Genomic DNA, 144,179 nt, shown 5'->3' with positions numbered 1-144,179 from the left:
TCCTTGGAGTCTTTCTTAAATTCCTTTAAGCCATAAAAATACCTTGCTAACAATGTATAAAGGACAGGATACATTGTGCTATTTTCATTGTATCCTCAGCCCACCATAAAATGCAGCTTACATTATTTCTTCTGTAGTTGAAGTGCTCTTTATCTCTTCTCCAAATAAATATTTTTCTGCAGACATAAACTATGATGCTTTATCAATGATGTTGAGGATGACCCAATCTAGAATCAGTTGCTGCTCCAGGTATGACCCAGTTTATTCACCCATCATTGTCTTCCGTGGCTATTTTGGCTTGGACTCCAGGAGACTCCAGGAGAATCCATGCTCTGGCTTAGGAGCAAATTGAGAACAACCTTGGAGCTACTCCTTTTACAACTCATAGCTTCATTTGTAGTACCCTGATAGCAATAGCAGTTTGACTTATATACCGCTTCATAGGGCTTTCAGCCCTCTCTAAGCGGTTTACAGAGTCAGCATATCGCCCCCATAGTCTGGGTCCTCATTTCACCCACCTCGGAAGGATGGAAGGCTGAGTCAACCTTTGAGCCGGTGAGATTTGAACAGCCGAACTGCAGTTAGCAGTCAGCTGAAGTGGCCTGCAGTACTGCACTCTAACCACTGCGCCACCTCGGCTCATAATGTCACCTGCTCTTTATCAGTTCACTCTGGCATCTTGAATCCAAGTCCCAGGTGTGGTATCTGTTTTGGCTGAGCAAGATCTCATCCATTTATTTCATGGCGTGTTATTCTCCATGTCCCCTTATAACAGGATAATACTCTGTTGTGCTTGGTGAGCAAAAGGGATTTATACCTGATTTGTTGCAAAGAAAAACAAATTCCTGCAGAGGGAAAGCAGAATGAGATGCTTGTGTTGAAAGGAGGCAGCTATGAGAATGAAAAACCTTCTGCAGGCATTAGCAGTGTTAAAAGAGATGTCACCTCTTCTCCACTACCAACTTCTCATTTGAAGGCTGAAATTGACTAGGCTGTAAGTCAATTGTATGTTTCCATGTTAATCTGTCCAGGGATCGGAGGGAAGTAAAGGAAAACCATGATTTTCAATTCTTCCTATTCCACCTGTTTTTGGATTTTTCTGCCATTTTTTCCTTAATTCTGGCCAAAAAAAACCCAGGAAGAATGGAGGAAACGTCACTATCTCCCAATACAACACAGAAATAGTAGTCCAGGGTTGAGGTTGGCACGTTTTGCACTGGTGTATCCAAAAATTGCTTAAACCCTGGTTGAGTACTGTTTCAGAAACTATACAAAACTATATCCCAAAGGAGCCAACTATCAGTTTACACTCAGGTTTTGTCTGAATGTGCTGATATGGCCTAGCTATCTGTCAAAACAGCCTCCGCCCCAACCCCATCTCCCATACATTAAAGAGAACAATTGTGCATTTTGTCCACAGCCTGGTGATGTCTGGTGGGAGGGCAAACAAAGTCAGGAGAATCTATCAGTTGCTTTTCTAAATTTATTTCCCATTAGGAAAATATAAGGACCATGCCTATAGGGTAGACTGGGCTAAGAAATCATTGCCCTACCTATATTGTAACAGGACCTTGCAAGTCTCCATGTGCTTTCTCCCCCATAAAAATATATGGTGAATTAGAGTGGAACCTGTTTGAACCATGTTTCTCAAGTTAGTTTCTTGGAATGGGCTTGAGCTGTGCTTGTCTCATCGTTGCCTTGGTAACAGATCTTCCCACTGCCCTTCAAGGCCATTATCTATGCCTTCCACACTGTTTGACTATATGGGCCTGCTTGTGTTGTGAAAGGTTTTGAGCAAGCATAGTGATCCAGGGACCTTTCTGACAGACTGGAAACGCTTACAAGTGGCTGCCTCAGGGGATTCCATAAGCAGAGCTGCTTCTCTTCCAATGTGAGGCAGGAGATGGGGTTCAGAGGAGAGGAAATTGGGAGTTTATTTGCTCTTGGATGTGGTTCTCTGGGCAAAGAAAGGAAATTAAGAAAGAGATCAGTTATGATGGAGCCCAGGACTATAAGTCCAAACTCTGAGAGAAAGGGTACCAAGGAAGTAAAGCTGGCAGGCAAGGTTGTTGCTTTAGGTAAAGATTCTTGTTTTTTCTTTATTAATCTTCAATATCAGGTCTGTAATTAGCACCATGCAGTCATTTAGAGAGGGATGTGGTGGCTCAGGGGCTAAGACGCTGAGCTTGTCGATCAGAAAGGTCGGCAGTTAGGCGGTTTGAATCCCTAATGCCACATAACAGAGTGAGCTCCCATTACGTGTCCCAGCTTCTGCCAACCTAGCAGTTCGAAAGCATGTAAAAATGCAAGCAGAAAAATAGGGACCACTTTGGTGGGAAGGTAACAGTGTTGTTTGCACCTTCGGCATTTAGTCATGCCGGCCACATGGCCATGGAGGCATCTTTGGACAGTGCTGGTTCTTCAGCCTTGAAATGGAGATGAGTACCACCCCCTAGAGTCGGGAACAACTAGCACATATGTGCAAGGGGGACCTTTTCCTTTACCTATATAATTAACTAAGTTTAATATAATGGAAATATTACATCCCTTGTTTTGGAAGTGATGTTTAAATTGATTTGCCTAAGAACCTTTACCTTACCATAGTTATTTAGATGTGACTGGAAAGGGCTGGAGTACCTTCCTTAGATGGCCTCTTGGTCCTGATAGAAATTGAGCAGTTCCTGACACAGATTTCAAATGCCATTTAGGGACAGGTGTTCAGGTAAGCATCCAGGATAATCACTGAAACTGGGAAGCTGGCCCACAGATTTTTCTCAATCAAAAATGAATGACTAAGCAGTCCCAGATGTTCCTGGACCTGACCAGTACAAGACATTCCATATTGGGAGGAACCTTAAGAGGCTCAGACTGAACAAGAAATTTTAACACGTTGACCACTCTTTGTTCCTGGGGTCAAGCACAGAGATAAACCTGCCCCCACATATACTCCTGCTATTAATTAAGCAACTCTACTCCTATGCAAGCCTAAAAAATTGGTGGTGGTGTCTTACGAATCACATTTATGTTAATTTTTTTTAAATGCAGCAGCAGTGTTTATTTATGAGCCAAGGTGGCGCAGTGGTTAAAAGCAGCACTGCAGGCTACTGCTAGATCAGCAGGTCAGCGGTTCAAATCTCACCGGCTCAGGGTTGACTCAGCCTTCCATCCTTCCGAGGTGGGTAAAATGAGGACCCAGATTGTTGGGGGCAATATGCTGACTCTCTGTAAACCGCTTAGAGAGACCTGAAAGGCCTATGAAGCGGTATATAAGTCTACTGCTATTGCTATTGCTATTGCTATTCTTCCCACAGGCCTCCAAGGAAAACTGTGAAAAGTCAGTGCAGTTTAATGCCAAGCACAGAGGTCTTCTAATTGCAGGAAGGGTTTTTTCCCCCCAAGTTACCTTCAAAGGTGAAAAATAATCACCATAAATTAATAATAGAGAGCCACCAGAGGGCAACCAATTCCTATTAGATCTTCGTGGTGAAAGAAGCTTGTTAGCATATAAGCTGTTCCCTTGCAACAATATAATGTATTCTCTATGGTATTTCTTTAGCTAGATGTTTTCTCTTGGACTTTAACAAGTTAAATCTCATAATCTTGAATCACCGTCCAGAGATTCAAAGATGGGATGATATCTGCTAGCGGTTAGCTAAATATTCTTTTCTCTGCCTGGTGTGAGCATAAAAGCATTTGATGATATTATCCAGCAAAACCAAAACTCTTTCTCTTGTCTGCTGGATGCTTTTTCTACTCCTTTTTCCAATTATCGAAACCCTGGTTTTTATTATACGGCTTGTTTAAACATCTTCTTTATTCTGTTTCCAAAGAACAGTTCAGCTGACATGTGACATCGTATCTTAATTCCAAGATACCTTCTAAATGTTGACTTATACCGGCCACCCAATTTTATAGGTAATCTATTAATAACTATAACAGATATTCTTGCTCAATAAAAACATTCCTGGACCATTAAAAATATCTGTATGAATGCTTGATTTCTATTGAAACCAGATTTTCATTTTGCATTAAGTTTCCATTTCTTTGCATTGCCACAGACATGAATTCAAACATTATTGATAGTCTTTAAAAAAAATCCTACAGAGTTTAGAATAGGCAAGTCCAACTCCACTACCTGCAGACTGCCTGTGGTCCTGAATAGCTAGTAATGCAGCTGTACAAGATCGTAAACTTTTATCATCATTATATGATTTATATCCACTAATTATACTATATATATGTTGTGGCCCAGCAGGAGCCGTTGGAGCTGCCACCAGACTCCAACAGCGAGGGGCCCTATGAGTCGGCTCTGGAGGATGTGGAGGACCCTGGACAGGGTTCCGACTCCAAGCAGGGTGCAGAGAGGCTGGTTGGCCACCAGGAGGCGCCTGAGCTTTGGACCAGTGGGGAGGAGACAAGGGAGAGTGATCCAGATGCCAGCAGTGAGTTCTTCCTGGATGCCCGGCACCGAAGAGCTAATAGGCATCAGGATCAGTTGCACAAGTTCAGGAGGTAATTGCATTCAGCTGGTGGTCATTAGGCTCCTCTCCAGACTATAAAGGACTGCTTGTGCACACAATCCTCTTGTAGAAGTCAACACAGGAACTAATGTTGGAGAACATTATTGTGAGCTTGGCAGACTGGATTGCTGTCACGGCTTATCTGTGCTGGAATGCTGCCCAAGCTTGTCTGTGCCGGTTTGCTGCCAAGGACCTGTCTGTCTGTTAGTTAAATGCCGTAACTTATCTTTGGCTCGGAGTGTGTGTTGGTGTGGAATGAGGGGGGTCAGAACAATATATTATATATAAAGCCCAAAAGAATTCCTCTTCACTCAGTGCGGTCCAGGCAAATCTAAAGGTTGGATACACCTGGTTTACACCAGTGGTTTTCAGAATTCTGCCAAAAGGTTACATACCCTGCTGTTGTTTGTTTTGACTTATATGACTGTAATAAATTATGTTTTCTTTCCTCCTTTTATAACCTGTGTAGATTCATGAGCTTTGAGGTCTCTTTGGTGTTTGCCATTCCAAAAATGGGAAATTAGTTTGCTTCTCCCATTGGAAGCATGACCAAAACATCTCCCTACCTCAAGAGCAAATGGAGAGATAGATACACTGTAGGGATGACCTATCCTCACTGTAGTAAATCATCATTCAATTGCTGAGCAGGGAAATACAATCTGACCCAATCTGATTCATAGGCACCCGCAATGGCTGGAGACAAGTGATGAAACATGCATCATGATTCATGATGCAGACTCCACAGCTCACATATTTGGATCTGGCATTGCAATGGTTATGCAATGATGTCACCATGCATGTTTCATCCTGTCTCCAACATGGTGGCTAGTGTAGGCACTTATGCAGGGGTGGGTGCCTTCCAGTTCTAACCTCTTCTATAAAAGAGGTTCCACAAATCTACAGTGCCATTTAGAACCAGTTCCAGCTCCCGCCCCCTGCCCGTCTGCACATCATCAAGATGAAGAGCAAGAGGAGGAATTCTGGAAGTTGAAGTCCACAAGTCTTAAAGCTGACAAGTTTGAACACCCCTGGGCATTTTTTTTCTAAAGGATTAGGTGTGCAAGGGTCTTGTAACTTGACAGCTTTAAGACTTGCGTGCTTCAAATGCCAGAGTTTCTGAGCCAACATTTTGGTTGCTAAGCAAGTGTGTTGTTAAGTGAGTTTCACCACATTTTACAAGTTGGCCACGCCCACCCAGTCACATGGCTGGCAAGCCACTCCCACAAAGCAGGCCACACCTACAGAAAACGTTCTAAAAAAATTTGAAACCCACCACTGCAATTATGCATGTATTATTCAGTCCCTTTAGCATTTATAGAAGACAGGATTTCGTTGGGAAGCAACATTTTTTTTATTGGAAGTTAAAACCTTGCTGCAAATGCAACTCTTGGCCCCTACAATTCGAGACAGATGGGTCCAAGCCTCTACAATACCCCATTTAAGCACTCTAACTTTCCTTAGCCCCACCCCCATTACCCCATAGCCACATATCCCTACAACAAAACAAATTGTATTAGAATGAAAAGGCAATTCTACCAGTAGCAGATCTATTACATTCTGGAAGCATCCAAGGCCACAAATGGTGCCATTTAGCAAAGTTTAAATGTTCACACTCATCCAAATGTGGGTGTTCACATAATTGGCTGCTTCTCCCAGTAAGCCTGTTCTCCTGCTAGATTGAAGGCTTCAGTTGACACAGATCATCAATTCTAATCCAATCAAAGAGTAGCCAGAGGCTAGAGGTTGGGAAGGAGCAATAATAGGGTTGTGGGCCAAGATGCTGGCCAGTATGGATCTGGTTGACCTTCCAAGTATCGGCATGATGGGTGCAGTTGAAGCTGATGTTTCTTCTGACCTTGCTAGGTCAGGTCAGGAAATAGACACCACAAGAACAAATGTAACTTTACTTATTGTTGTATAATAAGATGATAGAATGCTCAGAAGCTGGGAGAGTTTTCCTTTCCTTCCTCTTTTTATCCAACATGGCAAACTTTTGGGTTTCTTCCTCCCTCCTGTTGAAGACTAAGTTGATATTTTTATAATAACTGCCGGATTGTCTTTGAAACTATCTCTGTACTCCTCTTCAAACCCTTTAGATGAAGAAGTTGGAATGACTAGCATAGTCATCTGCTAAGTAGCCTATGGTGTAAATCCCACAGTAATTGATTTAGTGTTCATTACCAATAATTGTCTTACGTGAAGCTGTTCCATTTTTGTCATTATATAAATCTGGATTCCCAATTTTTTAGAAGTTGTGGACACCACAACTTCACTACTTCACATTTACTACTTCATACAAAAGCCGGCAACTATTTTATTGTTTAAGATCACCGACTGCCCATTTATCTCCTCAAATCAAAATACATGGTTGAACTTCTGAGAGATGCTTCCACAATCAGGTTTCTGAGCTTTTTGTCTTTGACACTATCTTTGAGCCAGCAAACAAATGGGCAATGCCTCAAAAAAGAAATTATATGTGTGGCTTGGTGTTTATTGCCAGAATCACCCCATTTACTGTTATTTATTGAGTAAGGTTACCAGATACGGAACATCAAGATCTAACCATTAGATGGCAGCATAGCATTACAAGTTTGGTATCTCTTTGCTGCTGTCTAATGATTGCCCAACAGGGTGTGCTGTAAAATAGAAAGACTTCTTTTATTTCAGAAAGTAAAATAATGCCTACAGTTATTTTAGAATTCCCTTCAGGGATTCTCTTCCATTGTTGAATTAATCCAGCTGGTTGCAGAAAAAGAATAGAGGTGATTTTTGTTTTTATGACCAAGGACCATGTTAAAAAAATATGGTGGCCTGAACTGCAGTAACTAGGACAGTGCCTTTATGATGCCATCATTTGGATTTGGGGTTTTGTTGTAGCCTAGAATCATCTAAAGATATTGCAAAGTGAATTCAAATAATCTGTTTTATCCCTTGGAGACCGTCTTTCCAGAACTGTGTCCAATTTTCAGTGTGATTTGAAGAAAAATGATAATAGGATTTTAGTGTGTCATCATCTTCAGTGCATAAATATGAAAACATGCATAATTTTTGAAATGCTTAGGATAATCAAAATTATTGTTTTTGCATCTTGGAGCGAAGGAAGAGGACGCGGCAAGATAGGTAGCAAAGCAGTAACCTTTATTCAAAGCATAGTAACTACGATTCAACGTGGCGTGGTTCGCGCCAAACATTTATACCCCCGTGTTTGAACGAGGAGCCTATGGGGCGTCGAGTAACTCGACCTATCAGGGCGAGGATTGAACCGGCTCCGCCCGGGAACCAATCAGAGAGGGAGTCCTTATTCCCGCACTTGTATTTCCCGTGCTAGTATTCAACACCCCTCCCCCCCTAGTCAGAAAAATTCCTTAGGAAAGGCAAACATAGTCCTTCAAGTAGGCGGGACGGTGACGTTCTCGTCCCGACCTTCGTGGTTCCCCGGCGGTTGTCGTCGGGGGGGGGAACCGCCGGCGGAGATGTGTCCGTGGTGGGGCGGTGAATCTGCGACGCGGTCCCAAGAGATGGCGCTGGCCCCGGGCCCGGTGTCCGATGTCCGTTTGCCTGGGGTGGCGTCTCCGCGGCGACAGGAGTGTCCGCCAATGGCCCCGTGCAGTCTGGTTGGGGGGTAGGTTCAGAGTCTCGATAAGGGCTTCGAGGAAAGGAGTAGCCGGATGAGGCACGTCTGTCCGAAAAGTTCGTATCGGCTTGTCCCCCGTTCCCCGAATGAAGACAGTCCGTTGGGGAAAAGGTCAACGAGGGTGGCTCACGCTGGGAGCGAATGTCTGAGAGGCTCGGGCCGTCTACTTCCGCGGGGAGGCGTCGCCTTAACTGGTCCAGGTGGCGCCTCCATTGCGTTCCGTCGGCCAGACCGGCCCTGAAGGAGCAGGGGCCAGTCAAAGCTGTGATGGTTGCGGGAACCCACCATGGATCCCCAGAAAAGGAACGGGCCCATACGGGATCCCCTAACTTAAACGTGTGGGAAGGACGTGCCCCCAGGTTGCTCGGCAGATCCCCTGCGTAAAGTGGATGGAGCCTGTCTAGGGGGGTTCGCAATCTCCTACCCATCAAGAGCTCCGCCGGACTTTTATTAGTCATTGGGCAGGGTATAGAGTGCTGGCTCAAGAGATAAGCCGCCACTCTTTCCTGCCAGTCGCCCTGGTCCATGCGGCCCAAGGCTTCTTTGGCTGAGCGAACTGCGCGCTCCGCCCGGCCGTTACTAGCTGGATGATAAGGGGCTGTGGCTGCGTGTCTAATTCCTTGTTCGGCCAGGAATTCTTGGAACGTGGTGGAAGTAAACTGAGGCCCATTATCTGAGACTATCACATCCGGTAGCCCATGTGTGGCGAACATCTTACGAAGGGCCCTCACTGTACTCTCTGCTGTAGTGGAGGTCATGATTACCAGCTCCACCCACTTGGAGTAAGCATCGACTACTATCATGAAAGTTCGGCCGTGGAAAGGGCCGGCAAAGTCAATGTGTAAACGGGACCATGGGCCTCTAGGAATTTCCCACTCACGAGGGGCGGCTGTGGGGGGATTCGGCCTAGAATTTTGGCATATCCTGCATCGACCTACGTAATCTGCAATTTCCGAATCTAGCAAGGGCCACCACACATAGCTGCGGGCTAAGGCTTTCATTCGCGCTATGCCAGGATGGTTTTTGTGGAGTGCGGGCAGGATTCGTGCCCGCAGGGCTGTGGGGATCACTACCCTATCCCCCCAGACAAGACAACCCCCGTGAAGGGCAAGTTCGGCTTGTCGTGCCTTAAATGGTCGAAATTCTTCCGCTACCTTTTCCGTGGGCCAACCCCTCAAAACCCATGAAGCTACTTGGGATAAGACGGGGTCAGCCTTTGTGCAAGCAGCAACATCCGCGGCAGAGACGGGAAGGTCGGATTCAGCAATGGACAAAATAGAGAGAGAGGGCACGTGGGCTGTGTCCGTCTGTGGCAAAGGGCAACGGCTCAGGGCGTCTGCGTGCCCTAGCTGCTTACCCGGACGGTATAACAGCGTATACGAATACGCCGTTAGAAACTCAGTCCAACGTGTCATGCGGGGAGACAAAATGGGGGGGGTTGGCTTGTCGCCTGCCAGTAGCCCCAGGAGCGGCTTGTGATCCGTGACAAGGGTGAAATTCCTACCATAGATTCCATAGTCATGGAATCGCTTAACGCCGGACACTGCAGCCAGAGCTTCTTTATCAATTTGGCTGTAGTTCCGCTCCGTTGAAGAAAGTGTCCGGGAGTAGAAAGCTATGGGGGCCTCTGAACCGTTCGGGAGAACATGGCTCAGGACCGCCCCTATGCCATAAGGAGAAGCGTCACATGTCAAAACTAGGGGCATCCTATCACTATACTGAATTAGGACTGCCGACGAGGTTAAAATATCTTTTATAGCCGCGAACGCGTGCGCTTCACGGCTACCCCATTTCCAGGCCGCTGACCGGTCAAGCAGTCGGTGTAATGGCTCAGCCAGCGACGCCTTGTGGGGAATAAAAGGGGCATAAAAATTTAAAAGCCCCAGGAACGCTTGCAATTCCGCCCTAGAAGTGGGTGCAGGTGCATTTTTGATGGCAGCAACTTTAGAGGGAGTGGGGTGGATGCCTTGTGCATCGATAAGAAATCCCAAAAATTCTACTTGGGGAACAGCAATTTCGCATTTGCTGCGCTTTAGTTTCAGTCCTGCCTCCCTAAAACGTGTAAGAACCTCCCGCAGTATTTTTAGGAGTTCCGAGTGGCTAGAGGCTGCAACCAGGACGTCGTCAAAGTAAGGAACGACGCCAGGGAGCCCGTGGAGCAACCGCTCCATGAGGCTCTGAAAAATCCCCGGGGCAACCGAAACGCCGAATTGGAGACGGCGGCAACGGAAAGCCCCGCGGTGGGTGACGATGGTCTGGGCTGTAGCCGCGTCGTCGTCTACGGGAAGCTGCTGGTAGGCCTGTGCCATATCTAACTTGGCGAAAATACGGCCTTGCCCTAAAGAGTGGAGTAGGTGTTGCACTACCGGAACGGGATATGGATTTGCCTGCAGGGCCAAATTGATGGTCGACTTATAGTCGGCACATATTCTCACCGATCCGTCGGGTTTAACCGGGAGGACTATGGGGGTTTCCCAACGGGCATGATCTACGGGCTCAATTACCCCCTGCTCTATAAGCTTATCAAGTTCAGCGTCTACCTTTGCTCTCAATGCGAAAGGGACCCTGCGTGCCTTCAGCCTAATGGGCGCGACCTGGGGATCGAGGCAAAGGGAAATGGGGGTGCCCTTATAACAGCCCAGTTTCCCATCGAACACATCTGCAAACTCATCTAAAACACTATCTACGGTGCGGGGAACTATCCTATGCACCCCTTCTATGGTGATGCCCAAGGCGGGGAACCAATCCAACCCAAGGAGAGCGGGCAAGTCATTCCTAACAATTAAAACTGGAAGTTTTCCTTTAAAATCTCCATATTCCACCCAGATGTGGAATATTCCTGCCGTGGGAATCCCGTTTCCCTGGTAATCTAAAAGGGAGACCCCAGCGGGGCGCAATTTACTCTGGGGAACCCTGGGGCAAAGGCGGGAAAACAAGGCCCAAGGTAGTAGGGAACGGGAAGACCCAGAGTCCACCTCCATTCGGCAAAGCTGACCTTCGAGACGGACGGCGGTGCTAATTTTACGATGGCCGGCGGGGACGTGGGAAGCCTGGTAGACCACGCAGTCAGCGCTGGAGCGCGGGTAGATTGAATGGCAGTCCTCAGCTCGCCTCACAGAACGTGGTTGTTGGCGGCGTTGCAGTGCCTGGCGCTGGTCGCTGGGCTGCATGAACGATGGAGCTGGCACGAGAACCCGACAGACCCTGGCGAGATGTCCTTCTCCTCGGCAACGGCGGCAGACGGCGGAACGGAACGGGCAGGATGCGCGGCTATGGCGGCCGCCGCATCCGCGGCAAGGTGCGTTTGAGGCTGGCTGAGCGGACGTCGGTGGTTGCTGGTGTGGCCTCCGCTTTGGTTGCGTCCTCATTTGTCCGACGGTTTCCTCCTCCTGGTCTGCAAAATCGCACTGAGCAGCCACTGTGCGCAAAGCCTCTAGAGACTGGCTGATGGATTCGTTGGGCTTCTGCACTCGGCGGCAGAAAGTGAAACGGCGTGCGATCAGAGAAGGTGAAGGGGCGTAATGGTCCCTCAGCCTGGACATCAGCTCGTCCCACCCAAGTTTGTAGGCTGGCCTCGGGGCGGCCAGAGCTCTCGCAGAGGCAAACATGGAAGGCTCGCAGCAGGACAAGAAGAAACTGCACTTCTCCTCGTCGGTCTGTGCCCGGTTCTTTGACGCGATTAAATAACACTCGAACCGCTCCATAAAAACGTCCCATGATTCTCCGGCAGATCCGAACGGCGCGAAGGGAGGAAGCGATGATGCCATTGGGTATGAAGCCAGAGAGGGAAAGAAGACGGCAGAGAAAATTTTGCGTTCTCTGCCGGAGTTCTCAGCCTGAAGAGCAGTTCGTGCTGATTCAGACGCGATGGCAAGCTGGCTTGTTCTCCTCCGTGGTCGCGGGAATCTAATCCCACCCTCGTCGCCAGTTTTGCATCTTGGAGCGAAGGAAGAGGACGCGGCAAGATAGGTAGCAAAGCAGTAACCTTTATTCAAAGCATAGTAACTACGATTCAACGTGGCGTGGTTCGCGCCAAACATTTATACCCCCGTGTTTGAACGAGGAGCCTATGGGGCGTCGAGTAACTCGACCTATCAGGGCGAGGATTGAACCGGCTCCGCCCGGGAACCAATCAGAGAGGGAGTCCTTATTCCCGCACTTGTATTTCCCGTGCTAGTATTCAACAATTGTACATAAAGCCTCAAATGCTTTTCTCACACGAGCTTTTTGCTAAGCTTGACTAAGATTTCTGGGACGTGCAAACCTAACATATCTGGAAATTGTCAGATTGGTTTTGAAGCCCAAATTATTTATGCAAACTTTTTGTGACTTTTAAGGCAAGACAGGTATTGTCAACTCTGTAAGAGAAGTGGTAGGGAATGGCTTATTTTTCCCCCTTTGACCTTTGGAGAGAAAGCTTGGATTTTCATTTTTAAGGGCAAACATAACAGGGCTTCTGCAGCTCCCCATTAAGCCATTCCTTTGAATTACTGACCACTTCTTGTAACTGCTTCACATTTAGATTTTTTTTTCTAAACAATCTCCTAGTGAAGAAGAGAAAAACGATGAAGTTCTTAGAGCAGAAAAGCAAGAGGTGATCTAGACTCCTATCTCTGGGCCAGTCCCTCCCCCCAAAAAATCCCAGCTGTTTTCCATTTCTGCAAGAAGGTCATTTGACAATTATCTACCTCAGCTTGTAGCCTACAGTTTGTTTCTGGTATCACAAGGGGGATTGAAACCTCCATGGCTTTATTGGCATAAGATGTGCCTCTTAAGAATTCAAAGCAAACACAATGATAAAAACAAACAAACAAAGATCAGCAGTATCTAAGGAAACCTGGTTCAGCTGAGATTGAAAATGAAATTTAGGCTCATGCAACATTCCCTTTTTCTGTAAAATGGTGCCAAATTGCTTCATGATTCATGTATTGCCCAGAATCAAACCCATTTCCAACTGAGGCAACACTTACTTATCTTACTTGTTCTGTAACCAATTATTTTGACTAACCTGAAAGATGTAGAGACATACGTTGAGGGCAAGGAGATTTTTTTATATTTGCTGATAAGAACAGAAGAAGCCAATGAAAATCAAGAAATGAGCAAGAAGTATATTACTTCTTTATCAGTTATATACCACAACGATATTACTATTGAAGAGGTGAATAAGGTCTCTGAAAAATCAGTTGAAAGATTAGGCAAAATTGCTGGGAGGAAGTTTATTTAAAGAGGTTTTAAATTTTTCTGCAATACCTAGCCAGTGCTTTTTTAAAACAAAAATTGTTAAGTCAACCTTTCTTCTCTCTATCCAATTTCATCCCAATACTTTCCCTTGGGTTTCCAGTACAGGTGTCCTTCCTCCCGCTTCCTTGATTTATACTCTTGTTTCTATTTCTACTGGAAGAAAGAAAAACAACATGTCTATGTAATACTTTTGTGCTTCTCTAAGTAACACTAGTTTGTTTGTATACGAAGGGAGATTAGGAACCATAATGCAGATTGAGTATGAAATAATTTTAAATGTTAGGCAACTAAGTGTAATCATTAGTTTAATAATTGAATTTAATACTATTAGACCTAACCCAACTTAATGTTTGAGTTTAGGCAGATATGTAGAGATGCACAAACACACAAGTACATTGCATGGACACCTTTGTTGGTTATGAACAAATCTGCAGTTTGCATCCTAAACGGATATACACAGAGCTTTTGTCTAATTTTGCTTCTGTATACTTGTTTTTAGAGATGATGGTTGAATTTTTGTAAATTCAGGGACATTTTTCTTTCACAACAATATTACATTTTTGTCATTGTGCATGGCTCATTTGAACAACCTGTTAGTCAATCTTGAACAGGGTAGCCATAATTTTAAGGTTTAGTTCTGACTGAACATGAATACAATGGCCCCGTAATAGAATAATCCTAACCATATTTAAATAAGATAGATAGCTTTATTTATTTATTTATTTATTTATTTTTACTGTGAGGACACTGGCCAACATTAAAAATGAAATTCTGTTGCCTATACCCAGGAGAAATTATATATCTACCCAAACTCATATACAACGCATATATACACATGCTATACACATGCACCTACACACATACACCTACACACACACACACACACACACACACACACACACACACAAATAGAATAGAATAGAATAACAGAGTTGGAAGGGACCTTGGAGGTCTTCGGTTCCACCACAAAATCGCGGAGGACAAAATCGCGCTCGACGAAAGCGCGCATTTGACGTCATCACAGCGCGACGAAAACATTGCGCTGTGATCGAAAAATGTAAAAATAAAGCTAAAACCTTACCCTAACCCCCCCAAACCTAACCCTAAACCTAACTCTAAACCTAACCCTTAACCTAACCCTAAATCTAACCCTAAACCTAACCGTTAACGGAACGCTAAACCTAACGCTAACCCTTAACCTAACCCTAACCCTAAACCTAACCCTTACCTTTATGTGAATCGGCTTGGTTTAATTTTAATTTTATTTCAATTTTTAATTTTTTTCATCGCGCTGTGATGACGTCACATGCGCGCTTTCGTCGAGTGCGATTTTGTCCTCCGCGCTTTTGACGGGTCACGGAGGTCTTCTAGTCCAACCCTCTGCCTAGGTAGGAAACCTTATACCATTTTAGGATATTAATGAAGGTTTGATGCTATATGGAACAAAACTGTGACTAAATAAAAAATATTTATTGGGAAGAAGTCCCGTTGAATCTGATGGTTCACAGAGCCAAGTAAATATGCAAGCAAGGTATTGCTGTGAGAGCGTACTGGGCAATTTCATGGAAGCGAGCAGAGAAGGTTTAGTCAGCTTGGGGTGATTTCCATTTCCTTTTATTTAAAGGAACTCTTCAGAGGTGAAAGCTACCTTGTGATTCTAAGGCTTCATATTCGTGCCAGCGTGTCTGCTGTAGCCCACACCAAAGCATAGTGATGATGTCATCTGAATGGAATGGGATGGAACAGTCCAGCTCAATAACCTCACAAAGGCTGTTAAGCAATTCATTCCACCCTTATCTGGATGTCTTTCATCCCTGTTTTGTCAAGATAGGGGGATGTGGTGTGATCTGATCTTAGTGCCAAGTGACCTTGCAATTATTTTCAGCAGACCTTTCCATTTGTGGTGGAGGGTGATGTTTTCTGAGGAGGTTAATTCCACTTATAATCCTGCATGCTGACTTGGAGCTCTTCGAGAAACCTGAATCGTTGTACATTTATATTTTCATGTTTTCATGACTGTGGCAGACTGGACCACAGTCCAGAGGTGCTGAGCTCTGATAGCTCTCTGGCTTATGCTACATCAGCAAACCCAGCCTCACTGGTAGCTGCAAGAAAACATATGCTCAGCTCCGCTGGAACTAACAGTGTCATTGCATACATCAGTGTAGCCCTTCAGAGTAATTTCATACAATCATAGAACTGTAGTTAGAAGGAGTCATTCAAGTAACTCCTTACTACTATCTATAGTCTATGGCTTTCTTGTGGTTTGTAGATCACAAGATCCCAAAGGACATGGACTACCAAATTTGGACTTCCAACAAACTTAAGAGAGCTGGAATTTTCATTGTGTCATCAAAACACATATGACAACAATCTACCTGTGTCTCATAGGTTCTTTTTTTTAAGTTTTAGGAAATTATTAGACACGTTTAAAAATGTATGGCATTAAAACTGGATACAATTCTGAAAAAGGAGTTTGATCATGAAAATAGAAAATAACTGGCTGCTCCCCTTATTGTAGTTTTGTTTTATTATGTCAGTCAATTGTATTTTCTTTTGTCATAGATTTGTAATATGGTTCATTAACATTTGTTGTGTCTGTAACTTGATGCTGTTGGAGATTCTATGCAGGAACCACAGGAAAAAAATGATACAACTCAGAGGCATTCAGACAAGCTCAAAACCTGCAGCCAAAGACTCAGTGTGTGGTCTAATAATCTTTTTAATCGCTCCACTAATTCCAACAAATGTGAAACGTTAAAACTGGAATCAGCACTAGAAAGAACATGAAGTGGACATGTCTATCACCACTTCAAGCTGGAATAGTAAATTGCATTGATTCTGTTTCTTTCCTGGTAAAATTGATTGACTCATGAAAAAACAACCTTCAGAACAATGAGATACGTCAAGAGGGGTTTTAAACAGACTTTGTTACTAATCAGTGTCTCCAGTCAGTTCAAACCACAACTGCTATTTTTTTTTTTGGAATAACTTCTGACTATGAGCGATAAAACGAAGTGACCTTAAACATTCCTTCAAACTGCTTGCCAAGAAGTAGTTGGGCAAGCAGGCCAGCCAGAAACTTCATCACAAAACCATCGAGAGGAAAATAGGTTGGGTGGACTGTCTTGAAGTCATGGACAAGAGGAAACAGCTGTGACTATAGTATTCAGCCACCTAAGAGAGGTTATGGCAATTGTGCACGGCCTACTGAATGATCAGGGATGGGAAGTCTCAAAAACGTATTCACATCGTGTCCCATCTCCGAGACAATTAGCTTCTGGACTTGACTGCTTCCTGAGGTGTGTCTTGTGCAGACATGAATAACTGTTATTGGATCCTGTATAATTGTGTTGTTTTAATTTATGTGGTCTATGAGAGTATATTTTAATAAACCAACTAAACAAATCATTTTGCACTTTATATAATAGTGAGTAGAACAGGAATGTTAAGTTTCACCGAAAGAAACAGTTTAGCTATTAACCCAACTTTTTTACTGTATTTTTCAGAATATAAGTCACACCAGAGTATAAGATGCACCAAGGTTTTGAAGAGGCAAGTGTTTTTTAAAAAGATTTTTTCACTCTACAAACCTCCCAAAAACGGTCCGTTTTTCATGAAAATGACCCGGTTTTTTCCAAAAAAGGTACGAATAGCCTTTAGGGGGCATGTAGAGTGCTCCTGGGGGGGGTGGGGGCTGCCAAAAATGAGCAAAAAACAGCCCATTTTTTGTGAAAACGGGCCCATTTTTGTCAAAAGAATTGCATGCATAGCCTTTAGGAGGCTTATAGAGGAGTGGGGCGGGCAAAATTGAGCAAAAAATTGCTAGCTTTCCACTCATTTCTGCCCTCCCCAGCCCCCAGAAGCTCTCTGAAAGCCTTCTAAAGGCTCTGCACGGCCATTTTGGTGAAGGGGCAGGGCTTTGGGAGGAAAAAGTGCTGTATTCGGTGTCTAAGACACACCCAGATTTTCATCCTCTTTTTGAGGGAAAAAGGTGCGTCTTATACTCTGAAAAATACGGTACTTTCCAGTAACAGGTAGTCCTCAACCTACAACCACAATTGAGCCCAAAATTTCTGTTGCTAAGTGAGACATTTGTTAAGTGAATGTTGTTCCATTTTGCAACCTTTCTTGCCAAAGTTGTTAAGTGAATCACTGTAGTTGTTAAGTTAGTGAAACAGTTGTTAAGTGAATCTGGCTTCCCTGTTGACTGTGCTTGTCAGAAGGTCGCAAAAGGTGATGATCACATGACACTGCATCCCTCACAAGTGGCTGAATTTTGATTACATGACCATGGGGATGCTGCAACAGTCATAAGTGTGAAATATGGCCGTAAGTCACTTTTTTCAGTGCTATTGTAACTTCGAATGGTGACTAAAACTGTTGTAAGTTGAGGACCAGATAGATTTATCATTACTGACTGGCAACCAAGCTGGAATAATGCAAAAATAGGATTACTGTCTGTTTACCAATCTGATATCCAACTCATCTTTCTACTAATGAAAAACTTCCTTTTCTTTTCTTTGTCCAAATTATACCAACTTGTGTTTTTCCAGTGGTTTGGCTGCTGCTCACAGAAGAACTTAATCATAGTGGTTTTGAGATTTCTGACGATAATGCACTTGAATGCCTAATTGCATTTTCTATATCAACAAGCAAACAAAACTTTGCAGATTAGCATGATCAATGTCAGCCATTTACCATTCTTTCTCACAGTCAGAATGAGCAAGGTTAGAGGAGCTGTGGCAGAATTATCAGAGTTCACAAATGAGATTTTTTTCAATGAATTCTGCAATTCCCCCTACAATTTGATATAGGAACAATAGCCTCCAAAAGCCTGGGACAAGATGGGAGATAACCAGGCTGAGCCCGAGAGAGCGGACAAAGCAGGGGTGGTATTCAGCAGGTTCTGACCAGTTCTAGAAAACCGGTAGCAGACATTTTGAATTGTCCAGAGAATCAGTAAATACCATCTCTGACTGCACCCGCCCCCATCTATTCTCTGCCTCCTGAGTCCCAGCTGATTGTGAGGAAAAGGGGATTTTGCAGTATCCCCTGGAGTGGAGAGGGGATGAAGATTTTACAGTATCCTTCCCCTGCCAGGCCCACCAAGCCATGGCCAAAGAACCGGCAGTAAAAAATTTTGAATCCCACCACTGGGTCAGAGGCGTCACAAGTCCTTGCGTGCCCACGAGAGAGCTAAGTCCAGCCCACCTTGAATGCCTCTCTTATCTCCTACTCATTTCCTTTTATGGCCAGTTGCAATAAATCTTTATACTCTTTTCAACTATCTGAATATCCTGAGTTCTCCGGCATTTGACAAATAGAAGCTTCCTGCTCTCATATTTGTGCCAGTAACATTTGAGACCGTCCCATGTGCATCTTCTCTTATGCCTCTTGAAATCCCTGCTGTTGCAAAATCGCAGGTAGTCCTAGACGGTTGCTTAGCATTTTGTCAAAGTTACAACAGGCTTCCTCAGGGTTACTTATGACCTGGATCCAAAGTTCTGTCAGCTGCTCTGTCCCCCATGGTCATGTGATTACATTTTGGACATTCTGTAGCTAGCTATTTGCAGTGTCACAAAGTCACACAACTACAATTTATGATTTTTTGGGGTGGTGGTGGGGTTGGAAACCAGTGTTTACTTCTGGGTCCTGGCAAAAAACACCCATTGCAGACACTGGATTCGCTTAACAACTGCTGCATTCACTTAATGACTGCCACATTCACTTAATGACTGTTGCAAGAAAGATTGTGAAATTCAATGCAGGCACATAGTGACCTACTTAACAACCTTTAATGACTTGCAGCTGTAATGCTGGTCTCAATTATGGTCATAAATCAAGGACTATCTGTAATCCATCTTTTACTGTATATCAACCAGAAAGTCTACGCCAGGAAGAAGGGGAGCAATTTAAACTTCAGTTTAGATTGCACAAAGAATTATCTATTTTATTTTTCTGTTTAAAGAGCTTATGTGGCCATCTATCTTACAAAAGAACCCGGCAAGATAAAAACAAATAAAAGGTTTTAAGAGAATCTTTAAAGCAACTTAATAATATGAAAAAAAGTTGTTGATTCTGTCACGGTATTTAGCCAGTTTGACACAGAAAGCTAGAGAAAACAATGTTTTTGGCTGCTTGTGCTTTTTTTTGGCTTTTTTTTACTTATTCACTAACCTGGAACTGGCATAAGTGATTTTAATTTCTGTGTTGAATATTACCAGTTTCCAAGAAATTGTAAAGAATCTGAAGTATATTAACAAGCTTCATAAAAATTAAGCCAGAATAGGGGGGAGAACAGTCTGGATTGGAATTGTTAAAATATATTATTGGCTGGGAAATCCAGTCCATTGGCAGAATTTTTCCCATAGGGCTAGATCGCTATATATACCCAGGGATTCTGTCTTCGTCCCAATCTGAAAAGTAAGAAAGCAGACTCCGCTAACAGTCATTCTATTAGTTTGCTAAATGTTCTACTGTAAATAATCTTTATGTCAGGCACTTCCTATGGAGACTGCAGAATGCCTGGAGCTAGAGAAATTATGACTAACATGGCTCACTAACTGATTTTCAAACACTGAGCAAAGAAATATGTCTTTGGTCCAACATGTCCAAGGGAGACTTTATGTTATCTTCATAGATTTAAAATTGGCCTTTGATGCTGTTCGTAGGGATAAGATTTGGAAGAACTCGAAGTCTCCTCAACAGATCCTTGGCTGCTTGCGCTGATTAAACAGCTCCACAAGGACACCTATATTTAAAAGATATATAACAATCTAGGACAGCTGTCTTCTCCTGTTGCTGTGTAAAACAGGCTGCAGCAGGATGCATTTTCGCTCTGTTGTTTAATTTTTCAATCAGCGGGACAGAACAGACTCACAAAAGAAAAGCACCTCCCCTAGATATAGTGGGTTAACTAATGGCAGTGTTAGTCTCTACAGATGCTCCTGTGGTTTTTTTACTCAGGATAATGAGAACATTGCGAGCCTTTAGCATCCTAATTGGAAGCAGAAGATCCATTGATGAATTATAAGATGAAAATACCTGCTTTTGTTTTTGCTAAGTGATAAAGTAGGTATACCCAGTCCTGGATGTTAAAAAATGAAGGAGGTTCCAATGCTTTAATGCTGGGCTTACTTTGATGAAATTTGAAACAGATAGGTTGTCATCTCTGTAATCCTTCATGGGCTTTTGCTGATCAATGAGGCTGTAAGGATTTGTTTATATAGTAGATGAGAGATGGGATATTGGAAGAAGAGATTATTTGCTATATTTTAAGAGAAGTGATAAGTTACTAAAATTGTTTATATGTGTGATCAGGGTGGAAAGTCAGTTGATTTTTCTTTATTATATACTTTTTTTTTCTATTATTTTTCTTTCCTACAGTTTTAATATATATTTTAAATTAGTGTTTAAATTAAATTCACTGTTTAAAATTACCATTCTACTAATTTTTTTTTAAAGTCATTCTCTGGCTGGAATCTGGTATGCCCTAAACTGAAATAAGAGGTTTTATGTTTTGATTAGTGGCTAAAACCTTCCTCAGCCTTCCCAGCATCCTTGAACTTGAATAACGCTTGTCTGTTAAGTGAGAAGATCTTAACAGTTGCTGCCTTTTGCACACCGTGTAATATCACTGGGGATAGGCAGAATTGAAGAAGTCTTAGTCCTCCTTTTCAAGCATATAGATTTACCTATGTCTTCCAGGTCCACAATCTGTCATCCATCCATCCATCCATCCATCCATCCATCCATCCATCCATCCATTCATCTATCTATCATCTATCTAGCTCTACCCACCCACCCACCCACCCACCTACCTACCTACCTACCTACCTACCTACCTACCTACCTACCTACCTACTTACCTATCGGATGTCGGTCTGTCTGTATGTATGTTCCAGCATAACTCTGGAGCACCTTTCAACCAAACTTGCTACACAGATGACTTACCCTCTGGAAACAAATACTGGGAGGGTAATACTTCCCTGGTGTGTGTGTGTGTGTGTGTGTGTCTGTCTGTCTGCCTGTCTGCCTGCGTGCGTGTGTGTGTGTTCCAGCATAACTCTGGAATGCCTGGCCCATTAAGGAGAGTGTGTGCGGTGTCCTAGAGCAGCAATTGTTTATGATGTCAGTTCCTTCGCAGCTTCCTCCGGAAAGCCAGCCGTGACATTTGCCCTCCAGTGGACCAACACCATTTGTGAGTGTCCCGTTTTAATCGTTGACACAACCATTTGTGCCCTACAGTGCCCTATCCGTCATCATTATTGACAGACAGGCTTCAGAATATTTGGGTTTTAAAGCACTTATGTCCCTGCAAGTTGAATGACACTGAGTTTCTGCTATAGTGTTTGTGATTTACAATGGTTAAATTTCTAATATGATTCTACAGCACCCAGTTAAGAAAAAGGCCAGCAATGATGCAGGAACACATTTTTTCTCTTCTTAGATCGGGAGGACTGGGTTACCAATGTTGCTACATTTTGCATAATTAATTAAGATATGGTAGGGGATAATAATTGAAAATTTTCTATTCATGTGCAAACTCAGAAAATTCCAGAGAGTGTTTTATTCCCCTTGTGATGATACTGAACCTCCATTCCAGTATGCTGCTCAGAGGCAGTGCAGGGTTTTCTGGAAGTAAATGTTCCAAATAGAAGTAGAACAAGAAGTTTGGAAACCATTGATCTGCATTCAGAATTGCATGGTGAATTTTATATATCCCTATTATTTCAGCAATTAATTGATATAATAATTGTGTTTGTCCTGGCCAGTGGTGGGATTCAAATTTTTTTACTATTGGTTCTGTGGGTGTGGCTTGATGGGTGTGGCAGGAGAAGGATACAGTAAAATATTCATTCCCACCCCATTCCAGGGGAAGGTTACTGCAAAATCTCAATTTCCTCCCAATCAAGTGGGACTCCGGAGGCAGAGAATAGATGGGGGTGGGGCCAGTCAGAGGTGGTATTTGCCAGTTCTTATTTTGAATTTTGAACTATTCAAAATTTATGCCACTGGTTCTCCAGAACTGGTCAGAACCTGTTGAATACAACCTCTGGTTCAGGTCTGTGTGTTGTATATATATTCAGATATATAATTAACAGGGGACGCGGAGGCTCAGTGGCTAAGACACTGAGCTTGTTGATCAGAAAGGTCAGCAGTTCGTCCGTTCGAATCCCTAGTGCTGTACAATGGAGTGAGCTCTCATTACTTGTTCCAGCTTCCAACCTAGCAGTTCAAAAGCATGTAAAATGCAAGTAGAAAAATAGGAACCACCTTTGGTGGGAAGGTAACGGCATTCTGTGCACCTTTGGTATTTAGTCATGCCGGCCACATGAGACATCTTTGGACAGTGCTGGCTCTTCGGCTTTGAAATGGAGATGAGTACCACTCCCTAGAGTTGGGAACAATTAATACATATGTGCGAGAGTGACCTTCTCCTTTACCTATATAATTTACTAAATTTAATATAATGGAAATATTACATCCCTTGTTTTGGAAGTGATGTTTAAATTGATTTGCCTAATTTTTTTTAAATATCCTTCTGCAAGCAATTCAGTCCACTAATAATAGGATCTACCCATCTATTTTTGGGAGAACAAGAAAAATAAGTCAGAAAATTAGTGACAACTAGAGAAAAAGACAGTCATCAAAGAGAGTATAGGCGTGGTGACTGAGCCCCTTTCTCTAAGACATCCATCATGTGGCTTTTAACAGCTTAACCCTGAAGGGATGCACCCTGTGACAAAACACAAAACCGGTTGTTCCTTCATGATTTATACAGCAAGCAGGATATGCTCACATGTAATTAGTTATGGGATATAACACCAAGCCCATCTTGTATTAAATATATCTGGAAATCTAAAATCTGGTTAGTGTTGAGAAGAGGATTGGAGAGATCATGAATGTTCCTAAAAATGATTCAATGACTTCTTGCTCGCTTTCTGCTCTTTTATCTCTATCATGAGCTCTCCATTGGAAGAATGGTGATTATTATCCTGGAAGTCACTATTGGTTCCTTTCATGGGAATCTGATGGGAGCCTTTCAGTCCAGTCCCAAAGGTGACCCTGACACAGATAAACCTCCAGGTAGCCTTAACGACCCTATAAAAGGATGCAAATGACCAGCTGTCTGCAAAGAATATACACTATATTGCCAAAAGTATTCGCTCACCTGCCTTTACTCGCATATGAACTTACTGTAAGTGACATCCCATTCCTAATCCATAGGGTTCGATATGATGTCGGTCCACACTTTGCAGCTATAACAACTTCAACTCTTCTGGTCCACAAGGTTCAGGAGTGTGTTTATGGGAATTTTTGACCATTCTTCCAGAAGCGCATTTGTGAGGTCACACACTGATGTTGGACGAGTTTAGGTGGCTTACCACTTTGTGGCTGAGTTGCTGTTGTTCCCAAACACTTCCACGTTCTTATAATACAGCTGACAGTTGACTGTGGAATATTTAGGAGCGAGGAAATTTCACGACTGGATTTGTTGCATAGGTGGCATCCTATCACAGTTCCACGCTGGAATTCCCTGAGCTCCTGTGAGTGACCCATTCTTTCACAAATGTTTGTAAAAACAGTCTGCATGCCTGGCTACTTGATTTAATACACCTGTGGCCATGGAAGTGATTGGAACACCTGATTCTGATTATTTGGATGGGTGAGTGAATACTTTTGGCAATATAGTGCATATCCTTCCTTTTCCCAGAATCCAGTCAGAGCTGAAGAAACTTCTTGGATGAGAAGCGAAACATCTTCAAAGAAAAGTCAGTTGCCTCTTGAAAAAGCACCTTTGCGACAACCATGATTTGGATGATTGAGCATCTCCATAGGCTTTCAGTCCAGGCCTTTGCTGCTTAAGTCACTGAAACGTCTTCCTTTCCTGCAGGCACTGGGCTCTTCAGTATAACTGGGGAAAGCCTCCTCCTGTGCTACTCTTTGAGACAGACAAGTAGGTGGGTCCTCTGATGTGTTTGTGAGCAACCAGAGGCTCCTATGGCCCCCAAACACCGTGTAAACCTAGACAGCAAAAAACAGTTTGACTTCTACATTATGTGGGCCTCGATTTGCACCTACCTTTGCAGATCATTTTATTCAAGCCGGCATCTCAAAGGGGTGAGCCCAGTTTTCAAAAACACTTTTCAGCATATGGGCTTTGACATGGCTGGGCACATTAACACCGTACCGCTTGAAAAGGGGAGGAGGAGCCTCCTGTGGTAGAATTTGCATGCAGTCTTCTTTAAAGAAATGGATCAGAAGGCTATGTATTTTCAAAAGGAACAAAAAAAAGAGGAAAGCTCAGGAGAACAACAGTTTAATAATGAAGTCTCTTGGATGTTTCACAAAAAGGGACAGTTTGTAAGAAAAGTAGCTACCAGGAAACAGCAACCAAGACTCATATGACACTTCGGTTTATGTTGCAAAAAAAAATAAAGGCTCGTGTCACATTAAACAGTAGCAAGTGTAACAAGGGCTTTTGTGGATTGAAATCCTGATGGTCTGTTGCTTACATCTTAATAACTCAATTAGCCTTTAAATGTGTCAATGAGCCAGCAAAGACCAGCTATTTTTAAAGCAAATACAATTTCCAGAGAGTAATAACTTACTGAAGAGGAAGATATATTTTTGTACTGTCTTAAATTATGAACGGCAATCTCGGTTTTGTCTTCTGGGAAGATGACCTTTTCAGAAAAGCTATTGTGTTCTCCATTATCTATTGTCGAAGGAACCCTTCTTTTAAAATAATTTTAAAAATGGATGGGAGAGAGTAAGACACAAATTATTTAGACCTTGGGACAGGCAAGGAATCACTGTTTCTATTATCTGTTGGTACCAGTAACTCATCTGATTTGGAATCAAATGCTTTTAAGGCCCTGGTGTGGAAAATTTCCAATAGCTTTGAGAAAAATTAAACATTATGAAACAAAAGACATTTGGCTAATTAAAAAAAAATGGAAAGCTTGAGGTTTTTTTATGAAAAATTAAAAGCACAATTAATAGAAATGCGATGAATCAAAATTCCCTCCAAGTCTGATTAGTACCTCACACATCTTGTGGTGAGGTGAATACCAAACTCTGTAGTCAGAATGTCTGATATCACAAATTACACTTCAACCTATTCCAGCTGCTGAGGATGGAGATATTTGCTCTTTTCATGGGTGATCCAGGCTTAGATATGTCAGACAGATACATCTAGTATTTCCACTGCTTGTATCTTGAAATCAGTCCCACTCGCATTATGTCATCTTAGTCTTAGATTCACACTAGACAACAACAACTGGTTTGCTCCCAGCAAAGGGGTTTGGCAAGCCATCTTTTTGGAGCATTGGAAGCCTTGGAGAGAAATCCTTACCAGATGAGCAGGTAATCATCTGGCTTGTTGAGCTGACCAGGGAAAGTATGGAGTTAGTCAGGAAGAAAAAGAACATCACAATGATTTCATGTGTACATGAGAGCAAATGCAACCCGGCCCACTTTTTACAAAGCCTTTAATCTATTTTTATTACAAGACTGCCCAACTCGGGAAATCTGAACCTTGAAGTCTAAATGTTTAAAAGGAGGAACATGTGCTGAAAGAGAGGAGTGGCATTGGGGATTGGATTTCAGGTTTTTTTTGTAACTATACTTTTCTCCAGAATTAAAACAGTTTACGCAGCTGAGTTTTGAATTGGGCCTTTTGATACCATAGTATACGGCCTTTGTAGGGAATTTTGTTTAATGCAACCCTCTTCCATTTTGTTGTGTTTGAAAATGGTGACAATTAAATCTGGGTGAGCCAAGCTTAGTTGGGAGTATAAACAGACAACTAAATGAAAACCACATTTTGGCAAAAATGCTTCCATTCACTTTTGGAGGAAGGATCATATGGACATACCTTTGGAAAAAAGAGTCATAGATACTGAAAGACAAGTGGGGAGTGTCATACAGAAAGTCCTTGGTTTAAAACATTTTGTTTAGTGAACATATGAAGTTACAATGGCATTAAAAAACTGACTTATGACTGTTGTTCACACTTATGACTGTTGCAGCATGCCCATGGGATCAAAATTCAGACACTTGGCAACTGACTCATATTCAGGACAGTTGCAATATCCCGGGGCATGTGATCACCTTTTGCAATCTTCTGACAAGCAAAGTCAATGGGGAAGCCAGATTCACTTAACAACTGTGTTACTAACTGAACAAGTGCAATGATTCACTTAACAACTGTGGCAAGAAAGGTCATAACCCCACCCTCCCCTTGACAGTTGTCTCACTTAGCAGCAGAAATTTAAGGCTCAATTGTGGTTGAAGGTTGAGGTACAGGTTTTCCTCATTACATCTCTTTGGATTAACAATCTTATGTTCCTTATCAATATGATTCACCCTCGGTGCTTCAAGGAACACTAGAGACCAAGAGAAGCACCGAAGTAGCATTCAGTTCCATAGCAGGGAAGGAAAGAGAAGACTTCTGCCTGTCACTCATGCCAAGAAAGACCATTTTGGCAAAGGGGTGCCAGGCAAAGTGTGCACTTTCATCCAATACTCCTTGGCTAGTTTGCATTCAGATTGCAAGATGGAGTCCAATATCCTTTATGTTGCCAGCCCAGATAATTGATTGCTTTGCATGTGTGTCAGAGGTTGTGCTCACATGGCACAATAAACCATTAATTAGTCAAATCTTTTTTTAACTTTACGTGTTGTATAAACCCACCAAATTAGGTTAATTGAATCAATTATAGCAGGGGTCACCAACATTTCGGACCTCAGGGACCACTAAATTCCTAATTTTAAATCCTCCAGACCACTAATAACTAATATGAATTAGTGATGGGATGGGGTCCTTCAGGCACTTAGCTTGACTGCCTGTTAGCAGAGAGAAGCGCCCAGGGTCAACCCTAGCTTTGCTGTCCATTGCAGCTAGGAATCTCAAATATGGCCAAGAATGAACGTTTGTCTTGTAGCTAGATCGGCCCCCTGCAAACTCTGTCTCTTGAGGAGCCCGGCTGAAGTTTCACTGAAGTGCTGGATTAGGAGCAGGATTAATTGCTTTGATGGCCTCTATCTGGCCCAAGAGCCAGAGTTTGAGGATCCCTGATTTAGTGCAATATAAAAAATGCAAAGATTCTTCTGCAGACCACCAAAATTTGCTCGTGGACCACCAGTGATCCACAGACCACCAGTTGGTGACCGCTGAACTATAGTGAATTAAAGGCAAGGATATTATTCAAACACATAATTGAATGTAATGGAGTTGAGTCTATAGTTTCACTTCGTAGATTTTTTTTCTTTCTGTTTTTTCTGGCCTGAAATAAATGCTGATGATGTACTTTCATTTCATTACCTGGTCCAGACATCAATACGAACTTTGTAAACTAGATTGGTGTTGCCCAGAAAGACAATGCAACCGAGGCAGAATACATACTGTATAACATCTCATGAGGAAAAAGTCAAAATCTTGATTTATCTCTGAGCCAAGTATTATTTTGTTGCTTGTGTATATAAAAAAAAAATCTGAACAGCGGTTGGGCATCATCCAAGATTAAATGATGGCAATTCCATTTTAAACTTGTTTTGTAATGCTTGTACAATGGAAAGAGGCGTTTCCTTGTTAAGGTCAAGAATACCAACTGAGTACATTCTCTGGAGTCAATATATTTTTATGCTATGTGTCACGTTGCGGCTTGCAAAGCCACTTAGAATGAATCAACTTACAGTATTTTTCAAAGTTTGTTCTAACTCGAGGTCTAATTGTGTAGAAGGAGGCATAGGAGTCCCCCAGTTTCTTTCATCTATTCCAGTGTTTCTCAACCTTGGCAACCTGAAGATGTCCGGACTTCAACTCCCAGAATTCCCCAGCCAGCATTTGCTGGCTGGGGAATTCTGGGAGTTGAAGTCCGGACATCTTCAAGTTGCCAAGGTTGAGAAACACTGATCTATTCTGTTCCACAATGTTGATTGTCAATCTATCAGTGAATTCTTTGCCCATTCAAAAGGCTGATTAACGCTGGAGAGAAAGGACTGGATTAGCGTGGATTGGATCAATGAACACTTGAGGTTGGAGTATTTTCTTTTTTGTCTTTTGTTTCATGCCAATTATTTCTCCTTTTCCACCTTTTCCTTTGGAAAAAGTTATTAATATTTAGTCTGGTTTCCTGAAAGCAGACAGTCTTTTGTAAGCGGAGGAGTTTTCTCTAACAACATTGGGGATTTGGACTCTGTCTCCGCTTCCCACATCAGACATTTGCATCCAATGTTTTTCCCATAAACGAATGGGTTTTTTTTCCACAAATTCAGGATTCCACCCTTTCACCTCTGACATTTAATATTTCCCTTTTGGCCTCTGAAAAATAGAAAAACAGCAAGCCTGGGTGGACTGGTTGTTTCAAGGTTCCTTACCCAAATTATTTTCTGTGAAAGTGACCTTTATTTTTCTCTCTCCAAAATAATGGTAAATATGATTACTTCCAATAATTCTGACATCCAGTTAGCACTGTCCCACCTCCAAGATCAGCAAGCCTACACAGAACTAGAGGTGTGTGCGTGTTTACTTTACTTTATTTCATTTCATTTTATATGCTATGCTGTGTGATGCTGCGCCATTATACTTTCAGACAGTATCCATTTACATGGTAACAGCAACAAGGCACTGCAGACATTCTGAGCTACATTTTCTGTTTCAATGAGTCTTCCCAGGTAGATGGAAAATGTCCTTCTGCTTGTTCTGATTTTAGAGCAGCTGATTTTAGATCAAACCACAGACTGTCTTTGGATTTCAGAAGGGGCTTCCCTTGGCTCTACCTGAATATGCTGGGAAACGAATTGTTGCTTTGCTACTGAGCTGTGGCCCAGAGGTGGGTTGCTGTTACTTTTGGCTCATATCGGGGGAACCGGTAGTAGCGGTGGCAGCAGGCTCCGCCCACCCACCCAGACACTTCTGCGCCGTGACCCGACAAAAGCGCTAACGTCATAAGCGCGCTGACAACACCGCGGCGCTAAAACCGCAATGTCAAAAGCGCGCCGACAACAGCGCGCCGTCAGAAGCGCGATTTAATTTAAGGTAAGGTTTACAGTTAGGTTTAGGGTTAGGTTTAGGGTTAGGTTTAGGGGTAGGTTTAGGAGTAGGTTTAGGGTTACGTTTCAGCGCGCTTCTGTTGGCGCGCTTTTGTCGGCGCGCTTTAGGGCTAATTCGTTGCTCATTCGTCGTGCGGTTTTGTCACCGCGCTTTAGTCACCGCGGTTTAGTCAGGCGCGCTTTTGTTGTGCGCGCATTTGTGGTGGAACCCTTCTGCGCATGTGCAGAAGCATCGCATGTGAGTGTGAGCAAGTGTGAGAGCACACCCGAAACGGTAGTTGAAAAATTGGCAATCCACCTCTGCTGTGGCTCTACCCCAGTTTGGGTCACCCCATAAGCTAGGAGCAATCTATGATCATTCACTCAATCAGAGTCGAACTGGAAGGGATCTTGGAGGTCTTCTAGTCCAACTCCCTGCTCAAGCAGGAGACCCTATATTATTTCAGACAAGTGACTGTCCAGTCTCTTCTTAAAAACCTCCAGTGAAGAAGCACCCACAGGTTCTGAAGGCAAGCTGTTCCACTGATTAATTGTCCTCACTATTAGGGAGTTTCTCCTTAGTCCTCGATTGCTTCTCTCCTAATCATGAGTTTCTATCCATTGTTTCTTGTCCTGCCTACAGATGCTTTGGTAAATAAGTTGACCCCTTCAAATACTGGAATACTGCAATCATGTCCCCACTAGTCCTTCTTTTCTCTATACCCTATTCATGTAACTGTCCTTCATATGTTTTTGTCTTCAGGCTTTTAATCATCTTAGTTGCTCTTCTTTGCACTTTTCCCCAAGTCCCAACATCTTTTTGGTAATGTGACCAAAATATGTGTCTGTGTGTGTGTGTGTGTGTGTCTGTGTGTCTGTGTATATATGTATATAGGTATATAGGTATATTTATTTGACTTATATACCGCTTCATAGGGCTTGCAGCCCTCTCTAAGCGGTTTACAGATTTTTAGCAAATTGAGTCAGCAAATTGCCCCCACAGTCTGGGTCCTCATTTCACCCACCTCGGAAGGATGGAAGGCTGAGTCAACCTTGAGCCGGTGAGATTTGAACCGCTGAACTGCAGATAACAGTCAGCTGAAGTGGCCTGCAGTACTGCACCCTAACCACTGCGTCACCTCGGCTCTATGTCTGTCTGTCTGTCTGTCTGTCTGTCTGTCTGTCTGTCTGTCTGTCTGTCTGTCTGTATATATGTATATATGTATATATGTATATATGTATATATGTATATATGTATATATGTATATATGTATATATGTATATATGTATATATGTATATATGTATATATGTATATATGTATATATGTATATATGTATATATGTATATATGTATATATGTATATATGTATATATGTATATATGTATATATGTATATATGTATATATGTATATATGTATATATGTATATATGTATATATGTATATATGTATATATGTATATATGTATATATGTATATATGTATATATGTATATATGTATATATGTATATATGTATATATGTATATATGTATATATGTTTTCTGAGGTTTTCGCGGGTGTTGGTATGTAGGTCTCTAGTTGTTCGGGTTTTCTCCCGCGTAGAATTGGAGATGTCTTGGCGACGTTTCGACGAAGTCTCATTCGTCATCTTCAGGCTGTTTCAGGCTACTTCAGGCTTGGTGTTTCCAGGAGTAGTGTGAGATCTCAGCTGTTTCTTCCTTTTAACTGCCAGAGGGGGTTTGAACTGATTGGGTGGGGGCTTGGCTGTGTCTTGATTGGGTGGAGGTGTGTCCTTATTTGGTGGAGGTGTGTTCTGTTCTGATTGTTTGGGGGGTTGTGTTTCATGTGAGGGTAGGAGGGGTTTTAAAGAGGCTAATTGTGCTTTTGCAGTTTATGTATATATGTATATGTGTATATGTGTATATGTGTATATGTGTATATATATATGTATCTGTTAGAGTCAGCTGATAAGGAGTTGAACTCTGTGGCTTAGTGGTTAACACATCTGCCTAAGATGCAATACAGCACAGGTTCGAATCCCAGTTAGGGTATGGCTAGCTGATGAGAGCTAAATAGCTTGAAATAGATCTATACTAGTCTCCCTTTATTTATTTATCAGCACAAAGACAACACAAACGTATATACGTATATACGTATATACGTATATATGTATATGGCGTATATACGGAATGTATACGGAAGATAGATAGATGATAGATAGATAGATAGATAGATAGATAGATAGATAGATAGATAGATAGATAGATAGATAGATAGATAGATAGATAGATAGTGAAGCTATTTTGGCTGTGCAACCAGATCAGAACTGCAAAATTCCAATTGGTGGCAGCAAAGCAATACAGAAAATCCTAGCTGCATGCTCTCCTCTATTGGTTTAGAGTTTTCAGTCAGATCTGATAGCTCTATTCTTCAAAATGCACACTTATTGAGCGTCCCTAATATTTATTTTAAAATGTACTATAGATTCCCTCCCTCTACCAGAGTGTTCAAGGTAGATGTGTAACCAGGAACATTCAACTGTTTATTTTAAAACAGAGCCTTCCCCCTAATCCTTCAATATCGTAGACAACCTTTTCTGAATAGAGTTGAGGAGAAGTGCACCAGTTTGGACCATATCATGCTCACTGGCTGCTACTGAATTTTCTCTGATGTCTTCAGAGGTGTGTGCTTTTGCTTTCAACAACTGGTAATTGAGAAGAAGAAGAATTCTAAAGGAAGACAACAACGAAACACTTTGAAAATGCTACCAAGGAAAGATAGACCCCAGGAGTGAAGCTTGACTTGAGGACAACTTTGTTATTCTAGGGAAATTCTGAGATACATAAATTGATGTATCCCCAGATAAGCAGTCAATTCTTTGATCACCTGGTCTGGTGAGTTCTCTTGCTTTCCCACCTGTAATTGGAAATGTGAGATTGCTTTTACTGTTATGTTTAATCTCATTGTGCACAATGTTACCAGCAAGAGATTCCTCATGAGATTACTTGCATGCAGGTAACAAATAACCGTAGATCAAAAAATAAAACTCTAGGGCTGCACAACATCTGTATTGGTTTTGATAGGCACAACCAGTCTTGAATACCTTCACCAGTAAACAATATATAGTATATGCCTCCATTTTATTTTATTTCTTTTATTAGTTTGTTAAACGTATACAGGATAGTAGGTATAAGTATGAACATCGACATGAACAAAGGAAATGAATACGAGTAAATGGGGACAGTAGGGCAGGGATGGTAGGCACGCTGGTGCGCTTATGCACGCCCCCTTTACGGACTTCTTAGGAATGGGGTGATGTCCATGTTAGACTGTTTAAGGTTGAAGCTGTGGGGGTTTGAGGAATCTAGATAGTTTCAAGTAAATTTGTCATGTTCAAGATTTATATTTTTGGTACAAGCATTTTAAATTTGCACTATAAGGTAATCTCAAAAGTGCTTTTTCAAAAGGCAATTTGATTTTCTTGTTTTTCCTTGAAGAAGCTGAAGAGGTTCTTGGATGAGAAGCAAAAGTTCTTCATTTCATCTCATCCAAGAACTGAAGAAGCTTCGTGGATGAAGAAGCAAAATGTCTTCAAGGAAAAACCAGAAAGTCCAGTTGCCTATTGAAAAAGCACCTTTGGGACAATCATCACTTGGATGACTGAGAATCTCCATATACATTTAAATGTAATATAAGTAGTTGGCTATCATGCTTTATTTCAGTGCTATTCACTGTTCAAAAGCTTATGTTCCGTGAACTCAACAGGGTAGCTCTTAAATTTATTGCAATAATATTGAATTAAGGTAATGGATGAATCCAGCATTTAGCCATCTCAAAAATATGTAAGACAATAATATTTCAAAATCATTGACAATTTCCTTATGGAAACTAATATTGATTGTATGTCCCATTTTGCTGTTCAAGATAATGCATGCTATAATAACTAGAATACCCTCATTTCTAATACTTGCTTGAAATTTACAGCATTGGTGTTTAAAACAGGAATGCAATATGGTGATAGTATGGGTCTCCATTTAATGAGTTGACAATCTAACAGCCTCCTCTAAACTTTCTCACGAGTGCAAATAATCACACTATTATTTCACATTTACCATTTTAAAATAAATCCCATTACTTTAATTGGACTGTTCAAGATGAAGTCTGAGATAGCATAAGATTTTGAAAGGAAATCAATATGGCAGTCTTAAGATTTAATCAGAGTAACACATTCTGTTGGGAACCTCACATTACATTAAACCATAATGGGATTTGACAAGCATAGACATTAGGAGACTATGAAAAAAACTGTCTGAAGAATTTATGAAAAGGTATTCTAAGCTGAAAAAACAATCAAGACTCCTGTTGCCTTCATCAATGTATATGCTAATTCAGAGGATGTTACCTGGAAGGGAGTCTTTGTGTCTATTACCTGGTGTTCTTTGATTGATTTGATTTTTACTCTGTCACAATCCAGCAGATTTCCAGCACTCAGAGGTGGGTTCCTACCAGTTCTCACCTATTCGGTAGAACCGGTTCGTCAAATCTACCAAACCGGTTAGAAGAGGTTCCACCAGTGGACCCGAAAAGCAGGCCACACCTACAGAAGAGCTTCCAAAATTTTTTGAAACCCACCACTGGAGGAGAGAGATACAGAGAGAGAGAGAGAGAGAGAGAGAGAGAGAGAGAGAGAGAGGGAGGGAGGGAGGGAGGGAGGGAAGGAGACAGACAGACAGACAGACAGATAGACACACAGACACACAGAGAGAATCACATAGAGAGACACAGAGAGAGGGAGAGGCAAAGACACACACATACATACACACAGAGACAGACAGACTCACACAGAGAGAGAAAGAGAAAGAAAGGAAGAAAGAAAGAAAAAAAGAAAGAAAAAGTGAGAGAGAGATGAAAGAAAAAAGAAAAAAAGGGACAGAGACAAAAGAAAGGAAAGAGAGAGAGAGAGAGAGAGAGAGAGAGAGAACACATGGCTGGCAAGCCACTCCCACCAGGTCACATGGCCGGAAGCCACTCCCACAAAGGAGGCCACACCCACAGTGTAGGTTTGAAACTTTTTTGAAACCCACCACTGCCAGCACTGTAATATAAAATAAAAAAACAATGTAAAGCAAATGTGCACACAGAGAAAAACTGAAACCATAGAACACATGAAATGAATCTCCATGATCGCCCTGCAATTGCCAACTCAGGACTTCCCAGTATATTTTCCTTTTGCCAACATCATTTTGATAAAGCAGTTGTGTCCCCTGCCATTATTCCAGGTTAAATGTTAGAAGAAGCCTGTTTTCCCTGGTTTATTTCTTAACATATTTTAGAGTTTTAAACCTTGCAGAAACCATGTCCATGTAGAAGGATTTTGTCTAAGACATAATAAGCACACAGTATCATAAGAACCGAGTAAGACATAATTAAGCAATTGTGGTCTTGAGACTTAAGCCTTCCTTAGGGGTTATAATATAAAGAGGGACCAAATGTTGGGAAAAGAAAAGGTTACTTTAAACTCATAAGAATGAGAATGTATATTTTTTACAAACATGAGCATTATTTGTTTCTTTTCAAAAAATGAAAACAGGCCTCCTGTGCCTTACAAAAATAAATATGAGGGAACATAATTATAAAAGAGGCAGAAATGAGAATAGCTGGGAGAAAGGAGATGGGCAAGTTGACAATGAACACACAGGCACATATGAGTGGCGTTGTATTACTTTTAATTCTTTCCATCCCTCCTGTGATTGTTCAGTTCAGTTAAAGGCTTTGTTGTTGGCAGGGAAAGAAGTATGTCATGTGGCTTTGGTGATGACCACATAGCTGAAATTATTCTGAATCTGCAGGGAGCCAAGGGAAGAACTCGTGCTCCAGTATCTTTAGAACATCCAGTTCAGGTTCAAAGATTCCAGCTAAAATCGAGACCTGTGATCTATCCCTGTTCTTCTGCCTGTCGCAGAACTCATAATAATCTATAGATTGGGTAAAGGAAAGGCACACTCAGGCTTAAGCAGCAACAGCTCTTTATTGTAACAGAACAACTATGTACAATCCAGCGAAGGTTCAGTCTGACAGCAGCCCTTTTATAGGGAGCTGTCAGACCCTTCGACCAATCAGGTTGAATCTCTGTTCCCGCCGGAACAGAGGACCTTGGTGTAAACCATTGTAACTGATTCTGGTTTCTAACACCCCTCCCCTCTTAGATGGGATCAACTGACTTGTGATGTAGTCATGCAGGTAGGCGGGCTTTCTGGTGGCTCGCCCAGACCTGCGCAGTTCAGTTGGTGGGTGTTCTTTGGTCAGGTCTGATTGACCTGTTGACTCTGTGGCTTCACCTGGTGGAAGCTCCTGGAACATTTCCCAGGCTGTGGCTGGAGCTTCGAGAGCTGGTTCACTTGGAGCTCGCTGCGGGCCTGCACACTAACAGATAAGTGCCCCAGTACCTTCGGGCTTGAGTTATCTGTGGAAGGAGTGACTTTGTGCTCCTTTTGGGTAGGGCTTTGGCTAACTCGTGCAGGAGTTACATCTGGTTGCCTAAGATTGGAGTTGGAGAGGCGGCCATGGAGTTGATCAACGTGCCTTCTCCAATTCCGACCATCCTCGAGCTCTATTAGGTAAGAGTGAGGTCCGGTGATGCCTATTACTGTGGCAGGAATCCACAGAGTTCCCCCACTGTAGTTGTGAGCGTAAACTGAATCCCCCATGCTAAAGTTCCTTATTTTGCTTGTTGAATCAGGGGGCAATGCAGCAGAGTAGTTTAGGTGTAGCTGGTCTAAGTGGGACCTTAGCCGGTGACCCATTAGAAGCTTGGAGGGGCTTCTCCCAGTGGTAGCACTTGGCGTGATGTGCTGTATGAGGAGGAATTGATCAACCTGTGTTTGCCAATGTCCTGGGCCCATCCTGGATAGGGCCTCTTTTGCAGATCTCACCATTCTCTCCACCTGACCATTGGAGGCCGGATGGAATGGAGTGACCAGGGGATGTCTGATTCCCTGCGCTGCTAAGTAGGTCTCAAACTGTATGGCCGTTGGGGCCCATTGTCAGAGACCAAGACATCGGGCAGGCCGTGAGTAGAGAAAAGTCTCTGTAGTGCCTTGATGACCGCTTCTGCCATGGTAGAGGTCATCAGGACTACTTCTAGCCATTTTGAGTAGGCGTCCACAACTACCATGAAAGTCTGGCTGTGAACTGGGCCAGTGAAATGTATGTGCACCCTAGACCATGGTGCTTGAAGTCGCTCCCATTCATTAGCAGGTGCCTCTGGGGGAGCTGGTCTGGACTCCTGGCACGGTATGCAGGTAGCCACCCATTCTTCTATCTCCCTGTCCATGTTAGGCCACCACATGTAACTCCTGGCCAAAGACTTCATCCTGACAATTCCAGGATGCCCTACGTGCAAAGCCTCTAATACTGCAATGCACAGTTTGGGTGGAACAATGACCCGGTCTCCCCACAGTAAATGACCATTTATTATAGACAGCTCATCGCTTTTGCCGTAAAACATTTTAAATTCAGACCCAACAGGTCCCTTGGGCCACCCCCTCCACACCCAGTTGAAAACCTGTTTGAGAGTGGAGTCTTTTGCTGAATGGTGGGCAACATCACTAGATGAGACAGGACCAGTCTCTAGGCAGTCAATGAGGAGGACTGGCATCTCGGGGGTAGGGTCTGCAAGCAGTTCAGGCAGTGGGCATCGACTCAAGGTGTTGGCATGCCCCAATGTAGAGCCAGGTCGATGGACGAGGCGATAACTGTAAGCCGTGAGGAAGATTGTCCATCTGGTCATTCACGGTGACAAAGAAGCAGGAGTAGGCCGGTCCCCAGCCCAGTAGTGCTTTGTGATCCGTGATGAGTTCAAAGTCACAGCCGTAGAGGTACTTGTGGAACCTTTTAATGCCGGCGACTGCAGCCAGAGTGTCATGGTTCAGTTGGCTGCAGTTCCACTCAGCAGCAGATAAGGTTCATGAGTAATAGGTGATGGGCGCCTCAGTTCCATTGGGCATGTGGTGGCTGAGAATGGCTCCGATGCCAAATGGGGAAGCATCGCACGTTAGAACAGGCTTAGGAGCAACAGCTCTTTACTGTAACGGAACAACTATGTACAATCCAATGAAGGTTCAGTCTGACAGCAGCCCTTTTATAGGGAGCTGTCAAACCCTTCGACCAATCAGGTTGAATTTCTGTTCCGGCAGGACCTTGGTGTAAACCATTGTAACTGATTCTGGTATCTAACAGATGTAGTGGGCAATTTGGTGTAGTAGTTAAGACATCAAGCTAGAAACGAGGAGCCTGTGAGTTCTAGTCTCACCTTAGGCATTGTAGGAAGTTAAAACCCACCCCTCTCCTAGAAAATGAAATATTTTAGGAAATATTAAAAGGGAAGAATATTTCCCCTAAAAAGAGAAGTAGAAATTCAGAAAGGCAGAAACTCATCCTTCCCCCCCACACACACCTTTGTTAATGGGCCATTAAGGCCTGGGCCAGTCTATAATACATAACAAAGATCTTACCCCTTCAGGTAGAGCCATTTCATTGCCCTTCATTGCACTACCCACCAACTTTCAACCAAACTTAGCACACAGACAACCTACAAAGCTAGCTATGACCTCGGACAGCAACCAATCAGGATACTCTTCCTGTTCCCCAGGAAGTTCAAAGCCCAGAGAGGGCACAAAACTCAGGGACTCTCATCATCTCTTCCCTTTTCATCCAGGAGCTCCAAGGCACGTGATCCTCTCCACCATTAAACCATCTTTCTAAACAGCCTGCATGTTTCCAGTGTCTTTCCCCCCACTTGGAACTGAACCCAGATAGACATTTCTTCCAAGAGCATGAAATCCAGGTGGGTGGCTTTGACCAAATCACCCTCACCTTTGTCAAATTCACAGGGTTGTGTTGTGGTGGGGAAAATACTGGTAGGAAGAGGAAGAATATTAGGTTATGTTTGCCCTTTTGAGTTACTTTATTACTTTATAAGTAACTCAAGAGGGCAAACATAACCTAAGGCAGGATGAAATATAATAAATAAATTATATATATATATGTAATACAGCACAGGTTCAAATCCCAGTAAGGGTATGGCTAGCTGATAAGAGCTAAATAGCTTGAAATAGATCTATACTAGTCTCCCTTTATTTATTTATCAGCACAAATGCAATATATACATATACATATACATCATATACGCATGCGCGTGCGCACGCACACACACACACACACAAACTGCTCAGGATAATCACGCCAAAGAGAGTGTTTCACCATCTAGGTTTTCGTAGGGCTAATGGTGATGAGAGGATCTTAGGAGATGAAGGGTCCTCACTGCCAGATAAACCAGAAGCAATGCTCCCATTTGAGAAACACTGAAAGTTCCAGTCATTTGCGTGAAGAGAAACAGCACTCCTCAAAAAAATGCACGAAGCATCTTTTTTCAAAAAGTCCATCTCTCTCTTCTATCCACTCATGTTTTTCTTTTGAGTTTTCATGGTGGAATCCAGTTGATGACAAAGCATGAAGACAATAAAGGCCTCCTCATTTCACTGCCTCCATTTCAGTTTTAAATTTAGAACACTTTATCACAGAAGATTGGTCTGGGATATATGATGTGCTTCAATGACTAAGCGAGGGTGACTTCATGCTTGGGGAGAAAGATTTTGACAGATGTGGTAAGAGGAAAATATTCTTCAGAAAAACCAGCAACAGCTGCTGACCGAGCTGGCTGGATTGTTGCAGCTGTGCTGTGCAGGCCTGGAAATGCTGCTCTCAACCCAGCACAAAACTCCAGGTGCAGATGTGAATTTGGAGGTTAGTTATTGATTGAAACATGCCTATGCTGCCCACCCCCATTTGTGAATCCAGGTGGTTTACAAATAGGAATATATAATAAAAACTCACATGCAGTATTCAAGGCAGAAGAAAACACAACATGGATTTTGGGTGTGTGTTTGCAACACTTATCAACTGCATCAAAAGAAGACGGAATGCAAGCTGTTATTCTTGTGGTAAAAGCTTACAGTACTTTCTGTAGGATGGTTCTTCTGCGCCACAACACTGGGTAACATACTGAATTCAATAGATACATTTAATGGTGAAGGAGTCTGAGAGCACTTCTTGGGGTGTGCGTGTACACACATGGATGCACGGCCCTGCCTTGCATAAAGTGACTTAAGAGGTTCTTGGGGCATTAGGAAGAAGGTTCCTCCCTCCCTCCCTCCCATGGCTTCTCTGGTGCCCTTAGCAATGAAGAAACAACCATTTTGTGGAGAAGACTGAATTCAGTCTTCACCCTTGACTCTTCTCAATAAGAACTAAGTTCAAGAGGTTGTGTATGATAGTGTGATCAAAGCTCTGCCTGGTTTTTGGACTACAGGTAGTTTTGGACTTACGACCACAATTGAGCCCAAGATTTCTGTTGCTAAGTGAGATTTTTGTTAAGTGAGTTTTGCTCCATTTTACAACTTTCCTTAGCACAGTTGTTAAGTGAATCACTGCAGGTGTTAAGTTAGTAACATGGTTGTTAAGTGAATCTAGCTTCCCCATTGACTTTCCTTGCAGAAGGTCATAAAAGGGGATCACATAACCTTGGGACACATCATAAATAGGAGTCAGTTGCCAAGTGTCTGAATTTTGTTCTTGAGATCACAAGGATGCTGCAATGGCCATATGTGTGAAAGATGGTCATAAGTCACTTTTTTCAGTGCCTTTGTAACTTTGAGCGGTCACTAAATGAACTGTCGTAAGTCAAGGGTTATCTGTATATCTTGTTGACAGCTCTGGTAAGATTTGTATTCTCAAGAGGACACAAGGTTGGAGAAAGAAGAAGACATGGTTTACATCACAAAGTTGATTTTTGTGTTACCTCTTGAACATTAGATTGTAGATCTCAGTGTCGACTGTCCTTAATGGATTGCATGGGTTTTAAAAAGTGGCCATCATTTATGGTATATTGTGGCAGTGCCTACTTCTATATAAATAAATATATAATAAAATAAATACATAAATAAATATATATTGGAGGGATGGCCCCGGTGATGGGTTGCAGGCAGTATGCCCCGATATGGGCGTACCGGATCCTGCCCGAAGCACCAGGTACCATTCCGGTACAGTGCTACGGAGGGCCCACCCGCCCACCCAGGGCCCACCCACCCACCCGAGCTCCTTACCTGTCTTTAAACTCTTTGGTGCTTCTGCGCATGCACACGGTACATACAGCGCCTGTGTGACACTCCGCCGAGCAGCTGGAGCCTCGCAGAAGCTCACGGAAGCATCACTGGAGGGTAAGACGCATGCGCACGCTGCACGCATTCATGTGGAGGATGCTGGGCCCCGTTGCAACCAGTCCGGTTGCAACAGGATCCGGAAGCCACCACTGGGTGGCCCATAATAAATCTACTCAAGCCTTCCCTCCTTCCGAGGTGGGTAAAATGAGGAGCCAGATTGTTGGGGGCAATAGGCTAACTCTGGAGACTGCTTAGAGAGGACTGTAAAAGCACTATGAAGCAGTACATAAGCCTGCTATTGTTATTGCTACTTGACATGAATGGGTTGAACTTAAAACAGCCACAACGTGGGGTTTCTCCCCTTTCAGCTCCTTGAGAAGCTGTTCTCATCTCTAAAAGGAAGGGATTGGTAAAGTTAAAAAAGAACTAACAGTCCTTTCTTGTGTGTGTAATAACCTCTGCAGGATGGGAACAATCATCTGAACATTAGAGGTTTTCTTGTGAGAGATGAAACACACTCTTCGTGATGATCAGCTCACAGTTAAATGACTGGCAGGTGTATAAGAAACATGCCTAAAAATGTTAGGAAAGAGCAATAACAAACAACCCTAAGTTCCAGATGCTTTTTGCTATGCATGTCACACCGTGATTTGAATGTGTTTATATTCTTTGGACCACCTATCTGGTTAATAGCTTCCTAGCCCATGTTCTGGTCATATTGTGTTTATAGAGTGGTTCTTTCCAACATGACAACATGGAAATAGAAGGAAACAGAAGCGAGCTAATGACATCTGACCTTTTGTGTGTTTAATTGCCACAAAAGAATGAAGACCCATATGGTTAAAGCATGGACTTATGATTCTTTTGTAGTTCCAGTAAAAGCAAATGCTTGAATTCAGCCTAAGAACAGCATAAGAAGGGTTTTGCCCACATGTCATCTGCAGAACAAGAATTCAGCGGAGGCATTTGATATGCTTCAAATGCTGACTTAGGTGCCAACCTATCTGTCAACGGAAGGTGCATTTCTATGCATATTTTAACATGTAGTAACTAGTCACATAAGAATGCAAAGTATCTTTTGGGGCATAAACAAAGTTGATTTGGAGTGTTTCATTCCAAATGCTGTATCTTTTGCCCTATCTAGTGATCTAATACTCAATGTTTTTAATCAGTTTAATCTTCTAGTGCTATGATGGCGAACCTATAACACATGTGCCACAGCTGGCATGCAGAGTGCTCTCCGTGGGCATGTGAGCCGTCAGCCCAGCTCAGCTCCACCGCGCATGCACATGCTGCTCCTGCTGGCCAGCTGGTTTTCAGGTCTCTGCCGTGCATGCATGGATTGCATGCAGGAGATGTGCACGCATGCGGGGAGGTCACACATGCATGTGCAGGGTCATACGTGCATGCGTGTGGGTCACACAAGCATGCGTGCGGCACGTGTGGGGAATCGCATACGCATTGCCCGTGCACGCGCACTTTCTGCATGCAACAACAAAAAGGTTAGCCATCACTGTTCTAGTGCATGGCGAAATCTAACACCGATGATTTGAACCTCCCAGATTTGGTCCAGACACTTTAAAAACAAATGTATCTTTTCCATTTTAAGTCATAGACGTTCTTTATAAGAGTCAAAGTTGGAAGACACTAAAAATGTGAAGATAACAAGTGTCCTCTGCTCATAAGCTATTGGTACCATTGAGTTGGTGCCAAGACTTTATCTTGCTTACTCATTACTTCCTATAGAGGTCAACTAGACATTCTTTACTTAGGAGCAGTGGAAAGTAGATATAATCATAGCCTACTATTCACCCCTAACATCCAATACGAAAAAAAAAGGCTTTAGGAATTTCTTGAATATTTTTTCAATATGCAGCCATTTCATAATTATAGTTCGAGGCATATTCATGGGAAGGAAAAAATGATTTGTGGTCACCAGCATGGTTCATAGAGAATGCAAAATTGTACTGAGTGGGTTCACAACTCCATCAGGCCATTATATGTTGTTGTTCCACAAGCACGTAGTTTGGAAAAAAAAACCTGGCCTAGTCTTCTGTATGCACGCAATCATTATTGTAATGCTGACAATATATTCATAGCAACCTTTCTCCCCACTTCCTTCCTTAGAAATAGAGCAGAGCCTGAAATTAATGCAGAGGAATAAGAAATTGATCCAGAAATCACAAATGCTTTATGACAGCAATCTGGCTTGAAGGCCAAAGTGGTAATTTTTTACTCATTAGGTTAGTATTCCCTCTTTGGCAATTCCCAGGAGAAGCTGGATATAGTCTGACTTCCAACCACTCCTTTTTTGGCCTCAGGTCTTGGTTGGCCAAGGAAATGGCCCTCATTTCTCACAGTTGGAAACAATTTATCGGCAGAAGGGAAACTGGCCAAGAGAGAGGCTGAAACCACACGGTGTAGTCAGAGATGAGGCTCTGGAAGGGCCTCTAAGAAATTCAGCCTGTCTTCGGTGGAACATGTCTAGTCACCGAAGAACTGCTGCAATCATTGGCTTAGTTTGTGAAGGCAGGGAAGGGATTCAGGAAAAGCAAAAAAAGACCCAGGGATGATGCAATTCATCTCAGGTCCCGGGTGGAAAGAGAGCATGCTGGAAGGCATCAGAGTGGAAACGCAAGTGAAGTGTTTACCAAAGCTACCCTAGCAGTAGCAACGATGAGCCAAAACACTGCTCATTGCTTCAGAAAGGGCTTCAACGCAAGCGAACTCACGAGCTGGTTTTGATGTGGCACGGATCATAAGCCTTTATTAGAGCTTTTAAGAAGTCCTGGGTAAACAGCCAGCCCTGGATCTCTGGTCTCAGCTGTTAGTTACAGTCTGAGCTTCTTGAATTTGTTCCGCTCTCTTATTATGAAAGCAACGCAAGCATTTTACAGCTGGTATGTAATTTTTAAAACTGACCATTGACCAGGATGCATGATTACATTATGCTGGCCATTCCTGATAGCTTCTGGAATATATAGCACACATGAAAAGTTCAAATGGATATTTAGGTTCTTTGTGGTTTGAAAACTAAGTAAACTCCAAATTGACGAATATCATACTTGTATTTGACTACCACTTTTCAAGTAAGAGGGGTTTTAATCAAAGACTGCCTCTTAATATAAACACAGTCTGAGTTTGCTTGAGTAAAACAAAAATCTTATTCCAGAAAGATTACCAGAAACAAGCATCTGCAGCAATGGTGGGATTCAAATTTTTTTACTACAGGTTCTGTGGGCGTGGCTTTGTGGGTGTGGCTCTGTGGGCCTGGCAGGGGAAGGATACTGCAAAATCCCCATTCCCTCCCCACCCAACTGACCTGCTTTCCAGCTCCTTTCTCCTGTTCAGGGCAACAAAAGAATATCAGCTGGGAGGTAGTGGGGGCGGGGCCAACCTATTCATTGGTTCTGCAAACTACTCAAAATTTCCGCTACCGGTTCTCCAGAACCTGTCAGAACTGGCTGAATACCATCTCTGATCTGCAGGCTCTATTGCTTTCATCAGAAAGAGCACCATGTTGCAAGTTCTGTTTCTTTTTGATGTGCCTATAGAAAAAAAAAAGTATTGTGTGCAAAGCCAACGTGTAATCCTCCCACTCCCTATTATAAATGCTACTGGCCACAATATTAGCCTCATGCAGATAAAAAGCCCTTGTCAATTATGTAATTGACTTACACATGAGCTTTCTCAAACCACTTCAAAAGATACATTCTAGATTTCTTCCCTCTACATACTGTATTTCACCAGGATATACTTCAGCTTTTCTCAATCCATGTCTTGTACCATATGTGTGGGAAGACTAAAATCCTCCACCACCCCACAACATTATAACTAAATTATAACTAAATTATAACTACAATTATAACTAAATAGTAGAGATAGAATAGGGCATGGGTCAACAATCATAGAGATGAGGGACTGCAGAGGCTGTAATCCCAGCAGAGTTTAGCAAAGATTAGGATACATGTTTGGCTGTTGTCCTGGAAGATGGCAGCCACAAACTTCCATACTTTGCCATGGATATTTCCAGGACAAACTGGGAGGTGTTATGTTATGGTTTCAGTGTAATGTAAAGGGAGCCTTGCTGTCCCGGAGGTGTTTTCACCATTTAGATAGACCAAACCAGACTCTTTCAACTAAGTGAGTAAAACATTATGTAAAACCAGCAAGGGGAATGTAACAGTCTGAGGTGAAGAACAAGATAGTGTTAGCTGTTTGTTCTGTCTATTAAACTAGGTTACTAGCAATTATAACTAAATAGTAGAGATAGAATAGGGCATGGGTGTCAAACTTGTGGTGTCACATTACCATCATGTGACATTTTGTGATGTTTTTCCCTTTCACGGAACTGGGGTGGGTGTGGCCTGCATGTGACACACCCAGTTTGACACCCCTAGAATAGGGTATCCCGTCGGTAACTAGGAGTGGTTGTATGGGAGCTTCTACTACCTTTGCTCAAAGCATTTACTACCTGGGGTTGATTCACTGCCTAATAGTGGTGCTGTGTATCAGGAAGAACTATAACTATCATTCAAAAACTAGCCTTCAAAAGGGCAATTTTTTTTCTAGCAGTTTGTCACTCAACAGGAATAGGGAATAGCAAATTCGCATTAGCAAGCACTTTTCTTAGTATCAATGCTGACTTCGCATTTTGCATTTAGATTGGCTTTAGGGCATAACTTCTTCCTTTCTGGCTTTACAACATCACATTCTTAAGAAGAACTCTTATCCTCTAAGCTTCCTTTCCTCTGTACTGATGATGGTTGATTCCACTTATCTACTGAGGTCATCGCATCATCAAGCATTGTATGAACTGATTTCCCAAAGCTTAGATTGAAGTAGTTGTATTAATACCGGTAGTACATTCTTTGCCTAGAATGCCTTAAATCATTATGTATAGATTGGTAGGGCAGAAAACTACAAAATAAAATGCAGTCAAAATTATAGAAAGACCTGGTAACCTCATTCACTACTTTCCCAACATATCCATATTTAAGGACACAATTGCAGGAGGTTTCTACAATCATCTAGTCTAGTGGAATTTGCTACTGCAGTGGGATGTATAAGGCTATCAATGGATATTGCTCATGACCACCAGAATGGCTTCTTACCAGCTGTGGGAAATACAGGAGTATCACTACTCTAATCGACTTTCCAGAGGCATCTCCTTATGGGCCACCATGGGAATGGAATGTTGGACCAAAGGGGTTTTTAGATGTCACTTTCATGTCTTCACATTTTCAACGTGTAATTCATTCTGTCAGTTGCACATATTTTATGTAATGATACCCTGTTTTACAATTTTGGGGGAAGAAAAAAGGGGGAGTAGAAGCAGCTTCAGAACAGGCATATTTACTGTTTCACATGGAAAACTTGTGTCTGCTGTGATAGATGTATGCATTATTATTTTTACATCTGCTCGGAACTGTAGCAATAATGGAAATTTTAAAAAATTGCACTCGTGTGATGATTGACCTGATTTATTTAACAGGCTGATTGCCCTGATCCATCAACTTTGCAATTTTCCTAATAATAACATACAAGACTGTAAGGTTTTTCTTCATCAGTGTGGTCTAAGGATTAGGGTGTTGGGTTGAGGTCAGGCTTGTGTCTACTCCCAGCCACAGGAGTAGCCAATAGGTGACCTTGCCAGTCACTCCTTCAACACAACCTGCTCCAGACAATTGTAGTGAATAAAGGAAAAGATGGATATGAATATGGGCATGCATGCCTACAAGCATGCAGCTTCTGGAAGAATGGTGGGAGATGCCAACTTAACAAGTAAATTAATACAATTAAATAAAAATAAATCAGCATTCCGTGTTAAGCAGCAGCCAACCTGATGCATCCAGTCTAGATCAAACATAATGTGCTAAGTATACCATTCAAAGAACATTATTTTATTTTCAGAAGCACAGAAACTCTACACAGGAACAATTCACAGGTGGCAGCAAAAGGAGGCATACACAGACTAGGCATTGACAAGTAAGATTATACAACAGCCGCATGAAATGATGATTTAAAAATAATTGTCCTGGTGGGAGAAAAGAATTGCTTTTTGCGCCTTGTTTCTAAGGATAGGAATTTTCACCTTGTAGATATGGCCATTGCTAACTCTGTCATTAAAGGTAAAGGCATATACAATTTAAGTACACTGAGCAATTGTCAAAGAGAGGTAAGATCAAAGGGGGGAGGATGGGAGATAGGCTCCCAGGAATCAAGTCACAAGCCACTTAGCTCCTACAAGCACCTTGAACTGTATATGGAAATGCACTGGTAGTCAATGTATTCTAGCTAATGAAATAAAACTTTTGCACAATCCCAGTATTTTTTTTTCTAGTCAAAAGTCTAGCAGATTCGTTTCGCGCTACAGTAATCACATCAGCAAGTGGTTTTCTGTAATTCAGTTGATGAGTAATGAACATATGTGGAACCATGGCCAAGGCTGAGCTAATAGGCACCAGACTTGTTCAGCGTACCAACTGAAGCAGCACGAAATAACTCCTGTACATTTCCATCTTCATTACATCCAGTCTCTGTAGGTTTCGACTTAAATGTTCTGTAGTTTTAAACATAGGATTCTATAAGGTTCAGGCACTATGCATGGCATGCCATCATTGGCATCTGAAATATTGACAACCACAATGATTTTGACTGCAGGGCTGTGTGAACCCTGCAATTATTTTGGTGATTGAAGTATCGTTTGAATCTAATACATTCAGATTTGTCTAAGATCAAGATTTGTAATGCGAATGTTTCTGCAAAAGGAACCCAAAGCAGGCCAGGTTTAATTAGCCCTGCCTAGTTTATGTTTGAACATGTTTCATATCCTAGGAGAAATTGCTTTAGATAAGGAGAAGCCATCTACTTGGAGGGATATATAACTCTGCAATCACTTATACTGGGCTATTGCTATTCATATCTACCGTGAATACACTCATACACTAGCGAATATATTTGTGAGCAGTGCATCCGTAGTGGATAAGGCACAGCCTGAAAATATATACATGAAAGAGTCTATCCAATCAATCTTTCTAACTATACACCCAGAAGTCTTAAGTTGTGAACTCTTGTCATAAATAGCAGAGCATTTTCCAGGAGTTGGTTCTGAAAGACCACAACCCGTCTAAGAAATTTTCCAGACCACACGTTAATGTACAATAAATCAACATGAATTATTCATATATTTCACAATATTCAAAATTCTCCCAGCTGTCATCCTTAACAGCATTAGTTTGGTGTTAGGAAAGTATTACAGTTTCCTCATATTTGTGTGTCTGTGGGTATTACAAATTGTGTGAATCATGATTAGGTGAATGTCGTGGATGCTTACTGAATGATACAGAAAAAGAACAATACAAACAATAAGCCTAAGCACCAAGGGTCATTTTTTTTGCCTGTACTGGACTTATGAAACTTCTCTTCTGGTGTTCCACAGGGCTCAATTCCAGAAAAGTGTGTAAGATGGTGACCTTCAAGATATAAAAAGCTAAGTTAAAAGGACATGCCTCCACATCTTTTCTAAAAATAGAGTTTAGGACTAAACAAAGTTCCTGAGAGAATTTGTTTCGTAGCCTGGTAACAACCTCTTAATTTAGTAGGTTGTGACTGGGTTCCTTGAATAGATGGTGAACACACCTTTTAATTCATTTAAATTGATTTTATTTTCCTCACTCTTCTGTTTTCAGCTTTGCCTTCAAAGAATACAGGATTTATGGACTTCCAGATATTTTGGACTTAATCTCTTTCTAATAAGTGGGATAGATATCTTCTCATGGTCATCAGTTCTGCTTCAGAAAAAGTCTGTTCTGTTCTGTATTAAAATAAAACATTATGTCCTTATGGCTGTTTGTTTCAGTGGTGGGTTACTCCCGGTTTGGCCGAACCAGCAGTAGTGGCGGCGGGAGGCCCTGTCCACCCGCCTGGACACTTCTGCACATGCACACATGCGTGCCCGAACTGGTAGTAAAAATATTTGCAACCCACCATTGGTTTGCTTCTATGTCTTTTTAAACTTATGGAAGAATTACTACTAATAGGAGAAAATATTTGTAGTTCAGGATTGAACTGTGCAGTCCTTGGGGCTCTCTAAGCTTGGTTGTTTTCTTGCAGATTTTTCATTATTAAACTAGGTAACATCCTCAGTGCCAGAATTTGCAAGAAAACAACCAAGCTCAGAGATCATCAAGGACCCTACAGAGTTGCTACTGTTTGTGTAACATAAGACATTGGAACCTTAACTACATTCATTCAGTGTTTTAAAAGACATCTCTCCAAAGAACCTCTGATTATGTTCCAATCCAGTATTATTAAAGAAAATGTCCCAACTTATCTATTGCTAGGAGTGGTATCTCATATGTTAAGAATGAAATTCAAAGTCATCCAAGTAGCTTTCGGGTCACGTAATAGAGCTTTTTCTTCTTTACCTTTATTTTATAGCCTTACTCTCAACTTCTCCGTAAAATCTACTCGAGAGAGTTGGAATATTCCCCCAGAGGAGAAATTGACGAGAATGGAAAGACTGAAAACAAGAGAAGTAACAATCTATGCTCTCAATGGATTATCCATGATCAAAATACCTCAATAGATTTCGCCTTTGGTGCTATAAGGACATTGTGACAAAATCTTGTTGATTTTCCATTTGTTTAAGTTAAAGTATACCAGTGCTGAAATGAATGTGATCAGGAGTATGAAAACCTTATAAATAGTTGTCACAAGATCCTGATGGCTGGCAGCGTAAGAGAAACATTACCAACCACATTGTTTCTGAGTGTGACAGGTTATGAAATAATAAAAAATTCTTAAAGCTATAGTAGTGGTGATAAAACAGTTAAATCATAATTCATTTGATAATGAGGTGTACTCATAATATATTTAAACTCCATACACAATGTTTTCCTAAAATGTTTTTCTGTATTATTGAATAGTTAATCCAGACAATAAAAAATATCTTATCCCCTTGATTGAACTGGCAACAAACCACATTCCAGTTTTAATAATATGCTACAATTTTTTTACCATAGGATAAGAAGCATAGCTAGAAGGAAATGAATTTTTAACTAGATGGCTCCAATTTGGATACCGTATGAATGATCAATTTATAAAAAAAACTAGCAAGAGGAAAAATTTCCTGCATATCCATGCAGATAAAAGGCAAGAAAAGTTTCATTCCTTGGCTAGTAAAGTTATTTGCATACAACAAAGCCTGAAATAGATCATTGAATTAAGTAATTATGTGCAATTAGTTTCATGCAATTTATAAAGCTCACAGTTCAAGACTAATAAATTTCTAACATGTGGCACATGTTTTAATATTATAACAGATCTGAAGTAGACAGCAACTCCTGCAGGGTGAAAAACAGCCTTTGAAATGAATTGAAGAGAGAATAAAGAGCAATGCAAACTGATCTATAGCCTAACATATTCAGAAACCTGTGTTTCACTGCATAAGAGAAAAAGTTGATTATATCAATAGCAATAGCAATAGCAGTAGACTTATATACCGCTTCATAGGGCTTTCAGCCCTCTCTAAGCGGTTTACAGAGAGTCAGCATATTGCCCCCAACAATCTGGGTCCTCATTTTACCCACCTCGGAAGGATGGAAGGCTGAGTCAACCCTGAGCCGGTGAGATTTGAACCGCTGAACTGCTGATCTAGCAGTAGCCTGCAGTGCTGCATTTAACCACTGCGCCACCTTAGGCTTATGATGCACTTTTCAATCTAGAAATATCTGGCCTCATTTATTTGCAGGTTAGTTTCTTTCCTATGAGGTATTCTCTTTATTGTCAAGCAACTATATGATTATTATAGCATGTTTATATATAGATATATCCATCTGTTAGATTTCAGCTTTATTACAGCAATGATTAGCAAAATGAAAAAAATAAGCATAAGAAAAGTGATAGGTATGATTGACTTCAGCAGTTTTTAAACTGATAAATGTTTTAAGAAAACTAGAATCAAGGCCTGAATATTCTAAGCTATTATAATGAAACATATACAGTACTTGTACCTCAAATTGTATTAAAGTATCCATATTGTGAATTCATGAAGTAATTTTTCCAAGTAGAAAGTTTTAATGAAAAACAAACCTACATTTAATCAAATCTTGTATCTGATTAAAAATAATGGCTGAATTTAATCTCAAGAAAGAGTTGCAAGGCATTAAGGTAAATTATTCACCCAAAAGTGCTTGTAAAAACACCTTTATTTCTAGTATGGAAATCATGGGGGGGGGCGGGGGGGGGGTGTTTCAAGGCACTTGTGCAAAGGACCATGGACAGGCAGTCTGCCACTTCATTAGAATGTACCCTACAGGCAAAATCCTAATTACAAGTCAAGAAAGATTGCTTGTTTATCAAACTCACTTGATAATGAAAGGACAAAAGAGATGTGAGATAAACTGGGGAGACCCTTCAATAAACCAGATGTTGTGAATTATCAACTGGATTTCAAGAATCAGAAATTAGGTACCAATTTTGAATTTAAAGGCACCCAGCAGTTTGTAAAATTGTAGTCTCACAGTATATGTGTTCCACAGAGCACTTCAAACCCACGAAACAGTATAATCATATCTCCACAGAGCACGTATAACCCACAAAACAATATAATCATACCTAGAGGCCCTAAGGATTAACACAAATAAGTCAAATTGGAACAAATGTACACAACTGTTGCAAAATAAATAGTTATCTCTTGCAACCAAGAAATGAAACAACAACAATATTGCTTGATTGATAACTATAATAATACATAAGAGTTCCCTGATATACTCAAATGATTCCATGAAGAGAAAAACACAAGTATTAGGTCAAAAAACCATTAAAACTAGTGATAAATGGTAATAAAATTACAGCCCTTCATTTAGAGTTGGAAGCTACTGAAGAGTTCAAATAGGGCTGTTTTCCCACCTCACAGGAAGCTTTGCATAATAGACCTAATGTGAAAATAATAGTGTTGCAATGCTTTAATAACTATTTAACTAATTTCATATTTATACACCCAAAAAAATATTCCTGTTTAATTGGTCAGCAAAAAAAAAAAAAAAAAACTACAAACACACACACAAAAAAACCAAAACAGCAATGCAATGCTGAGATACCTTCCCTATTACTGATGGCTAAAAATAGGATGTAGCAGAAGTGGTCCTTCTGAAAGGACATCATCAGTATTTTCCTTGCAAGCAGTGGCAGGCAGAAAGCTACTAGATGGAATTTTGTAGGCACTTCAAGGGAAGAGGATCAGCAGTTTTCCATGCAGGAGAAGTTCACTAATTTTTCACAACAAAAGTATGCAGGCGAAGAAAGAAAAATAAAGATGGAGGAAAAGCTTTTGTGTCTTCTATTAATAGCTTATATGGCTGACAGGGTCTGACTGATTGCTGGCTAAACGATTATTAATATATACATTTATAACAACTGCAGGTAGAAAAAAAGATAAACTCAGTCAATCAAGCTTCTTTAAATGAGAACCCTAATGATGCAGGCAAAATGTTAATAGCAATAAGCAATAGCAGTTAGACTTATATACCGCTTCATAGGGCTTTCAGCCCTCTCTAAGCAGTTTACAGAGTCAGCATATTGCTCCCAACAATCTGGGTCCTCATTTTACCCATCTCGGAAGGATGGAAGGCTGAGTCAACCTTGAGCCGGTGAAATTTGAACAGCCGAACTGCAGAACTGCAGTCAGCTGAAGTAGCCTTCAGTGCTGCATTTAACCACTGCGCCACCTCAGCTCTTTTAAATGGTAATGGTTAATGGTATAGAGGACTATGGTTTAACTAAAAATACATACTTTTCTTCATCCTTGTTGCTACATTTTACTTGTTAAAACATAAAGTGGTTTTCACATTGGGCAAGTTTCATCCTACGTTATCAAGAAATAAATGTCTGTCTGACTATCTTCTATATCTATTTGTCTGAAATGAGGCTTAATTTTCTTATAATTTTATGGATTTTTCTGCATTTCATTCAATTCATTCAAACACGAAAAGACTTCAGTACCTCCAGGGATATTCAGTTCTGAAAACTTAAAGTCAAAAGTATCTTTGTGATCTTTCAGGATTTCTTTTATATTGACTGAATTGATATTTGCCCCAGAGATGAATACTAAAATTCAAATTAACTGAAACTGAGAACAGTTCTATATTTGAGGCTTGAATATAAAATATTATTGTTTAAACACAAAGGTCCATAGTTGTCCATGTGATTTGATACAAAGGAATAACAGCAAGAGCAATTATGGTATCTCACAGAAAAGAAAGAACATTGGTATCATATGTAAAGATTCTGTTATATCTGATTCTTTGCTGTACATGCATTCCATACATTTTTGTTTACAGAGAATTTTACATTTGAGAGTTCTTCATCTTTACAACAGACAGTATCAGAGGATCGAGAGCAGGGGTGTCAAACTTGATTTCATTGAGGGCCGCATCAGCGTTGTGTTTGAACTCGGGAGACAGGGTGGGGGTGGCCAGCTATACATCACTCATATCAGGTGCCTGTGGTGGCCCGAGAGCTCTGCCAGCGAAAATGGCCTGTTTCCAGGGTGGCCATGTGGGTCAGATCTAACAACCTATGGGCCGGATCCTGTCCCCAGACCTTGAGTTTGACACCTGATCTAAAAGGTCTGAGAACACGCATATCATCTTTAACCTGCTCACTGCTCTTAACCAACAGAGGATCAATTATGGGTTTCCAATAATGTTTCTTTAGGAGAATTAAAAGGGCAGGATTAGGCAAGCAGAATGTTCCAGCTGCTAATGCTGCCATCTGTCACAAGGATGACAAATGGGGCTCTTTATCACTTTGATTGTTCCAGGAAAAGTGTGAAATGGCTTTGGCATTATTACCAAGAAAATTAGGTGTCCATGTCCATGAATACAGCTACCACACATGGGCTGCAAAACAGTCAACCAAAGAGGGCACAAAACAAAACAGAACACCTCTAGGTTGCTGCTGCCTTCTAATGGGTGTCCACATTTTTGCAGCTTAGATATGGTAGCCCAAGTATGCAGCCACTAGGAGTAAAGCTCACCTCAAAAAAGACTTTGCTTCTTTTTTTTTTTGCAAATAAAAAAGGCATTTGTTTCCTAAATACTGAACATAACTAAAATAACAAATAGGCAGCAACTATATCAACACCACTTGAAAAAGGGTTTTATAAGAGAATCTCTCTAACTATATTAATAATAATAATAATTAAACATGGTCTCAGTGTTCTATACCCTGAAAGCCACAAAGCTGTATTTATCGTATATCTATATTACTGACAAAAAGTAAAATTTAATGCAATGCTTTAAACTGTCAGTTCTTAAAGTGCCTTATTTTTAAATGGGACAAAAAAATACTGGTTGTATGTGGAAAAGTTCTTTTTAAAAAGCATCTATTTTTACATAGATTTTGGATGGTCTACAGCAACTATTATAGCAGGGTTTTTTTTAAAAAAAAAAAAAAATCCAGCACAGCAACCAAAAAGCGAAGTTTTATAAGAAATGGGAGAAAGCAATTTTTTTCCAAAGGTTTTCTGCAACCAATACTGTGCCACCTAAGGTCCCAAGGGTAATTCATTTAATCTCTGAAAGATATTTTACTGAGAATAAACCCTTTTGACTCTCTTCTAGCTCTTTCAACCTGGCTGGGAAATAGCAGTATCTAATTAGACAAGTTCAACTTTGGCATTGGGATAAACAGCAACCACGTCGTATCCTTCTGGTGGTTTAACTCTTTCCTTGGCATGCGTCTCACAGTATAGTTGTTCCTCAATAAAGAAATAGCCCCTTTGTTTCAGATTGAGGCCACAGTCGTCACACATGAAACATTCTGGATGGTAGAGCTTGTCACGGGCTTTCACTATGGTGCCACTGTTAGAGTGAAAGAGAGAAGAGAAGGTAAGAAAGTTACATACTTAAAACCATTTCTGTTTCTTGCAGGTCAAATGAGTTATTACATAAGTCTAAATATCTGTGGAGATTCTCAACCATCCAAGTCATGGTTGTCCCAAAGGTGCTTTTTCAGGAGGCAGCTGGACTTTTCTTGTTTTTTCTTTTGCTTCTGATCTTCAAAAGAGAACATCTTCAAAAGAAAAAAAAAAACAAGAGAGTCCATTGCCTCCTGAAAAAGCACCTTTGGGACAACCATGACCGGGATGACTGAGAATATCTACAGACTTTTAGCTATACAATTTGGGATGAACACCCTTTGAATGGTGAGAGAATAGGAATGGATTTCCAGAGGGGGGGGGGATTGCAGACTATAGGAACCATTTGCACTACTCAGGTGACCCTGAGGACACAGATAAATCTCCGAGTGCTTCAACAACCCTCTAAAACAGGGGTGTCAAACTTGTGGCCCGCAGGCCGGATGCTGGCTATGCCCATGCCAAGTTTAGTGAAGGGGGAGAAAGTCCCATTATGTCACATGACACAGTCGTGACAACTTAAGTTTGACACCCCTGCTCTAAAAGAATGCAAATTACCATCTGTCTGCAAGGAATATAAATCCTTCCATTCCTCACTATCCTGCCAGGGCTGAAGAAGCTTCTTGGATGAGAAGCAAAACATCTTCAGAAGAAATAACAAGAAAACCTCCTGAAAAAGCATCCTTGGGACAAGCCTAAACAGTTCTATTTTACCTAAGCACATCTCTGTCTCCACAAGACAAAGTCTAACAGTTAAGAAGACGTAATAGCCAGCCACCGACATCCCAATCTACATCTAAAAAACTACACACAACAGGCACCATATAAATATCACACACAGAACAGACCAAAGCACAGAGACGTTCTCTGAGGATGGGCTCCAGCACAAGTTCAAAAGCTTGGAAGACAAAACCTCTGGTACCGGTGACCAGCCCAGACTGGATCCCGCAAAGACTAAGAGCTTTGCTTCCACCGTTTGCAAAAGCTGAGGATGTGCAGCTGCTCCTTAATTCCATATTTCTGAGCCGATCGGATTCCAATGAAATCAGGGAATCCTTTTTTGCGTGGAGTTCCATACAAATTTTGGAACAACCCGGGTACTTTGGATCAAGAGACCAGCATCCGTCAATGTTAAAGCTGTAATACATATTTAATTAACCTTCCTGTGAAAGAAGAAGTCCAGATGCCATCCTGCTCTTATAATCCCAACCATAACGTGGTTTTATGGCCCATACATTACAACGAGAGTTTAAAATGAAACAGATGGCACTTTTATTTGCTAGCTTTCCCAAACAGGATATAAACTATTAAGGCTCCTGGGGAGATTAGTGTACTTACACAATGCCATTACCACATCTGGTACACTCAGGGAGCACCTGCAAGCCAGACATGGCTCCACCCAATTTGGGGACTGGAGATTTAATGTGTCTCGGACTGGTCACTTTGTCGTACTTTTCACCTGTCAACAAGGTAAGATAAAATTTCAGTATTATTGATTTAAGGCATGTGGAATGTCCCAGATACGCAAATGTCTTTGTTTAAATACAGGTAAGTCCTCGAGTTTCAACAGCTCCCTTAGTGACCATTCAAAGTTACAATGGAACTGAAAAAAGTGACATGACTATTTTTCACACGACTGCTGCAGCATCCCCTTAGTCACATGATCAAAATTCAGCTGCTTAGCATCTGGTTCATATTTATGATGGTCGCAGTGTCCTGGGGTCATATGATCATCTTTTCCGACCTTCTGACAAGCAAAGTCAATGGGGAATACACATTCACTTAACAACCATTACTAACTTAACAAATGCAATGATTCATTTAACAGCTGTGGCAAGAAAAGTCGTAAAATGGGGCAAACTCCCTTCAAAAATGTTTTTGTTAAATTTTGGGTTCAGTTGTGGTCGTAACTCAAGGACTACCTATAATTTCTTCCTGAATTCAAAAATAAGGGGGTGGTTTTAAAATACACAACATTCCTTTCTTTATCACCAGAATGATAGGAACATCCTAAGGCTGCATTCACGGACAGCAGAACATCCTTTAGAAATCAATGGGATGTTTTTTCCCCCTGACCTAATATGGGGCTATATGTCAGATGATGTAAAGATTATGGAACAGGGAACAAGCATTAACCTTAAGGTATTTATTTAAAAATGGTAGCATGACTATAAGAATAAGAAAGCAAGATAACATGGGAATCGCATACTGAAGTTCTGTTTTGCTAGATAAAAACCAAACATTAAAAAAAATGGGGGAAATGGTGTGAGAGATATTTAAAAAGTAACAAAGGAAAGCTGGTACAAAAAAGCTGTATAGAGGAAACACAGAAGACAGATGATGTTGCCTAATTTAGAAAATGTTTTGACTTTATGGATTTGGAGGGGGGGGGAATGTGATCTCGTGATATGTAAAGGAAATCACACAAGGCAATAGCACTGCTAAAGTGCACTTTTATAGCATGCCAGATTTATTTATTTTACTGTATGTCAGGACTCAGAGAGACCTTTAAAAGCTTATAATAAAAGCAAGATAGCATGTTAGAAACTGGCTCTTTTTAAGGGTTATATTATGAAAAAAACCTATGTAGTTTGAACTAACCAGAAAAAGAGCGAACTCAAGAAATCTTTATATAAAGATTCCCCTCGCACATATGTGCTAGTCATTCCTGACTTTAGGGGGCAGTGCTCATCTCTGTTTCTAAGCTGAAGAGCTAGCACTGTCCAAAGACATCTCCATGGTCATGTGGCCGGCATGACTAAACGCCGAAGGTGCATGGAACACTGTTACCTTCCCACCAATGGTGGTCCCTATTTTTCTACTTGCATTTTTAATGTGCTATCGAACTGCTAGGTTGGCAGAAACTGGGACAAGTAACGGGAGCTCACTCCATTATGCGGTGCTAGGGATTTGAACCATCGAACTGCCGACCTTTCTGATCGACAAGCTCAGTGTCTTAGCGACTGAGCCACCGCGTTCCGAGAAATCTTTATATGAAAGATTATATACATGTAATGCTTTTGAATATACAGATATGCAGATACCAATGTCCACATTCTGACTGCTCCTATGTATGCTTTGAGACTTCACTTGCTAACACTTATGTCAGTGTTCCCTATTCTTTTTAATCGCATACTTGTGGGAGGGGAGTGTTTCCTGATTTTTTTTCTTTTTCTTCTCCACTCACATCAATACTAAAATACAATATCTGCAATTAGAAGTGGAACAACTGTGGCAAAAGAAAGCAAAGCTAATACCAATCATAATATGCACCTTGGGACACAATCCAAAAACTACTGGAGCACCAGAACTGTTGGCATTGATAAAAATCACAGTCAGTCAATTGCAAAAGGCAGCTTAACTTGGAACAGCTTATATTAATAAACTTGGATTGATTATATTATTAAGAGGAGGTAGGTATATTGGATATATGTTTGCCATCTGGAGTTCTTTGTAAGAATAATAAAGGCAAAATACAAATAAATAGATAAAATATCCTGCGATGATACCTTTAGCACCATCAAACATCTGTCTATTCCATGTTCTTGGGAAGGACTCAATAGGTGGATTGAAAATGCTAAATCCAGCCCAAAAATCTGGCTGACTGTGTGACCAACCATCATGATCAAGAATTATTGCGCCTATGGTTTCTAAGACCGGAATGTACTTTAAAGTATGCATTAAAAAAGGAACGTTTGTGCTCCTTACCATTCTCTCCAGCTTCCAACATGCCTTGCAGATACCGGAAAGATCCTGACTGCTTAGGTTCTGAAACGGGCCTTTCATGATCTTGTAGCATTTTGTACACATCCGAATCTGTGTCGATTCCATTTTTGTTCCTTGCGAGAGACCTTAGAGGATCAGCACTATTTGAATAGAAAATGAAGGTCAACCAATTGATGCCAACTGAAGGGGTACCAACCTAAAGTCCATTAAAGAAAAGGAGTCTTTTATAAGGAGTTTCACAATGTTTTCTAGATCTGTTTCATCAACTCATGAGCTTAATAAGTGAAACTTTTGGCAAACAAATCCCATGTTTACTAATGAGGATTCAACCATTTGTTTCTGCTTTCTTGTTTCTGGAGTGATGGTTGGTCATGTACATGTGCAATTTATTATATGCAAAGAATTGCCAATGAAGGAGCCCTTGGGTTCATTCTACTGGCTACTGAACCATATATTTAAGACTAACCAGTAAAGTGCAAGACAGCTGCTGCAATTCATTGAATTACTGTGTTACACATGGATCATATTTTTTAAAAAAATGCATTAAATTAAATTAAATTAAATTACTGAAGGAATTGGAAGTCCTCCCACCACTGAATAATATTTCGCACTGGAGGTTGCTTGTTTTTTTGTTATTGCCAAATGTTGTCTTGGAGATACTACTTAAAGAAAAGAAATGTCACCTTTTATAAATTTTATTCCTTGTGAATTGGGTTGCATTTCATCTATAATACGTTTGAAAAAAATGTTTGATGTAAATGGAAAACATATATGGCTAAGAAGTCAAAATTAATCGTCACTCATACCATCACACTGAGTTCCTTAGGGAGATCTATTTTGCCACGCATAAATTTTGGAAGAGGGGGGGGATGAAATAGAAAAAGCTCATTTCTGTTCAACCTTATTTAAATGCTGCATTCTGACACCTTACATGTTATCACAACCCCTGGAGAGATGCAACAGTGTGCTGGACTACACAAAGTCCCTGAAAAACGTGGACTGAGTTTGGAAATGACCCGCAAGGTTGGTTACTCTTGAAACTGCTGGATCATTTTGCCACCATTTTAGCCCAAATGGCTGAAATTCCTCTGAATTTTTTTCATCTGTTTTTCCTATTGATTTCACCTTTATCATCCCAAATGGATTTCCTATTCCTTGTTTATTTGCATCTGGAATCAGTAGAAATTATGGATTCAAATTTGATAGATTTTAAACATCTAAAATATTTCTTTAAACAAACTGCCTTCCATTTTAGTATTATTCTAGTCATGATAATAAAGGATGCAGCCGTGATTTGTTATTTTTCAAATGATCCGTGTTTATAAAATCCACTAAGGCATTATTTAAATGCAGTCCACAGTAATGTCTTCAGATGATAGAAATTATGCTTTCAGAAGAATGTATATTTAACACCAAAGTATGTTTGTACTTGGAAAATGCAGCATCTTAACTTAATATATGGCCAACTTCTATTCTTTTGCATTTTTCTTAGACATACAATATACCACACAGGTCATTTGATGTGTTGTGTGGTTAATTCTGGCTAATGGCCCAAGGATGCTACTGCAGTATAAACCCAGTTTTTCTGAATTTAACCTAGTAGCCCAGACCAGTTTAAATCTCAGGCCTAAATATTCATGTATTACAAAAATGTATTATCAGCCTATTTTTAACAATTTCCTTGTGCCTATTTAAAACTATTATTTGTAGCACTGCACATATAATTTAAAGAGATAGTGTGGTGTGGTAGTTAAGGCACCAGGCTAGAACCCTAGAGACTGACTTCTTAAGCACAAAGCTAGCTGAGTGATCTTGAGCCAGCCATTTTTTCTTAGCCCTAGAAGGAAGGTAATGGCATACCACTTCTGAAAAAAAAAAACTTCCCAAGCAAACTGCAGAGGCTTGTCCAGGTAGTTTGTGAGAATTGGCACAATTGAACAGAAGGGGGGGATTTCTGGTGCCCAGGTAGTGTAGTTTGACTTTTAGTAAATAATTGAAGAATCGGCTGATTCATAAAATGGTGGGAAAATAGTGCTAAAATGATTTTTCTCAAGTGTTTAAATCCATTTTAGGTGGAGTGGGGGATGCTCTTTGAACAGAAGCATATAGTCATTTTAGTGTGTGTGAAAGAATGAATCTTTTGGAAAAAATGGTGCACACACATCCCCACACACGCTGACCTTTTCATGCTGGGTGTAACCATGCCTGGACTAAAATATCCATTAAATGACCATTAAATGGATGTGAAAATTGAGAGCTTTCTGTTTCTCTCTACTGCCCTCTAGCAATTGCCTGCATTTTTGCAGCACGGATGCAGTAGCCCTATTTCATTAATTCAATTCAGGCATTTCTAAAAGAAATTCAATTGATATGCACTTTTTACTCCATACCTTTGGGGAGGTGTGATATTGAGACTGCTCATCTGTGAGGGTAAACTAGAATCTGGACTGCTATTTGCATACAGACGTGAAGGATGATTGTACTGCAAATTTAAGGTCTGCTTGCTGTCTGTTGGACTTCCTCCAGGTGAAAAGGCCATGGGTCTCCTGTTTGGAACAGGTCCGTTATCCTAAACAAAAGAAGAAATCATGATAAGTTGCCCTTGTCCATAATAAACTGCCACTTTCAGTAAATGGAGACCCATTAGGTGGTCCACCAACTGCAAACAATATATATTTAATAGTAACAGAGCATGTAAATTGGGGAATAAAGAATCAGCAAAGAGGATCTGTTTGAAGAAAAATTCACATGTGTAAGACACCTGGTGGTACAATGCCTGTGTTTTAACTTGTGTTGTATCTAAGTTAATTGAAATGCATATTCAAGTTAGATCTAGCTTTGAGGAAATGTTTTGATCCAAGACAAATAAGAGATAAATGTACGGATGAGCAGATGTAAACATGCCAGTTTAATGTCTGTAAAAACAACAGTGTTATTGTTTTTTAAGCTCTGTAATCTATTAATGTGAAGTCGAGGGGAACTTGACTAGGAAACAGGCCTTCTACATTATAATCTAACATTATTGAAATACAATTAATTCACACTTCTTCTCAGTCAGGAAGACTTTTAAAACTACGTCTTTAAACTGCTGTTTGGATCTTAGAATGATTGCCTGTATCTATTTGTTATTATATAGTAAAATGCATCAAATATTTTATTATTTTAACAGTTCTTTTGTTTTTTTAAAAAAATGTTCTTGTACCTAATCCAAAATTTGTGAGATTGGGACTTTAAAAAAAAAACTGCTGTAAAGTGAAATAAAAGAGTAACTATCAAGATAAAAGAATACAACAAAAAATGGGGCCAAGGAAAGAATGCACAGTGCTACAGTCATTTGGAGTTTTATTTTTAGAACAAACACGTACGAGTTTGGTTTTACAAAACAGAATGTCTAGTCATTTGTTTAAATATGCAATCAACAGTGGCTGGCATTAAAAGATGTTGCCTACCCAGAGTTCCCTAAAGTTACCATCCTCTTTGTCCCCTTCTCTTTTGCTACCTGTTCTCATAACCATGCTAGCCATGAAGGCAAAAGGAATAATGCAAAGAAGCAGAAGCCATTATCCACCTTGCCCATTGCCCTGGAAAGTGCTAGAAATTGAACCTAGGAGGAAATTCCCAGTGGAAATAATTGCAGTGAAATTAATCCTACTTGGAGAAATAGAGAAATGAGCAAGAAAAACAGCAGTGAACTGGACAGGATGCTTTCTACTGGAAGAAGTAGTCTAAGAACTGTAAGCAGTTTATATAAGTCAGCTGTTGGAAATAAACTGAATGTATTATTCTTTAACTAAAGGTCCCAGGCAACTTAATAAGGCACAAACAACAACAGCAAGTAGATGATACTGTAAATAAAATGCCATTCATACAAACCAGGAATCTATGAATTCCAGTCCTGTCTTAAGCATCAAAGCTAAGTAACCTTGGGCCACTCACACTTCCATACCCCAATTTATCCCATAGGGTTGTTGTTGTGGGAAAAATGGAGGAGGAAAGAGTATTAAATATGTTGGCCCTCTTGAGATATTTGTAAAAATAATAAAGTTGGGGTTAAAAATCTATCTATCTATCTATCTATCTATCTATCTATCTATCTATCTATCTATCTATCTATCATCTATCTATCTATCATCTCTCACTTCATAAATCTGTTAATATTTATTTGCTAAGTCCATGTTATAACTTCGCACACATTCCTCAACTGAGTTTTCCATGCCTCTTTAATATAAAGTGAAAAAGGGTAGAAAAGAATAATTGATATCTCTCTCTGAATCCTAACAATAGCCCTCACTTTTATTCTTAAAATGTAACTAATTTTTGTTTTAAATTACCTGCAATTCACATAGACTTCTATAAGCCTTCCCTACAAAAAAAATGAAGTCTAAACCTGCAATGAATTATTCTTCCAGCACTAATAATTTGGTCATGAGCATTTTGAAAATTATTCAGAAAAAGTGCCCTGGATATTGCATAAGGATAATACTTTTTCTGATATTTCTGATATTTTATTAAGACAATAGCTGCTTTTTAAAAATCTTCTTGAGAAAAAGGGTGGTACTGATTTAAAAATCAGAATGACCTTTGAAAGTGCTAATGACCAAATTTAAGCAATTTTGAAGAGCAGCAGAAAGTAGTTACACTCATGTGGAGGCAAAAGCCCAGTCACACAATAATTACAATATCCATGCTCAGAGACTGCAATTTTATGATACTGTATGTTTAAGCAGTGCAAAGATTTTTCTAAAATTTTCTGCAAATACTTTATGTTTCACAGTTTTTCAAATATTTACCTATAAGTGAACGCTACTCTTAAAACTAGCTGGCTTTTCTTTTCCATAAAAAGGATTTCTCTAGAACATGTGTTTGTGCTAGAATGTTTAGACTTGCAAGCCCTTATTAACTATGGATTCCTTACTTCCCATTCATTTCTTCCTGACTTCTGGGAATGGATGCTGATTATGACAGTAAATGGCATCAAGCCAGCGTGCCTATCCAATCCCTCAGCTGATGCCCGACTATTCCTCTACACTGCCTAACTCTTGTACAGGAAAAGGAACTAGGAGGAAACAAATAGTCTACATAATCAGGAACACAGCCAGATTTTTCTGGTAACTCCTTGTACCTAGAAAAGGCTTCTGTGAACCTGTCACTCAGGCAGTTTTATTGAAATAGATTGAACAATAGTTTGTTCTTTCCCATTAAAGAGAAAGCAGAGATGGGACAATCAAATACCAAATCAGCTCTGTTTCTGGACGCATGGTCTGCTTCTTATGGAGGAGGAAAGAGGCACTACAATTCTCTTCAGATGGCTGGAATAATAATAAGAAGAAGAACAAAGGCTTACAAAGTCAGAATCGGGTAGACAGCAACAAATACCAAATTCCACTCTGCAAAGAAGCTGAAGAAATAGTGGACCACCTAGTTAGTGGCTTGCCAGAAGATTGCACAGATGGACTACAAACAATAGCATATCAAAATTGCAACAAGGGTGCATTGAAATATCTGCAACAAATAACATTTGCCTTCAAGCAACAATTGGTGAGATCACAGAATAGAGAAACTCATAGAAAGTGAAGAAGCTAAACTGCTCTTGGATTCTACAATTCAAACAGACAATCACCTGCCGTACAACACTCCACATTTAACAATTCGTGAGAACCAAAAAAAAAAAGTCTGCATAGTAGATATGTCAGTGCCTGGAGACAGCAGAAGAGAAGAGAAAGAACCAGAGAAAAACCACAAAATATAAAGATCCACAAATAGAAATAAAATAACTATGACAAAATAAAAAAAGATACTACCAATTATAATACAGTTGCAAGAAAAATTATGTGAACCCCTTGGGATTACGTGGAGTTTTGCATGAATTGGTCATAAAATGTGCTCTGAGCTTCATCTAAGTCACAACAATAGAAAAACACAGCCTGCTGAAAATAATACTACATTAGATGTTGCCATGGTTTAATTGTACATAACATGTAAACATTCACAGTGCAGGGAGGAAAAAGTATGTGAACCGTTGGACTTAATAACTTAATAACACCCTCCTTTGGCAGCAATAACCTCAACCAAACATTTCCTGTAGTTGCAGATCAGACCTGCACAATGATCTGGAGTAATTTTGGACCACTCCTCTTCACAAAACTGTTTCAGTGTAGCAATATTCTTGGGATGTCTGGTGTGAATCTCTCTCTTAAGGTCATGCCATAGCATTTCAATCAGGTTGAGGTCAGGACTCTGACTGGGCCACTCCAGAGGGCGTATTCTGTGCTGTTGAAGCCATTGTTGTGTTGACTTACTTGTATGCTTTGGGTCATTGTCTTGTTGCATCACCCATCCTCTGGGGAGCTTCAGTTGGCGGACAGATGGTCGTACGTTTTCCTGCAAAATGTCTTGATAAACTCTGGAATTCATTTTCCCATCAATGACAACAATCCATCCAGGCCCTGAGGCAGCAAAGCAGCCCCAAACCATGATGTTCCCTCTGTCATGTTTTACAGTGGGGATGAAGTTTTGATGTTGGTGTGCTGTGCCTTTTTTTCTCCACACATAGTGTTGTGTGTTTTGAAATTTTGGTTTCATCTGTCCACAGTAAATTTTGCCAGTAGTGCTGTGGAACATCCAGGTGCTCTTTTGCAAACTTCAAATGTGCTGCAATATTTTTTTGGGACAGCAATGGCTTCCTCCGTGGTGTCCTCCCATGTACTCCATTCTTGTTTAATGTTTTCCTTATTGTAGATGTGTCAACAAAAATGTTAGCATGTGCCAGAGATTTCTGTAGGTCTTTAGCTGACACTCTAGGATTCTTCTTTACCTCATGAAGCATTCTGCGCTGTGCTTTTGCAGTCATTTTTACAGGACGACCATACCTAGGAAGAGTAGCAACAGTGATAAACTTTCTCCATTTGTAGATAGTCTGTCTTACCATGGACACATGAACATCAAGGCTTTTGGAGATACTTTTGTAACCCTTTCCAGCTTCATGCAAGTTAACAATTCTTGATCGTAGGTCTTCTGAGAGCTCTTTTCTGCGAGGCATGGTTCACATCAGACAGTGCTTCTTGAATCCAGTAAACCCAAAACAGGTGTGTGTTTTTAAAGGGCAGAACAGCCGTCAGCAACACATCCAATATCATCACACTGATTGGAGTCACGGTTGGCTCACTCCTGGCTCCAATTAGCTCTTGGAGACGTCATTAGGCTAGGGGCTCACATACTTTTTCCTCCCTGCACTGTGAATGTTTACATGTTATGTGACATTAAACCATGGCAACATCTAATTTTTGTGTAGTATTATTTTCAGCAGACTGCGTTTTTCTATTGTTGTGACTTAGCTGAATTTTCAGAGCACATTTTATGACCAATTCATGCAAAACTCCACGTAATCCCAAGGGGTTCACATACTTTTTCTTGCAACTGTAGGCTTCTTGGGTGCAATCATTGGCATCGACAAAATTACCACCAGTCAATTGCAAGAGACAACTTTGGAAGACTAGATACCCTGTGATGTAGCATCAAATAAAAGCATCTGTCCAGTGGTGGGACTCAAAGAATTTAACAACTGGTTCTCTGCTTTAATGATTTCTTCCAACAATCAGTTCACCAGGCTGTTCATAAACTTAACCACCGGTTCTCCCAAAGTGATGCGAACTGGCTGAATCCCACCATTGCATCTACCTACCCCAAGTCCTTGGCAAGGACTTGATAGGTGGATAAAAAACTTTTTTCAGTGTCATTATAACTTTGAATGATCACTAAACTAACGGTTCTAAGTAGAGAACTATATCACTAGCAAAACTTATCATCACATATGTTTGACATCCCCCATCAATATGTTAAGGTTGCAGGGGGAGAAGAATCAGGATAAGGACACATGTCCAGCCTCCTCTCTATCCATAGGATTTTTCTTCCTTTCATTATACAGAAGTCAGGGTGAGACTGTAGTGGGCATTTCTCATTTTCTCTGTACCTGAGCTAAAATGAGAAGTGAAAAATATGAAAGTAAATAAGCAAGATAATTACTCCTTTTAAACAATTGCTGTCAGAAATCGTAGAGAGGGAAATACAGTTTGATTATTCGTATTTTGGTCTTAGAGCTACATTTATCCAGATTTTTAGTTTTTGCTACTTTAATTAGAAATAGCACATTTTCAAATGTTAAACACACTTCTTAGTTTTCCTGACTTTATTGCCCTGTTACGCTGAAGAGGAACAGGAATGGTAAGCTGGAAATACATTGCATCAAATGGCTAAATTCAAAGTGTTCCTATCCTAAATTAGCACAAGAGAAAATAAATACTTAAAATGTTCAAAAACAAGCAAAAGGCACTATGCATAAGAAAATAAGAGAGAATATTTCATACAGCTCATTTTGGTTTTACTGAATATTATAAATTCAATATATAGATTTATTCTCTCCGAAGAAAACCTTTTTGATTTGTTACCATGCTTCCTGCTGAGTCATGTCAACTAGCACACAGGGTCTTTTATAACTATAATAGTTTTGCCAGATTCTTAAGTTTCTCAAAAGTGATTTAATGTTTCTAAAGTGCACAACCCAATTCAGCATCGTTTATTTCGGCTTTTTCTCCTACTGACACAAATATGGCCCTTTCAGTGTGCCCTGCTAAAGCAAGTGGTGGGTTTCATGTAAATTTAGCTGATGTGTAAGTTAAAAAATATTTTTAAGCATACATTTTAAAATAGTTCATGATACTACTGCAGCTATTACTTTAAACAAAACGATAGTGGCTAACTACTGTTTTAAAAGCAAAAAGATTTTAATTGATTTTCTAAGAGAAGGAAATCCATGTTGACAGGATTCACAAAAAATGGGTCTAATTCCAAATTCTGATTGGAACAGAAGAAAATCTAAAAGGCCAAAAATGTTGAAAAACACTCCTTTGTCATTTTCCCCTGACTGTTTCAGAAATTCTATTTTTGTCATTGTTGAAAGTTACATTTTCTACCATTATTGCATGTCAGAAAAGTCAGAGTTTTCTGGTTTGTATCAATCAAAATAATTCTTGAAATTTAAACAAACCCTTACACCCAACATGGCATTACTTCCCCAACTTTCTACAAATCAAGAAATGTTGGGTTGAGAATAGTTCTTTTCCAAAGAAGTCACAATATGCAGATGGCATGTCAGAGAACATGGTGTTCCTGTGATTCATCTTTCCATGAGGAAGAGCCATTTAAGAACCAGTGGTGAACCAGGATTATGTCCCACTGTTCCTGATTCCATGCTTAGAGATTCAGACCTAGCCTTCCTATCTGGTAGGTTGGAATTTCCTTCATATGGAAGGTCAGAGAACAAAGACACAGAGCTCAACTGCATGAGAAGGCATCATGGTGAGGAAGAGGAGGAGGAGGAAAAGGAGGCTGCTTTTCAACCATAGGTATTCAGAGCTGATTGACTCCCATCTTCTGGAGGCAGACAGACTGGGAGCACTCTGAATTTAAGGCACTCCCTGAGACTAAGGGAATAACATGTGTGAACGTCTTCTATATTATATAGCTAGTTTTCAACTTTAAGCTATTATGGTCTCCTTGGAAAACCTGGACTCTTTCTGCCTCACTGTCAGCAAAAAAAATCTGGTTAACTTGTGCCTGGAGTGCAGCTTGCTTTTATAAAATTTATATTATGACCGCTCCTCCCCAGTTAAAAAAATCCTGCCCAAGCGATGTGAACTGGGACACACAAGGAATTTTTTTTTCTAGAAAAGTTATTCTGTTCTGCAGATGGGAAAAAAAAATATTTTGGAGCAACTCCAAACAGAACAAATTGGAAGTGCATGGGAAGGAACATACAAAACCAGGACCAAATGGAAAAGGTTAACATTAACTCTGTCCTAAGCCATTTATTGTCTGAATAATTATCTTTAAGAAAACTTTCACTCAAACCATCTTGGCTCAGTTCTACTTCAAAGGGACTGCTCATCTAATTCACTATTACCTTCATTTAGACTGATACACTCAAAAGATAATTTCTCTTCTCTCTGTCCAGTGCTTTTAAAAACAAAGAAACTCCATCACTTAATAAATACATTTAGTGACCTCACAGTTATTAAATTTCCATCAACCTGATTTACTCTTAGCCTCTATAAGGCTTTTAAAGCTTACATCTGTACCACAGCCTTTCCTTTAGATAGTTATTTCATTTGCAGTAGTACTTTTCTTAGTAGCTTTTCACTAATGGTAAACTTTCCCTGAGAGGATGCTGTTCAGACGTGATGGAAAATGTGGAAGTTCTTGTTTGCCACACCTGGCAACAGACCATATGACGATGGATCAATACTTTATCATTTGTCATAGAAAGTTTTTGTGTATCTTGAGAATAGGATCTTAAAGAGGGCTTATAAATATTTTGAATGAATGAAATCATTCATTTATCCATTCTTGCAGTGAGTGGAAGTTATAAAAATATGATTATGAGGTCCTCTCATTATCAGTTATGATTAAGCTAAGGTTTTCTAAAGACAATGTTAAGAGGAATATCTCCTGCCATAAAAACAATTATAAAATTATATAAATGATAACAAAATTCAGTTCTTCCTATTGTTCATGGTCAGGTATCAGGATACCTGTAAATATTACTGCCCCCGTGAATTGTCTCTGTGTCTGTGAAATGCACATGAGCTTTGCAGGAAAGAGTGTGTGTGACCAGATCTATTTCTGAGTCTTCCAGTGCTGGCTGTCTTTATTCTGTACAGTTTCTCTGTGCCTCATGGAATCAAGAGACATTCCTAAAAAAAGAAGTCAGGGTAAGCATGCAGTGGCCAGCATCTTTGCTTTGAAGCAGCTTTAGACAGTTGAAGCCCAAAACGAAAAGCATAAAATTAACCAATCCAATATTTAGTCCTTAGGAGTGAGCGGCAGATGTAGAAAGTCAGTGGGGGAAACATGAATATATTAAAGGATTTCTGGGAATAGTCTAATGCTATGAGAAGAGGAAGCTTTATGACCTAAAGATATGAGAAGAGGAAACAGGGGAAAGATGAGTAATTTTGCTTGGTGCAGGAGGAAGCAGTTGGATTACTGCTAGGAAAGAGCAATGGGTGGGGGTACAGCAGTTCTTGAGAATGATGCTGTAAAAGGAAGACCAAGTCTGGGGTGAAAAAAATAACATCCTATGGGTGATCCTGAGTGAGGGAGGGGGGAAAAGAAAGGAAAAACACAACACTAAGTTCTAAGGAATCTTAAATAAGGTACCTTTTGCTTCTGTGTCTCCTTGTTTTCTGTTGGCCCAAGAAACTGGTTTGATTTTGTTATTCCGAAGCTCGGACTCAACTGTGCCTTGCCTTTAGGAATTTGCCTTTGCCTTTTAGGTTCTTTCTATGATTGCTTCACTTACCACAGTGGCTAATTTTTGATACTACTCATATTTCCCCAACATTCTAAATATGTCCAAAACTCTAAAAAAAATCTTGTATTAAAAGAACTAACCGTGGTGCTGTAAACTGCAAAATCATGTATCATTCATTGGTTTTTTAAATGCAGTATTTTTGAGCTGCCCTTCTATATTATGTAGACTTCAATTTCCAGAATTTCCCAGATAGCACTATTATTGCAGTAACCACAGGTAGTCCTCGACTTTCAACAGTTCGTTTAGTGACCATTGAAAGTTGCAAAGGCACTGAAAAAAGTGACTTATAACCATTTTTCACACTTATGACCGTTGCAGGATCCACATGGCCGCGTAATCAAAATTCGGATGCTTGGCAACTATCTCTTACTTATGACAGTTGCAGTGTTCTGGGACCATGTGATCATCTTTTGCAATTTTCTGACAAGGAATGTCAAGATTCACTTAGCAACCTGGTTACTAACTTAACAACTGCAATGATTGTAAGCCGCCCTGAGTCCCCTCAGGGAAAAGGGTGGCCTATAAATCCAAATAAACTATAAACTATAAACTATTCACTTAACAACCATGGCAAGAAAAACGGGGCAAAACTCGCTTAATGAATGTCTCAACAACATAAATTTTGCGCTCAATTGTGGTTGTAAGTCAAGGACTACCTGTATTATGTGATTTTTCTATGAATTAAATAAAATATCACTAGCACTCATGTTTCATTACTGGAGGCTAGTCTGCATACCTCACTGTTTTATCATCTTTAGAATAATTACATGTGCCATTGTCTCTAGAACTACAGTACAAAGGGAGCACAAAGAGACTGAAAATGTTTATGGGACCATAAAATTGCTCCATGGTACTAAAATGTATGTGAACAGATGTGCTGGCTTCCCAAAGTTAACTGTGCCAGAAGAATTACGCTAAAATGGAAACACGGTTTTAAAATTGCTGCATGATTTTTATGTCCTCCTGGAATGAGTAACTGTTTGCTAATAGTTTTCTTCTTAGATGGTTGTGATAAATTATGGCTGCCAGAGCAACTCTGACTTCATCATTAGTGGTCCTGCAGAAAAGATGTTCCAATAGAGAAAGGAGCACATCTGACACGGAAATGGAACATTGTGGCAATGGAACTGGCTTCATTTTTTGAGGGATTTCCAAATGAAGCTCTTCATCTCATCTGATCTGGCCTACTGATTTCACAGGAAGAATTTTTAAAAGAATGAAGGATGAACAAAGCACACTACCTCAGATTATTTGGCATGAGATGTAGTCCCTTATATACCTAATATTCAGAATTGTCTCTGAAAAGAGATTGTGTAACCAAGTTGTGAAGCACTTTAGATTCAATTTCCAAAAGATGTTCTGAGCAAGTGGGCATTCAAATGTAACATTGGTCTACAACGCCTTAAAGAATCCATGCCCCTTGAAAAACTCTAGAAAAAGTGCAGAGAAGAGCAACAAAGCTGATTAGGCGACTGGAGGCTAAAACATATGAACAGTTGCAGGAACTGGGTATGTCTAGTTTGATGAAAAGAAGGATCAGGTGTGACATGATAGCAGAGTTCCAATGTCTCAGGGGTTGCCACAAAGAAGAGGGAGTCACACTATTCTCCAAAGCACCTGAGGCCGGATAAGAAGCAATGGGTGGAAACTAATCAAGGAGAGAAGCAACTTAGAACTGAGGAGAAATTTCCTGATAGTTAGAACATTTAATCAGTGGAACAACTTGCCTCCAGAAGTTGTGAATGCTCTAACACTGGGAGTTTTTATGAAGAGATTGGATAACCATTTGTCTGAAGTGGTGTAAAGTTTCCTGCCTAAGCAGGAGGTTGGACTAGACAGGGGTCATATACCTTTCGGACCTCAGGGACCACTAAATTCATAATTTTAAATCCCACGAACCACTAATATGAATTTTTTTAAAAGATAAATAGTGCAACATAAGAATGCAAATAATTTTTCTGGGGACCATCAAAATTTTCTCCCAGACCACCAGTTGGTCCATGGACCACCAGTTGGTGACCTCCAAACTTTCTTCCAACTCTGTTATTGTATTCTAAAACAGTCCGATCTCAGGAAATGGATCTCACATACCCCAAAACACCTTTTAGGAATCAGATCCAAATCCCTAGTGTACATATTGTAGTAGTAGTAGTAGCAGCAGCAGCAGCAGCAGTAGTAGTACAGTAGTTGTATTACTGCCAATAGGTAAATCATTATATCAAAAACCGAGTTAAGTGTTATTATCCCTGTAGAGATGTTTCACTTGCATGATGAATTCAAAGATATTGGATTTCCCTCTAAGACACCCTTTCATTAAGATATCAATTCTGTAAGCTTTATGTGTTCAGCAGCATCTTGCTTGGTAAGTTTCCAAAAGTGGAGGATGAGATCACACAATTGCTTTCCCCCATTCCTGCTTGAGCTGAAAAACGTTTATTGCTATATGTAAATCCTTTTCTTCTAGAATTAGTAACATAATCTGTCATATTACAAAAAAAATGTCAGCGGACAAAAAGAATGATAAAACATGAATAAATGGGATGTTTTAAAAAGATTTAACAATAGGAATAAATGAGAAAAGCATATTATGAGCTTTTTCCTGCAAATCTGGGTACCGTACTTTTGCTTGTGAATAGGCTCCACTAAAGCTAGTGAAGCTTTTATGTTAAGTTCCATAGGTTTGGGGTGAGTAAATTAAATATTTATTTTTGCAGAAATAATTTGTAAAAGGACAAGAAGAAAACATCTGGAAGGTAATTAGGTGCATATGTATGTGCAAATACATAAAATATATAAACAGACAGCAAAGCATCTGTGCCAAGAAAAGAAATGATTTACAATCCAAAACTTCAAGTTATTCTAACATTTTGTTTCCATCCAGTTTCCCCAGTCAGATAATCTGTTAAATTTCTACTAATTTCAGCATCAATTTCTCAGCTATATATGCTAGTTTTAATAGTGTTACATTGATATTTACTAATCCATAGATTAGTTCACACCAATCAATCAATCAATTCATTTATATTTCAAATTTCTAAACTGCCCATCTCCCTAAAATAAGGGCTTTTATATGACCTATATATGAATGTTTTATTTTGAGGAGATAAAACAATCTCTTTGGGAGACTTAATAATTTATAAGAATAAATGTTTTGTATCTGTGTTCTATCCTTTATCTACATACCTGAGAAATGTTTCAATAGGTTTTATTCTTCATTGTGTTTATTCACTAGACAAGTTTTAATTTGGAATTTCGTGAACAGGAGGACTGATTGAAGGTAAGCGGGAAAATAAGGTAATATTCCTCCAGAGTTCCTATTTAACTCTGAAAATCTGCCTTGGGAATCATACAATATAAACAAAGTCTACCAGGGAAAATAAAAATGGGAAACCAACAATAGTCCTTTATGTACAGCAAAAAGAACCTTTTCAGTCATAGATTAGCAATACTGCATATTACCACATGCATCTCTCAAAGAGCAGCAGCCCCAAAATTATTTCAGAACCCCTGTCAAGTTCAGACATTGATCTTTCCTGATAATTTCTTTTTCATTTTAGAATAATTGAGGCATTTTGGAATATGGAGCCTAAAATGTATTCAAAGTAACTTTGAATATATGATCAGTGGATCATGAAGTAACTAAGTCATTTCACCTCAAGAATATTCTTCACATGAAAACACTTTATAATAACAACCTATTTCATTTCCTTAAAACTGAAATTTTTAAGCAAAAGAAAATGCTAATAAAATGTATTCAAATTGTTTCATAAGCCTTAGTTTTTTTAAAGATTTCCTGTCGATAAGAGACAGCAAATGATTCAAATTCAAGTCTACAATTCATGCTGCTATTCTCCATTAATCTGCCATGCAGAGAGATACTATATATACCATGTGTTACTTTATGCACGGATTTGTAGTATACATAATGTTCTAATCCCAATCTACACTTTCAATCAAATCCAACAAGGAAAAAAAAGCTTGATAGCAAAAGAGAGATTCAAGAGTGTTACAAGAATAAAAATATAACCTGGCTCCTACCACATTCAGAAACATACATTAAAAGGAGGGCCTTTTAATGAAGCATTTAGAACTGTACAATTGACTTAGATTAAACTAGCCGAATGATGCAAACATATTTTAAACGATTCCTAGAATTTTTAATCAACATGAAAGCTAATCTTTAAGAAAAGCATTTGCACCAAGTAAACCAATTTTCATGTTAACATCTGTGCAAGGGAGAAAATATGAAATCTAAAAGGAATGTAAAAAGAAATAAACAACCCTCTTTTAATGTTATGCAAATAAAATGTTTATCGTGTCTTATAGTTTTATTATAAAGAATCAACATAAATATAAAACATATAATACTAAAGCTTAAAAAATTCTGACATACAGAATATTAAATTCAAAAACATCTTCTTAAAAGGAAATCTGTGGGTTTTAAAGAACTTAAGTCAAAAATTTGCATATAAATCTTTTCTTGGCAATCAGAAATGTATATTTTCTTTTTATAATCATATCTTCTAGTAGATTTTGAGGGTATCAACAGTATATCTGTTTGTTTTCTCCACTCATGGGGATTTATACATAGGATACTTTTTTTAAAAAAATGGCACTTTATTACCTTGCCCAGAGGTTTATCTATGTCAGTGAAGATATAATTTCAGTGAGTAAAATAATATTTTGAAATTAATGCTATGTTATTGTCTGTTGCTTTTTAGGTCTCCTGTTTCCTTTTCTACATTTTGGAATATACATGTGGGACAATCAACCAGACTCTCGTAGTTCATTATATCAATATTTTGTTTCTAAAGAATCCCACAAATCATTTCAGTTAAATGAAAAAAAAAACTAGGTAACATAGCACTTGTATGTGTATGTATTTTATATAAAATGTACTGAATAAATGTATACCCAAAATGTATTAAAGCTATAGCTATGCTCCTGACATCTAAGGTATTCCATTATTGGATTAGTAGATTTTATATTGATCTTCAGAACTTTGTTCTGATTTATACATGAATATCTCGTGTTGCAAAGAAACTAGCTTTAAACTGAAAAGGTAATATATTCCTTACTATTATTTCCAGGTTAAAAGCTAGTTTCCTCCCTTTTTGGGTTCTTAGTTCCTGTGTGATTTTTTTTCTTTCTTCTTTTACTTAAGGTCCTACTTTTACCTTCCTTTTGTTTTCTGCTTTATTTAACTGTGACCTTTTCTTTGGTATATATGCTGGTTTGCCTAAAATGTAGCCCTGACAATTCATTCTGAATTAACTCTGTATATATATGTTCTTTCACAGTCTACCCAATGACGAGCTTAGTTCATGATAACAGTCCTGGGCCTTGTAAAATACCTTAAGAAAATCCAAATACTTAAAATAAATCAAGTGGGAAAGAAATAGCCAGTGTTTTTAAGATGTTTGCTCCAAAGTATACTAGGGATAATTAGGCTTTTAAACATTTTGAGTGGCTGCATCATCCATTAACCATTTCAGGAAGCTTTATCTGTATAGAAATATTTAGTAAATATGGTGTTGCAGAATCCTAAATGGTTTTTAAGTATGGAAGAATGTTTCATATATATAAAAGAGCTGAGGTGACACAGTGGTTAGAGTACAGCACTGCAGGCTACTTCAGCTGACTGCTAGCTGCCGTTCGGCAGTTCAAATCTCACCAGGCTCAGCCTTTCATCCTTCCGAGGTGAGTAAAATGAGGAGCCAGATTGTTGGGGGCAATAGGCTAACTCTGTAAGCTGCTTAGGAAGGGCTGTAAAAGCACTGTGAGGCCATATATAAGTCTAAGTGCTCTTGCTAATATTTAACTTAAATTACATTTGTTCTTATATTTATTCTGTAAAATTGTGACTAAAGAAAGGATAATTGTGTAATATTTTCAGACTTAACCGACTGAATGGGAATGAGTTTCCATAAACTTGAATTTATGATACCCATTTATTGATTACTGAATGAGCCTAGCATCCCTTTCCTAGATTAGCACACTTCACTTTTCCTCACTTTTTTCCCTCTTGTAATATTGGCTGGAAGAAATAGTTAGGAAATGTTTTATGTAACATTTTGGGTTCAAATTTTTAGTCAGGTTATCCAAATTAATGAACAGTAATTAATGTTCAACTGTAATTTGGGTTATGAAATCATAGTTTAACCCTGGCAATTTCTTATTTTAGGGAGTACCCTTTACAATAAACAAAGACATAAATAAAATGGCTACCAGAGAGTGCAGGGATGTGGTTGGTGATATCATCAAGACAATAGATGCAATTCTTGGCTTTCTGTTTTTATTTGGGGTAATCCCTTCAATATATAAGCCAAGCTTTGCAGAAATTGAACACATGTGTTTTATTCCTCCTCTATCCAACTGCCAAAACTTCTTCCCATGGGAAAAAGAAACACATCACAGAAAATTGACGATATAATCCCAATTTCAGTAGTACAACACTGAGTGGTCGGGGACTACAAACATGGGACTGGGTAACATTTGTATCCACCACAGTATATAGACGGGAAGTTGCCAAACTTTGTATTATATTCCTGGCCACTTTCTGTTCAGAGCTGTTTGTTTCCTTCTTCAGGCCTACTGAGAGTATTGTAAGAGTACAAACAGTCCTTGATTTACAACCATTCAATAATTTAAAGTTACAATGGCACTGAAAAAAGCCACTTATGATTGCTTTTCACACTTACAACCATTGCTGCATTCCTGTGGTCATGATATGATCAAAATTTTGGTGCTTGGCAACGGTCATGTACTTATGATGGTTGCAGTGTCCCGAGTCATGCAATCACATTTTGCAACCCTCTGACAAGCAACATCAAGGGGGAAACAAGATTATCTTAACAACTATGTTACTAACTTAACAACTGCTGTGATTCACTTAACTGTGGTAAGAAAGGTTGTGAAATGAGGCATACCTCACTTAACAACTGTCTTGCTTAGCAATGGAAATGTTGATCTCAATTGTGGTTATAAGTCGAGGTCAATATAACTGCTGCTTATTCTCCCAAAGCAGTTCCCCTTCTCTAGCCAGGGGCACATACCTCTATCCAAGGTAGATGGGAGATGGCTAAGCTTGAAGATCTGATCTGTAGGACACTGTTGTAGATTATTACCAGTTTTCATTCCACTTTACAAATGATAGATTTTATAGAAATCGATTGCTTCATGATAACATTTTCCACAGTGTAATTTATAAAACTTTCACAGTGTAATTTGAACCAAACTATAAAATGTGAGGACCTGTAAAAAATTCTCATGTTAGGTATGCTGGCTTATGGTTGAAGATTCTAGCCAGAGGCCAAACTGGCAGGATGCCATAGAAGCAGTTCAATGCATCAGGAGAGCCCTGTGTTTTGAAATGTTGTCTTGTTCTTGATATTCGTCCAATTGTAGAATTATTTTCAAAACAACTAAGGAACTAGATTGCTAAAATGTTCCATGTACTCCCTTGAAATGTTTTAGTAGAATCATCTTCAAACTGCAGATATAGCGCCTTGAATGGAAGATCATACAAATCAGTCTCCATTTTGCAATAAATGTATATAAACAATGTGAGTTAAATTCTGGATGATGTACTTGAATGGGGATATTGGGATTTCCTTGTTTAGACTGCTGTGAAATTTATGGCATACATTTTTTTTCAGTGACCTGTGAAATGTACCATGCAAGCGTATGTGTTTTTCATCAGATAACTTATCATAAAAGGTGCTTCTGCAAAATCACATGTTTGCAAGATTTAGCAGTTCATAGTTTAAATGAAAGTTTTAGCATGAAACTGTTGTTTGAAATGACTGCCCGTGTGATAAATTTCCCTACTGACATAAATTATATGATAAATTATATAAATTATAAAACTAATTTATATCTTTTTTTTTCAAAGTTATACAATTAAGAGTTGGTCTATTTACTTATATTATCATCAGCTCTTTTCACACTTAAGTCACAATTTCTAGTGGAAAAACAAACTATTTATTTTGATAATTAATGTCAATATGCAGCAGACATGGGAACAGTTGAGCACATTTCACATCCATCTATGTTAATTTGTGAGAAAGGTGTTAAGATGTAAATTGTTTTCATTCACTTGATTCAGAATGCAGATGCAGTGGGCTGAACTGAGGTTGAATTCAACTCCAGCACAAGCACCTACAACACTACATGCTATTCCCTGCATATGCTGAGATGCTCAGGATATGAAGGGTCCTTGGTGTTCTCTGAGCTTGGTTGGGCTAAAGAATCTCTAAGATCACCCCCTCCCACACAGAAGTAACAGATTAACATGCAAGACACCAGAATATAAACTGACAGCAAACAGCACTCCTCACTAGCACTGATGATGTTACCTAGTTAGGGTAATGAAATGTCTGCAAGAAAACAAGCAAACACATAGAGTACCAAGGACCCTCATTTCAATCCTGAGTGACAAATATTCTCCTTTAATGATAAGGATAATTTAGCATATGTATTTGTCATAATTGTGAAATTACAAGCCAGGCAAATATGAAGTGAGAAAACATGCAAAGTGTTCCAGCATGAAGTATGTGTGACAAATCAGTGATATTTTGGACATTCATATAATTTAAAAACAACAATACAGAAATTGCTGTCTCTACTTTCATGAAACATTTCTAACTATTTCTCCATCATCACACTTTCATGGAACTTTGAAAACTCACCCACAGCTTTCCCAGAGTTCCCTACTGACGAGACATACATTTTGTTTCTTGAATAATTGTAATAAATAATAAACTATACCGAACAATTTTTCATACTTAATGCTAGTTCATAATGTTAGTTCTACTTCTCTCACTATGATCATTTTGTTTAAAACTCTTCTGCACAGGAAAATTCTACGGCTGAAACCTAAAATTTTAGCAGCAGTGTACTTTGGACTCACTGGAAAAGAGCCCAATGCTGGAAAAGATTGAGGGCAAAAGAAGAACAGGATGACAGAGAATGAGGTGGCTGGATGGAGTCACTGAAGCAGTCAGCAATGAGCTTAAATGAACTCTGGGGGATGGTAGAGGACAGGAAGGCCTGGAGGAAAGTTGTCCATGGGGTTGTGATGGGTCGGATACGACTTCGCAACTAACAACAATACTTTGGTCATGATTTTCCACTATGAAAATAAGCTCCAGCAACCCTATATATCAAATGTGTTTTTCTTTCTTTCCTTTTGCAAACCAAGGAAACCCTGAAAGCATCCGATTCTGGCTATAAGCTACATACAATTCTAAACAAGGGAATCTATGAGTTGTTTGTGGTTCCAAAATAAGTCATCATCAAAATAATCATACAACATTTTAATTAGTTTCAAAACAGTAAAACTTCTCCAAAACTGCTTTACTTGATTTTGATTTTGCATGTGTAAATTGATTCACAATAGCTTGGTATTTTATGTGCAAAGAGACTGCAGTTGGATATGATGGGATATTGTAGTCTATTTTAAAGCCAGAAATGAATGCCTCTGTCTCAAGAGGAATAGGTGGAGAGAGAGGTGTGGGTGACCCTAATGCTTATTGCAATATTATTTCCTGTTTCATGCAAATTTTATCTTTTAATCTCAGATGGAGACTTGAGAATCTGGTGATTAATTGTTAGCATACTGGAAGTGATGTCTTTCCATGCAGGTCTGCGGACCAAGAAGTTTCATAACTTTTAAGAATGTTCTCCATTTTGCATAATTCATATTGCCAAGGTTAATCTCATCTGACCTATTTGGGGAAGCCTGTTTCAGGATTTGCCTGATAAGGCTGTCTCTATAATTTAACATTCTAAACAGATGATCATGTAATGGCAAAGACAAATGGAATGCCTATTACCATGGAAACATTCTTCCAAACAAACTAATAGTACCGACTCATGTTTTAATGTATTCAATTTTTTTTTGGATCCAAGGTGTGCTTTTTCAGATGTGAGCTTCCATAAGCAATGTCTTAACATGGAGTAACTTCTTTCATGTAGAGTTGTGGGTGGCTGAAGAAGGAAAGTTGGCACACTTTCAAACAATGAGAAAACAGTCTGCAGGGTTTATTTAAGTTCACATTTAAACTGCTCAAATCCTTTCTTTTGAAGGATGTTGCTCTGACCCAAACTATTTGGTCCAACAAAAGATATCATTTAATACATGGGGCTCTTATCACTAAAAAGGATTAATTCACTTTCGGTTCCCATGTCAAAAGTCCAGTTGTACTGCTTTCAACTCCAGATGCACATAATGAAGTTTTCTCAATAATGATACAGAAACCTTTTCTTCTGAAATGCATCTGAAGATGTTAACATATTTCTGTATCTATGGTCAAGATCAAATAGAAAGAGTACATGACAATGTCTTCTCTTTGATAAAGTAGTAATTCTTTTCTTCCCCTGATAATCAGCCAATGTTTTTTTTTTGTACTACTTATAACAGCTCTTTCCGTTGTCCTTTGCTCAGCACTTTGTTCTTTGTTTAGAATTGTCAGAAAACTCACTCATGCATCTCTAGTAAAAGAAACATTTACAAAGAATAGTCATTCTTCAGAGCAAACAATGGTGCTCTGTTAGCAGCAAACTTATGCCCAATGTATTTTCAGTATGCTCTGATTCTTACTAGAGAACAACTCTATAATGTTATTCTACTATCTTATGGAACCATCTTATAAACATTGTTCAGATGCAGCCAAAATTATGTTTAACAGGACTTATGTGGTTATAATATTTAATGAATGCTATAACCCATGTAATACTTTTTGCAGAAGTATTTTAAGGGATCGGCGAATATATGAATGGATTTCCTTTTCGTTAAAAGAAAATTACTTTTACATTTTAATTTAATTATTTTTAGAAATATTAGATTCACTAGCAAGGGGGTTGCATTGATAATCATATTTTCTTGCCTTTTTATAGTTCCAGGTGGTTAATTCCCCGCTACTAGATTTATTCCATTTCAAAGAAAAAATAGTTAAAGAGCAGAAATTTAGGGCCCTGTCGGAATAATCCCAGGTAACAATTGTGAAGTGCATGCTTTTCTGCATCTAAGTGTAATGCTTCTTATTTAGTAATAATAGTAGAGTCTCACACAATTGAGATTGTTAATTTCATATTGAAAGAAAAGAAATCCAGTTAATATAAAAAGAATAAATATGTAATTCTGTTAGTAAGGTGTTTACACTAAATATAAAAGAAAAGGTGGAGAAAGGTGATTTGCATGCAGAGATTTTATAGTTTCTCATACTGTAAAATCAATCATTCATTCATTCATTCATTCATTCATTCATTCATTCATTCATTCATTCATTCATTCATTCATTGTGTTTGTCACTTATTATCTTGTCATGATTTTTTTTTTTTACAAAGGAACTATCCCCTCCCCAGAAGACAATAAGTGCAATTATTGTTCAGGTATCTGTTTTCTTCCTCCAATCAGGTACATAGTTGTGGGATGGGCAATTCTAACTAGGAAAACTATTATAATGGAAGGGGAAACAACCATTTGTTCATACTCATGAATCAAGTACTTGATCTTTCATGTTTCTATTAGATGCATGCTTCATTGTACTTTTATGTTGTACTTTTTTGTACTTTTACATTGTACTTTTACTTTTATAAACTATGTTTAAATAGTTGGTTGTTCATGGCTGCTTTATTTATTTACATTATTTTTAATACTAAAATACTACTTTATATGTGATTCACTACCTCTATAGGTAAATGAATTGAATTATTATTATTATTACTCTTCATAATAGCAATCAGATGCCTGTTCAACCTTGTATAAAAGCAGCTTTTTTCATCTGAGAGCCTTTTGGTATTAGTAGGCAAGCATCCATACATACAAATATTTTCCCAATGATTCAGTGCCATTTAAAATATAATTGATGGTGTTTCTCTTTGGACATGAATATTCTCCAAAGAGGAACCGCAAATTACATTGTTTTCAGAATTATTTATTTACCCAACTATTGTTGCTTAGTTACAAGCAGACTTTTACTAGCATGCTAAAAATGATAAACTTGATTTATTTACAGGAAGTAACGGTGTGGAAATGAGAGAGTGAGATAGTTAACAGAACCAGGATTGTTTTTCCCATGATCTTTGACCATGTAGGTAAATCATAAATGAAATTAAGAATAGGAATACGACAGGCAACAATTTACTAGCAATTGGGAATATAACATTGGCCATTTAAGCACATCTATATCTCTTTCTAAAACTAAACGAAAGCTATCTATCTATAGGTATCTGTCTTGGGGGGAAAGGGGAGAGGCAATTGCTTACTTTGACTACTGAAATTATCAATTTCTGTCAAATTTCAATTGGATTGATACAATCCTCAAAGATAATAAAATAATAAAATAGAGGTACTAATATAAGAAATGATGACATTAGTTTCAGATGTTCTAGTAAATAGTTTCATGTAATTTAGGTAACTCACATTAGTGTAGTGTCTTGAAAGCCCCATCATGCAGCATATATAATGTGTTTTATCATTACTGAATAGAGCAACAACAGTAATACCTAGGAGGATTTTAAATGACATGTCCCCGCTAGGGATTTGAACTCCTGGAATGAGTTGTCTCTAAAATGGTATTGTGATTGGAACGGAAAGGAGGGAGGGAAGGGAAAGTATAATTTGTACAAATTGTACAGATTCATTCCATTCATGATTTATTTCAATAACAGTACAGTAGCTGCAAAGTTTTTGTATCTTTCCACCACTAAATCATCCCTAGACAAGTGTATAGTTCCTGTACCTAAAATTGTGCCAGGGTGTTTTCTCATCTTTTTCTTTTCTCAAGAGCATAATAATTTTTTTCACGTTTTTAATGCATTCCATGAAATTCAACTGTGGGTTTTATGCACCAAATGTTGCTGTGTCTTCCAATAAAGATTCACTATTTATACCATAACTTTTGTTTAATTTTTATCTTTTTCATGGAAAAATTAAGCTTAACAACTGAAATTCAATTAGTTTAGTGAAGTTTTTTTTTATTAGAACAGTTTCGGTTTATATTACCTAATCCTTTCAAACAAAGCTTAGATGCAGTGCTAGAGAGTGGGTTTTGGGGCAAGGGAGAGGGGAAGTGAAAAAAAACTGCCATTCTTGTGGCAGTTCATAATAGAACAGATTCTTAAAACTTGCTGACCCTTCCTTAGTTTTCTAGGGAGCTATTGTTTTAGTTATCTCAAGCTAAAACCTATCATAGCTTTTCTCTTTACTGTTCAGGTCTGTTATTTCCTGTTTCTAGCTTTGTCAGTCTCTCCCTCATGCTCTAATTGTCCAATAAATATTCTAAAGACTAGAAGTGTCCAGCCAGCAAAAACCTTTGTTACTTTGTTAAATCACTGGCTTCAAATTAGTTTATTCATAACCAGCTTTCCTTGTGGCAGAGTGAGATAAAATCAAAGCTGCAAAAAGGATACATTCTTTATCTACCAGTCAAACTATCAGGCCACAAAATAAAACACTGGCTATATCCAAATTACCATTAGTGGGCAGCAAAAAGTTAGAATTTCCAGTATTTCTTGCCCTCTTCTGACTGCTTGGATTTTTGCAACGGAGATATGATAAGTTTCCCTTTTTTTAGCTGCCTTTGGCTACCTTTTTAGCCGTAATCAATCAGTCTTGATAACTGCTGATTGCCTGAACTAGTCCATGAAGTTCTCTTGTGTAAGATTTTAGAAGTGGTTTGACATTCTTGGGCTGAAAGAGAATAACTTGCCCAAGGCCACCCAGCGGTCTTTGTGCCTAAGGCAGGGCTAAAACTCCTGGTGATTCGCCTGATACCTTAACCATGACACCAAACTGGCTTTCACAGTCATAATGTTGTAGGTATATTTTGTTGCCATTGCTTAATGGTCAGAATAAATAATACGGGATTTCATCAGCATAGTGAAAACACAAATAAATGAGTACAGGGCAGCTATTTCAAGCAGTTCATCAGTAGAGACAAATTACTTAGACAAATGATAAGATTTCTCTGGAATTGTTAAATGAGGCTAGTTGGGATATGCCAACTTCCCATACTGATGGTCTAGATTTTGATATGCTGAATGAATGAATGAATGAATGAATGAATGAATGAATGAATGAATGAATGAAGTGAGTGAATGAATGGAGTGAGTGAGTGAATGGAGTGAATGAATTAGTGAGATTGGGCCAAGATAAATGAAGAGAAATCACAAAAGGAATCCTGAGTAAAAGAATGTAAAAAGAAAGCAAATATCCCATTCTTTCATAGGCACTTTATGGTTATGTTTTGACTAAAAGTCTATAAGAGAAAAAATCTAAGATAATTTATATTAACTTCTTTTTTTCAATGACCTGAAGATTATTATATACTATGTATAGGAGTGATGAACATTTTACTCTCCTCTCCTATAAGACCTTATATGCTTTCAAATTAATAATTGCCCTTATTTACTACTTTAAAATATTTAGAACACTTTCTTTACACAATTATTATTATTATTGTAACTGCAAGATAAATATTAGAATCAATAGAATATGTGTAGCTCAGGACTCAACTGTGGAGATTTAGGGGGCTCTCTGAGTTTGGTTGTTTTCCTGCACACATTTTATTATCAGATCATATAATATCTTCAATGTCGGGTTTTATCTCTGTCTATATACAATGCCTTGCCCTGTCCATGTTAGTAGAGGTGCTGTTTTCTTCTTGACAGTTCCTTGATTGGACACCCTCAGAATCACTTCTCTATAACAATAGGCATCCTGGTGGCTCACCATAATCTGGGAATCTATAATTTGTAGACACCAGGGGGTCAGTCAGTAACACCTGAGAGCTATTTCTAATCCATCAAGTTTAGTTGTGACCTTTTTCTATATAATCTAAATTTCCTAAACTTGAAAAAAGCACTAGACAACCTATGACCCATTGGGTTCTTCTTTTGTCAATATTTTCTTACTTAAAGAGATAAATAGAATGGCCATGGGTGGGCACAAAAGCAATGGGAATGTAATTTCTTGCTGGCTTCCCTATTGATTTTGCTTGTGGAAGCTGTTAGAGAACATCAGACATCATAATCACATGATTGTGGTGCTGCTGCAATGCCCAATATTTTGCAAAAACAACTGGTAAGATTCTTGAAATTTCAACTCCATGGATGTAACAGACCCTAAATTATGTGTGCATTCTTTAGGTTCAAGTTTTGACATATCTCAATTCAAATATTGTTGCCCCACGAAGCCCTATTTTGGCTATTTGAAAGTTATAAACAGATAAGAAGGTTTTAGTAGTATGTTGAGATTAAATTATACTAGTCACAACATGCTTTACAATCCATTTGTAGGCTACCATATCTCACAAGACAACAATTTACATAAAAGATACCCAGAGGTGGGTTTCAGGGGGTATGGTCCAGTACGTGTGAACTGGATCCACAAATCCAGTGTGCATTTGCGTACCAGGTCCTCCGGAGGCCCCATACCGGAATGGTGAGGCCTCCCCCCCACTTCCCCCACCTGCCCGGTCGCTGCTCTCTCTCTCTCTCTCTCTCTCTCTCTCTCTCTCTCTCACCCTGCCTGTCCACACCATGCTTGCCCCGCCCACCCACTTCCTTTGCCCGTCTAGCCGGCAGGGCTGCAGCCAGCGGGCCGAAAGGGCATGTGTCGAGCGGTAAGTGAAGTGAGTGCTGGACAACATCCTGCCTGAAAGCAAAAGGTCTTTGGAAGCTGTGGCTGCCCCATCCGCCTTCCTTTTGCAGAAACTCCTCTTGCTGCACAATTGCTCCGTCTTTCCTGGATTTCAGCTTCTCTTGTCAGATTATCTTCTCCTGAGCCCCCCTCCCCCCTGCACAGTCTCAGTTGCTGCTTGGAGGGGGGGAGATTTCTGGTTTTGCAGGGCTGAGAGGAAAAGGGGAAGGAGGAACAGGCCCTCCAAGGCTGCCCACCCCTTGGCATTTTTGCAACCAAATTCTCCCCCTCCCAAACAGAGGACTCCTCCACCTGCGCGGGGAGAGGAAAAGGAGAGGAAAAAAGTTGGGATTCTCCGTGCTGCAGCACTTAACCTTGAATGGCAGAGAGAAGCCAAACCTTTTCCCCTCCATTCACAGAGGAGCTGCTTCTCCCTTTATGCTCCCCCTGACCTCCTCCCTCCCGGGGGTCGAAGTACCTGAAAGGGACAGACAGTCTGCCAGAGCTCTTCTGTGAAGACTTTTTTGAGGAGAGAAAGTGCTCCGGTCCGGCTGCACCTGAGCTGGTGGAGCGTCTATCCACTTGGAGCCATTGCGCGGTTCACCTGCACTGGGTGTCTCCCTGGTGAGCATAAAGGGAGCAGCAGTTCCTCTGTGAATGGAGGGGGAAAAGTTCAGCTTCTCTCTGCCATTCAGGGTTAAGGACTGCAGCACAGAGAATCCCAACTTTTTTCCACTCTCCCCACAGTTGCCCAGTTATGGGGCCAGCCTGCCCTGTCCTGCAATATTCAGGTGGAGGGGTCCTCTGTTTGGGGGGGGAGAATTTGGTTGCAAAAATGCCAAGGGGTGGGCAGCCTTGGAGGGCCTGTTCCTCCTTCCCCTTTTCCTCTCAGCCCTGCAAAACCAGAAATCTCCCCCCCTCCAAGTAGCAACTGAGACTGTGCAAGGGGGAGGAAGGGGGGCAGGAGAAGATAATCCGACAAGAGAAACTGAAATCCAGAAAAGATGGAGCAATTGTGCAGCAAGAGGCATTTCTGTAAAAGGGAGGGAGAGGGGCAGCCTCAGCTTCCAAAGACCTTTTGCTTTTAGCCATAATTGCCCTCAGAGCAGATGTTGGGGGGGGAGGAGGAAAGGGGTCCAAGAAGCCCAGCACCCCGAAGAGGTATGCACGGACGGGGTGATGAGCAAAGCAGAGGAGAACCGTAGGGGATTCCATCCATCATCTTCCTTTGCTCCCCTCCCTGGAGGGAAGACCAACAGAAGGCTCTTTTTGGAGCGGGTTGCACCCTCTTTTTAAAAAAAAAATAGTTGAAGTTGGGCCCTCATCCATCTTGGCTGTCCACAATAGATTGCCAGGAAAAAGAAAAGGAAAAGGAGGAAAGGAAGTCTGCAGGACAGTGGCAATGCTCTTAAATTGCTTAAGAAAGGAAGATCCATCCGGGGAACAATTCCTGGGTCTGTTTTCTTTAAGGCACCCATCAGCGGACCTTCGAGATTGCTGTGTGTGTGTGTGTGTGTGTGTGTGTGTGTGTGTGTGTGTGTGTGTTCCCCAAAAGGCTGCTGGGGTGCCTATCCCCAACCGTGCATTTTTCCAGACACTGCAGTGAACAAGAGAGGGGTGGGGGAGAAAGGGGAAGGGGCAGTTGTCCTCTATCAGGCTTGTGCATGAGGAAGGAGAAGCTGCTTCTCTCCCTCAAACCAGCTGGCTGGCCTGTAAATTTGAAAATGAGTAATAAAAGAGAAGCACATTTCTGTACATAACACTGAGAAGTGTTGAGGAGCTAAGAGGGGGTGTGTGAGTCAGGGAATTTGAGACCAAAAAGATTGTTCTGTATTCCAGTTACATTAGAACGGGTTCTTTGTGAAGGATTTGTGAGAATTTTGAAATATTGCAATAAGGCCTAAGAAAAAAAAATAAAGCAGAAATATTTAACTAAAGGAGAAGAGAAAGAATGATAAAACATCCATTAAAGATGCTAAAGGTTTTCTAATGTGTTTTCAATTGTAGGATTGGAAATACTTGATGGACTGTATACTTTAATGTTGAAAAAGAATAATCTTTATTAGTATAAGCAGAGGTGTAATCTTCAAGCTTTAATGCAGTTTGCAAAAATCATTGTAGTAAACTGAATACCACTGTAGAACATCATTTCTCACCAAAAATGCAATTTAATGAAGAGTAAAGTAAGATTTTGCACAGGCAAGAAAAAGTGTATAGAATAGGTGATGCCTGGCTCAACTGGAAAGAACTATGAGATGGATCTATGAGATGGAAACTTATCAAACAGATCCAACCTAGAAATGAGAAATTTATTGACAGAACAATTAGAGAAATGGGATGCCTTCAGAAATTGTGGGTATACCTTAACAGAGTTGGAAGGGGGCCTTGGAGGTTTTTAAGAAGAAATTTGTCCTTAATAGTATAGGGTCTCATCTCATGCTTCCGCAGGGGTTGGACTAGAAAACCTCCAAGGTCCCTTCCAACGCTGTTATTCTTTATAAATCTCTCCACTCAGTCTTACCAAAAGAATTGTGATAAATAATATTTGGAAATGAACAGCAGGTGGTCTTCTGACAGCAAAATCTTATCTTATTGGCTAGTATAAAGGGGAAGATGACTTTGAAAATGCTTCCTCTCCCACCATAACATGCAAGATGAGGCAAGGACTGTCTGGGAGGAGAGGGACTAGGAGAAGCCAGGCCAGGTGCCCCTCCATGTGAGTGACATTGAGTTGGCCATGCCCACCCAATCACATGATCTTATCCACCTAGTAATGCTCACCCGATCACATGACTGCCAAGCCACTCCCACCCAGTCACATGACCGCCAAGCCATTCCTACCCAGTCACATGACCACTGAGCCACTCCCACAAAACAGGCCACACTTACAGAATAGGTTTTAAAAAAATTTGAAACCCACCACTGGTATATACTGTGTTTGTTTATCCTGCATGCAAAACCAATAGGTGATAAGAAATGTTGCCTCTTAAAAACTCCACGGAAATATTTTAAGTCCTATAGTTATTTTAATTTAATGTCTGCTCAAAACCAAAGAAACACATGCTTCAACAGCCTATAACTACTGCAAGTTAATTACAGCAAGCAATAAATAACAGCAACTTTCCAACCACTTCGTCTAATCTGCAAATAGTAAAATAATAAATTATGAAAGTTACTCTTCAGAATCTCCCAAACTTTTAATTTGCCTGACATGTAAAAAAAAAGCAGGTATAAATCTATTCTAACTGATGACTGCAAATATACCAGTGATTTGTGAAATAAGTCTCCTTTGAGTTGAACCTGATTCCTGCTTTGTTGTAAAAATGTAAAAGTGGTTTGCCTTTTAGGATTTTTGTTTTCATTTTCCAATTCCAGTCCCTGTTTTCCCATCCAAGTACCAGCTGGATCTGTTTAGTCAAGGTTCTTTCAATTGCTCTCACAATCTGAGGAATACTTCTATTGGTCTATATCAATTATTATAAAGACTACGGCTATAGCAGGAATAAATTTTGTGACATAGGCAGGCATTATTTTTGGCCCACTATCCGTCACACAGTTAATTTCCATTTTAAAAATAAATAGCAAAGAAACAAAACTAATGTGCATTCTCCCTCAGAAATATATTTGGCAGTAAGAATTCATGCATTTGTTTCCAATAGACTGTCCTTTCATATAGACAGTTTTGGAAAACATCAACATCTTTTGGAAACAGTTTTTAGAATAAATTGCCGCAGCTGATTAATTAGGCAAACACAGCCAAGAAATGGGGAAAAATACAGACAACATCACCATGCTTCTCCAATAAACCCAGATTAAGGATATGCACACTACATTTGCCCTATAGAAGATTCTATTTCAGATAAGGATTGAAATAATGTTAATTCATATATCTACTTTATGTAACAATATCTTTACCTTGCCTTTCCAACAAACAGGATACTCAAGGAAATAGTATCCGTGAGAATTATTTTATGATAAAATAATTCAGAACAGGGTTAAATTATATGCCTCTTAACTGGAGTTGACCTGCATGGAAAAGATGGCAGATGATGGGCAGGTTCTTACAAAAAAAAATAGCCTTTCACTATCTTGTTCTCATTATAAGAAATGGTGGATCCCAATTCTGAAAGTACTGAAAGGAACTAGCTTTCTGTAATAAGCATTTTTTTATATCTCTTTTTCAGTTGTGTCTGATTCTCAGAGAGTAGCAATAGCAATAGCACTTAGACTTATATACTGCTTCACAATGCTTTACAGCACTCCCTAAGCAGATTACAGAGTCAGCATTTTGCCCCCAACAATCTGAGTCCTCATTTCACTGATCTCAGAAAGATGGAAGGCTGAGTCAACCTTGAGCCGGTCAGGATCGAACTACTGGCTCTTGTAATAAGTACTGCATTAGGACTTTGCAAATTTTTGCTATTTTCATCAGCAACTTTTGCAATCTTTTGAAAAAGTCTATCTTATTATTTTGAAGCCTGGCACGCAACAGCATCTTTACAATTGCTCTCATATTGTCTTGATGCAATAGTGGCAGGGAACAGCTTCTTCAGTGTCATCTATTATATAGATTCTAAAATGTATAGCATGTGTGACTATGCATTCCAAGTTTTCTTCTGTTATATCTTTACTGCTTTAAGCAACTCAAGAAATCACGATGTGTGAGAAAAGCATTGAAATGATGTCAATTGTCTAAACCATATCACCACAGATGTTCCAGAATGTCAACATTTCATTTTAGAATTTTAGTCCATGGGCAATCATGAATGTATTTTAATGACCAATTATATATACTTCTGATTTAGCACAAGCTAAATCAGAAGTATATATAATCCATTTCAAGAAGTTGACAGATGGAATTTAAAGTGGTAGAAAATCTCTCCTGTTAGCTAAGGATATTGGTGGCAAAGCAGCTTTCTCTCCCAGAGCACCAAGAGTAGGATACTAATGAAAAAATATCCTTTACTTGCTCATTTACTGATTTGGCTGCTGCATCTATGTTGTGTTGGCTTTTTTTTTTTCATTATGCTAACTAGGAAATATATTCTCTAGCATTTTAATTTTCATACAAAGTCAGATACAACTGATTTTGAATGGGAAATATACTTCACCAGAACAAGTGGGTTTTACAGACTGTTGCCACTGTATGCAGTCTCTCTGTGGCCTACTGCTATGAAAGGTTAGTGAAAGTGTGATCACTTACCTAGCCCATATATGGACAGCATGAAATGTAAAGATCAATTTTTTATAAACATCAACATACCACACTATCCAAACAGACATTTAGACATTACAGTTGAATCTAAAAATACTCTGGAAGTATATCTAAAGGATACTAAAACAAGACTCCGATTCCAAGCAAATGAACAAACTTTTTTTTGAAAACTAGAAAAGAAACCAAAGAAATTCCTTTACTACTAGATCTACCTGATACTCCTCCTTACTTATTACTTAAGTTACCGTATTTTTCAGAGTATAAGATGCATCTTTTTTCCTCTAAAAAGAAGCTGAAAATCTGGGTGCGTCTTATACATCGAATACAGCCTTTTTTGCCTCCTGAAGCCCCACCCCTTCACCAAAATGGCTGTGCATAGCCTTAGGGACACTTTCAGAGACCTCCTGGGGGCCGGGGAGGGCAGAAATGACCAAACAATGGACCGTTCTTTTGCCCCCCCCAGCCCCCAGCAGCACTCTATAAACCTCCATAAGGCTACGCATGCAATTTTTTTGACAAAAAAGGCCCGTTTTGTGCTCGTTTTGCCCCCCCCCGGAGCACTCTGCAAGCCCCCCGAAGGCTATTCATGCCTTTTTTTTAAAAAATGGACCCATTTTCGTGAAAAACAGGTCATTTGGGGGGGTGGTTTGCAGAGTGCAAAAACTCCCCCTGCCCTTTCGGAAAGCTGTTTAGTTAAAGTGGTTGATGAGAATTACATTGATCAAGTGCTGTCCCAGCAGAAACAAAGTTTTAGGTGTTACAGGTTGTCAGCTATTTCCTTCTCCAGCACATGAATTACCAACCTACTTACTCTCTCCTTCCCTCCTACCTATCTACTGTATTTCTCTCTCTCTTTCTTTCTCTCTCTCTCTCTCTCTCCCTCTATCTACCTACCTACCTACCTACCTACCTAAGTACTCTCTCTCTCCCCACCTACCTTCTGTATTTTTCTCTCCCTCTCTATCCCTCTACCTACCTCCTTTTTAAAGAAAAATGCCTCTTCAAAACCTGGGTGTGTGTTATACCCCAGTGCGTCTTATACTCTGAAAAACATGGTAGTTTTTGCTATAAATCTCTGTAGGTTATTTCAAATAGATCATAGAATGGCAATGAACATAAATAAAATAAAAACTGTAAAGGATTTTGCATACTTAAATATATAGCAGATCCAGAAAGCAACATATTTTTTTGATGTCCTAAGGATGCATGTAATGTTGAACTATATTGAGGAACATGTATTTCCTATTTTTATGAATTTTTAAAAAGTGATTTAAATTATGTAAAGATCACATACCTGTGGTTCAGGTTCTACACTGACACGATAAGCTTGTGCTTTTCCATCTTCTGAAGTATTAGGTGACCAAACATTGCCTTCAGTCCTGTAATGGAAAATTAAGAATTATATGAACAATGTACTGTAGATTGTTAGTAAACTTGAATATAATTTTATACATTTCCAAGAATCCAGAAACCTGGATGAATCAAAAACATCATTTACTTATTTTTTCCTTTCCTATTATATTCTTTTCATACTGATAAGTAAAATCCATCCATCTAGTCATCCATTCAATCAATCAATTTATATGGTGTCCATTTCAAATTCATGACTGAGCAACAGTTAAAAACACCATTAAGGTCCTAATAATACACAATACACTCCTAAAGTCCTAAAACAATACATTCATAATCAGCATCTGAGGTTAAAAAAAAGAAAAAAGCCACCAGCAAATCAATGTAAACATTTCATGGGTTCTACCACAGATCCAAGCTTGGTGACACAACTATTTTTTTAAGGTTTTACAAAAGGCCAGCAGGCTCAGAAGCAATCAAATCTTTGGGCCGGGAGTGGGGGAGAGATGTTCCAAAGAGAAGGCACCATGACAAAAGCCTCTGCTAGACTGCATTCCCTAATGGATCTGACTCAGAGTATGTGTCATGTGCCAGACCTATTAGAATGGAGAGGGAGAGGTGGTTCTTCACATAATCTGGCTTCATCCCATGGAGGGCTTTATTGGTAACTATCAGCACCTTCAATTGAACCCAGAAGCACACCAACAATTCTGCAGAGCAGAACTGTAGCATGTGCTGATGAAGGAGTAAATGTTATTGTCCATGTTGCTGCATTTTTCCACACACAACTTCTGAATGCTTCAATGGCTGCCCCAGTAAAATGCATGGCAGTAATCTATTTGGGAGGTGACTGATGCATGAATGATTGTGAGCAGATCTCCTGCTCTAGGAATGGGCAAATGTGGCAAACAACGTGAAACTGTACAAAGGCCTGGTTACACAGCCACCTGTTCTTTAAATCCAGGAGATCCCCCAGATTGCACACCAATTCTGTTTGAAATAGTACAGTCATCTTCAAAATTAAAGATGAAAAGTCCCTAGAACCAGGATGCCCTAATACCCAAGACCACTTAGTCTTGCTAGGGTTGAAGCCTGCTGTTTCTCATCCAAACCTCCATAGACTCCAGACACTAAACAGAATTTCCACTGCATCACATGGGCAGTCAGAGGTGGAGATGGATACCATTGGCATGCCTCTGAATGACTTCACAAAGTGGCTTCATGGAGATGTTAAATAGGAGCTGAGCAAGTACCAAGCCCTGCAGAATCCTGCAAAGGAGTGGCTGCAGGCTGGACCACTCCCTACCATCAACACTGACTGCCCTGGATGAAGGAAGAGAATCAGCACAACAAAGTACCACTCACTCCCACTCATTAAAGCCGATCCAGAGGGATACCATTATTGATGTTATCAAAACCTGCCAAGAAGGCGAGAAAAGCAAAAGTGGATGCACCGCTTCCATCCTTCTCCTGCCACGTTATTTATAGTTGCAATCAATGCCATTTCAGGCCCATAGATAGATCTGAATTCCAACTGAAGAAGGTCCAAATACTCCACTTCCTCCAGCATTTTCTAGAGCTGTTTCACAACCACCTTTTCTAACATCAAAACATATTATGATTTGCAATTCATTTCATTTGCTTGATATATTTTTTTTAAAAAAACTGTAATAATAGCATTTTATAGCCTTTAGCCATTCATTTTGGAGAAAGAAAAAAAAAGTTATATTCCTTTAAAAATTGTCTAGCTTAACTATCCATTAGTTAAAATATTGTCCCTTTGCATCTTTCCATGTTTAACTTAGCCATTACACTCATGGTAAGGATTTCAAACATATTTGCAAACCGTGGTTAAGAAATCTGATTTGCTTTAACTACTGAGCCACAGTAGTTAAAGTTCACAAGAAGGAGAGCAAATTAATATTTGGCAGTGGGTGGAGGCAGAAATAAGGAAATAGTATGAGTACCAAACTACTAGTATCCTATCTTCATCCTTGGCCTTTAATTTAATGCCTTAGCTTGTTATTTTGTCACAAATAAATCTTTGTGGACATCAATATATTAGCAAAAGTAGTCAACTGCTATCTCATCAAAACAACATATATAAGATTTCATAAAGTAACTCACTTTTGGTGTTTCTATTTTTCATTTTAGGCTGCACATGCCACTTTAGAAAATATAAAGCTTCTTGTTCCTACAAGGTAATAGTTAACAAATGCAGCTGAGAATCTTTGTTTATATTTAATTCCTGATCTGTTAAACACTGAAGTTTAAGTGAATTGCTGGCATTAATGACACACGAGCTGTTTACAGCATGTAAGGGTTTTAATCTAGGAAGTTTTTACCTTTTTTTTCTTGTCTAAATGAAACAAGAAAGCATTGTGTTTTTAAAGAGTCAATTAATTATACAAGCTACTAAGGGGTGGTTTCCGGCTGCTGCTACTGCCAGTTTGCTCAGAGATGGACCAGACTTTCCACTTTTTATCACAAGTATAAACAATTTTAGCAACTTATAACTTTCTCTAAAAATACAACAAATGATCTCTTCTTCTCACAACCCATCTCTTATTTCTGACAAATACTTAAAACCTCATCCTGATTAGCAAAAATCCATTAAGGATAACTACAACTAGCAATATATCTATCTTATCATTGATCAAATGAACCAACTTTATATCGCTTCCTTTTACTTTTAACAATTTTTATTTTTAGTTCCTTCAAATAATGTCCCAGAACTTGATTTAGTTTTTATTTTTATTTCATCTCCTCATAATGTTCTTCAAAGCTTTAACAAGCCTCTTTTGTAAACCCAATATAGTAAAATTATCCAGGGCACTCTCTTGGATTTTTGTGTATCCTTTATGTAGACAAAAATCCTGCAGCAGGTGTCCCCTTGAACTTTGACTATTATAAATCCATGAAATTTAGCTTGGTTAGATGTATCCAAAGAATAGTTTATGAGCAGAATGTGTTGTAGTGATATTAACTGGTTTTAAAGAAAATACCATGGGTCCTCTCAAAAAAAATGTCTCTCTGGACTCTGAAGTGATTATTTTCAGATGATTTTGAGTATTATTATTCCATGGTTAAATGCAACATGTTGCTTCTCCACAAGTGACCTTTTCAAGTACTATGTTATTCCTAAGGGAGATGATCTGGCATGCAGTATCTGCTTGTCAGTGATTAAAGCTTTAACTGTTTTCCTGGGCATTTCACGAACTATTGTCAGCCTTTCCATAACTACTGTTGCATTATTTTAGGATTGAATTTATATAATATTTTACTGATTTGACCTATTTTTATTCTATATATTGTAATGAAAGTTTGTCATATAATTATGCTTACTTTAAAGAAGGAAAATATAAATTATATATTATAGGTATAAATTATAATTTATACCACCTATAAATTATAGGTGGTAAAGAATGTAGTTGACCACTATAACTAACAACCCATTCTGAAAACAGAATACATATTTAAACATACGTTAAATAGAATATACATCCTATTTATGTTCTCAAGATACCTTCGGATGGTGTTTTAACATTATAGTATCAGTCAGTTTCTATGTTGTGCTAGATTTCACATATGGTACTAATCTAGATCTTGCTCAGTTTATGTTAGTATACAATTCCTTTATAATCACCGCTATAAACTTTCCTTCTCTCTTCACTTGACAGAGTTCTTTGTTGCTATAGACAACCAAACAAATAGTTATTTACAAACCTTTTTTAGCATATGTACAGGAAAATTCCTACAAACCTAAAATTGTTTCTCTAAACAAGTAATGAAATGAAATTCCAGTTAATCTGTTGGCAGCAAACATTCTTCCTCCCCCTACCCACCTCCCAATAGTGGCTCCTGAATATAAAAGTTGATGGTTGTTAATATTTATTATGGATCTAACTTGTGTATTGAAATCAGAGATGCAGTGTTTCCTAAAGGACTTTCCAGAGGAAAATGATGTAATTAATATTATACATGTTCTTTTTTAACCTATGACTTAATCTGGAAATTTGAGAAAATTATGAATAATGATTTTCATGTGTACCAATATCACTCTGCTGCATACAACAACACACATGTATACATATGGCATCACTATCAGAAATGCTTTATTATATCCAAATGTGCTGGAAACAAACTACCTAAATAAAACATTGTGGTTTTAAACTACCATGAAATGGAATTGGCTCTTGACTTTCCCCTGTGCCTATATACAACACGCATTCCATATAATTCTCCAAATAACAAATCACAGCATTCATACATTATGTTCCTCTATACATTATTAATCATTTAAGTAATCGCTTCTTTGGAGACCCACAGGCTATAAAAATCTGGAAACCTTTTTTTTTTTAAGAAATAGGTTTTTTTTTCAAAATTTACCTAGGAAGCTCATGATTTTACATGTTTTATGTGAATTTTAGTATGCCATTTGTAGGTCCTCTAGAGCAGAAGTAGTCAGGCCTGAATTAAACCTTTTTCTAATAATATCTCATGGAAAAGCTAACAAGGTATTGCACTTAAAATTTAAAAATTAAAATTTTTCTAATTAAGACCAAGTATAAAGAACCGCAGCTCCAGGATAGCTATGCTGGTTCCTGGTCCATTTTCAAGCACATGACCAAAAAAATCTAAGGAATTGCATCAAATGCCATTCTGCTCCAAATCCAATGTATAACACCATGGTTAGTAAAATAATAAAAGTCATTCATTTGAGAGAGATAATTGTAGGACTGGTTTTTAATAATCGGAAAGCTCTTTTCTTGGTTATCTAGCCTTTATAGTCTGATAGTGAGCAGAAATAAGGCTTTTCTGGTCTGGTGTCTCAATTGTCCAGTTGAATCTGGTGCTTCAGATTTTCCTCCAGAATATTCATTGTGGATCTCATCTATGTTTAAGTTAAAATCCACTCTGTTGTGCAGTCATTTCATCTAACTTTTCTAAAAAGTGTATCAGCATTGTCGTTTAAACTTTTAATTTTTTTTCTATGTGTCTTTGCAAACCCTTAAGTTTGCAACCCTTAGTTAAACAAAGAACTAAGAAAACTTGATTGCAGAAAATACAACTTCAGCAACAGAGTGGTCAATGCCTGGAATGCGCTACCTGACTCCGTTATTACATCCCCTAACAACCTTAAATTGTGTACCGTGGACCTCACCCCATTCCTAAGAAGTCCGTAAAGAGGGCATGCATAAGCGCATCAGCTTGCTTACCGTCCTGTCCTACTGTCCCCATTTATTTGTACTCATTTCCTTGTTCATTTCCATGGTTATACTTATACCTGTTATCTTGTACATGTTCAACAAACTAAATAAAAATTAATTAATTAATTAAATAAATAATAAATAAATAAATAAATAAATATGAGGTTGTGCATATTTTGAAAAATTCAGAAAACTTTCTCTGGCTCTGATATGAGACAATGTAATAAAGCCACTTTTAAAACAGCGCCATCTTTTTTTCAAGCCTCCGATGATAATAATGCTACTATCTTTTCCAGAGCTCAAACCCTTCTTTTAAAAGAAATAGCAATATTGTATCAATCTCTAATGCTTTTCAGCTTTCACAATATGATTTTTGCATAATTTAAACTCTTTTTTTTTACAATGCATTGGTAATAATTCATTTGTATTGTGGTGTATGGAAAAACAATTGCCAGAAGATGAAAGAGGTTCATTAAAAGACGTTCTTGACGTGATCATTAATCACACAACTACAGTTGGGTCTCCGTGGAACCTTATTTGGCAAAGAATGAGCAGCACCAAATTCCAGGAGGATTCACTCAGCAGATATAAAGAGAAACAAAATCATAAACAACCGAGTTATTCCATTTGGCCCACAGAAGTCTCTTCCCCGCCCTTGTTTTTTCCCCCCCTTAATCTCAAGGCATAAAAATAGTGAAAGTGATTTGTTCAAGTCAGATTTCGGTTCCGCTTCTTTTGGCCTCCGTTCTGTCTGATGGAAAATAAATGGGGCAAACAAAGAAGAACATGTCAAGGACACAAACAGGAAAGCAGTCTCATCCTTCACTGATAGGAATGCATGTGTGCAAAAACACAGTGACTCAAATCTATAGGAATTACTAAAGCAGATTGCAAAGAAAGATGAACTATCTTTATATGTTTGGGATGTGCAGTATGAATCTAAAGTTAAAAGCTAGACATACATTTACTAAAAATCTCAAGAGATAATTAAGCTGTTGCAATAAATGCCGGATGGGCCTTTGCATATGCAGCTGATCTAAATTAATAATTACATTCATATGGAATACACTTTGCTCAATGGAAAAAGTATTTCAATGAGATTGTTCTCATTTCCAATTCTTTCGTGACTATATCTTAAATTTAATTGGAAATCATTGGAGTTTTCTCAATTATATGGTATTTTAAAATAATGAAAAATGGTTCATACAGTTTGTTTTCTGAACTATTAGAAACTACTTCATTTAAGGACAACTATTATATTCAATGGGACTGAAGGGGGGGAAATCCTTTATTAGTAATCCTTTAGTAATCATTCTTCCAATCACTGAAAAAGTATAATATAACAGTGCTTAAGAAAACAACATTAAGTCAATAAGCTGTGAAATGTTTGTTCATACAAGTTGTACTGATAGCAACATAAAGAAAACACAGTAACGTTTCTTGAAGAATTCCTAAAGGAATGATCTATATAGATCACAATAAATAATTTTCTGATGGAGCTACTTTCCCTTTTCTTTTGAAAACAATGCTTTGCTAAAAGCCTGACTCATTTTCAGTAACAAATAAGTATGCATCTGGTATAAGCAGTGACTACTTTTATTGGCCAGACATCTTTATTTGCAATTCAAAGATTTGCTTAGGGCTGAGTGAAGAAATACAATAACTATATCATCCAGATGTTTTATCTGGTCAAGGCTTTAAAAGAACCAATAGAATTGTTAATATAATCACTATGCTTACTGTATAAAATAAACATGTAGGTCAGTGGTGGGTTCCGGATCCCGTTGCAATTGCTATGGTACAATGGGGCCCAGTGTCCACCACATGAACGCATGCAGCTCGCGCATGCGTACTTACCATCTGAAACACAACGCAATACCTCCGCGACGCTCCAGTTGCTTGGTGGAGCGTTGCGCAGGTGCTGTATGCTCCATGCATGTGCGTGGAAGCCCTGAAGAGTTCAAATACAGGTAAAGACGGTGGGTGGGCGAACCGTACTGGAATGGTACCCGGTGCTCTCGGCAGGTACTGGTATGCCCGTACCGGTGCATACCAGTCGTAACCCACCACTGATGTATCTTTTCTGATTGGAAGAGCTGTTGATTTTTAAAATATTTAGTTGGCTATTTTAGAAGTTCAGTTCTTTCTCCTCCAATATATAAGCCTAAATCATAATTTATCTTAAATAAATCATGATTAGCCCACCATGAAGACTTTTTCTTAATTACCTAAGGAATTTCTTCCAGGTTTCAACCTCATTCTTTGTTCCAATGTTTGGGGGAACCTGTTAGTTCCCATTCTATTGTGTCTTGGATCTTCTTCTTATACTTATTGACATCTGATGTTTTGTATGGTATGATTTTCATGTTCACCCAGTGCTCCCTGTGGCAGCAGTTTATACTGTTCAGCAATTCCAATTTATTTTTTCTGTATATTTTGGTGCTCTGCTCACACACTCTTATATTCACTTTGTTTCTCCTGGGAATTCTCCTTCAGAATTGAACCTGGAAGGGCATGAAATGCGGAATTCCATAGACAATTAAAAACAACAACCAATTATGTGTCCCTGAAGGAAGGACCGATCCCATGCCCCATCTATAGATACTTAATCACTGTTTTCACTTGCCTAATATTGCTAAGTTTTTGCATTTTTGTACATGTTGTAGATGTTTTTAGAAAATGATTTTATATTAATAAAAATGGCCAAGTAGATTCATATAAATCAAATGTATACTGGGTTCTAACAAAATTTCTAATGCAATCTTCTGGCTATGCTATATGAATTTAGACCCTTTCTCTGGAGATTCATGTAACACAACCACAATGAAACTATTTATAGTTAATTAGATGGCAGGTGGATGACTTAGGGAAAAACCTCTTAACGAAATAACAGACTACAAATATATAATATAAATAAAATAAATTAGAATAAAATGAAGCATTTAAACAAAACTGTGTATCTCTAAGAACAAATGACAAGCACAGCTTAGACAGAAATAATGCTAAAGGACAATTTAAAAGACATGAAAAAATATTTTAAATCAAGAAAACAAATATGCATCTTACTTGTATTTAATGGCTAGTGGGGGCAAACCTGATGAAATTCTAAATAACCTTGTTCAGTAATTTCATGTTTTTATCTATATGAAACATTACAGGAAATAAGACTCCAAGTTTTAATTACCACAAAGTCAGGTTCAGTACCATGAAATAGCCAGATTCTTCAGAAGGAAATCGTCTTAAATTATAATGTATTTATATAAGTATTAGAATATTAGTATATAATATATAATGTAATATATTCTAACTCTATAGTTAGTTTAGATAAGAATATATATAGATGTTGGCTATTTTTTGGTCAGTCTTGAAGGCTGTCTTGATATTGTGTTTGTGGAGAATTTTGCTGATTTTATCTGTGGAGTCTTTGATGTAAGGGAGGAGGGTGATGGCATTGTCCAGTTCTGTGTCTCGGTTCTTGGGGGAGTCTCCCTTTGGATTAGGTTGGTAATTGTTTTTCTTTGGAATCCATTGGAAATTAATACGTTTGTGAGAGTGTATAATTCCGTTTTCAGGTGGTCTTTGTCAGCTAAGCATTTGGTTCTGGAGATGAGGATCTTGGCTACAGAGTTGATCTGTTCAGGGTGGTGATGGGATTGTGTGTTTAAGTAGTGGTTGGTGTGTGTTTCTTTCCAGTAGATGGTGTGTCCTAGGGAGCCATTGGGTTTTTTTTAGATTAGGACGTCCAAAAAAGGAAGTTGGTTGTTTGCTTCTATTTCTATAGTGACTTGTATTTTGGGGTGTAGGCTGTTGAGATGTGTGAGGAAGTTGTCCAGTTTTTCTTTCCCGTGTGACCAAATCACAAAAGTGTCATAAACATATCTACGCCAGAGTTTGGGTTTGTATTCAGATTTATCTAAGGCGTTAGTTTCAAAATGTTCCATGTATATCAATCTATCAATCATGATACAACCACACAACCAATCATTCCACTTATTGAAACAAAGCCATAACTCCACCCCCACCCCAAGATTTATAGAAAGACGGCAGTTCCAACCATGCTTTAAGCCAAAAACACCAGCCTGAAGATGGGGAGTGAGATCTCGCCAAAATGTTGCCCAGACAATCTCAATCTTACAGGGGAAAAGACCCGAATACAACAAGACCAGCATACCTACACCCATGAAAATCTACAAAAACATTATATATCATATATATACATATATCAATCTACCAATCATGATACAACCACACAACCAATCATTCCACTTACTGAAACAAAGCCAGCACTCCACACACACACACCAAGATTACAACAAGACCAGCATACCTACACTCGTGAAAATTTACGAATATGTGTGTGTGTGTGTGTGTGTGTGTGTGTGTGTGTGTTGTTAATCCAAAGTATCTCCAAATTTCTTTCCATAAAAAAGTTCAAAGTAGACAAACTTTGAAAATGCTAACTTAAATCATAGAAAAAAAATAGAAAAGCAAAGTTTGACTTTATTTATTTGTCTGTTTGATTAATTGATTTCTATAGCCATTCATCCCAACAAATAATTCTGGACATAGTATATCATTTATATTCTTTGTTACATATTTATGAACTGCTTCCTAAATTATATGGATTTCTAATTTAAAGATAAATGCATTATATAGACACTTAGGCAGTCTTTTCTAAAGTTCTGACAATCTAGCAACTTTAATCAGGAATTTATTACAGGATCTTTATTTATGATGTCTTCTGTTACCGTATATGGTATATGCATTGTATTCTCACTAAAGTTGATGAGAAATTTTGAACTGACATAAACGTGTCAGTGTATGCTGCAATAAAAATTCCCATATCCTTTTATGTATTTTTGTGGGATGTTTACATGCTGGGAAGCATCACAGAAGGATATTTCCTATTCTCTTGTCAAAAATGATCTTACAGTGGAAGAAGCTGGAAATGTTAAATCATAAGGAAAAAGCAGACAACCAAGTTTTGTGAAGTATTCATATTTTCTCTGGAGGTAGAACTGGCCAGTATCAGAGATATAAACTAAATTCATTGGACAAAAATTTGATCCATTCGTGGAAGGAGGGCTGATGTCGCGATGGCACGACGTGCAATCTTGGTGCTCCAAGATCACAGTCGAATTTCTGCTGCTTGATGGTCCATTTGTACCTAGACCATCCCGCAGAGAGGGTGATTGAGAAGGGCATCTCCTGATGATCTCAGGGACACCACAAAGTCCCTGAAAGATCCAGGAATAGCCCTTTTTTTCCAGTGACAGAAATGCAGCTAATGAAGCTGCTGAAGTTGGGACAGCTCTGGAACGGAAAGAAAGCGGAAAGAGAAAATGTGTCGAATTGGTGAGGAAATTTTATTATTAAAGGAAGAGACTACCCAAGAAAAAAAATTAAGTTAAGATTGAAGACAGAAGACTGTAGGCTGCGAGATTGATCTGCATTGAACTTAGTGTGTTATCCAGTTTCTAATTATTATTTTTTCACGGATGGAACTTTTGCCTATTTTGTTCCTATTTTTTAAACTGAATGGATTAATTCTTTTTTCTTCTTTTTTCACTTTTGCTTATACCTATGGATTAAAATTCTCCTTTTTTATAATGCTTGATTTGATTGATTGGATTGTTTTTGATCTCCATTTAAGGGTTTTTCTTTCTTTCTTAAACTTGGAATATAAAGAAGATAATAAGAAGGATTATAAAGAGGGTTGTAAGAACAGGAGGAAAAGCAGTTACACTGCCACTTAGAGGCTGGATATATTGTTTTTTCTTCTTTCTCTTTAATCGCTTGAGATTCAAGGTTCTCTCAGTTTGTTTACTGACAGTGATAGTAAGAAGAGCACAAGTTGTTTATACAGGTGTCTTTTGGAAGTTCTATCACTAGCTATTGGAGGGAAGACAACATTTTTACTTGAAAGATAATAAATGAACCTGTTTGAAGTTTATTAAAATAGCCTTGAACCCTATGTGTCAGCAAAATTGAAAGAATGGCTCAGCAGGAAAAAGAAACTTGCAACATTGCAAATGATTATGTTTGAAATTCAAAATCTATTAGTTGTGACAGAGAGAATTGAAAAGAGATTGGAGAATATGGAATACAAAACAGAAAAATCTGATGGAGAAACTAAGGATGTTTACCAAATGAAGAATGTGGAGGACAGAGTTCAAAAGATGGAAGAAAAAAATGAGCAAAGAGATAAGAAACTGGATACTGACAACAAAGTGAGCGTGGTTGGTAATGGCAAGAGTGGAAAATGGAAAGGGGAGATAGATGGATAGGAATGCTACCCCAGACTTCAAAGCACAGAAGAAGAAAAGAGAGAAAAATTGACGGAGAGAAATCTTGATAGAAGCACTAGTAATAACCCAAAATAATTTGGTGGAAAGAACAGATGTTGAGTTTCAAGCTTTTATGAGATACAAAGGGAATAACATATTGCCAAGATAAGTTTATACAAGATTTATTAAGAAAGTAACTAGAACATTAATGGCAAGAGATATAAGACCGTACTATTACTGGAAAGATACAGGTTGATGCAATGAAAATGTATAATAAAAAATTAAGCTAAATTTAGTTTACTAGTAGTATGTATAAAATGAAGCAACAATAGCTATAGTTAAATAATGATTAATAATGATAACAATACATATAGATATATTAGTTTGATAATATGCAATTTTATATAAACAACACATGGAGATTATGAGAGGAAGTTTAAAAGTTTTATCTAGAATATGTTATAAATATGTATTGTGATTGGATTATTTTAGGATATTTAATGGAATGTTATCATATAATCCTACTCTAGATTTTGAATATTATATATAAAAGGATGTAAAAACAATTATAATCAAATTCAGGTTGAGATATAATAATTGTGATATACATGAATATAGGTGAATTTAAAACATGCGATTTGACATGAAAAGCAGGTGTTGACTATGGAAGAGATGCATGGAAATACTGTAACCAACTGACACTTTCTACAATTTTTAATGGAAGATTTTTATTTTTATTTTTATGTTTGTTTGTCCTTGTTCAAAAACAAATAAAAATGTTTTTTTTAAAAAACGATCCATTTGTATGTCAAATCAACTCACCCCAGTTTACTATAGAAGAAAACTGGAAAAACAGAGATACAGTGGTACCTGCTCAACTGCTTTGAAACTCATTGAATTTGGTATTCAATGATTTTGATGCAAAATTTTTGTCCTTGTATTCATTGTTCGTTTGGTAGTCAACACACAAGTTAGAACTTAGTGGTCTTAGCTGCCTTGTGACTTACTACATTATCCCTAATGGGGAAAATTTGTTTGATAATCATCAATTTTGGTACTCATCGTGCTTCCCAGAACCAATTAATAATGAGTATCCGGTACCACTGTATTAGAATTGATTTTCTAACATGTTAAGAACATTAACCTGGAGTAACCTGAAGTTTTCAAGACTGTGGTACCGTAATATTTTTTAAGACAAAGTATAAACAGTAAAGTGAAAATACTATGTATATCAAAATGCCATTTTGATTTTGATTAAAAAGGTCTTTCAGCTACAGGTATTTTTATAAAATCACTAAAATAATATTACACTCATAAAAATTATTTGGCAAGACTATAGAATAATTTGCAATTTTCTCTGAGACTTTTGGACACAATTCCACTGAGGGATACTAAGAGACAAAAACCAATGTAAAATACCCCTCCTATAATTAATCAAGTTCAAATCTTCTTATAAAATATGTAACTACGATCAACCTAGGCATTTCCAGTTCTGAAAAGTAAACAGTACACTCTGCCATATTAAAAATTATCTGTATTTATCTTCAGAATAGTCTTTTAGAAGACACCAAACCTAAAGACCTAAAAATGACATTCACTTAAAATTGTAAAATGTCAGTAAAAATTGAAAACATTTGTGATTTTATCCCCTACCCCCCCCCCCCAATAATTATGGGTCTCACCAACAGTATGTAAGTAGATGCCTAAGATGTCAAACATGTTGCAATAACTCTGGGTTTCTTTAGCCACAACATTTATAACTTTAGTACAAATCTTATAGTGAGCTTAATTTGATTATTTTGCAATCCATGCATCTTGGAATTGTTTCAGTCACAATCCCTACAAAAAGTTTTTCAAGTTCCCAATTATATTCTCAATGTTATTTTCTGATCTGAGGTTGGACCACTGTCAGTAAAGGCAAGAATCCAGATCACAAACTTGAATTATTAGTTAACCTGAACTGAATCATCATGGGCTTGGTCCCTTTTGTGTTAACAGATCTCTGACATTCTCTTTGGAATCACCACTTAAAAGGCTGGGTTCCAAATGTGTCATATCTGTCGGGAAGCACTTCTGACAATAGCGTTAGAGAGCAACAGAGCCAATATAAGGAAAGAATAGGGAAAACCAACTGGATGTGCTATGTATTCCAAATTGCCAAAATTTGGAAAGAAGACACTGTTCTTTGAAACCAGGAAATCAAATCCCAATTATAGAAGGGGCTTCATACTGACAAGTTTGCCCTCCTGCCAGTATCTGGAAAAATGAATGGAAAAATAAACCTAGCTCAAGAATTTGGCTCTTGCAATTTCAGGAATGTTTAATTAATGGTCTGTTAATCTCTATAGTTTATAAAAATATACAGCATTCTTCCATTGCCCCACCTCCTAAAACCAGTATGATTATTGTAAGCTCCCTTTAGGAAGGAAGGAAGGAAGGAAGGAAGGAAGGAAGGAAGGAAGGAAGGAAGGAAGGAAGGAAGGAAGGAAGGAAGGAAAATTGTGTAATACTGTACAGATAAGAGAAAAAAAATGAATTGCTGCCTCTTGATAAGTAAAAAGCAGTTATCATAATATTCATTTATTCATTCATCTACATCCTGCCTTTATTGTTTTTACAAATAAAACATATCCAACATACTAATATGTTTTAACTGTGAACATGAGATAAGTTTGTTTTGTAATTTTGCATTTGGAGAACATTCTTTGTTAATTTACAGATAATCCTCAACTTACAACAGTACATATAGTGATGGTCAAAGTTACAATGGCATTGAAAAAAACGATTTACGACCATTTTTCACACTTATGACTGTTTCAGCATCCTCATGGTCACGTGGTAAAAATTCAGATGCTTGGCAACTGGTTCATATTTGTGATGGTTTCAGTGTTCTAGGGTCATGCAATCACCTTTTGCAACCTTCTGACAAGCAAAGTCAATGGAAAATTCAGATTCACTTAACAACTGTGGTTCTAACTGAACAACTACAGTGATTCACTTAACAACTGTGGCAAGATAGGTGATAAAATGGGAGAAAATTAACTTAACAAATGTCTCACTTAGCAACAGAACTTTTGGGCTCAGTTGTGATCATAAGTCAAGAACTACCTGTATTTCAGATTCATTATGTAGATTTTATGTGATTTGATAATGGAATAAAATAAAGTAATTAACTAATATTTAATCCTTTTCTCCAATAGTGAGAGAGTAGATGCTCTACTTCTCTTTCTGTGATCAAAATTATAAATACAATTATAACAGTGACTTAATAGAGGACAATATCTTTATATGCTAAAATTACAAGAAGTTGGCTTTTAAGGCAAAACTCTTTCTAATTAAAAAAAGGAACAGGATTGTATTTCTATTCCCAATATGCCTAGAACATTTTACTGAGAATGCTGTAGTATGTTATGTTTAATTATTCATGGCAGAATGAACTAAAACCAGAGGATTTTTTAAAAATGGCCTATACACACATGCTGAAAATTAGAATAATTCATTAATTTGCCTCATAGAGGATTACAACAACAATTCAAAATAATAAGCAAGATTTGTTTTTATTTCTTTACACCAAAACAGGCCATGAAACCAGGCTAAAAAGTGCTACATAAATAATAACAATAATCAGAGTTTCCCTCTTCCACAACGAATATAACGAAGAGATTAGGCAATGAACATCTGCCTGTGGATTGTCAGTCATTGGGTATAAACTGCCCAACCACATGTGTGCATAGACCTGATAGGTCAGCATGAGATAGAAAGTTGAGACATTTACCTGTTCACAGACAATATCAGTTGATCCAGACAAGCTTTGATCTTGTTTTGTGCTTCTAAATGTGTCATATTTTCTGTGCTGTCACCATTAATTGACAAAATGACATCACCTGGGCAAAGGTTAGCAAGAGCAGCTTTACTTCCTGGATTTATCTATAGGGAAAAAAGAAAGACATGTTACAAACTATGAAATTTTGATTGTGTAAAACTCAGATCTGTCCCTTAAAGGACAAATATATGGAACAGGGAGATATTCTAAGATCCCAGTAGGTTATTCTGTACTTTTTGTTGCTGTTGTTGTTGCCTTTGAGTCAGTATTGACTTCTGGAACTGCCTAAACAAGTCCCTGCAATTTTCTTGGCAAGATTTCAAAAATGATTTGCTATTGCCTTCTTCTTCCTAGGCTGAGGGTGACTGGCCCAAGGTCAGCCAGCTGACTAAGGCGGGATTAGAACTCACAGGGTCCTGACTTATAGCCTGTTGTCTTAAGCACTACTGTACATCACACTTGGCTTTCTCCTGTCAATTAGAGGCTCTAAATACTACATCCTAGCTTGGGCATAGAGTATGCCAGTTAAAGAGTATGTGATCATATTTTCTACATCTGAGTATGGTATTTAGTGAAATTGCCCATGTTTTACCAGAGAATAGAACTGCTGAAGAATAGAATATAAATATAATCCATTAATTGGCAAAACTGAGTAACTAAGTTGGAAACAAAGCCACAAAATAATATACATTAAATATACTGGTATTATCTCAATATATTTGCAAAAATATAACTTTTGTTTTTCAGAAAATAAACTCTTGTTGACACGTGACTTCTCTGAGAATTAGTGCACTCAGTAAATAATTCAAGCACAATGATTCTTGGGAAATCGTGTAAAATTATCTAAAAATGCTAACAAATGCCTAAAGCCCTAAGCTGAACTGGTAGGAGAGTACTGGTAATAGAAAACAGTACCATGCACCTTTTTCAGAATTTATCAATAATTAATATTTTTCCCTCTCAGTTTCCCCAAAGAAATTCATATTTCACACCATGACCAGAGATTCATACTTGAAGTAAATTATTTTGTTTTTGTGGCTTTATTTCCAATTTAGTTGCTTAGTTTTTCAAATTATACTTTGGCAATATTTTTAAACATGCCAGTATGACTTATTCAACAAACTATGATTTCTGGTTTAATGTTGTACATGAACGAAATTCATATTCCGTAGTAATAAGGTACCTTCATTTTTCAATAGGCAGATCAAAATTAAGTATGTAAATATTCTTCATAGTTTCTAAATGTTTGCCCTTTTAGAAACCAAATGTGATTTTTATATTTGTAACTTAATAAAAAGAATTCTTAAGAACTGATTACAATTCTGAAATCAACATTTTTAACTCAACATTTAACAAGTTCTAAAATCTGGCCCTAAGTATATTTGACTCTTGGAAATGTCCAGCCTTTAATCCCAAGTTTCAGTGCTTCATGACATGGATCGGTTCTTTGATACCAAGCAATAAATGATAAAATATTTCTGCAATTAAAAGAAGCAGTCAACATTATGGAAGCCATACTAATAACTTCCTGCTGAGGTGTTATCTTCCCCAACAGCTTAGCTTGGCTAGTACTCAAATAGCTTGTCACTTGCCAGTCGTGCATGAAATATCATGCTGTTTATTAAACTCTACAGCATTTTCCCTGGTGTTTTGTCTTAATGCCAAGATCTCGCACAGACTGTTACTTTGTTTGTATGTGACTAATGCTAGATACTAGCAATATTTCTAAAGCAACTACAATGCATTTTCAAACAAAACAAAATCCTTCAGTAAGCATTGATTACATTGCTATTAAAAAAATTGAATTCCACATATACAGCTGACCTTAACAATAAGTCAGTGGCTAGTAAGTATATGTGTGCATTGATTTACCTCCTCAACCTAATATTCTCCAAGACATTTGGGACTGTATACTCAGCATGCTGGCTGGGGAATTCTGGGACTTGAAGTCCACATATCTTAAAATTGCTAAGGTTGAAAAACACTGCTGTAGTTTACATAATTTTTAGTTGCAGAGGAGTAAGTTGGCAAGGACAACATTTATTCCAGAAGTTTCCTCAACACTCCTGCACTTCTGTTATTACTTTTGTTAACTTGTCATGAAAACATAGATAGTTGGCATTATCTAATGAGAAAATGCTCTGATGGTTTTAATCATATCTGCCCTATTAAACATAATATTTTATTGCAACTACAATCTTGTTGCTCAAGGTGTGTTTAATATGTAAATATTTTTCATCATCTCCAATTGTTTTTTTAAATAAAGAACATGTTGCTTCATGAGGATCAGAGATGAAGATATTTCCTCAGTATATACTATTTATTTTCCATTAAGGCACAGAAGGAGCTTTCTTTTTTAATTAAAAAAAAGAGAGAGAGAGAATTGTACGAAGTCATTACTGGCTTTCAGAATCTGATGGGACATAGTACCCAGGTGTGATTTCTCTCTCTTGATCTTCTTTATTATGTTAAATAATATTATATTGGGAATAGTAGCATAGCTAAGCCAATGTTAGAGCTGAAAGACTGTAAAATTCTTGACACAAATCCATTCTATACCAGATCTATCATTTCTGGGCTGCAAACATTTACCTGATAACAAATTCAAAAAACTAAAACTCTCTTCTGTTATCTAGAGCTCATTAAGATTTTTGTAGCAGACAAAGAAGCTCTATCTAATCTGAGCTCCAAACTCATGAAGAGGCTCAATTTAAGTGCCTTTGTAAAATAACCTGTTAATTTACTATTACTTTTAATTTAACTAATACATTATGGCATGTGTTACACTTCTACTACTTTCCTGTTAACCTGCCCAGTTTAGGGTGACCACATTTCGACTATAATAATCTGGATCAACAAACAAATGGAACAAAGAAGGTTTTCTGTATCTCTGCTATCCATTATTTGTCTAAATGTGGTTTATGACACGGTAGCCCTTGACAACCACCACCAGAACTTTGTGGCCTTTGTGTATGTGTAGTTAATTCCTAAAGATTTATCTCTTTCTGCAATACTGAACTTCTCCCAAATGCCTCTTGACCCTCTTTTTTCCCTCAGTAGTCTTGATTGATTAAACAGTCTTGCTATAATGCAAGATTTCAATTTATGTAAGATTATTCCAGAACTACTCTATAAGTATTACTGATCCATTTCATTCAGATTACTGCATTTAGTTACACTCTCCCATGGCAATTCCCATATCCAAATAATAAAATAGCTTTGAAATATAGTAAAGAAAACCCAAGTTTTCTAGTCTGGTTTGTGCATAGTTTTAAATATATGTCCTTCCTAGGTATCTATTTGCTGTTCATAAATATTTTTTTCCCCCTGAAGCTGCCCTCTGTCCCAATAAGGTAAGGAGTCCAAGAATTTGAACGAAAACTTTACTTTTTTGCCTTCAGATAGGACATGACTGATTACTGAACAAGATTATACAGTTGTTTGTCAGGAAATTTAGGCAAGCAATTTATTCTGATTTTGAGATAAATGTACCTTTTTAAAAAAAATGCATAGGAAGGGAGGGGTATTAAATAAATGGTACTATCCATTTCTAAATTACTAGATTTTAACACTTACATAATCTGCCCTTTTAGGTAGGGCAGCTGAAGAAATAAATTACTCCAAGACTACTGGAATTCTGCTACTGAACGTCTCACAGAATTTCCCTCATACTAAAGAACATCAAAGCATAGTTATCTTTAGTTTCTTTCCCATCCTCTCTTCCTTCCCAGGGCTATGCAGAGGTTTAGCTAACCATTTTTGTGTTTCTTCTATAGTGTTACATATGCTTCTAGGCAGATAAGTCAGCCTTTGTTATAATATATTTTCTTAAAAAAATAATAAAATAAAAAGCTTATTTAGTTTAATGTTGTTTCCATTAAGACCTGGCAATGGCTTAATACAGACAAGGGAGAAAAACATATTACTTTTAAAAGATTATACAACTAAGTTGAATTAAAGCAGCCTTGCTAGAAATTGGGAAAACTGACACCATCAATTAGGGGAAAGCTGAATCAAAACAGTATTTGTACATATTGTGGTAAATAATACTCATTGATAATATTCAATCATATGTCACCTTCACAAACAATAGCTGAATTGTTTTGGCAGACATGAGTTAATTTCTTTAGGGTGGGAAATGAAAAGCCACTCCTGTCTTCCAAAAGATGATTTAAATTGACCTTTTTACATAATATGAATGAAGTGACTCAGTACAGAATACCTTGGATATTCCAGTTTATTTTTTTTGGCAGGACTGGAATAAAGTTTAAAACTTTCTATTGTGTTTGTAAAAGCTGAACGAAGTAACAGCATTCAAGAGACAATGTTACTCTTGTTTCTGGGTTGCTAAAGTAGATGCCTTCATCCAAGGCTGTCTCCCTTTTTAATGTTTGCATGATGTCTATATTCAGATTGATAACTGACATTATGAATGGGAAAAGAAGAGTATATTCAGAGTTTGCCTGGTTCATAATCTGAACAATATATTTCATGTAACCTTGCCTCACTCATGGGTTCAATTGTGGTGGCTTAGGCAGGAAGACTCTTTCTCTTATCTTCAGATTTCAATTCATTTAATCATAGTGATTTTTGTACAGTACTTTTGTAACCATGACCTCCAACATTTTCCCTATTAATTATTGTTCTGAGCAACCAGGAACAAAAGGATCAACAATGGCCATAGAAGAAAGACATATTTTCTTCTGTAGAAAAGTTAAGGAAATTCAGATAAAACCTGACTTTAGTCTCTCAAGTGCCTTACTGCTGCCACTAGAGATTGGGAAAGGTTGGTGGGGCAAAGCAAGTTTGGGATTTAATAGCCAGTTTTCTCTGGGTCACCCAACCAGGAGACAGCAAGACTTACGAGTTTGCAGCAATCTGTCCAGCTGCTTCTCCCTAAAAGATGCAGGAGGAGGAAATTTTCCCTTTATAGTCCCAAGCCAGGTCAAGATCTAAATCACTTTAGACTTTTATCATTTTTGCCAGCTACTTCCCTACCCTCCTCCACTAAATTCAGTCCTACTCTGTTCAGTTTTGAGAGAATTATTCTGATGAAGGATGGAGAGGCTCTTTTATATTCTGTTGTGTTAGAGAGAATAAAAATAGGACGGCAAAACTAATCCCATTTTCCTACAAAAAAGAGAAGCCGGTCTTTACTAAATCAGAATTGGTTTAGAAAAATGTAAATGATAGTCTGTTTAAATGACAGCTTTTGCTTGAATGGAGAAATGAAAACAACAGTAAATACTGTACTTCCCAAAAATCGCCTTGGTTCCATTAAAGAAAGGTGAACATTGAAATATTGTTTTGAAATTTGAAAACACACACAACTACTTTTTCCAGTCAGGAGCCTTAGAAAATAGAACAATTGTGTTTCAGCAGGCTGCTTTTGGTTGCTGTGTGGATTTCTGAAAACTGTCCTCTGGAAACTGATACATTTCCTTTATATTCGTAGTAAAAAAATACTATCCACTCCAGAGAGTGCTAGAGCTTGCATCTAAACAGTATGGTCCTAGTTATGAAATATTGCTGCTAGCCAAAAGGAATTGAATTATCTCATTAGCAAAGAGAGAAAACAAAACAAAATAGGGTTTGGCATATTTATTCCTGTCATCCCCTAATGAAAAACTTATTCCTCCTCCAGCAACCCACTTGGCTTCTGGATTGGGGAAGGGATAAGAGAAGCCAACACAGAAGCTAAGCAAAGCACCTAAGCTGGACACTGCTGACCATTTCCTCTTCTGCCGTGGTTACAGCAAATGTTAACTCTTTCAGTGAGTGAGTTCTAAGAAACTTTTGCTTCTGGAGAATATCAATTTCCCAGAAGGTAAAATTGTACTTTAGAAAAATCAGTTATTTGTCCATGCCACTCAGTATGTGGCAGAGATCCCAAACTCAAAAACTCCTTTTGAAAATGGTTTTGGGGATAGGATTGGGTTCAGCACCAAGTTCACAGAAGGCAATACAAACATATCCAGAGATAATTTGACCAAGAATATGCTTCAAGACAGTAAAGTAAAACAGCAATAGTAAATGTATTGTCCCAGCAAAGCACAAAATAATAACTCCACATCAGATTATTTAGAGTAATACACTTAACCACATAAATAAAATACCCTCTCATGTCATCCATCCACATTCAATGAGAAACAGGCAAATCAGTCATACCCCATGCAATATACGCACTTAAGATATGTGCTGCTCCCCTTAAGCATCAACATATTCACTATTTCTTCATTCTCAAGGAGCAACTTTATTAAGCATGAATGATCACATTTATTTATTTGTATTCCCACTTTTATTATTTTTATGAATAACTCAAGGCAGCAAACATATCTACTACACCTCCCTCCTCCTATTTTCTCCACAATAACAACCTTATGAGGTGGGTTGGGCTGAGAGAGAGAGAAAGAGATGGGGCCAAAATCTCTCAACAGATTGGTCACAGCTAAGGCATGGACCAAACTGCTTTGTTGCACAAAATTTTCTGTAAATTATCTGGTTATTCTTTTAAAAGTTATTTTCTAGGGTTGATAATCAGCAACAGTTTATTAGAGTGGCCAATATGTAGTTTTAACTGCTTTCATTTTAGAAATATCAAATTATTGTAATCAACTTGAAAAATAGGTTTCTTAAGTATAAGTAGGGCTTTTTAAATCTCAGGTTTGAGGTCCTTTTATGTTTATATATCTTTATTTCCACATTAGCTAGGTACACCTGTATCAGGAAAACAATAGTTTAAACTTTTTTTTTCAAAAATGCTGATGTCATTATACCAACATTGCAAAATGGTGTAAATTCTCCCAAGTAGCTTGAATGTTTTTGTTTCACCCAGCCTGGCAAAGACAGAAAGTGTTTAGGGTGTGGGAGATTTATTTTGTTAAACTTCCACCAAGGTCAGACTTGGAATGAAAAGATTATAAATAATTTCTACTGCCTGATTTCCACTTCTGGATTGCTAGTGCGATAAACTAATTGAAGTAATTAATAAGAGGCATGACATTAAAATGGCTCTAATTATCTGTGTGCCAAAACATTATGGATTGAATAAACAAATAATATTTTACAATTATGTCCAAAATGAAATAAATTTAAAACAACCTTTTCTCCCTTGAATACAACCAGCGCACTGTGAGGTTATTCAAAGTAACTTGGGTTTTCTACAGCAAATTCATAGTGTATTAATTGGAGATGGTTAAGCTAGGGAAATAATATTCAGTGATACATCTGTGGTTTCTTAGATTGAAAGGTTCCCCCATTGTGCCACATTATGAAACTGCAAACAAGATTCAGTCACAAAATTCAGGTTGTATGATAAAACTAAACTATATTTTAGCTGTAGAAGAGCAAATCTAACAGCCCTCCCAAATACTTCTTAACACAGGCAAAGAAAGGAACTGGAAAAATTAACTTTTATTTTTGAAATTTTGTCATTCTACCTATATTAAAACAAAACATTCTTAACATTATCTTCAGCTATTGAAACTTCTACAAATTTTATTGTATCCTTCTGGGCCAGCTATCGGGAATAGGAAGCATGGTATTGCTGTGTTTCTCCTCCTTTCTTCATGGCACGTTTTAGATGGTGTTTGGAGGAGCAGAGAGGTTGAACCCGAAGGCCCAAATTAAGGCTGATTTAGTGCTTGGCATTCTCTCCTCTCCCCCATATGAACCCACTGGAAGAAGTCATTGATTGAGGTTCTGAGTATCATTTACAGGCTGATGATTTACAGTGATATCCCTCAATCATTGATGACCAAGTAGTGCAATTAATGTGTAATTAATTAATGGAAGCTCTTGAAGGAGACAGGGAGGAACAGGGTTAGATTTGATCTAATAAGACCAAGTGGCCATGGGTGTTATGTCCTCCTGGAAAGGGGATCTTCCATTTTTTGTACTATCCCACTTGGCAATCTCAAAGATGGCAGCTATGGCCAGGAAAGCCTTTGCACAGAGATTTCCTCATGTTCTTACATGTTCTGGTCACTTTTTTGTGGCCTTGGCACAAGGCTTTGTGAAGCTGCCTAGGCAGGTAGGCGAGTGGGCAGGCAGGCAGGTGGATGGGAGAGAGGGGGGGAGATAAATAGAGATAGACAGACACACAGACAGACACAGACAGGGATGGATGGATATAGACAGACAGAGAGACAGAGATAGAGACAGTGATAGAGAGATGGATGGATAGATATATACATTAGAGAGAGATAGAGACAGAGATAGATTGATAGATAGATAGACAGACAGACAGAGATAGGGAGATGGATGGATGGATGGATGGATGGATGGATGGATGGATAGATAGAATAGAGAGAGAGATGGATGGATGGAGGGATATATAGATATGAGAGAGAGAGCAACAGAGAGATGGATGGATGGATAAAATAGCTCTCGGACAGGTCGCAGTCAGTGTTGGTCGGGGGGGCAGAGGTCGACCCCTAGGCCCCTGAAATATGAGGTTCCACAGGGTTCGGTCCTGTCCCCCCTCCTGTTTAACATCTACATGAAGCCGTTGGATGAGATCATTCGGCGGCACAGGATATGTATGCAGACGATACCCAGTTGTATCTATCCGCCCCGTGCCAACTCAGTGAAGCAGTTGACGTGATGTGCCAGTGCCTGGAGGCTGTCAGGGTCTGGATGGGGGTTAACAAGCTTGCGCTCAATCCAGACAAGACCGAGTGCTGTTGTGTTTCCCTCCCAAAAATTTGACTAGTATTCCATCACTCAGGCTGGGGGGTGAAATTTTACGCCCCTCAGACAGGGTTTGCAATTTGGGAGTCCTCTTGGACCCACAGCTGACATTAGAACATCATTTGTCGGCTGTGACCAGGGGGGCATTTGCCCAGGTTCACCTGGTGCACCAATTGCGTCCCTACCTGAACCGGGAGGCACTCGCAACAGTCACTCATGCCCTCATGACCTCAAGACTGGACTACTGCAATGCGCTCTACATGGGGCAGCCCTTGAAGAGCATTTGGAGACTTCAGCTTGTCCAGAATGCAGCCGCGTGAGCGATTGTGGGTGCACCTCGGTACACCCATGTTACACCTATCCTCTGCGAGCTGCACTAGTTACTGATTGGTCTCCGGATACGCTTCAAGGTGCTAGTCGTCACTTATAAAGCCCTTCATGGTATTGGACCTGGGTACTTGAGAGACCGCCTGCTGCCAATTACCTCCCAAAGACCCATTAGATCACACAGATTAGGCCTCCTCCGGGTTCCGTCTACTAGCCAATGTCATCTGGCTACTACCCGGGGGAGGGCCTTCTCTGTGGCGGCTCCGGCCCTTTGGAACGAGCTCCCCGCAGAGATTCGGACCCTCACCTCTCTCCAGGCCTTCCAAAAAGCCGTTAAAACCTGGCTGTGTCGGCAGGCCTGGGGTCGATGAGTTCCCTTCCCCTCTCAAACCATGTGGCTGTTGGTTGTTTTAAATTCCCTGTACTTTTTGTTGTAGTTCTTGTGTTTCCCTTCCCCTCCTTTGGGTTTGTGCGCCGCCCTGAGTCCCGCCAGGAATAGGGCAGCATATAAATAAAATGAACCTTGAACCTTGAATCTTGAGAGATGGATGGATGGATATATAGATGAGAGAGGGGCTTATTTCAATAAAATATAGTATTCCAGTTTGGATATAACAACTTATGATTAATTGAAACAGTTATGGTTATTTCCAATTTTCTCCTCATATACCCACTACGGGAGGGGTGGGGGGAGAGGCAGTAAACCAAATTTAGTGCACATGCTTTTACAGAAGCACCCATGCAATTAATTTCCTACAATTTTATCACAAAAAAATAACATTCACTCACATTTCTATCTATGACAATAACATATAATATTCCATTGGTTAGCTACTTAATTCCTTCATAGTATATAATTCCTTTTCCTACTGTTATTTGGTGTCCGCTACCTCTGAAATGCAATTAATGATATAGCATTTTACAACTGTGCATTAGGTTTGTAAAATATTTTTTGTTTACTATTTGATCTATTGGCTTAATGTAATTTATGCAATTTTTTAATGAAATCACTTGAATAATTTTCTAAGTGAAACGAATAACAGCAATTACAGAAATCAAACTGTGATGTGAATCATAGCAAAATACTCCTTCTATCTTCTATACTATTCTTTAATGAAATTATTACCTGATAACTCTCTAAAATCTCAGCCACAGAAACAAACTTTGAAAGACTACAATCTTAAATATTTGGAAAAACCCATTAAAATATACAAGACTAATATTTTTCAACATGACAGAAATATATATATATAAATGTTTGAATAAACCTGAATAAGACAGAGCTGCATCTCCTTGCTAAGAGATTACAGTTGTAATGCCAGATTTAATGGATCATTTCTAGAGGTGGGGCACATACTTAACAGATGTTTGCACTGTGAATAATAACTCAGACTCAAGTCCAAAGTTGTCATCTTTATTTAACCACATGTAGACTACAGAGATACTGACTCCTTACCACCGCGACTAGTATACAATTTCTAATGATTGTAAGATACTTGTATTATCCAGGAGTTAGTAAAAATACCTAAGTGAAGGAGCGGAGCCCTGTCATTTATGACATTATGTCTGCAATTATGACATTATGAGCCAAGGTGGCGCAGTGGTTAAAATGCAGCACTGCAGGCTACTGCTAGATCAGCAGGTCAGCGGTTCAAATCTCACCGGCTCAGGGTTGACTCAGCCTTCCATCCTTCCGAGGTGGGTAAAATGAGGACCCAGATTGTTGGGGGCAATATGCTGACTCTCTGTAAACCGCTTAGAGAGGCCTGAAAGGCCTATGAAGCGGTATATAAGTCTACTGCTATTGCTATTGCTATTGCAGGCTGCGCAAATGGTAGTATACATCAGGCCTCAGTTGTCCAGATATTTCAATTTCATACTTAGTCACAACTGGTTTAATTGACATCTCAGCCACAATTTATTGGCGTGAGATTGGTCTCTACTGCCTGCATTGTGAATACCTCTCCTTTTAATTACACCTGAATACTATAAAGTAGAGACTGCAGATGTTGGTCTTTGCTAAACAAGGAGTAGAAGGCATACTAAGGAATTGAAAAGGCTGGAATTGTTGCACCCCAGAACTAAATATTAAAGAGAATTACATATAGCAGCAAATAAATGTATCTTTTTCACAGAGGCAAATAAAAATAAATAGCACATTAGGACAGTTAAAAAAAATACTGCAGGCAGAGATTGGTTTTTAATCTCTCAGCTTTTCTTTGCTATTGTGGCAATGATGGGAATCTTACCAGATTAATTTTATCATAAATTAGCCTAATATTACAACTATTTCATACAAAAATATATAAATCAGTCTTTTTCAAACATGGCAATTCTAGGATATATGGAGTTCAGCTCCTAGAATTCCTCAGAGTCAATACATCTGAAACTTGCCAAATATGAAAAATATCCATATAAATGGATAACCTTAAAACAAAACGTTATTACACGGTGACTACTCTAAAGAAAGCAACAAATGTAAAAAGAAGCAGGAACAAGGAACCACTGAAGGAAATAAAAGTTACCATTAAAAAAAAATATTGCTTAGTGTGAAATCTTCTCTTAGGTTCTAGACTGGCTGCTTACTTACTCTCAAAGTACTTTAGGAGGAAAGTGTAGTCAATTTATCAAGGAAATGCATAAATAGTAGGCTCTAATTTTTCTCCAGTTCACCATGACATTATTCTCATTCCTAGCAGATTTTGAGGCTTATAATTTTGTTGCCTTTTGCAGAACAGTGTGGATTCTTGAACCACATCTCAGGGAAAACTCACAGAAACATGTCAGACAGAGCAATAGAATTGAAAACAAGTATGACTGAATTCTTCTCTAACAACACTTCATGACAGTGTATAAACTCATTTAGTTAGCATGTTAGTGCAATTACCTAATCAACCTCCCAAAGTAATATATGAATAAAATGTAGCTGAAATTTAAAAATAGATTTTTTTTCTCTGTTTTATGAGGGAGCTCCTTTATCTATATACACTATATTGCCAAAAGTATTCGCTCACCCACCCACATAATCAGACTCAGTTGTGAGTGAATACTTTTGGCAATATAGTGTATATAAAGCCAAATAGTTTGCCTATGTAAGAACAGTGTATGTGCAACAGTTAGAGAAAATGCAAGTATTTACAAGCATATATTCAGAAGATTTTATTTTCATGAAGATTTTATTGTTACAAATGTTCCAATGTAAGTTTAATATTAAAAAGATTAAAAAGTGACCAAAAGAAAAATCAATTTGCTCACCTATTGTTATTTCTGAATAAGCTTCATTAAACACTTTCTTAATTTGCTTTAAAACCCAACGTAAGTTCTTAAGTGAAGTTTCTATGGAAGAGTTTAGGATACTATGCCTGGATTGTGGAAATATAGATGATAACTACATGATACCAGAGATCTAAAATACCCATAAATTTCAGCTTCTATATAGTTGTCCTCTGGTTTTTTGGTATTCAAATCTAGTAGCCTTAAATGAGATAGATTCCATAACGAATGGTAGAGAACAAAAGAAAGACAGTAGATTTTCTAAAACAAAGTATGTTGAAGTAATTTATAATTTTACTTGTTCCTCATCTGTACACTGCCATATATTTATCTACTACAATAATTTCTGCTGTTAAAATCTCAATTTAAAACGAGTATTTAAGGGGAAAAGCCTATCTAAATTAAAAATACATTACTTGTTATATGTGTTCTGAAATTTTTCATTTTTCCTTTTCTTTTATTTATCTTTTTTTTAAACTTGCTGCAGTGAATTCTTCTAACAGAGTTATTTGCAGAAATCACTTTGCAGGTTGTAGATGGGAAAACACCCTTAACTGTTTTCTCTGTGCAATGGTTTGACAACCAATCACAAGTAATATAAACAAAGCATTTATCTTCAAAGAGAAAAACAGTTCTTTTCAGACCAAAGATACCGAAAGATCCAAAGTTCATATAGTTTTGCTACATTAAGCATATTAAGACAAAGTGCAAATATTCTCAGATACTATGAGATCTTATTACACTACTTGCCATTCTTACATCTTTCATTACTTCCCCCTGATTATATGCAATAAAATTAATCGTATTTTTAGATTCATATTCATTTCATTGCCATGTATCCAGATGAGTAGACATGGGTAAAATAGTATATTGGAGATAGTCTTCTGAGCTCATAACTCATCAAGCTGTCAACAATATCATTCATCTTTGGATCTACAAATGGTACCTTGGCACCTTCTCCCTCATCCATTCTAGCAAAATATCCCACACACATTCATTCAGCACTCAACAATTTTCTCTAAACTGATATCTGGTTCTTCGTTATCACTAATTACTCCAGCAGAATTTGCAATCATCTCCAACTTTGCTATTCATACAAAAACTGAGCTTTGTTCATTGGGACACATAGACAGGTAATATTTATGGAACTGTATTTATGGAGTAGCTCAGTTCTGGCATTTTACAAAGTATTTTTCTGAGGGGAAAAAAGTCAAAGAAGGTTTTTTTTATTACAGATTAAAATGATCCTTCGAAATAACTATTTTTCTTTCATTTCTAATTAACATCAACTTTGTAATAAAATATCTGTAGCATGTGACAATTGTGACATGCTCAGATCTGTCATGTTTTCTCTCTCTGGGTTACTGAAAATAAAATTCAATCCCACACTGGAATGGAGTTGTCTAGATTATCACATTTTTTGTCTTTACAAATGAATAAGAAATTGAATATATAGGTAGTCCTTGACTTACAACCACAATTGAACCCAAAATTTATGTTGCTAAGTGAGAATTTGGTAAGTGTGTTTTGCCCCATTATACAACTTTTCTTTTCATGTTTGCTAACTGAATCGTTGCAATTGTTAATTTAGTAACACAGTTGTTAAGTGAACCTGGTTTCCGCAATGACTTTGCTTGTCAGAAGGTTGCAAAAGGACACTGAAACTGTCATAACTTTGAGTCAGTTTTCAAGTATTTGAATATAAATCACATGACCCTGGGGATACTGCAATAGTCATAAGTGGTCATACAAAATGACCATAAATCAAGTTTTTTCAGTGCTGTTGTAACTTTGAATGGTCACTAAATATACTGTTGAAAGTCGAGGACTACCTATAGCATTATGAATGAATTAATGCCATTAAGTCATTTATGTGGTCATTCTAATGGCCACATAGTGCAGACCTGCACCCACACTAGGCCTTCTAGGGCTTTCACCACCAGAGGGACCTTGGGCTCTGCTTAATGACCGTAATGGGGAGAGCAGAAATTGTGGTCATTAAGCATGGCAATCACATGGATCCCTCGCTTAATGACTGCCATGACATATGACTGTAATGTGCAGGAGCCCTCACAGTCATTAGTCAAGGAGTACCTGTATAATCAACTACTACACAGATTTGATTCTCTTTCCCTAAGTTCGCCCTTGTCATTATTAAATATTGTTCCATTACTTTCTGTCCATTTCTCCAAATTATAAGGTTTGTTTGAAATGTCATTAATCTCTTCTAGGGTACTTTATACCATATGCAGATTTAATAAACTTTTCTTCTATATTCTCAATCAAACAGTGAATCAGGCCGTGGCATGACATAACCGCGAACGTCAAAAGCGCGCCGAAAAAACCGCAGCGCTAAAACCGCAATGTCAAAAGCGCGGAGACGAATGAGCGCCGACAACAGCGCGCCGACAGAAGCGCGATTTAAGTTAAGGTAAGGTTTAGGGTTAGGTTTAGGGTTAGGTTTAGGGTTAGGTTTAGGGTTAGGTTTAGGGTTATGTTACAGCGCGCTTCTGTTGGCGCACTGTTGTCGGTGCGCTTCAGCACTCATTCGTCTCCGCGGTTTTGACGGCGCGGTTTAGTCACACGCGCTTTTGACATACGTGCATTTGTGGTGGAACCGAATCAGGCAGGAGGAGTATGCTGTGGGTCCCATCTCCTAACAAGTTCCAGCTGGCAAACCCCTTTTCTGCTATGGCCTCCACTCTCTGGAACATCATTCCCCCCCTTCCCCCTGGGTTGAGGTTCTTCAAGCGTTTTCATCAACCTTGGGGATCCCAGGGTGCAAGGTGGATTGTATTAGATCAAACAATGTTTGCTCTCCTGGTTTCTTGGGTTTTACTTGTTTGTTTTATTTATTTTGCATGATTACTTTATGTTTATTTTATTTTGGTTTGTTGGTTTTAAATTCGTGTGGAGCTTTTAACTATTGTGTTGTACTCAACCCAGAGATATGTGTTTGTGGGAAGGGTGGCTATATAAATAATGTAAGTAAATAAATAATAAAATATTGAAAAGTAGGTTACCTAAAATATTTTTATGGTACCACACCCACTATCTTTTTCCAATTTGGCAAGGAGCCATTGATAGCTTGCAATCTATATATGATTTTCAAACCATATTGTTAAGCAACCACTTGATTGCTGCACTACCCAGCATGTTTGACCTAAAAAAAAAAAGCTAAAATAAATCTGCCACAATTTGTTCTCAACAAATCACTGCTGACTCCTGGTAGTTACTGCATTGTTTTCGATGTGGGTTATATTGTAGATCCATCTCTTGATGATTGGTTCTAAATTGCTGATCTAACTCTTGATGAGTTCTAGAATCTTTCCAAGTATCAATGTCAAACTGGTTAGTAGTTTGCTATAGCTTCTTTTGATCCTTTTTAACGTCATGGTCAATAATTCTCTCCTCCAGTCACTTGGCAGCATCCATTCTCCAAGAATCCTCAAATATCATAGATAAGAGTTCAACCAGACCATTAGCTACTTCCTTTAATACAGTACTGTATCATATCATTACTCTAATCCTAAAGTTAAACTCAAAGGGATTTTTTAAATAATGTTGCTGTCAGTCTAAAATCTGCCCTTTCATTCTGCTCTTCCTAAGCAGAACTCATAGTTTTGTTGAAGAACTTAGCATTTTTCCTTCTTCACTGGGCAGCTATTGTAGTGATTTATTCTGAATAAGTTTTAAGAACCCCTACTTTAATTGTAACATTCTTTGCTAATTTCTGCTTTGGCTTTCCAGTTATCAGCACTACAGTTCTGGGCTACCTGCTCTTCCTTTATGATCTGGTTCTTTCATTTTCTGTATTTCTCTTCCCAAATCTTCCTTTAACCTTTTTATGTAGTCACACTGGCTTATTTTGCTGTCCTCCATTTTTTCTCTGCATTGGAGTAGTTTGTTACTGTAATTTATTATCTTTCTCCTGCTTTTGAGCTCCTTTGCTATTAACCTCTCGCCAGAGGTTCTTACTGATCCTTACCCAGACTTTTTTCAAGTCCACTTTTTGCAATCAAATATATGTGTGCTCAGTTGATTCTGCTCAGTGTTCATTTTCCTTAAAATCAAGAACTCAAGCATTACATAGTAACTTTCCTACAATATCAGGACTATACTGTACCAGATAATATGCTGTATCCTGTTGCTATTATTATAAAACTATGCATACTTAAAATTAAAATGACCAGATGATTCATTATTCTTACTCAAGAACAAGCTTTAAAAAAAAACCTTCAGAAACAAAACATCATGACCAGTACTTGTTTATTATGTGTTTAATCATCTTAATAATGAACACTAATTATTTTAATGGATAATTGTGCAATGTGATCCTGTTATCTTTCTCAACAGAAAATGCCACTGAATTTTGACACTGCCTATTAAATATGTTTAGGATTATAAACTGCCCAACATTCAAGTCTCACTGCTTTTGGGAAAATGTAATTTTAGTAATCACACTTAGAAAACTGCCTATTAGAAATTAAAGCAGTTTAGGAAATGTTTCCATTATACGCAGGACAATAATTTCTGTGACTAATAAGTCCAGGGGGAAATTCTCTGCCTTCCCAAATGTGATGAGCCAAGGGGTTTGTGTGTGTGTGTGTGTGTGTGTGTGTGTGTGTGTGTGTGTGTGTGTGTGTAATAGGCACCATAATTCTTCACCCGGCATTAACATTTCCTACCAATCCACATTGATGGGTCCGTTTCCTGAAAACTTTTATTTTCTCTCTCTCCAAGAAACTTGCCAGCATGTTCCTTTAAAAAAAAACACCACCAAAGAACTGTGTGCTGTTAAACACTAACCCTATCCTTTTCTAGTCACTCTGCAGCTCGCTTTCTCTTTTTAAAGTCTTCCCTTCCAGCCTAGGCTTGGAGTGGGAATAAATAAATAAATAAATAAATAAATAAATAAATAAATAAATAAATAAATAAATAACTCCCCGTAAGTAAGTAAGTAAGTAAGTAAGTAAGTAAGTAAGTAAGTAAGGTAGGTAGGTAGGTAAGTAAGTAAGTAAGTAAGTAAGGTAAGTAAGTAAATAAATAAATAAATAAATAAATAAATAAATAAATCCCTGTAAGTAAGTAAGTAAGGTAGGTAGGTAAGTAAGTAAGTAAGTTAAGTAAAGTAATAAATAAATAAATAAATAAATAAATAACTCCCGTAAGTAAGTAAGTAAGTAAGTAAGTAAGTAAGTAAGTAAGTAAATAAATAAATGCCTGTAAGTAAGTAAGTAAGTAAGTAAGGTAGGTAGGTAAGTAAGTAAGTAAGTAAGTAAAGTAAAGTAAAGTAAAGTAAAGTAAAGTAAAGTAAAGTAAAGTAAAGTAAAGTAAAGTAAAGTAAAGTAAAGTAAAGTAAAGTAAAGTAATAAACAAACAAACAAACAAACAAACAAACAAACAAATAAATAAATAATAAGGAACTGCCCCAAAGTTCAGCTCCTTGCAGATCTGAGGCGGCTCTTTTCAGCATCCAAATCAGAGGGAGTCTGGCTAAAACCGCACGCCAAGCATCTTTTCTCTAGCACAGGGGCGTTAACACTCCGGCGCCCTCCTGTTTCTCGCCCTGCTTGTTCGCCCTCATAGCGACGAAAAGCCGCCACGGCGGGAGCGCCGGATCGCCGAGCTGGCTGGCCAGCAACAAGTGCCTCCCGCAGGGTCGACAAGAAGAGCCCCGGAGGGCCTTTGAAGTGCATCGCCGCTTTTCTCTTTGGCGGGCTGCCTGGCTGGGGCTTTCCAGGTTGCCACCGGCTGACGGTAATGGTGCCTGGTGCTGACTTGAGGATGCGGCTCGACAAAGGCTACTTTAAAAACACACACACCACCCCCGCCCCCTGATAACCTTTGAACGAAACCAGGCGGGTACAAACGTGCTTTCCTGGCATCTAGGCCTGCGAGCTTTCTTTTTTTCCTCCCCTCTCCTCTACCAGTCTGCCCAAGACGGCGCAACGCCGCGAGTGCCGAAAAGTGCCAATTCCCGCCTCGGTCGCCTGAGGCGCTTCTCCAACCTCCATCCATCCATCCCCCCCGCCGGCGCGCAGAGAGAGAGAGAGACGCGGCTTTCCCTCACACTTACCCGGGAAATAGTCAGCGGAGTGCTAAAATCTTTCCCTCCGACCAGGCGGAACCCCCATGGCGAAGGACCGTTGAGAGCCACTGTCTGGGGCATGGCGGGGCTCTTCAAGCCAGAAAGGAAAGCCGGACGAGGGAAGCGTGCCTGGGCAGCCGGCTGAAAGCAACTCGCAAAGCGGCGCCTGCTCCGCCAACTTCTCGCCTCTCCTCTCTTCTCTTTGCCTCGGCTGCTTTCTAATCCACTTAAAGCGCCTGCTAATCTCCGGTCCGGCCTGACGTCTCTCGGCTTCCCCGTACAGGGGAGAGGGAGGAGGAGGAGGAGGAACAGGGGGCAGAGAAAGGGAGAGGCGGGGCCCCTTCACGCTTAGGGCGGGCGGGAATCCAACTTTCTCCTTGGCTCTCCTGCACAACGAGCCGTTGGGTAAGGATATATTCCTTGATTAGACTTGGGGAGGGATTTTTAATTTTTTTAGTCACAGAACCAACCTTTTCTTTCGAGGGATCTTGCTGTTCTTTTATACCTGAGTCCATTCCTAACCAATGCTCAGATTATCAGGAGAGGGAGGGGGGAAGAGAGGGGGAGAGGGAGGGAGGGAGAAAGAGAGAGAGAGAGGGTGGAAAGAAGGGGGAAGAGAGAGACAGAAAGAGAAAGAGAAAGAGGAGAAAGAGAGAGGGAGAAGAGGGGGAAAAGGGGGGGAGAGAGAAGGAGGTAGAGGGGAGGGTTGAAGAGAGGGGGAGAGGGAGGGAGGGAGAGAGGAGGGAGAAAGAGAGAGAGAGAGGGTGGAAAGAAGGGGGAAGAGAGAGACAGAAAGAGAAAGAGGAGAAAGAGAGAGGGGGAAGAGGGGGAGAAGGGGAGGGGGGAGAGAGAAGGAGGTAGAGGGGAGGGGGGAAGAGAGGGGGAGAGGGAGGGAGAGAGGAGGGAGAAAGAGAGAGAGAGAGAGGGTGGAAAGAAGGGGGAAGAGAGAGACAGAAAGAGAAAGAGGAGAAAGAGAGGGGGAAGAGGGGGAGAAGGGGAGGGGGAGAGAGAAGGAGGTAGAGGGGAGGGGGGAGAAGAGAGGAAGAGAGAAGGGAGAGGGAGGAAGAGGGAAGGAGGGAGAGAGCGAGAAGGGACAGAAAGCGAGATAGAGGGGGAGGGGAGGGAGAGAGGGAGAGAAGAAGAGGGACAGAAAGTGAGATGGGGGAGGGAGAGGGGAGAGAGAGAGAACTGTCAAACCTCAGGTTCATATGCTTTTCCTAACTGAAGAGTAACTTTTTAAGGAAAGCATACAAAAACAACAACAAGGAGGAAGAACACAGGTAGCTCCTGCTTTTGTTTCCTCTCCAATTCCAGTAATCTTGGATTACATTTACATTTCTTTTCTCTGTACATGGTTATGCAAACAAGCCTCTGGTAGAGTCCCCTCTCCCAATGTATGGGTTGGTTTTATTTACACAATATTGTACAAATCATTACAAGCAGTTGGAACTCTCAGGGATTTATGGAAGATTGAAAAATAAAATGCCTTCCCCTTACTTTTTATGCTCTGTCTAATTTTAGGAGACTTTAAAACTGAGCTGAAACTAAAGAAAAACTTCTGGCCACGCCCACTCCCGGTTTAGCGAAGGGAAAAAAGTCCTGATATGTCACATGACACTGTTGTGACATGAGTTTGACACCCCTGCTCTATAACTATCCAAGAAAACCCAAAACACCAAAAAAAAAATAAACCCTCACAGTTTCTCACTTGTTTCCTTGGAGGCAAGTTACATAATTACAATTAACTTACTAAGTTACTTATGAGAAATGGAAGCAAAATATTTGAATAAACTTCTGAAAATAGTTTTATCCTTTCTACTTGGTCATCTATGCTCATGGATGAGTTTCTGTGTGTATGTGTTTCTGTGCATCACAATTTTACAGCTTTTCATCTGTAGCTATACAGCAGTGGTCCAAGTTATTTTGCTGCCCCACGTCACACGGGAAGGTGACCCTCATACACAATGCCCTTGAAACCAGGACACTTTCTAAGTAGTTTTGTACTTATTAAACTGCTGCAACATTCTTCTGTCTGAGATAAGACACTTTCTATTTTTGTAATTGATCCTCTTGTAACAATTAACTGTATTAATAAAGTTTACCCTCCAGCGTTTCAAAAATAAAGGGAGAACATGCTTATAACAGTTCAGTTTAAATTCCAAAGGTTATTGTTTGAACTTTTTCCACAACTCCACCTCCTGCATGCACCATTACATAATTCAGTATCTGTGCTCCACCTCCTGCATTGTTTACATTTACCTGCCTTTCTCTGTTTATTCTATTACCAGTTTGGTTAGGCTTGAAAAAGAAGGCAAGCTGAAGTCATGGTTTGCCCAAGAAACTGTGACTTGGAGCCAGTTGCTATTTCTAAATTTAGCCAAATTGTCCTGTGAATAACAATAGGATGAAGGGGGGAGAGAAAGAAGAATCGTATACATGGCTTTTACATTTTATTTTATTTTATTTATCAAATGTAGTATCAAATGTAGCTCTCAGTGTATATAAAGATACAATATGTCAATAAAGATACAGTGCATCAGGAAAAGGATCCAGGTAAAATAAGGATTAAATCAATTACAAGTTAAAAGGCAGAGGGAGCACAAACTACACTCCTCTGTGAGACCCATATGTAAGTTGGCAAAGCCAGGTCTTCAGACTCTTTCGAAAGACCAGAAGAGTAGGGGGGGGCTGCCCCACCTTGGGGGAGTGGAGGATATTCCAGAGGATGGGGAAGACAGCACAGAAGGCTCTCTTCCTGGACTTGGATAAAGTCAAAATTCTTTAATTGACAGGGGTCTGTAACATACTGTGCCTTCTCTGTCTGACTGGGTGGGATGGGCTGATATGATGGGGTTAAGGCAGTACCTTGAATAATCTGGTCTCATAGCATAACCAATACCTTGAATTGAACCTGGAACCCAAATTTCCTACAATGCAACTCATGTAGGAAAGGCTTTATTTACTTACTTACTTACTTACTTATTTGTATTTCATGTTCATAGACTTCCTGTCTCCTTCTGGGTATTACATGTGCCATTCTTAGGGTACCCAAAATTGTTTGCACAAGCCAAATTCTGCAGCTTCCAAATACTCTTCAAGATTAACCCCATGTAGACTGCATTGTAATACTCCAGAGAGGAGTATTAAAAGGAGGGTCTGTTGTATTGATTTTTTAATTTAAAAAATCTAACTTTTTAAAAATCATTTTTTTAAAAAAGTCCTAACATGAAAAATGGCCTGCTGAATCTCTTATGATTTCTTTATAGAAGCTGATACACTGTATAAATATATTGATGTAAACTATCAACAATCCACACTCCCATTTATTTAAGAGTTTAATTTTACAGAGAATCATAAGGACACTTTTGCAATGCATGCCAGTAATTTAACAATTTTTAAAAAAATTGAAAATGGCACCTGTCTACAATGTAGGACACTGAGTTCAAGTCCCGACTTAGCCATGAAAGACAGTTGGGTGATTTTGGGCCAGTCATTCTCTCTCAGCTTAACCCACTTCTCAGGATTGTTCTTATGCAGAAAATAGGTGGAAGAAGGTGAGTTGGATGTTTGTTGCCTTGAGTTATTTGTAAAAATAATAAAAGGTGGGATATAAATAAAATAAAAATAAATAAAATGTCAAATTATCTTTGATTTAACCCATTCACTCTTTGGTGAATACCAATAAATACTTTTTTTCTCCAACTCTCTGTCAACCTTATAAAAATTACAAAAATGCTGAAATCTTGTTGCTATTGTTTGATTTTCCTCCTCTGTTGAAAAGATGGGAGGAGAACATAATAATTAGACTGAAATGGGTGGCTCAGTGGGTGGAGTAGTTTTGATTCTGACATCGCCAGCTATTATCTGTTTACCTAGAAACATAGATGAAGTGAGTAGCTCCATGGGTTAGCAACAAATACTCAGATTGGAATGCTTTAGCCGTATGTACAAGCTGTAACTGGACATATAATAGTTCACAGAGCTGAACAATATTCCACTGAACAATGACCACACTCCTTGCACACATTCTTTCTTTAAGAGCCTGAGGAATTGTTTGCTTGTTTACTTCTGTTATGTCCTCACGTTTACCACCGTGAGGCATCAGTCAAAGCCAGGAGGCTTCCCTTTGGTTAAGGCACACTAGCATTCAGGCAGGAGAAGATCCAAGTTCTGATTGGCTAACTGTTTGACAGCTATCTTATAAATAGCTGTCAAACAGTGCCTGTTCTGTTGTATATAGTTGTTGCTGTTAACATTTAAAAAAAGAGTTGAGTTGAACCCGGGACCTCAGTCTTTATTTCTGCACATGGAATACACAAAAACTTCACCTTCTTTACATGCTGCTGCTAAGCCAATAGGTTGTGATCTGGCCAAGTTTCACTATAGCATAATGTCAATCATCTCTCAAACCAGCCAATGGCATGGAATCATTGCTGGCAGTGAGAATTTTTTCTCTCTCTCTAGTCCTAGAGTAAATTGCTGGTTTCAATCTGAAGAAAGCTACCCATTATCAGTTATTTTTTTCTCATTGGGTCAGCAGGTAGTGGAAGCCTTATCTGCAACATGTCCTTGTTCAAACAACAGATGTATATGTAAAGGACCATTTGAAGGGTTTTTTTTTTAAAGACATTTTTACCTGCTTTTGCAGAGATATTTCTCTTTTTAATCTTCTGTAAATCTGTTTATTTTTGTCAAATGTGGATATATGCAATACTTAAAAACAAGAAGAATAAAGCACAATCCTTCTAAGAGTTTTGCTGTGCATAGAATGTGCTGTGATACAAGCAAGTCATGGGCACACCATTTCCTCCATCTTTACTTGAGCCAAGAGGGTTCTGTTTGCCTTGTGGGAAGGCGTGCTCACAGTACTATGCTTCTATCTTGTATTGCATATTTCTACAAACACTTAAAAACTCATTTAGCCACCTTAAACCTGTATGGTTTGACTTGGCTAGATCAAATAAATTGCTGGATTGAATCTGCCTGCAGTTTAATTTGGTTCTACTTGGAAGTCAATGTGTGAAGAAATGATAACTGTTCAAATTTCTTGTCCATTATTTCAGTGGGAGATACCCTGCTATTGAGGTATGCAAATGGTCCAGCCTTGCTCTGGTTTTGTCATTGTACAGCAGGGGTGTCAGACTCAAGATCCGCGGGCCGGATCTGGCCCATGGGGTGCTTAGATCTGACCCGTGGGGCCACCCTGTAAATAGTGAAGGACCAGTCTGCAGTGCCTTGCCAGCAAAAATGGAGCTTGGAGCCCGTTTTTGCTGGCTGAGTGCTTGGGCCACCACAGGGGCCCCAAGCTGGCCATGCCCACCCCGAGGTCAATCACCACCTGATGCAGCCCTCAATGAAATTGAGTTTGACACCCCTGTTGTACAAGGTAAGCAGTCTTCACACTTTAGTACGAAAACAAGTGAGTCAACATAATACAACTGTATATATTAATTGAATGCTTTTTCATAGTCAATTTCTCTGGAATAATGGAGAACATACCTTGACTTTTATTGCATGACAACCATTGTCATCAATATTGGAAGAATGCTACAAAGTTACTCTTAACATATTCTTCTGAAAGCTAAACATTTCCTATTCCTTCATTCATTTTCCATAAGATTTAATTAATTCCACTAATCATCTCCATTCCCTTTTTTTTTAACCTATTCTGCTTTGTTTGAATATTTTGTAAAATGTGGAGTGCAAAGGATAATCAAAAGGTAGTGGAGTACCTATGAACTTTTCCCATCCTCATCACTCTAGCAAAAAATATGCCCGTATTCTTTGCCTCATCAGTTTTTCCATAAGGAGAGAAATAAAGAGATTTTTTTTTTAAGTTTTTGTGGTTTGTGGAACATAGTAATACATAAAATTCTCAGTGTTTGCATGTTTTTGAACCACATTTTCCACGGGTATTTTTATTACTGTCTTTTTAAAGGCAACTCTCTTATTGATTTGGGATGCAGTACAATATGCATGTTATTTACAAGATTAAAAATAAAATAGAAAACGGGTAACAAGACATATTTAAAATATCTGGGGATATAGCTAGAAAGCAGTTATCTAGCAGAAGCCTCCTCCAGTAGCCTCCCTTGATAGCAGCCTTCTCCTTTTCTCCTGTTCATGTTGCTTTTTTTTGGTGATGGTTCAGAAGTGATTTACAACTGCCGCCTTCTGGGATATTTCTTGGCATTCTAGTGTAGCCTATAGCTCTTTAATTTGCTAGCGATCTACTCTTCAAATGGTAACTGTGTTTTAACCCTGCTTCTATCCCCTGACCAGGTTTGCCATTTAGTCCCAACTGTTAAGGGATTAAGTATGTAATTGAAATGTGGGTGGCAGTATTACTCCCAAATAAGTATGAACCAAATTGCATCTTTAATGCATGTATTTAACTCAAATTTATATGGTTGGCCATCTGAAATGAATGACTCTGCGTTAACCAGCAAAACACCAACCCAAAATATAAGACAGACATTTACTAGCCAAGATTAAAAGAACCACAATAAAATCCCCTATCCATCAAAATTCAATATTTCGAGTTGTGGTGGTGCAGTGGTTGAAATGCAGTATTGTAGGCTAATTCTGCCAACTGCCAGCAGTTCGATTCACAACTGCTCAAGGTTGACTTAACCTTTCACCAGTGGTGGGTTGCAGATGGTATGCCCCGCTACGGGCATACAGGTGCCTGCCCGGACACTGGGTACCATTCCAGTAAGGTACTCCGGAGGGCCTACCCACCTGCCCATCGTCCTTACCTGTCTTTAAAGTCTTTGACGCTCCTGCGCATGCACATGGCACATACAGCGCCTGCACAATGCTCTATCAAGCAGCTGGAGCATTGCGGAGGCGTCGTTGGAGGGTAGGACGAATCTTGCTAGATGGCACACTTTAATGGATGGGATCCATATATACCTCTCCTGCCAGATCTGATTGGGAAGAGGTGTTCCCACAAATAACCTATCCCCATGCTATGGAAAACTTTATAGGCAATCAACAGCACCTGTCATTGAACCCAGAAGCATATTGACAACCAATACAGCTTTCCAAACAGAGATATAGCATGCATAGATCAAGAAACTCATAGCTGTCTGTTCTATACACTGAAAGTTTTTAAGATCTGATAACCATTTGTCTGGGATGGTGTAGGTTTTCCTGACTAGGCAAGGGGTTGTACTAGAAGACCTCCAAGGTCCCTTCCAACTGTTATTCTATTCTATTCTATATTTTGTATCATATAGAACCCATTACTATAGTCCATCAGGAGGTGACTAAGACATGGGTGATTATGGACAGAGCCTTTCAGTCCTGGCCACAACACAAACCTATGCAAAGGATCTCCTCGTCATTGCCACTACCTCCTCCTTGAACAGGAGCTACAAGTCAAGGAGGAACCCCAAATTGTACACCAGTTCTGTCTGAGTCAGTGCTACCTAATTCAGGATAAGAAGTTGACGCCACAGAACTAGGAGTCCCTAGGACCCAAACCATTCAGTCTTGCTAGGGTTGAGTTGAAGCCTGTTTGCTCCATCTAAGCCCCCATCAGACACCAAGATAGCACGTCCACAGCATCATTTGTATGGCCCAGATGATGTATTCCATCCTGCAACTGTGATTGTTGTCTAATATTAGATATGCCATCATCTGCCAACAATGCCCTTCTAGATTCTATGTATGATAAACAGAAAAACCTTTGCCTAAAAGAACGAATAAATACAATTTTGACATCAGGGCTCAAAATAAGGATGAAGTAATGTCACAGCATTTCAACCTCCCAGGACGCTCTATATCAGATCTCTAAGTAACTCTTTTGGTAAAATGGGTTTTTTAAATTCCATCACTGATTGGGAAAGTGTTGAATTCACATACATCAAAAGGTTTGAGGCAGTCTTAGAAGTTCACAAACACAATGGAGTTTTAACATATTAAAATTGTTAATTGATAAGGTGTTTATAATGTGTCTCACCTGTAAACTGCACATACATAAACAACCTGCCTTCCCCTCCCTTCCACCCCCACCTCACCCAATTTAAATCCTACATCTGTCTAGCTGGTCTATGCATCTGATAAGCTCTTGAAAACTGATGTCTTTTAATAAAATTTGTTACTCAGAAAAATGCTACCAGACAATATTAGGTTTCTGTCACTATAGACTAATACGGCTTTCCTCTTACAATATTGCCCCCCCCCCAATAATTTTTGGTTCCCATTGCTTTGTTACCATAAGCTCCTTAATTTCTTTTCATCTGTTCGTGAGTAGCCTGGGCTCAATGCAAAAATGAAATTCATGCTGTATTTTTGAGGCCAACTATTTCTAATTGCTATTCACATGCTAAGCTGAAGCTTTTCTTCTTATTCCCAGGCCCATGAGTCAACATTTCCTCTAATGATAATGATTCAGTGGAGAAATTCCAACTAAAAGGTGTTGTCTAAAAAATTCCAACTAAAAGGTGTTGTCTAAAAAAACAAGAAACTTTTCTTCCAAACAAATAATTTCCAGGTAGTCATCCCGTTCCTTCATCAGAATTATAGGATTGCAAGTCAGCCACAACCCTCTGAGAGTAAAGATTAATCAAGCTATCAATTTGTAACTTTACATTGTGCTTGCCATATCATGTGCTACTCAAAAATGTACCTCAATGATATATGAAGGCAAGACATGTTACAGGTTCTGTTGTCTTTATTAGTTGACCCTTGCCCCCTTAATAAATTGCAGGTTTTAAGATTGGGTGGCAAACACAGCTACTTCTTCCTCCCATGTCATGGTAACCCAGTTACTCTGACCTTTTTCAATAATGTTGTTGCCTGGCAGGGTTGGAAAATTGAATGCAGTTGTGGGAGCTTCTAGGTTTTGCATGATTTATTTATTATTTATAAATCATATGATAACCTAGGCCAGGAATATTTTAAATATCTCCATATCAGATATCTGCAGAGCAATAGCTTCTGCTGTTGCCAAAAGTAAAAAAAAAGCCAGCATTCCCTTGCAGAAAGGTGTGTGTGTGTATGCGTGCGTGTGTATGTGTATGACAAAATGAATGTATTGTGTTATAGTTTTTGTGTGCAAATATATAAGGGGTGGTTGAAAAAGGCAAGAGAAGCATATAATAAAAGTAATATATGCAGGAGAATAAATGGAATACTTGGCAAAAGGTTTACACTGAGATCAGAATAAATCAAGGATGTGTAATGTCCTTTTGATTGTTTAATATATTTATGGATGTATGCCTAAGGAATGCTTGTAGTGACATTAAAGATACGTTAGTGGAGAACATGAATATACATGCACCTTTCTATGTAGATAACATCATGCTGTTGGCTGAAAACATGAACATTAGATAAACGGTAAAATCCAAGACCAAAGTAGATGGTTTTTTTTTTGGCACAAATAGCAAAAAAGAGAAAGTAGATGATGTTTGTCAAAAGAAGGAAATCTAGCTGTGTACAAGCATGACCCGTCAAAACTGCGCTCGACTAAGCCGCGCCCGATTAAACCGTGTTGCTGACGTCATCAACAGGGCGACAACAGCCAGCGCGGAGAAAGAAGGGCGCTTTAAATAGCGCTTTGAAAGCAAGCTGATTCAACTTAAGGTAAGGGTTAGGTTTAGGGTTAGCTTTAGGGTTAGCTTTAGGGTTAGGTTAAGGGTTAGGGTTAGGTTTAGGGTTAGGTTAAGGGTTAGGATTAGGTTTAGGTTTAGGGTTTGGTTAAGGGTTAGGTTAAGGGTTAGGTTTAGGGTTAGGTTTAGGATTAGGTTTAGGGGGGTTAGGTTTAGGGGTTAATTTTAGGTTTAGGGTTTACAGCGTGCTTCTGTCTCCGCGCTGTTGTCGCCCTGTTGATGACATCAGCGACGCGGTTTTGTCGTGCACAGTTTAGTCAAGCGCGGTTTTGTGGTGGAACCGTGTACAAGAGCACGTTTATGTCCACATTCTTATATAGGAGTGAGAATTGGGGTACCGTATGTCAAGAGATCTAGAAAAAATCATGGGTTATGGTGGGAACTAAGTAAAAGTGGTCCTTGGGTTACAACAAACCATTCAGTGACCATTAAAACTTGTGATGGGACTGATTAAAGAGGATTAATTAAAGAAAGTTATGGGGGGACATTTCAAATGGTGTTGGAATAAGCTAAATTTAGATAAAGTTTCTTTGTTTATCTCATGTCTCTAGTTTTTTGACTTGCTATTTTTTACTCCCTTTCTGCACTTCAGGATAATGTCTCAAAAAAAAAGAAAAAAGAATACCCTGATGGCTAAATATGTATATATGATACATGTACTGTATGATGTATGATATAAAAATACAGACTTCTGCTGGAACTTATGTAAGATGTTTTTAAAAAGATATAAAGCACATTTTGAACCTTTTAAGATTTTTTAAAATAATAATACTATGAGGATGATGAATCTTAATTAGATAAAGCATAATAGAATGATTTGGGGAGGAATGGCAAAGATTTGTTGCTGCAACACTTTAGACTGAAACAGCTGAAATATTAGGAAAAGTGAAGAATTTCCTGTTGCTGTCCATTCAGGCAGAAAGTGGAAGACACTTAAATTGCCAGGATATGTACACACATGAAGACTGTCTGAGCTATCTTGTGCATTCCAATAGTAAACATTTAGTTGAATAGAAGTGAAAATTATGTTTGTTCATTAATTAATTTGTATTCCACCTTTTCTCCAGGATCTCACAGATAATGTCATTGTCCCCACACTAATTTTTATAATCATAGCAATAATCCTATAAGATAGATCTGTCTGAGAGGTAGTAAATTGCAATCCTTTGTATATTTCCCAGGGGTTTCAAATATGGAGGAAAGAGTGTTTGCATTACAGTATCCAAAGTTCTTCTCTTTCCTAATTTCTACAGCATTGTTTCTGAAGCTGGGGAATTTTGCTACTTCCAAAATACCAACTAATGGACATGTTGGCTGTGATCTTCTGAAGATCAATATCCATTCAGCCAGAGATTGCCTGTGCATTGCTGCATTTTGAAGGGCTTAAAGGGGTAATATGTAATTATTTTCAACAGCTATTTCATCCTTTCCTTTTACAGGAAGTGTAATAGGAGCAGGAGCTCCTTTTGAGATGCTAAGACTGTTGGACCTATCAAACCTACCAATTAAAATATTATTCATGTCACTGGCTCTAGGTGTCTACTCCTGTAGGAAGTTAAAACCCACCCCTCTGCTAGGAAACTGAAATATCCTGGGAAATATTGAAAAGGCAGAATATTATATTTCCCTGGATCAGAAATGGAGAAACATGGTTTTAGGCAGGAAAACAGACTCACCCTTAATAGCCCCTACTTTTCTTAATGAGCCATTAAGATACTCAAGCCAGTCTATTCTACATAATAAAGAGTTCTCTCCTTCAGGTCCAGAGTGATGGGATTAAGTCATGATAATATTAGCCCTTTACCCCACTCACCACATGGCATCTGGAAACTCAAACGTGGCCCCATGGGAGTCTGACAACCAATCAGAATACATTTCTTATGCAGGAACAGGAAACAGAGAGGTGGGGCCGAACAGAGAATATAAAGCCAGGAACTTTCAGCCCTTCGCTCTCTTCTTCACCCAACATTGAAGCATGTGATCACCTTTTGTGTTCAGGACTCAAATCATGTGGTCCTGACCTGTCTACCATTAAACCATCTTTTCAAGCAGCCTCCATGTTTCCAGTGTTTTTTTCCCCACTTGGAGCTGAACCCAGAAGGACATTTCTTCCAACACTCCAGAGGTGGGTTCCTACTAGTTTAGACAGGTTCAGCCAAGTAGGTAGTAACTTGGTCGGCCATAACCCCGAACCAGTTCTATCGGCGGTGCAATAAGCGCCGCCATCTTGTCTTTTGCTTCTGCACATGCGAAGAAGCATTTTTTTCACTACCGTGCATGCGCACATAGCATGCATCAAGCACGCCCGCATCCCCGAAGCAGCAGTAAAAGAATCCAGAACCTACCCTGGCCTACTCTTCTTTATCTGAAAGTTCCCAGAGAAAATACTTCTTTGGTGTTTGGTGTAGGACTGCTGCTTCTCTTTCTAGTTCATCCAGTATTGTAGCTCTGTTTGAAACTTGCTGCTCCAAAAGAACACTACAAAAAATCATGTCAATTATCCAGTTATGTGCAGGATAAAAAAAATCTCTAAAGATGAAATGATTATAATTTCCCAACTGGATTTATTGTATCTTTCGTTCATTTTTCCCCCCCATAAGTAGACAAAACATGCATTGGAAAATTGGCAGACAGGCATGGAGTGTATGCATGGGTAATTTTGTGCAAGAAGAGAAGTAATGTGCTTGTCAAAGCTGCTTTTAAAATTACATCCATCAACGACAGCAACACTGTTATAGTTTTTGTACACAAAAGTTCCAGCTGAGTTACCCTCCTGGATGAGGTTTTACTGCTTTCAGATGTAATTGGCAAATACAAAACACCAAATCCATTTAAATTTATCTCAACTCTATCTTAGTTCAAAACATTCTCTTTGCTGCCCAATGGGAAATGGAGAATGCAAGATGTTTTGAGACCCTTGCCTTAAGCCTGGACATTTGCAAAAATATCTGACTTTTCTCTCCCCCAGCCCCCAATCACAACTTACACATTCTGGCTATTATAAAGCATCCTTAAGAATGCTGTGACATATTTAAACAATACAATAATTTTTAAAGCTGAAAAGCTGAAATATTTTAATAGGAAATAATGGCCAGAATCAAAGGTGAATCAAAGGCATTCTTTGATTATTTTGCTCTACTTAAAGCTATCATGTGATTAAGAGTAGAAACAATTAATTATCAATATAATTTAAAAATACATCTACTAATTGAATGAAAAGGATCCAAAGAATGATACAATGCATTTTTTTTTAAAAAAACTATCCAGTTGCCATTTTCAAGTCACTCACACAAACCCAGAGATTGTTTTCTTTTAAACCCTACATAAGGAGCATGATTTTAAGGATTAAACTTCCACTGCCCAGCACATAACTATTCTAGACATTTCAAGAGCAGGTAGAGGCTTGCACCTGAAATATTACGTGAATCTGTCCTAAATTCCACTACAAAAATCTAGATTAATATTGATATTTGGGAAAGTTGCACCTTGAAACATAGATAAAAAGTAAATTACATCATAAAATATTGGATAGGGTCCAAAACAAATTTGAATTGTAGGATTGTAATACTGCCAGGTTAATTATTATGCCAAGGAAATTAGATCATAATTAGATCATAAATGAATATTCTGCTTCATAGAAACTTAGTATCAGCCTTTGTATTTCCTCTGGGCAATTCTTTTCCCAGAACTGAATTCTAGAGAAGCCATTATGCAATTCATTCATTCATCCATGTTTGGTATTTTTGTCTAAATAAGTGTGCAAATCCATCTTTGCCTCGGATCCAAAACCACGAAGTTATATTCTTCACTGAGGCACATAGAGATTTTGCTCCTGTTATGATTCCTTTTCAGTTGAGATCAGATCTTTTTCAGTCTTCATATAAAACCCTTGTCATTTTTAAATTGAAAATTGAAAATTTAAATTGCAGATGGGTGAAAATAGTAGATCCTTACACTTTGCAAAGTAAAGTATGACCTAATACGATTCCCACATCTCATAAAAATAGTTTAGTATCACATGCAACGCGGTGTAATTCTTGGCTAAACAAAAGCACTTCAAAATACTTTTCAAAATATGTACTTTGAGAGAAAGCAGGTTCCCTGCAAGTTCAGTGTATTTGTACAAATTTAAGAGAAACAGAGAACGCTGCAAGAAATGGGATGGATCCTTGTATAAATTGGCAAATGTGAAAAGCTCTGGCTCAAAATAATTTGTCCATCAATCTCTAATTCAAACTTTCTCTTCCTTGTGTCCCTCTTCATTGCAGTCTTTCTCCAGTCATTCCCCAACTTTTCTGAGTTTACCATCACTTGTTGGGACCCAGCTGCAGATAGAGTCTGGTAGACCAATTACACTATTGGGGGAAAGCCAAGTCCTCTCATTCATACTATCAATTTGTTCTTAAATATTCATACAATGTTGATTTAAGGCAGGGTACGGACAATCTGCAGCCCTTGGGCCCACATGCAGGATCTAAGTACCTTGTTTTGTAGGCCTTTGAGCCCCCTTGATTATGATTGCTGAAAGTGACTATACTGCTTCTCATATCCTAAGGAGGAAAACACATGACAACTGCAGTAAAAGTCCTGTATAAATTTTCCCAACAACCTCTCCTCTCAAACATCACTACCAACTTGAATCATCTGGCCGTACATACTTTGTGGTCCTCAGCTTTCCCCGATGTGTTAAATGTGCCTTGAACCATCAAAAGGTTACTTACCCTGAGAAGCTTGACTTTAGCCATAGTGCATATTATTTATACGACTCTGCATTTCCTTTCCTGGGGAATTGATTTATGAGTATATCTGAAGCATATGGTTGGAAGATTTTATCTCCCACTGGAGAATAGGGTTGCAAGGGAAGGCTCTTGAGGTAGACCAGGGCAGGAAACAGAAATAGACAACATACTACAACTTAGAGTTATTAATATAGGTTTTACGAACTGAATTTTGAAACTGTGATTGTGTTTCTCCTTTTTACCTTCTAATACTGAAGAGGATCAAAGTGGGGCAGTCCTGAGTTTCTTTCTCATGCATTACTGTATTATTTTCTAAATGGTTTCCGCATTAACTCTCTCTGTAATAAGCCTCTGTATATGTCAACATCATGTAAAACTCGCAGATATGTTTCAACAAAGGGCTCAAGGTTACTTAGCAGCTTAATACAGAACTACTTATTAAATGCTTAGTTTGTCATTCAAACAGTTCATATACAAAGCAATCAGCATAAGAGATCTCAGCCCCAGAATATGACAGTTGGGGCGAATGGAATGGAAGTTAAAGTCAAATAATAGAACGTGACTGTTTGAAAGGTTAGGCTAGAGTTTTAGAAGGGTGGAACATTTTTTCCCCTTTGAGAATAAATTTTCGTTTCTTTCCACATGAGTAGGTTGTTGGTTGTTTTTAAAAAAAGATTATGTCTCCAGTCAATCAACACTGGCTGAATAAATGGTTAAGCACCCATTAATTCATTCTCTGCAGAATGAATGATAGATTGGTCCCAATTATAGTAATTTTACAATAATTCTGTGGGGAATAAAAGCTTTCAGATTACTGCATATTTGTAAAGGAACTTGTAAGAAAAAAAACCTGATTGTCATTGTTTGGACTTAGTCCAGGCAAACATGAGCCCTTAAGGCAAAATTTGCTTCAGGTTTGAAAAAGATTAATTAATTTATAGGCTTGGCGGTTACTGAACCTTTCAGCTTGGAGCTATTTTGGCTTTTGATAGGTTTTTGGAATATTCTCAAATGTTGCAAATTGTATCCATTTGTTTGTTCAAACTGTCTATAAAGTTTTTATCACAATTTATGTCATGCTGCCATATAACAAATGCCAAGAGGTCATCAAATGCATTAAATAATTCTAGAAAGTTTCCTGTCACATTCAATGTTCTTGTACAATACACTAAGGTACCACATGTACATGATAGAATTGGCCGACATATTCAGTAACCAAGTAATTTTGGGGGGGTGATTTTATGAGGAGAATAGCAATAGCAATTGCACTTAGTGCTTCATAGTGCTTTTACAGCCCTCTCTAAGCGGTTTACAGAGTCAGTATATTGCCTCCAACAATCTGGGTCCTTATTTTACCAACCTCAGAAGGATGGAAGGCTGAGTCAACCTTGAGCCTGGTGAGATTCGATCTGCCAAACTGCTGGCAGCTGGTAATTAGCAGAAGTGGCCTGCAGTACTGTACTGTGCCACGCAGCTCATAATGTTATGGCATTAAAATAATTTATATTTAATGATGCTTTGTGCAAAAGTATTTATCTACCTTTATGTTAATGATCAGAAAATCAACTGAATGTATTTAAGTAAGCAATCCATGTGTGTGCATGGACATAATGTACATGTACATGTATAATTAAGTATAAGTATAAGAATAATCTTTATTGTCATTGTAGTTAAATACAATGAAATTGGTTTTAACCTCACTGGTGCAAAATTATAGCAGAAACGAAAAAAGAAAGAAAAAGAAAAAAAACTAGCATGGAGTGATTGTGGTTGTGGTTAAGTCTGACAGCCCAAAGATAGAAACTATCTTTAAACTTCTTTGTTCGGCTGGCTATATACTTTGATGTCTTCTGCTCGATGGTAGAAGTGCAAAGAGACACTGACCAGAGTGTGAATCACTACAAATGATAGCAGATGCAGGGAAATCAATGGTGTTCTTCAATTAGTTTTTTTTTCCTTCATCCCAGTTCTATTAAAATGTTGTGTTTATGACTCAGTAGTGCTATTAAAATGATTTGGAAAAAGTGCTATGGACATCATATGGTACTCTGGAACATTATGCCCCTTGAGGTGAGATCTGACCCCACCCTCTTGGCTTTTTGGATGGGCCTTAAAACCTAACTTTGCTGATAGGCCTCGGGTCCCGATGTGGTGTTCCATATTGGAGATGGTTGTTGGATTAAGAGAAAACTCCATTTCCATTGTACAATTTTTTTATAATTTTAATGTTAATATTTGTTATTTTAATGTTTTATTATTGTGGTTTTTATCTTGTAGGCTGCTTAGAGCCACCTGACTGCAGAGGTGGTATCAGCAGGTTCTGACCAGTTCTGGAGAACAGGTAGCAGAAATTTTGAGTAGTTCAGAGAATTGGTAAATACCACCTCTGATTGGCCCCACCCCCATCTATTGTCTGCCTCCTGAGTCCCAGCTGATTGTGGGAAAGAGGGATTTTGCAGTAACCTTTCCCTGGAGTGGGGTAGGAATGGAGATTTTACAGTATCCTTCCCCTTCCATGCCCCCCAAGCCATGCCACGTCCACCAAGTCACGCCCACAGAACCGGTATTAAAAAAAATTGAATCCCACCACTGACTGACAGCCTCTCTTTTAAAGGTAGCCTTTCCTTTTTCAGGCTTCCAACTGAAAAAAATAAACTGATTTTTGATTTTGATTGGAGCTGATTTAAGAGTCACTTTCATTTAAATGAATCAGTATCTTAAAAGAGCTGAAATGTTTTTTCAGGCTCACAGAATTTTGAAAGACGAAATGCTGCTTTAATGGAGATTAGAGAGAAAGAAGCTGTAGTTGTACAAGATCTGAAACGCTTCTTACAAATCACATTTGAAGTGTGCACAGATGCATGATTGAGCAAATGAGCCCAATATTTGTTCCCGTTAAGTCCTTGCTTAGTCTTAAACGCATTTGTGTATAGATTATTATTTAAAAAACAACAACCAAGCTGCAATGCAAGTGGTCCTCATTTCTAGGCTTTTCGAATATTGGCCATGGTAGAGAAAGAAGCCATCCCTGTCTTTCAAAATTGTCATCAACCACAAAGGCCCCGAGAAAAAGAAACATTGGAAAATAAATTAGTTCAAAGCCAGAAAAAGAAAAAGGCCCTATCTCATGTCAGCCTGATGAAGAGCATCGGTTTACACTGTTGAGTTTATAAAGCATTCTCACCCTGAGGCATTTAAGCAGCGCACAGAAAATGAACAAAAATATAATGTAGGCAAATCTAAAACAGGTGACCGAGAATATATGCAGTTCTTTTTGTACTTACACATCTGTTTATTGTTTTTTTAAATAGAGTCAAAAGGAGGAGCATGCATTTGTTAAGAGAATATATAATATTTATGCTGATAAATAAATAAAGGGAGACTAGTATAGATCTATTTAGCTCTCATCAGCTAGCCATATCCTTGCTGGGAATCGAACCTGTGCTCTATTGCTTCTTAGGCAGATGTGTTAACCATTGAGCTACAGGGCTTGACTCTTTATCAACCAGGCCAGGGTGAAAGGTATATATTTAAAGTCACAACCCCTGGTATGCCCAAATATGGGAGGAAGGTCACACTTCCATTCTCTAGCTTCGGCTCGTCACAAGAGACCATCCAGACAGAAACGCAATATTTTTTACTGTTGCCTTTTTGTTACATTTGTTATATTTTAAATATATACCAGGGGTTGTGACTTTAAATATATATATGTATACACACACACACACACACACACACACACACACACACATTCCTTCAATAAAAATGTATTCTTTAAGAGGGCGGCTTATTACATGCCAGAGGCTTCTAAGAATGGTTCAAAAGTTTAATGTTACATGGCTAGTCATTGAATATTATTAGACAATCCTAAATCTTCTATTCTTCCTTAATCCTATAAAATCCTTTCTTAAGCCTACTGCAGTATGCATTAAGGTCATATATGGTTAGATTTCAGTATGTGTGCTTGTATATTAACCAAATTACATCTGGAGTGACTTGACAGATAAAAAAATACTTACAGTATACATGAAACCTGGCAGAGCCAATTTATACATTTTTCTCACTGAATGCAATCAAGTTTATCCTCAAGAACCAGTTCTCAGGCTACGTTTCCTGCAGCTGAAACCTCTTAATAGGGGACACATTTTAATTAATTTATTTATTTAAATTTGTAGCCTATTCTTCTCCGTACAGTTGTGTCCAATGTAATTCTGATGGGTCGTTGCATCCTGAGCC

The 144,179-nt window shown here is 38.8% G+C and overlaps 1 protein-coding gene across 1 annotated transcript; it reads right to left on the bottom strand.

The window, feature by feature from the left end:
- Positions 1 to 51,387: 51,387 nt before the first annotated feature.
- On the bottom strand, positions 51,388 to 125,889 carry PDLIM4 (PDZ and LIM domain 4). Its single transcript, XM_014072810.2, has 7 exons — positions 125,576 to 125,889; positions 107,158 to 107,309; positions 91,830 to 91,914; positions 60,697 to 60,875; positions 58,289 to 58,446; positions 55,919 to 56,039; positions 51,388 to 54,524 (listed from the first exon to the last, which is right to left on the bottom strand). Exons 1-7 carry the CDS (start codon positions 125,666 to 125,668, stop codon positions 54,320 to 54,322), a joined length of 993 nt encoding a protein of 330 aa, XP_013928285.2. The 5' UTR covers positions 125,669 to 125,889; the 3' UTR covers positions 51,388 to 54,319.
- Positions 125,890 to 144,179: the final 18,290 nt, after the last annotated feature.

Source organism: Thamnophis sirtalis, unplaced genomic scaffold, assembly GCF_051295495.1.
Source record: "Thamnophis sirtalis isolate CommonGarterSnake01/CBP01778 unplaced genomic scaffold, rThaSir2_p1.2 scaffold_3, whole genome shotgun sequence".
NCBI lineage: Eukaryota > Metazoa > Chordata > Lepidosauria > Squamata > Natricidae > Thamnophis > Thamnophis sirtalis.
This window is presented reverse-complemented; position numbering and strand designations above follow the sequence as displayed.

Excerpts from the sequence above, each read along its gene's own strand:
- PDLIM4 (XM_014072810.2), bottom strand. The coding sequence starts at position 125,668 with ATGCCCCAGACAGTGGCTCTCAACGGTCCTTCGCCATGGGGGTTCCGC. Across the intron at positions 107,310-125,575 it reads CTCCGCTGACTATTTCCCGG|ATAAATCCAGGAAGTAAAGC; the intron begins GTAAGTGTGAGG and ends TTTTCCCTATAG. Across the intron at positions 58,447-60,696 it reads AATATCACACCTCCCCAAAG|TGCTGATCCTCTAAGGTCTC; the intron begins GTATGGAGTAAA and ends CTATTCAAATAG.